A 132045-nucleotide genomic window follows, 5' to 3' on the forward strand; every position below is an offset into this window, starting at 1 on the left:
CTGTCGTAACAATAAAGGCATTTTAATTGTTTTAAAAGAGAGAGATTCATAATTGGTTTTAAAAAGGAGAATGATCGTGGGGCAAATAAAAGAGCTGTGTGTCTCTGTTACCCTGCTTTTAACCCCTCGGCCACTCTGCTGCCCATCTCACTGACCCCTGGCCTCTGGTTAAACTCCCAGCATGCCCTGAGGCTTGAGGTTCACGCCTGGGTCTAGACTAACAAACACAGTCAAAGGTCACCCTTTCTTTGCTCTTGTCTTAGGTGTGTGTGTGTGTGTGTGTGTGTGTGTGTGTGTATAGAGTCTTGTTTTCACCTTTTCAACTCCCGAGACACCCTGCTGGGAGCAGCAAAAGAAAATGAAAACTCCTTCATCCACCTGGATCTAATTTTCTTCTGTGTGTGTGTTTGAGAGCATGTCTCTCCAGTACCATGTGTACATGTGTGTTTGTGTATGAGGGTGTATGTTTGTAATATATCGGTGTGTGTCTGCATGCAGCTGCTTGGATTTTTCAACCTGGATCTTATTCTCATACTTATGTGCGTTAATACTATGTGTCATGATACATGTGTTTACCATCAGTCACACTCAATATCAAGTGTTTGAGATGATTTATGTCTTTTAGCAGGATGTTCGTGCTCATCGTCCTGATTGATCTTCTTCCTCTTGGAGTTTTTTAAAATCTTTACAATAAAGTTGGGGAGTAAAATATTGTGTCATATCATGGTCTGGGTGAATACTCGATTGTGATTGGTTGCAGGATGACCATTACTTTCTGATAATGGACACCCACTAAGTAGTTCCAGTGAAACTTTCTGTTCACTTGTCTAAATTAATGCACGGTCTGTATCTAAAATGAGTAACCATAGCAACAGGGACACAGGCAAGTCTTGTTTGCAGTTTACTGCAGCATGTCAACAAGCTACTGAACACCACAGGTGGTGACTGTAACACACAATCTGCAAGCAGTCATTACTTTAGGCTGCGGGCCGACAGTAACATGGCGACCATTTGTGAAAATCTTGATTTTGGGGACAATGACATGACTGAATGTCTTGCTAGTCTTGTTGTTAAACATACCGTCAAATTATATTTACTGTTTGTTAACTGTATGAAATGTTGTTGACTTCAATGTTGCTAGCATAATAATACCTTTCTGGCTAACAGCTGAGCCAGAGGGTTCTATGTGTTGAGTGGACGAGTGGTCAGGTCATGTCTAAGGTATGTCCTTTTACCTGGAGTAACTTATGTATTGCATAAGAACCTTATGGGATTGAAATTATTCAAGTTATTAGTCAAAGCCTCAGGCATTACCAGGGAGAGAGTTACGGCTTTGACTGCAAAATGCATTAGAATATAAATTAACAGTCCTACTTTTTTGTTTGGCTATTTGATGCCCAAATACTGTGTGGAGGCGTCCGTGGCGCCGGCCTCCACATCATCCATTATTTCCTTATAATCAGCACCTTGCTGGGTTATCTTTCCGTTTGTTCTCTCTGTTCTTGTACATCGTTTCATTGAATAAAGAGTCACTGATGAGGTAAAGAAAGCTCTCTGAGCTAACAGGTTGCTAACTGGTTCATTAGCCTGAGACAGTAATTGGAGCTTGGAGCTAGGAATGATGTCACACTGGAGTTGACCATGTTCCAGTACAGCAAGTCAGAAAAAACTTTGTTGTGCTTGGTAACGACATATTTTGTGCATACAAACACCGTAGCAACACACCAACAGGTATAAGTCAGAGAGTACTGTGTGTAGGACTGATTCAATGAGACACAAAAGACAGGCGTGCTAATAAACAGTAGCCATCTTGGATATTAAGGTCGACTTTGGAGAGGTTCCTCCGACTTTCTGACTTGAAAATGCCACTTCAGGGGGGCGTTCCAGTTGAAATTTCAAACTGAGAACTTGAAAATTCCTCTGGAACGCACCATTAGTACACACAGTTTATTCATGAGACATATTTGTACCAACAACTCCTGTCTCATAACTGTCTGAATGACTGAAGAGTGACTCCTCCATGAAGCTGCTCCCTGCAGGTTTGAAGCTCTCTGCAAAGCTTCTGTGGCTGCTGCTGTCTTCATGTCTCTGTCAGGTGATTTATGGTGTTCAAACCTGCAGGATCTCAGCCAGCGTTACCCATGAACTCTACAGGAACTCAGCACACACACACACAGGAGGAGGAGGAGGAGGAGGAGGAGGAGCATGGCCAGGGGGGAAGCAAATGGTGAAATCTTGGGATTTCCATCTCAAACACACACACGCAGAAACTTTTTTTTTTGTTCCTGTTTCCTCACAAACCATAAGTAATTCCAGAGTTACAAATGTAAAATTGTGGACACAGCCTTACTCTGAGTGCAGGAGATGAGAGACACATTGAAACCATGTGTTTCCACTCCACACTGTGACATGGGGAAGTCTCCAAAATCCCCAACACAAGCCCCAAGCGCCTGCCACCAAGCATAGAGTCACCGGGCTGCTCAACGCCTCGCTTCAAACCAGATTTTCTACTTCCCGTGCCAAGCTGCTGCCATATCCCATTTCTCATCAGACCTTGATGGACCTAATGTGGGAATCCATTATCACACCCGCACTCTTTGCGGCTTCGCTCTGTTCTTTCTTCTGCCCTGTCATGGATCCACAGCATATGTCTCCAGGGCCCCTCAGCACCCTGTCTAGCCTGTGCTGCCCCAGCCCGGGGTCATCCTCCGCTTTAGTCCTGTTCACCGTTGTCAAAAGACATTCTCTTAGTGTCACTACACAGAATAAGAGACAGTAGGTTCAATGTAATGGGCTGGGATCTAAATAAAAGGAGTTTTGTTGGATTGCCACACTTTATTTTTCAAGGCTTTGAATAGACGTGCTTGTGCTACAGTTACTTGACCTCTCTGTGCCCAAGTCTCCGAACAATCGCTCCTGTGTTCTGCAAATTGTCAAAATCTCAGATGCTTCCATTAATATAGTTAAGAGTGGTACGATTACAGAGAGGTGGCAAAAGTACACATATTCTTTACTGCAGTGGAAGTAAACGTGCTTGTGTGAAAAAAGACGTAGAGGTACTGATTCAACTTCTTTACTCAAGTAAAAGTGGAGTAAAAGTACAGGCTCTGAAATGTACTCAAAGTATAAAAGTAGAAAGTCGTCCTCTGAAGGACATTTCTACAGCAGTCATTTCTGTTCTGTTGACTCTTGTCACATCTTGTTGCATCATTTTCGTCTTGTTATGTCTTTCACATTGTTTTCATCTTGTTGTGTCTTGTTGCATAATTTTTGCCTTATGTCTTGCTCCATCTTGTTGCATCATCTTGTTCTTTTTACGTTGTTGTCATCCTGTTATGTTTTGTTACATCTCGTGACATCATTTTCATTTTATTAAGTCTTGATACATCATTTTTTGTCTTGTTATGTCTTGTTATGTTGATTACATCATTTTTGTCTTGTTACATTTCTTTCGTTATTTTCATCTTGTCACGTCTTGCATATTGTCTTTGTCTTCTTTTGTCTTGTTGTTTCCTATGTCCTATGTTGTTGTTGACTTGACTTTTATATCATTTTATATCATTTTTGACTTGTTACGTCTTGTAACGTTGTTTCAGTGTTGTTACGTCATTTTCATTTAGTCCGAGGAATTGTCTTTTTTAGGTGTTGTTGTACCATCCACTTAGGTTGAAATCAGTCTTGATGTTGGGGAGGCAGCATTAAAACCTGTTTTGAACATGTAAGCAGTAGAAAGTACAGATATTTATGTTAAAATGTACGGAGTAAAAGTGAAAAGTTGTCAGAAAAATAAACACAAGTACAGATGCCTGCAAACTCTACCTAAATGCAGTAACAAAGTATTTGTACTAAGTTGCTTCCCCCCTCTGATATTATATATAATTATAGCCCATCCATAGTAAATCTAACCACTGCTGTATGTTTCTTTGTCTCTGTCACACACTCAGCATTTATTTCTCTCACTGAACTCTTCACCCCAGCTGCCGACAGAAGGCTGTCATGCTGCATTATACTTATGTTGTTTTGCGGCCCCTCTCCTCGATTGACAGACAGGCAGCGAGATCAGAGAGATACAGATTAACTCGCTGTTTATGTCTTGAAGGTTTTCCTTCCACACTTTGCAATTAGATTACAGGCGGTCTGAAACACCAGAGGGACAGAAAAAAAAAAAACCTTCTACCTCTAGTTTAATGGCATTTGGCAAGAAACAAAATATGGCACTGGCCTCCATGATCTGGTGAAAAGTGTGGTTGCATGGAAAGACATTTTGAGGAGTACAGCTGTGTTCTGTTGCCTGAGAATCTCTATGTAAAACCCTGTCTCCTAGAAATTAGGATTTTATTCTTCTTGTCATCACTGTCACAGCAAGTCCTTGGGTCTCTACAACAACTGCTCACCTTGACCAACTGACTATTACTTGGATGCAGGTCATAAACATTACTCTTCCTGCACTGGAAAAATATTATATGTGCACAAAATGTAACTAGTGAAGCAAATTAGTAGAATAAAGATTATTATTAGTTTTCTCTGTAGCTTTACATGCTATATATCTCTGTTTTTGTTTATGTATTATTTATTTTACTTTGCCCAGGTTAAAGTAGTGTCTCCAGTTTACTAAGCACAAGTCTGATTCCTGGGCTGCAGCTGAAACAGAAAGTTTTAGAATACCTGTATTGTGTGGTCGTCAGGTAGGTGAGTAGTTTTGAGATAATATAATGTCATCCTCCTAATGTTACTGCTGCTGGAAGTAGCCATGTTTGTGGTAGGTTACCGAGCTGAATATTTGCGTATAAATTTGGTGTGCAGAACACTGTAGATGCCCAATAGTTCAAATGTTTCTGTATCAGTTTGGACGAAGTGAAAGATAAAAGTCCCACATCTGCTTCATCTGTTCTAAGGCAACACCTGCTGCCTCGCTGTGAGGTCTTTGGGATTTCGTCCCACCTTTGACCAACTCAAAGAACCATAGTAAACTGTGTTAACTGCGCCTTTGTCAAAGTGTCCTGTGCGCCAGTGAGTGATTTACAACACACAGCTTTTATAAACGCTAATTTATTGCGATCTGCTTGAACAGCGTAAGCTGATTAAAGTGGAGCAGCACAATAGCTCCTCTGCTCGATCAAGATCAGTGCTCGGTTTGATTTTGATGCCAGGCAGCCTTGAATAAGAAGCCCAACTGAATATGGAAAACTTCAGTATTCAGGAATTATTTAACGTGATACTGCTCACACTTCTTTGAGCATGTGCTAACTTGCTACTGTCAAGGAGAAAGTTACGCGTTTAGCTTTTAGGCTTTGATTTATCACCAGTGAAAACGCCTGAGAGCAAATACTGAGGTAAGATTAAATAAAACATAAAGGGAGTTTGGGTGTTTTCACACCTGTGTTGCTTTTTGGGTTCAGATGAACCAGACTCTGGTTTGGTCTCCCCCATGGTACATTAGAATGCAAAATCAGTGCTTTAGCTTACTTTAACTGCATTGGACATAAAAAACAGAATCTCTCTCGGGTTTGGATCAGGCTCTCTTGAACTTCCTTTCTTAGCAAAATCCAGGTGGCTATTCTCGCGTAGGCAGATCTCTCTCCACAGCGGTCAGTGCTGGAGAAAGGTCTGGCTCCACACAAACATATTCTGCCATAATGGAAAAAATGCCCTGCCTTGTTTGCATTTCTTTAAACCAATCACAAATGTTTTGGGTGGCACTAAGCCCAGGATGCGGCAGTAGTAGTGCTGCATAATAGTGTTGCAGGGCCACTTGTTTTGATGGTTTGGTTTGGTGTTTTGGTGATGAAAGAAAGAAAGAAAGAAGAAGAAGAAAGAAAAGCTAGCAGCTGTTAGCTTGTTTACATTTGTGCCTTTAATGTCACAGGTGCTTATTTGCTGTTTTTAGCGTGTAGGTTGCAGCTCAGAGGTCGTTCCTGTTTCTCAGGGATGTTGAAAATGCAGATAGCAGACATTGCAATACTGCAGCCAATGGCAGGACTTATACCAGCAGTGTGCATCCGGTGTGTCAGACTAACAGCTGGCTAACATTAGCCTGGAGAGCTGGAGAACTCACCGTTGTTCAGCAACACTGCCAGCTGCTCAGCTGCTCCATTACTTTGTAGACTGTCTGTCTCCTCTTTATTCTGTTCTTCTGGTCTATCACGATCACTGACTTCACACAAGAATGTGTCTGAGAGTGTGTGGCAGTGACCAGAGCTGTTGTAGTGACATTACCGCCTATGTCGCTGACGAGCCAAAACCAGGCACCACCCAAGCTGCAGTACATCACCTCATTGGTGCTGCGCATGCTCTGGTTGCAAAATAAGAAGGTGGCAACCACCTTACTTTCAAAATCTGTGGTCTTCAAACCAGTGGGTGAAGTCACGGATCGACCAGCACCAAGAACAACTTTTCCATCCATGGAGTCACATCACGGTTGCAGCTAAGAACAATTACAGAAATCATGCTAATGTGTGTGATTTTAATGGTTGGAGGAGTGTCTCTATGTTCCAGTCCCACTTTGATATTTTGACTAAATAGATATGAATAAGATAAGACAAGATAAGATTTGCTAAGATAAGATAGAACTTTATTAATCCTGAGGGAAAAAAAACGGGACGTCACTAGAAGAAGTGTTTGACAGGTGTTTTTTTTTTAACATTACAGTAGTAGTATTGGCTCATTCCTCTTTGATATATTCCTTTCCCATCGTCCCTCTCCATCTTCCAAGGTGTGAGAGAGGCCTTTGGCTCATCATGTGAAGCCTCTGTAGAGTTGAGAGACAGGCCACAGCCTCTAAATTGCTCCCTCTCACCCTCCGGGCATGTTCATGTGAGGATTCAGTTTAGGGTGTGACAATGAGGATCATCTGGCTCAAATCAGCCAAACAGTCATGGTTCAGCGCCTTGAGACAGACGGATAGACAAGTTGGCTCAGACGTGCCACAGAGAGACGCTGACAATGCCATCAAGGGCAGTCCCTGTCTGCGTTATCCGTCTTTATATTCCCGCAGATAAGAAGACTCTGAATTAATTACGCTACAGGAATCTCTAATGCCTTTCACATCACGCCGGTGCTGACAGAGAGATGTTCCTCCTCGTTGTCCTCGCCACGGAGCTCCTCTTCAAAGGTTATCAACCGAAATTCCGAGACAGGAATCAGAGAGACGAGGAGGGTGAAATAGATTTGAGGAGCTTTGATGAGAGAGGCTTGCGATGAAAGAAGCTTTCGGAGCACAAAAGGCTTCTCCACTCCTGTTCTTTTGCTTTCTGTGCCCGCTGTCACTCTCCAAGATTTGTCAAACACACACACTCTGCTGCCAGTGTCACACTCTCGCTCTGAGCTATGAACCCAAACTGGTGTTGTAGCAGATTTCATGTACAACGCTGCATGCTTGTCTCTTCCTATCCCGCCGTCTTTACCCCCTTTTCTTGACACGTCTGCAGTTGTGTGTGCAAACTGCAGAGGCGGGAAGTAACTAAGAAGAAATACTTTGTTATTGTGCTTAAGTAGATTTTTCAGGTATCTGTACTTTACTTAAGTATTTATTTTTCTGACAACTTGACTGATTTAAATCTAAATGGACATAACACATAAAGAAGACTATTTCTTGGCGTATCCATCAGTGCATATCAACGATAACAGACTTGACAAGATGAAAACATTGTAAAAGACATACCGAGACAAAAAGGACGTTAACAAGACAAAAAACAATGTGAGGGATCTAAAAAGACAAGAAAGATGTAACAAAACTAAAAACAACATTAAAGGCGTAAGACAAAAACTATGTAACAAGACAAAAAACAAAAAAGGTGGAACCAGATGAAAAACAATGTAGAAGCATAACAAGACAAAAAAAAGACTAGCAACAACAAAATATGTGACTAACAAGTCAAAATAGACATTTTAAGATGAAAAACACGAAAAAGACATAAAAGGACAGGAAACAACGTAATAGACTCAACAAAACAAGAAATTACATAAAACAAGTGACACGTTGAAAAACAATGTAAAAGCGCAACAATACGGAAAACATATGACAAGACAACCGTAAAAGACATAACTTGACAAAAAAAGATGTGACAAGACAAGACACAATGCCAAAGTCACAGCAAAACAAACAACATAATAGAAGTGACAAGTCGAAAAACATCAGAAAAGACATACCACAAAAAAAGACGGAAAAGGTCAAAAAAAAAAAACGTAAAAGATGCAACAGGACAAAAAACAATGTAAAAGTATGACAAGAAAAGTGAGACAAAATATGTAACAAGACGAAAAGCTATGTAAAGATATGACAAGACAAAAAACTAACGACGAAAAAGATGCAAAAGGATGAAAAAATGACGTATACAACTCAACAAGACTAAAAGCAACAAAAGATGTGAGAAGAAAAAAAAATGACCGGACGACACGCATATTTGTGCGTCTACTTTAGTGCAGTGTGTGTCATTTTTTGCCACCTCTGGCAGACTGTGGACCAGCTTCAGCTACAGAATATCAGCCTTTTAATATCGAGAGATGTGAGAAGTGATGAAAGGAGAAGGAAAATAAGTAAGATGTCATCTTTAATGTCAAACACCAAATGTGAGCTTTCATTATTTCCACCCCTCCACCTCCTCCTCGTCTTGTCTGGCTCCTGAGCAGTGCCGTAACATTATCCGTGTTGCTTGGAGCGACACCCTGTCAGGTGGAGTTTAGAGACTCTGACACAGTATCCAGTAACCCCTCGCCGGGGTGAGTGTGAGCCAGAGGAAAACAGCGAGAGACGCAGACAGAAACAGTGAGAAAGACAAGTCGAAAGACGAGAGGCGATTGATCGAGACAATCTGGAGTGGCTTTTGTCTCATGTGTCCGGTGATGCTGTCAAGGAGGCCATGATTTGAGATGTTTGAAAGTTATTCCATCAGCGTTTTCACAATACGGTCATCAGGGTCTGGGTTTGACGGTTATCAGTAGCATTTCCCTTAAATGTTTTAAAGTCGTTTCTTATGTCACTTTCAATTCAAGTCATTCCTCTGCATCTGAAAGTTCAGACTGACTGTGAGCTGAAATTTCAAATCCGACGATGACAGATCTCAGCGCAACAGAAAACCCCTCAGTGAGCAGTAGGACTGAATGATCTTGAAAAAATATCAAATTGTGATTATTTTTTATTTATTTTATTGTTACTGTCCTCTAAAACCATTTTCCAACCTTTTAGCTGCAACCTCTGGTCCAGGGTTTATGGGTACTGATGTGTGAGTGGAAATATTAAATAAACAACAATATTTGATCATTAAAAAAATCTGTATATATGTACACACATTTTTTTTCTAAACATGTGGAATGAATCACACAAGATATTGCTGAGAAAGGCTCTGCTCCCAGGCTGGGTTTTACTCAAGATGTTACAAATGTCAGCAGGATTTTGAATGAGATTTTCTTACTTCTGGAACAGAACCCGGAAGTTCTGGTTTCACTTTGGCGCTCTCTGACTAATCTCACTTTCTTGTTATTTTCCTTCACACTGTCACCTCTTTCCTCTAATTGTTCAATGCTTATAAAAATAGACTGATGCATCTTCGGCATTTGCATGAATCTTTTTCACTCGAGTAGAACAATTTTTGAAAACACACATTAGAAAACAATGGTGTGTTTTGGTCGGCTGTTGCATTAATAATTGCAGGATATGAATTTTAGCAAAGATTAAAATGGAGTAGCTGGATATAAGTTTAAGAATGTTTTAAGTTAAGGACCTCTCCCTCACAGATTTTCACGCTGACTGATTTCAAGCATCTCCACCCATGACGTCCTGGTTTCATGTCATCTTTTTACTCTTATCTATGAATACTAACCCTCTCAGTCTAGATATTACCCTTCTGCTCTTTGCTGGAGTCTGAAATGAGTCTTTGCCTCCCTCCCTCTCTCCCCCTCTGCTCTTTGTTTTCTGTTCATTTTGCTGCCTGTGCACAAACATGTCTGCTGTCTGCCTGCCTGGCAGCCAGCAGGTTTGAGGCCTATATTTAATCACCACAAGGCTTAACTCCCTCCGTCAGTGACGGCTCATTTGACGTGGCGGCCCTGGGCTCTCTCCTCCCGATTCTGTGCCAAATACAATAACTCCTCTCTTTCGTTACCCTGCTGTATGTTATAATTTCGCTATTTTTCAATGTCAGGGCCGGGCCTTTTGAAGAGTTTTTATTGAATTTCCTGCTGGACCCTGCTGCAGGGGCCATTTTTTTTCAGCTTTTACTGTTGTCACCAGGTTTTCTCTGTGAAACACTCCCTCCTCTCTTTGCATTTTCTCTTTTTCATCTATTAAAAGGTACTTTAATGTTAATTTAAGGTAATTTGTGGAACTTTCAGGAAAAATCCTTGTTAATGACACCATTGACTGTTTAGTGAACATCCTGTTGTTGATGCACAAGTTAGTATCATGGATAATGTTTACCTGGAGAAGTGATTTGGCAAGCTCGCCAACTAAACATATCCCCTCAGAGCGTGGTTTGCTAGCTAGCGTTAGTGAGAAAGCAAGGTAAGGTTAGCAAAGCATGCAAACTAGCCAAACTACCAGCCAGATCAACAAGGGTCCACCTTACGTCCTCATAGAACACAAGAAACACCAACAAATGCAAACATTGTCCTCACTCAAATTAATTGATTTATACTAGTTTATTGATACCTTTTTTACTTGCTTATTCTGAGTTTCCAGTACTTTTTGACCTCATACTTTTTAAGTAAACTTAACTTGTTAGAATATACAGTGTATTTGAAACTACAGTCTTTTCCAAAACCTACCAAAGTATGATTTGTTCCAACCCAGTTCGTTTTTGTGCCTGAACCTGCTGTCATTTCTTTTGATCCGTGTGGTTTTACTGGCTAAATCTGACCTAACGGCGACTGTTTTGGGGGTGGGTGTCTTGTAGTAGCGCTGTGCACGTGCAGTTAGACCTATGTGAACAGATGAGCCCCAGACGTCTGGGTGGATTAGCTGAAGTTATCCACTCAAGACAGTGTTTTGCAATGTTAGCTACCTAGCAGTTTGTCTGCATTAGCAAGCAAGCTAACATGAGCTAAGATTAGCAATATAAAGCCACAGCGTCACAATATATTTCACATGCTTTGCAGTAATGTTAGCTTTGACTTTGGACTTTGTTCTGTTTTGTGTTTGTTGACATTAGCAGCCCCCATTTCTAAGCCAACGTTAGCTAGCATTTCAACTTACTGGCCCTGTAGGAGAGCTGAAGAGAAGCAAAGCACTTGCAAGCATCTCCTCGCATCCTCACATCCTTACATAGAAATCAGTCCACAGACTGTTACAGTAGAGTGACCATATTTTAAAAGCTCCAAACCCATTAGTACACCATATCTTCATGCACACGCTGTGGGTGTTTTCATCATGATGGGAACAGTTATCATTTTCATCACCAGGAACGCCATGAACGCAGCATTTTTGCTGTCAGGTACAGAGGACAGAGTAAGGCTCCTGGAGCTCTTCAGAAAAGACAAACATAATACATGTATGAGCAAAATAAATCTACTATATAATTATTAATTTAATTGTGGTTAAAACCAGGACAACTTGTTAGCAAATGTGCAAAACAGGATGTTTTTGTGTTGTCCTGGACAAATTGGGAAAAGGTCTAATTTTGTCAAAGTGAATAATACACTCCTATATATTGCACCTTTAAAGGCAGCAAAATAAAACATTATAGCAGCATTAAGCACTGTACATTGTTAAAACTGTATATGTATAAAACCTGAAGACCAGTGCATGCAGAAAATCCCCTGCATACTTACTATTAAAGGTTCTTGTTACCCATCTATCTCCTCTGGGTAATATTATCTAACCCTCCTCAGTTACATGTGTTCACAATTCTCGAGCATTATAAATCTTGTGCGGAGCTGTCATGAGTGTCTTGAAAGCATTAAAATGCCTGTTGTTTGACCAAATGGAAAGAGAGTAGATTCAAACAATACTTCACTCTTCCTGTCTCAGAGTTCACAGAAGTTAATGCATTTGGCAGTAGCAGATGCCGTCCTCCCTTCTGCGTTGTGTGAAAGAATGTCACCCAAGTCTAATCAAATTATGGCTGTTATAGCAGATGTCAAACCTTCACTTTAAATTTCAGCCCCTCGCCGCTGACGGTTCGTGCACTTTCCTGCTCCCTTTTATTGTTGTGATAAAACAGAGATAAGATCTCAATGAGTGCATGTATGGGAGGGTGTGCTTTTTGATAATGTGGCCATTGATCATATGGTTAAAATCAGCATGTGTGTGTGTGTGTGTGTGTGTGTGTGTGGAGAGAAAGGCCTACGGTTTGCCTGCATGTGTGTGTGCGTCATCTCTTGTGACCTCTTAATATCGCATCACATGTCTGATCTTATTCTTGTCTGCCATCTGAACTCCTGTCATGTGCTCCTTTTGCCAATCTGTCACACTTAATCTGAGCGGAAAGAAAAACTTAAGAGGAGAGCCTCCAGTGCCCCAGGAACGCTTGGGGTTGGGGGAAAAAAAGAGAGCGGAGAAACAAAGGAGGAGAAGGAGAAGAAAATCACAACGGCGTAGCATTTCAGGGGCATGAATGGCATCAATGATTCGCTGAGGGGGATAAATGGGGTGAGAGAAAAGAGGGAGAAAGATGAGAGAACAATGTGTCTGTTGTTCTTTAATCTGGAGTAAATCATCTGTCTCTCTCTCTGTCAGGTGTTGAGCTCTGCTCTCATCGCACAATGCTTCAAGGGTTTGCCCGGTACAGTGCTGTCCTAATGATTTAGTCAGGTCTCTCCCTTCATCTCATCTTCCTTTTCAGGGTCGACTGTGGTCGATTTCACGAGATCTGAAGCTCGATATTTCTCTTTTAGTCGGTGAAACAGTTCCATGCTTGTTAAACTGATGATTGCAGAGGTGAGAAGTAACTAAGTGCACATACTTTACTTTTCCAGATATCTGTGCTTTACTTGAGTATTTTTTTTACTTTCTATATTTTAACACAAAAATCTGTACTCTTTACCCCTTTCATTTTCAAAACAGGCTTGTTCCTTGAGTTTTAATGCATTTTAGGGGAATTAAGATTAGTTAAAATAGAACTTTATTAATCCTGAAGGAAATTCTTATTGCTCTAAAATTACAGTAGCATAAGAATAACAACAATAGAGAAATACAAGGAGAAATATTGTATTATAATAATATAAACAAGCCAAACATTTAATTAAAGAAATAGGATTAAAATGACGTAACAAGAAGAAAACTATGTGACAAGACAAAATCATTATTAAAGATGTAACAAGACAAAAATGATGTAAAAGACATAACAAGATGTAAACATCTTTAAAGATGTAACAAGATGAAGACCACTTTAAAGACATAATAATATAAAAATTATGTAACAAGACAAAAACAACGTAACAAGATGAAAACAACGCAAAGATGTAATAAGTAGATACAAACAAAGAGGAGGACTTGACTGCAGAGAAAAGGTGAGGTTCATTTGCTTTGCACAGACACAGAAATGTCCTTCAGAGGACGACTTCTTACTTTTATACTTTGAGAACATTTCAGATTTGTGCTTCTACTTGAGTAAAGAACGCGTGTGCGTTTGCCACCTCCGGATGATTGTGGTCATTTTCCTCCCTGATATTTGAAGTCTAATCGACCGTCAACACGTCCTCTGGAGAAAAACATTCATGACAGCGTTCACAGCAGTTAGCAGAAATAATTTCTCAGCTTCCAAATTTTCTCACTGGTTTAGATTTGTGTCCTTGGAAGATCATGAGAGCAGCAAAAGTCAAACACGTTCAGATTTAAGTCGTTTCAGTAACACAAACCATGAGCTGGCTTTGCGCTCGTCTGCCAGATGTGACAGCTGCTCAGGGTGCAGATTCACTTCACTTCTCTCTGGGTGAAAAGTTCATTTCCAAAGTGCCAAAATCCATGTGGGAAAGTATTGTTACCTCAAGTTTATTATCTGATATGTCAGGAACACACAGTACATGTAGACATTTTATTAATAATGAAATAAAAGAAAAACTCTCCGAACTGTAACATTCGATTTTTTTTATTCGTGCAAGTGAACTTGAAATCACTACAATAATATCCTGATCTGTTTTGTCTTAAGAAGGCAGAATTTGACAGTTAGTTGGAATCTGAATTTAGAAGCTCTGAAACATTTCATCATTTATTCAAATTAACTTTGAATGTGAAACCAGATGAGTCTGTACAAACAAAAAGTTATAAGTCGGTAAACATGGTCATATTCCCTGGGTGCTGTTGCTGCACACTCTATCCATAAATGAGCAGCTGGAATCTGTTTTGAGATCGGATTTAAATTAGACATCATAATTTAACACTTTGGGAGTTACTTTTGTTTGCTCTCTTGCCGAGAGTGAGATTAGAAGATTGATTCCACTTCCATGTCTGTAGCCAGTTAGCTTAGCTTAGCAATGAAAAACAACATGGGGAAACAGCGAGCCTGGCTTTGTCTGAAAATAAAATCCAGCAGGTGGATGGATGACTCAAACACACCCAAACTTTCACCCAGGAAGCTGCTGTTCACATCCTGTGTCAAACCAAAAATCAACACTGACTTATTGTAACTTACATAGATACTGAACCCATCGTTCTGGTGCTCTAATTGGTTGAGCGTTATCCAATTACACATCTAATTGGTCTGCACTACTTGTAAATCAAAAATGAAATGCAAGTGAAGTCAAAAGTGACTGAGCATGTTGCTCATTAGCTGAACTCTTTAAGACTCTCTTTCTGATAATTCCAGCCAGTAGGAGCCCCCCGGCCTGAGATGACCCGTGATTGGTTTAAGTCTAACGTCACGGGCCAGATTCCCTAAAGGCTGAAAACAGAGCCGAGAGGAGGTGCAGAAGTCTAGTTCTTTCTCAGACCACTTGATTTACAATATGCTGAAAGGTTGTTGTGAAATTAATGCTCTTTGATTCCAAAAAAGATGTTGCCTATCACAGCTTTAATTCAAGCCGTGTTTTTTCACTTAAGCTCAGATCTCATGATCAGCTTTGATGGAACACCCCTCAGGTCAGGCAAAGCCACAACCTAAAGTGTTGGTATTTGACAATAGGACTCAACTATCAGCTATCTTTCTCTGGAATCGCTTACTCAACTTTTAAGTAAACAATTTGAGTACTTCATGCACCAACCTGTAATATTTCTGAGTGCAGAATAATTGTCCTCATATCTTGTGGCTTCAAGAGCTACAACATACAGCGTAGGCACAAGATTTTGTGTGTGTTGAGGATGTCAAAAGCAGCTTTACAAATCCCTGTCATGGATGATACATGACAAACTGAGCTGCAGCAGCAGCCATTAAACAAAGTGCAGTGCAGGACAATAATAGTCCTCAGTGACAAAATGCTGATGACACTAAGTGCAACAGACAAGACTACACAACTGCTGTCTGAGCTGACTGACATGAACCCCACATTATCTGGCCGCAAGATGTTAAAATTACAGGCATTTTTGATGCCAAGTGAGAGAAAATTGCCAGGAAGGAATATTGTGTCATAAGATACAGTAAAGGTAGGTTGAAAATGGCCAATTTGTGGAGAGCTTTCAGTTATGTGTGACAAGAGGGAGATAAAGGAGAGGATAAGAGAGGGAGACTTTTTTTTCTGACAGAGGTCAAAACTGCTCTGTCAACAGCACTGTTGGTTTAATTTGACATATTAATGCGAGCTGCTGATGCCAATAGCTCAGGTCAAACACAGAGCAGCTCCACATCTCACCATATGTTCTCAGTTTCTGGAGAAGTCCATAACTTCAACTCCTCTCATAAAACATTTAATTGGGCTTCGACTGGAGCAACACAGAGGGTGTTTATAAATGAGAGCACCGGCCAGGGTTTTTCATCTCCTTGTAAAGTTGTGAATGACATCGCTGACGAGAAAGACCACTCAGATCTACACTGATATGACTTTTCATCTTGTAAATGCTAAAATGCTTCATTATGTGCAGTTAATATTCTGTTAAAGGAGCAGACTTAGCTCTGAGCGACACGTGTGAATCGGGGCCATGCCCATCGACAAAAGCCATATCATATGTTCAAGCCTGGACTGTTATTGAACATGTGAAGTTTCGGGAAGATTTAACCAAGTGCACCGAAGTTAAATGTGTGTAATGGTGAAGCACTGAAGTTCGCAGTGCCACCAGGGCAACACCATTTGACAAAATGTCACAATCTTTGTAATACAAATGCAAGCTTACCAGGTTATTTACTTATTGTTTGAGTTAACGATTTGGGAAGCTGCTTTCAGTTTAATTCTCATGCAAGCAATAATGTCACTGCAGCAAATATTGCAGGACTGAACTTTGAAGCTGCTGAAGAGTACACTGTTCGAATATGCAGAGGAAAACAGGTCGAGTTAAGCAGGTGTGCAATGAAACGTGTGTGGCTAGTTCAGGGATGTTCAGCGTGTGTGTTCGTCTCCCCTCCTCTCCTGTGTGGGTGTTGATATGTCGGCCTCCTGTCGCTGAAGAACACTTCACAGAACTCCATCAAAGAGAAAACAGAAGAACAGAGAGGGAGAACCAAGTGGGGGAGGCATCAAAGGCCGATTCTCTCCACTGTTTCCACATGCTGCAACATCCCAGTGGTAACAGCTGACAAGCCCCTCTATAAACAGCCCGCTCAGATCCTGCCAGCAGGATGCACCCATTCAAAAGCATTTCGCTCACTGGGCTTTGTTTATTGAAGTGCTGCCTGGACAGCAGGCCAGCATGAAGGGAGAGAGAGGCGGGTAGAGTCAAAATAAAGAGAGCAGCACAGGGATTAAGAAGGTAAAGGACAAGAAAGAAGAATGAGGTCAATAAAGCCAAGCTCATGTAGTGTCGCTGCCATCAGAACGAGAGAGCAGAGCTGGAGGATCCTCCCATGACATTTAGAGACACTGTATGGGAGCTTTAAGGTTTCCAGGTTTGTTACATTTAGAGATGTTCTGGTACCATTTTTTCCTTCCTGCTACTGATTCTCATAACTGAACTTTGGTCCGACACAGAGCACCAAGCCGTATATTAAATCAGCTGCTTTCTACTAACCCTGTACACATGTGATATGATTGCTGTCGTTGTATAGCCTGGCTCAGGTTTAAAAAAAAATATAGTGCACAGGATGCTGAAAAGTAGCAGGGTCTCATTTCGAGAATAATAAATTTTATGATCATGTCAACTTGCATACTCGCTGATACTCATATTTTAGGCTGGATTTAAGATAAGATAAGATAAGCCTTTATTGTCTCATGTAGGAGACCACACGTACAAACAACCAACAAAACAAAACAGAGCAAAAAAAAACAGAGTATTGCACGATGCCCTGAATCCCTGTAGTTGCACAAAAGTTCAATTTCACAAATGCACCACACACGATTGTCTCCCAACAAAGCTCCCAATTATTGCACAAGTCATTTCATGTCCTACTGTTTAGTAGTTTGATTGATAGTGGGACTAATGGTAACCTGTACCTTCTGCCTGAAGGCATCACCTCGAAGGATGTGGTTTGGGTCAGCTGTGATTTTAAGGCCCTGCTTCCTCACTGTCTCCTCAGATATTTCCTGGAAAGAGGAAGGGGGCAACATTCCAATTATTGTTCTTGCCCTCCTGATCAGGTTTTGGAGTTGTGATCTGAGTTTGACGGTCAGGTTACCAAACCATGTCGTAATGCCGTAACAAATAATGGATTCACTGGCTGCTCTATAAAGCAACGACATAATATTTTTATCAACTCCATGCATCATGAGCCTACGCAGAAAATGAACACGCTGACTGATTCTTGAACAGAAGCACTCAACATGATGAGCTCACTGTAGCTGACAATGAATACAGTACTTGTATACTGTTACTGGCTCAACTCTCTCCATTGATAAAAACTGACTGTGATCAAAAGGATCAAAAACCATTTCTGTGGTTTTCTTAACATTTAAAATCAGATTATGCTCCTCACACAACTTCTTTGATCTCTGATTTGTACCCAGCAATATCTGAGTGTGATGTCAGTAGACTCAGTATGGCCGTGTCATCTGACAATTTAATCATATAATTGTTTGTGTACTGATTCCTGCAGCCGTTTGTATATAGTGTGAAAAGGAGGGGAGAGCTTACACAACCCTGGGGAGCTCCAGTACTTAATAACAACCCTATGGGAACAACCCAAAAATTAAGCCAAAATATTGAATACGATTGCTTCCATCTTGCGCTGGTGACGTCATTTGGAGCCAGAGTCTGTGCAGTAGTGACCGGCGTTGGAGCCGCAGTATCGAGATGTTACTGTTTGAAGGTTGGAGGATTGTCAGTGCATCAGCCTGGTTTGGATGTAGAAGGAGGTGCATGTTGGGCTGCAGCTAATGATTATTTTCATTATTGATCGATCTGCTGATTAGCTTCTCGATTAGTCAGTTACTTGTTTGGTTTATAAAATGTCGGAAAATGGTGAAAAATGTCAATTAGTGTTTCCCAAAGCCAAAGGTGATGTCCTCAAATGTCTTGTTTTGTCCACAACCCAAAGATATTTTAGTTTACTGTCACAGAGGAGTAAAGACACCAGGAAATACTCACATTGAAGAAGCTGGAATCAGAGAACTTTCCCTTTTGTTTTCTTAAAAAAATAACGAAACCAATTTGGCGATTAATTTATTAGTTGACAACTAATTGATTAATTGTTGCAGCTCTCGGTACATGGCCTAAAAAGTTTTTGAACTGCTGACCTTTACTGCAGCCTGCCACCAGGGGTGATCCAGATGTTTTGGCTTCATTTGTGGGGAGCTGTCAACTTAAAATTTAATAATATTTCACGTATAATTACACAATTAATACAAATATGATTTGTGCAAATTCTGTTTCTTGTTTGCTTCCTCGTCCCTCCACAGCATTTTTGTCCTCCTCTGCTATGTAAACTAACCAACAAACACAATGACAACTTGTTAGTCTTTTCTGTCGTCACCTCTTCCGTCGTGCTGTTTGATGTCGCATATTTGCAAATAACAGCTGAAAGACCTGAGAGATTTTGAGATAAATATTTGCTGTCAGTCCACCAATGATCTGCAATGAGACAGACAATGTTTTCCTGAAGAAAAAAAAAAAAAAAAAGACCAAAGAGAGTTGGAGACGTCTTTTCCAGATGTCTCTCTCGATGAGTGTAAACAGGCTGAAAGTGTGCGCTTCATTTCACCTCTGTGAGTGAAAGGTGTGACTTAACTTACACTTCTTCACCTCATCCTCTCCACATCAAAGGTGTTATTCAAATACGTGCCTTCCAGTTTTAGGCAATACCTCCACTCGGTGTGTCAACAGGTTCTGCTCTCAGGTTTATTTTCATTTCTTCTCCTCCCCCTCCTCCTCCACTGCTCTTGTGTATCCTCCTTTTGTCGGGGCTTGCTCCGTGCCTTTGTTTTGCCTCGGGATGGCTGGTTGAGCAAGAGGAAGAGGATGAGTGGCTCACGAACGAGGAAGAAAATGTGAGAAGCAGAAAAACCAACAAGTGGGTGTGATCCTGCAAATTCCACTTCTCACTACTACTTCCACTTACCATCAAAAAGATACCAAAGGGATAGTTTTGAATATTTGAACTGGGGTTGTGTGAGGTTATTGATAATCAGTGTATTTAACTACAGAAGGTGGCAGTTGACGTTCCCTCCAAAGCAAACTCCTTGCAGAACACAGGGGTTTCTGGTCTGCCGCTGTCTTGATCGCTCAGTTTGTTTGTGTTATTATGTGACTTTGGTGTTTTAAATGGTCAATTCAGATTCACCAAATTTGAATAATTACATAAACAAACTAACACAAATCATGGCAGTGGTAGACCAGCAGCTCCTGTGTTCTGCGAGGTAAAACTTTCCTTAAGGAGAGACAGCAGTTTCCTATCAGAGCAGGCTGTCTAACAGCAAAGTAAAGCTATGAAAATATTCTAAATATAGTGTACACTTACTCTGATATTGATTTTTTCAAGTGACTGAAATACATTTAGCTGCTGACCTGTCCTCAGCAGTATGTTGCTTAGCTTCCTACACCGGTATCCCTTCTGCTTCTCCAAACTGTGGGCGTGTCACTGCCATCTGCTGTAGCTTATACACTGATTATCATCATACAGCCTCGCTTTAAATAATCCAAACTTTCCCGGTAACCAGTCGTCTGGCTCTGTGGATGTTACCGTGTCCCCGCCGCACTTCAGAGATCAAAACGGCGAACGTGACAGAATGAGACTGAGTTGCATTCCTCTCAGGTGATGACAGTGATAATCCACAGGCAGTCTGGATTCAGCCGAGCAGAGATGACAAGGTTGGAGTGACACACTGACACACGCTGCCGCGCATTACCTGAACACCCTCCCATTCGCCTCGGGCCCCGTACTGAAAAAAATGTGGGTCATGGGTGAAGACTACAAAGGCTGTCTTGCCGCTGCACATGTGCACAAATGCGCGCGTGTAGAGCTCTAATCCTCCCTGTCAGCCTCTGTGACAGCGTGATGGACAGATAGAAGGAGGGGGAAGTAGCGTTCAATGTTAAGTGGCAGGGTGACAACAAAATGACAGTCCTGAGGCAACACACACACACGCAGCAGTGGCAAAACAATAATCACACAATCCCTTTACACCCTGTACTGGAAGCTTCTCACCAGGGTAGACTGACTCTGTGAAATGACAAAAAACCAAACAAAAACAAATCTCAACATACAGGTATTTCATAGTTGTTTCATACAAGTTAAATAAATAAATAATCATTTTGGGAAGGAGTTGTAGTCGTGGCTAGAAGCCAGAACAGTTATTCTGATAAATATTAAATGAAATGTGTCACATTTGATATGCTATATAATAATTTATAATCCCACATCCATCAAGTTAAGATTTGAAGAATTGTTTCAGTTGGAGAATAAGTTTTGTTTTCTTTTGTGTCAAGGAGCCACGTTGCTTCACTTTGCGAAGTTTTGATAAACTTGGCCAGTTGGCGTCTATTATTCTGCCTGCAATCAAATTATTGTTCATGGATTTAGCAATAAGAAAACACTTGAGGATAGATTAATTTGATGATCAGCTGTATTGTGTCCAACTGAAACACAAATCCCATTTGAATTGCATTTGAATTTTGACTCGGTCTTATCATTATGACGTGCTAAGTCAATATTTTGACTTGGGATCATGATTTTGAGTTACTGTCTCAATTTTGATACACTATCTCGCGTCTTTAAGATAGTATGTCAAAATATCAACCTACTATGAACATTTTTTGTGTCGTATTTAACTTTTAAGCCATTTTCTTCCAGAAATGGTCTCCAATACACCTCAAAAATACCTCAAACAACTTATTCTGCAGATCGCCGTTCTGTCCTCACTCGACTGCGAGTCATTTCCTGGAACCGGTAGCCAACTGGGACTGATAAAACCTTTAATGATGCCAGTAAAGCACCAGTGCTGGGAGTCACAGCTCCCTAATACCTTGTGTACTCTCCACACGGGCTGATGTGCCAGCGGCAACACCCTCATTTGTCACTCTGTCAGAAAGATGGCTGCGGCGCTGGTGTTGGTGGGGATATAAAAGGAGCCCAGATCCCTGGATGGAGCAGCGTGTGGAACAAATGGTGCCTCTGTTTAAGGGACAAGCACAGAGATGGCTTTGATTTATCCACAGCTCATAACTTTGACAGGATTTAAATTGACAAGATCAAAGGTCAAAACAAGGATACATGGTTGGTAGTTACAGTTTGCAAGGTCAACAGTGAAATCAAGAGGAATGTAAGTTTCCTACTTGCTTACAATGGGCCTTTTGTCTGTTTTTCCATCAATTATGCATTTGGATCAAAAGTCAGTGTGGCTTCATGTAGTGCTACTTCATGCTGACAGCTTAATGTTTCTGTGAATAAAGACGTGACCGAGGGCTTTGTCATATCTCAAAAAACGCCTTGAGATAATTTCTTCAAATTTGGTTCAATAATCCACTTGGACTCAAGAATGAACTGATTAGATTTAAGTGATCAAAGGTCAAAGTTTATGGTCACTGACCTCATGGCCATCCACTTCTATCTCAAGAAAGCCTTAAGAGAATTTCTTCAAATTTGGTACAAACATCTACAAACACCTGGATGGATTCAAGGATGAACTTGGATTTTGGTGGTCAAAGGTCAAAATCAGTGTGACCTCATGTCTGTCCCGTTCTGTTGAATGTGATATCTCAGAAACACCTGGAGGTAATTTCGTCAGAATCGGCGTAAATGTCCATTTAGACTTGAAGATGAACTGATTAGAGTGTGGAGGTTAAATGTCAAGGTTCAAGGTTACTGTGACTGCGTGAGCATCTAATCATCATGAACATGGTATCTCAAGAATGCCTTAAAGGAATTTCTTCAAACTTGGTTGATTTTAGTGGTCAAAGGTCACTATGATCTCATGTCCATCCAATTCATGATATCTTTGGAACGTGTGGAGGGATTTTCTTTAAACTTGGTACAAACATCCACTTGGACTCGAGGATGAACTGATTAGATTTTGGAAGTCAGAGGTCACTGTGATCTCAAGTCCGTCCAATTCTTGTGAATGCTTTTTCTCAAAAACTTCTTCAGTGAATTTCATTGAATGTCCACTTGGACTCAAGAATGAGCTGAGTAGCCTTTGGTTGTCAGAGGTTAAGGTCACTGTGACCTCAAGTCTAGCTCATTCTCTTGAACATGGTATCTGAAGACCATGTGAAGGCAATTTCTTCAAATTTGGCATAAATGTCCACTTGTAATTAAAGATGAACTTATCAGATTTTGGTGATCAAGGTCAAAGTCACTGTGAACTCAAGTGCGAGTCTCTTGAACACAATATCCAAAGGGTCGGAGGTCAACTTCAGTGTTACAACCTAATGTTCGCCCTTTTGCAAAAAATAACAAAAACAAAAAACCTTTTATTAAGTTCCTTCAAAGTCTTTACTACATATATTATGAGTGTAGACAGCCATGGATGTCGACAGGAGAGGAACAATTTGAATAGTCAAATAGGAGCCACACACAGCACAGCCCCTCTCTTGTTGTATCTTGCCTCCTTCCCCTCCTCCCTCCCGTCATCGCTTCTCTTCCTGCCAAATCATTTCCACCAAATCCATTTTGATACGACATCACAGCTCGCCGCAAAGTGAAGATAATCCTTGACATTTTTATCATTCACCCCCCTTTTATTTAGTCTGCGCTCTGCTCTGCCTGTCTTGTTTGCTGATAAAATCTGCCAGCCGATGCAAGCCTTGGCGGATCACACATCAAAAAGGTCCGTTTCCCCCCGGAGGGTGACGAAGTGTCAAAATAATATTCCTCTGTGTGCTCCGGGTGGCAGCCTAATTTAAAAACTTCATTTGACGATTGTAGCCATTTACATGTTGTTCTTGGCCGACTGTAATGACACAAAAATTATAATAAAAAAGAAAGAAAATGAATAAATAAAAAGAGAAAGTTTGATTCACTGTGAGTGTAAGAGTAGTCCCAAATCAAGTCAGAGTAGATTTTCTACACAGGGTGGAGTTGTTCAACCTTATTAATTAGATTGTTCTATATTTTTATTTGTCTCTACAGTCAGTTCCAATAAATCATTCAAAGAGGAAACTACAGCAAAATCTAATTTTACAACCTTGTTGTAAATGATAAATCACCTTGTATCATTCATTAACAGTGGAAGCCTATTTCTGGCAAGAAAATACAAAATAAAACGTTTTGAAAAATAAGAAAAAGAAATAACATTAAAAACAAACAGAAGCAGGAAAAGATGGACAAAATGTTTAAAGTTTAGAAACCATTCTATTAATATTTAATTAGTCAATAAAAGCAGGCCTTAATAAATGATTTTACAATTACAATAATTAATCAGTAACTTCCTTGAGCCAGTGTTTGGTTTGTCCATTCTGGGCTACTGTAGAGACAAGGTGGTGCAACATGGTGACCTCCATGGAAGAGGACCTACATTACATTATTTGACATATAAATGAGAAAAAAAGGAGCATTAAAAATATGTACTAATTAATATATTAAAGGTCCAGGTTTATGGGGATGTATTGGTAGAATATGGCAGAATTGTATCCATGTTGAATGTAGAAAGTATTTTTCCACTTCTGTATAATCAACTGAAAATAACGTTTATATTCACATGTCCTCTTCCATGGAGGCCGTCATGTTGCACCGCCGTGTTTCTACCATAGACCAGAGGAAACAAACCAAGCAGTTCAAGCTCACTACTAGTTTTCCGCTAAATCCCACACACTGGTCCTTTAATCCATTCATAAAAATGAGTTTATAAACAACATAAGACTGTCAACACCTGTGATGTTGTACATCAGTTAAAGATGGGATGTAACAATATATTGAGTTTTGTAATATCGCAATAAAAAATATATCAATACCGGACTGTGACAACATCTGCCGAGACTTTACGTGGTAAATTATTTTATTTAATTATTTTTATTTTATTTTATGAAGGTACTTTTTTGCACAAACTTAATTTATTTAATTAAAGCAGAAAAAGTTAAAAGTAAAAACCAACCCTTAATAAAGGCCATTTGATAAAGGATTTTTTTTTCAAGTCATCATTTTTCTTTGTTTTTTAATATTGCGATAAATATCGTATCATAGACTTTTCATTGTGTTTTCTTAACAGCAAATTAAATAACTGTACAGTACACAAACTCAAAGAGCAGTTCTTTTTTTCATTTGCTTTTACATTTTCCGGCATATTTTTTCTGTTGATTATCTCATAACTTTGATGTTCCATGTTTATTTTATTTTTAGCACATTTTCTTCTCTTTTCCTGGCTACTTATGGGCCTCCATAAGTTCAATATGAGGGGTATCATAAAGTCTAAGTGGCTGGACTCTTTGATGAAACATTCTTGTCTTTCTTCCATGCTGTCCATATAATGTCGTTGGGCACAAGTCAGTGCGTGAAGAGCTGTAAACCATGTTGCACCGCTGTGATCTTTCGAAAAAGGAAAGAGATTTACACAACAATAATTCTTCTTGGCTCATGCTTCAATAAAATATATGTGAGTGTGTGATGTACTGTAACAACTGTGACAAAGCTTACAGTGAGAGACGACATAAAGAAGAAGGAGAAAAGGCTGGGGGGTAAAAAGCCAAAGATATGTGGCCAAAAATCCACTCAGAGCATCAGTTATGACATTCTGACTGGATGATTAATCACATCTGTCCACGTTAATGCTGAAAAAGCCCCTTCATCTAAGGAAATATTATAGTTTTTGCCTGTTTGGCCACTGTTTTCCAACATTCGGGGCTTTCCTGTAATAAGGCAGAAGTTTTTCCCCACTGGCTTAGTGGAATGAACAACCCAGGCCAGGCCACGGTTTTGATTTTAACAGCAGCGAGCACAAACACTATAAATTTACAGTCACAAGAGAGAGTTTTTTAATAGGAACTCAACTTTGCAAAGGCAATAACTCTTTCCGTCTTACTTTCTCTCTCTGTTTGCTGAGGTAGCTGAGGCAGCTGGCAGTGCTCAGTACTCGCTCTGACAAGGTGCTTTGAAATACCAATCACTGAGTTTATACAACAGGGAGGGCTTGTAAATGTGTCGAGTGGAGAAATATACAATGCCATGCCTCCATTTCTTCTGGTAAAGAAGGAGAGTTATGGGCTCAGCAGTGTGTACACCTTACAGGTGATATAATATATGCTCAGGCTTGTTCTGAAACCCATTTATCATGGATGACAGTTGAGGAAAAGTGCTTTTAGTTCAGTTATCCTCGTGACAATCCGCAGTAACCCTTCGCCAACACCACCCACATGTATACACAAAGCTACATGGATACATGAGACACTGAAAAGCTGTGCAGGCTGGATGTGGCCATGCTGTGAGTAATTTACAGCACCATTTGGCAGGACGTGAGGAGTAAGCTTGCACTTTTACCCACAAAATTACACCTTAAAGTATTGAGTGTTTTTAACCACATTTTAAGCTCCTCATTTCAAGCCAGCAACCTTTTTTCCCCATCTGAAATGTTGCTAGGAGTTTCTTTAAGCTGCAGCTAACATGCTAGCTAAGCAACATTAGCTCTCTCAAATGGCTGATAACACTGAAATGTCCATATTTTGAAACCTAAATGTTGGCTGGTAGCTGGTGGTTTACCACGTCGGGCTTCTAGTCGGCAACCACATTTTCTTTTCTGCTGTAATGTCACTAGGCATTTTTTTTCTGTCATTCCTAAATGTAAACCTTTATTTGTGAAACTCCCACATGTATTCTGTCTTCGTTGTTCACGCTATAGGCTACAAACTAGTTATAGTTAAAAAGTGACAACGATGTGGTAAAGATTGGGGTAGGTTTAAGGAAAAGTTAGATCACGGTTTACAGATCACTCTTGTGAGATCTTTTGTGGGATATGCTAAAAGACTGAAGCTAAAGCTACATGTCCTGGACAAGAGAGGAGAAAACTAGTATTTTTACTCACAAAATATCTTACCTTAAAGTGTAAGTACAACATTGTCAGACTTCATATTTCTAGACAGCAACCATTTTTTTTCTAGCTTAAATGTTGCTAGGAGTTTCTTTCATTTGTAGCTAGCTAGCTAGCTAAATTACATTAGCTTTGTGAGACGGTTAATAACACTGTTTATGGTTATTTAACACAAGAACCTCATTAGAGTCTTAAATATGCAGCTCATGGCTATATACATAATATAAAGCTAAAAGATCGAGGCTAAAGATGTACAAGGAACGACAGGAGGAAACACACAACTTTTACCCACGAATTTACACCTTAAAGTGTGTGTTGGCTTCTCATTTCTAGCTAGCGGTTTTTGTTTTTGTTTTTGTTTTTTTGCTGACATGTCACTATGTCTGAGGCAATAGGGAGAAAACTTAAAAAAAAAAAAAAAAAAAAAAAACATAACAAAAAAAAAAGTTTTTGTTTTTCGCTGAAATGCAGGTAGTTAAGAAAATAAGAAAATAGTTTAGCAAACGTGACGCTATCTTGGGTAGAGAGTTTAACTGGAGTGTTTACTTCCCTGAATCCAATACAGAGCAGACATGCTAATGTTCCCCTGTTAAAGTAGCCATGCGCCTTGGCCTTAGCAGCAACACTGGGTTACCACTAGTAAGCACGTTAGCCAGGCATGCTAATGTTTTCAAATTATTTTTCTACTACTGCCTAATTTAGCTGCATTTGCAGTGATCAGTATTCGTAGAGGTTAACAAGAGAGAAACTGTGCTGCTCCTTTTAAATAAGGTGAATTGATTGTATTAGTGTCAATGTAAGATGTTATTTACCCACTGAATAACACATTAAAGTGTGATCTTTTTACCAGATGTGTCTCTGAGCAGAAGTTATCAATTCCTCTGCCAATGAGCTGAGTGACACACTGAGAAAGAAAATAACTGAGTCAACATCCCATACGGATATGAGTAACAGAGAGCAAGTGGGAGTGAAATAGCAGACGGTGAACAGTGGAAAAAGAGTAATCCACACTTCAAAGATGTATCAAGAGTAATCTATATTTATGATTCTGTGGAAAATCATGACATTATCTCACCCTCTAAAGTTCGTCGTAGCTACACCCGGAGCTGGAGGGGAAACTGTCCTACTTCAGCAGAAATCTGAGGTCAGCGCAGAAAATATTTCACGGCGTGTCAGACCGCTCTGCACATGGTGAATAATGTTCAACATGACACCGTAATGCTTGTTCAGGTGAAAAACGGTTCCCTCCGCAACTTTCTGGGGCAGCGGTAATAATATTCCATCCGAGGGGTGGGGGCGTGTGTGAAATATGGCGCTACTTCACATTCATGTATTCATCCTGGAGCGATAAATTAGACCCCAGACATTTCAATCTAACTTCCTAAATAGAGCACTTTGTCATCACAAACTAAAGGGGAGGTATGTTGGGTGATCAACAGAATAATTCATGACTTTTTTACATTTCGAGCATCAGGAACAGGGTGACACGCAGGATCCCTGGAATTAGCTGTAAAAAAAAACAAAAAACACACTCTAAATAATCACCAAACACAACAAGAAGACAAAATACTGGCTTGATTTGTTTATGACACCTGTCATACACATGAAGTAGTTTTGTTTTCACTTTAAATGCAAAGTTGACATTGTTTGAGATGTTTTTAATGTAACAACCTGACATTAAAGGGACAGTCTGGATTTTCTGAAGTGGGATTGCATGATGTGCTAATCCAGAGTCAGGGTGTTACCTACACTAAATGCCCCCAGTTTGGAGAAGCAGCAGGAGTTCTGTTGTAGGAAGCTACGCCACCTAAACAAATCACTTGTGTGTGCTATATTTAGTATTTCCTCTACTTTACGTTGCCATCAGACAACTTTTTCTGGCAGGGAACTGTGGTTTGTATGAGTCATATATCATCCTCTCCATACCAACCAAACTCCACAGGCAAAGTCACTAATTTTATCTCACAAAACACAGAATTAGGAGTTAGGATGGGTCTACCCCTGCCATTATCTGTTAGTTTGTTTGAGTTATTGTGTGGTGGCTATGGTGACTCCAAATTAACCTTTTAAAACACCAAAGTTGCACCACCACACAAGCAAACTATCAGATCAAAGCAGCAGTAGATATCCGTTTACAAAGTATCATAAACATCAGTTGCAATTTGACAAATACAGCAACTTGGTCAGTGGACCAACACTTCACACTATGACCCTCCAGTGTCAGTTTTATACCTACAGGGCTCTGCAGTCAGGTTAGCATTAATAAATATGTAATGTCTGGGTTTCTGATTTGATTTTGGTTTAATTTAATTTGATTTGATGCAAAATAAAGACACAGAAGCTACTTGGACAGGTTAAGGAAACAGAACTACTTGAATAGGTTAAAGAAAGGATCACGCTTTGGGTTAAAATAGAGACATTACTTTAGTAAGTTCATGTACGCAAGTTGTGTAATGTAACGTAATGAATGAAACATAAAATATCCTAGGGTAGGGTAGCATAACATAATGAAGCATAATGTAACGTGTCTAAATTGTGGACATTGTCAAAGGCCAAGTCGGACATTTGGGAGGGTTATGGTTTGATCAGCGCCAGTGAGAATCATGTTGTCAGTGGATTTGCTGCTTGTAAAAAGTTTTAAAAAATATTAGTTTTGGATAGCTGCGAGTGACGCTCGTCGTTACTATGGTAACACATCGGCAGCTGCAGGAGCTGAGTGATTGACTGTGTATGTGTGTTTCATCACGGGTGCAGGTCTGGTCATGGGGCTTAAATGAACATTTCCTAGGTGGGTGTAGATTTGACTCAGAGATAATTGCAGGTAACGGGTCAGTTCCGGGTTTCAGCTTTGTGGGTGCGGGCAGCTTTGCAAACCTGGACCCATGTAAAAAAAAAAATTGTGTAACGATTTATTAACATCAGTTGCAACTTTGTAGTACCTGTTGAAATATTGTTTATAGACAAGTGTTACAAATATCTGGTCCATCTCTCTTTGTAATGATTTCTTCAGGGTTATGACAGTGTTATGAGTCTCATATACACCCCTTCAAATACAGTGTTACTGAAATAATTCCTCATATTCACCAACTCCCTGATGCAGCTGAGCAGTAACACGAACTGCATCCTTTATCTTGATCTGTGCAGTCAAATATCAGGCGTAAAATGAATTAGACTGGTGCAGGCGGGTGAGGATCATTTGTTAGAAGTGACGTGGTTGATAGGCGTTGATTTACTTACACAATAATGGTCTTTTAATTGAGCTCTTCCGTCCTTTGTAACATCAAAGCCTGACAAGTGGTTTGACAACAGCGCTTTTTCTTCCCTCCTCTGTGACTGACAGGCACAATATGGTCGCCCTCATCCCCCTCTGCTTCCTTTAACTGTCACGACTGCACACAAGATTGAAACTGGACACCTTTTTTTGCCTAAGGGACGCAGTATGAGTCCAAACAGAATTAGAAATTAAAGTGGTTATCCCTTCAGAAAATAGAGTCACTGCAGGGCATTTCATTCAGCTCTACATCAGGGAGACTGTGCAATATGCATGCCCTTGGTTTGATTTATTTGCAAAGACAGAAATACAAATAAAGAAAGCAATCTCATTTACCACCTTCCAGTGTTGCCATAGTCTGTTAAACCACAAGTCAAGTGTTATGACAGACTTTGTCTGCTTTGCTGGCATGTCTTGAGGGAGAGCAGAGGAGGCGTGTGGTGTGTGCTGAGCAATGACAGATGTGGGACGAACTCTGAAATGCATCTCTCTCCCTCTGCGATGGTGTGTTTTTGGGTTGAAATGCTTGCTAGCTGACCGGTGATTATGCGGCTGTATGCACGCAGGAGCACAGCCTATGTTTGGTGTAGCTCACATTTGGGTTTCTAAATGGTGCATGGATTCATTCCTGACATTTATGAATGAGGGTTGTGCTGAGGGTTAAGTAAATAAAGCCATCAAAGTGGGGAGCGTGTGAGGAGAAAAGAGTCGCTGCTTCCTCTCGCATTCTTTCACTTTTTCCCCTCTGCTGCTCTGTTTAAATAACTCACAGGGTTTTCTATCAATGTAACATATTGATCAGGGGGAATCAATGCGTGACATAGGTCCTGGTCCAGCACCCTGCTACAGCTAACTGCTTCTTCTTTGATTTTATAGACAGGTTCAGGATTAATGGCGATGCAGAATGAGAGCAATTGACTTCTGTGTCGCCCTCTTTCTCATTAACAGCACAGGGAATCTGTGCAAAATACAAAATGGTTCCAAGAGGACACATTTAACACTTAACAGATGCCCATTTCACAGACTGTGTGACAGTGCAGGTATTCCTTTATTAGTGTTATGAAAGGTTACAGGGAGAGCGTGGATTTTTTAAGTGGGGTTGTATGAGATACTTATCCATAGTCAGAATGTTACTTACAGGAAATGGTGGTCAGCAAGCCCCCAGATCAATATCAGTTTACGTGTATACTATATTCAGAATACTTTCACTGCTTCCGACAAGAAACTGCAGTTTTACAAGCTAACTGTCGCTTTGTCCAAACCAACCAAACTCCATGGACAAAATCAGTAATTTCTCCACACAGAACATATTTGGGCGTTGCTGGCGTCTGTCTTATTGTGTGGCTTTGATATTGTAAAGGGTAAGTTCAGATTCACTGAAGTCACACAAGTACACAAACAAACTAACCATCTGAGGCAGCAGTATCCCAGCAAATCCCGTGTTCTGTGAGATAAAATTACTGATTTTGTCATATGAGGTCTGGTTGCTTTGGAGAGAACAATATTTGGCTCATATAACAGTGGTTTCCTGTTGAAAGAGGCTGTGTGAGACTCTGCAAGTCTTATTTCTTTGTCATTTTAATAATATTATCTATTATTAAGTATTTGTAAGTAATAGAGCCATGTCTATGGGTTGCTATATTTGGTTGAAGCTGGCAAAGATATATCTGTAAAGCAAACAAATGTGATCTAATTTAGTGTCTGTGCTTCCCCAAACTTGGACCGTCTACTGAAGGTAACACACTGGCTATTGATAAGTACCTCATGCAACCCCACATCAAATGACCCAAATTATCCCTGTAGATCACAGTAATGAAGCATCATGTGCATGCTTTTGCAGCTTTAAAGATAATTCATACTGAGCTTCCTCTCTCATTTTTACAATTTGTCCATTGTTCTCTCTTGTGAAAACGCTTTGATACATCAGCCACACCCTAATTGCAGTGTACTTCCCCTAATTACCATTTTATCGCCAAATTTCTGCTTTTATGGGCTTGTTTTTTTTCCTCCAGACAGACTTGGTTTGACCAATGACTCAGTAAACCATAAATCGTCATTATATCTGTATCCTATGCAGAAAAGTCATTTGTGATTTACAAGGTGCTTTAAACCTCAGTCACACTTTTTCTTCCTCCCTTTGGCAACACAAAGATCACTTCACTTTGTGGAACTGCAAAAACGCTACTGGATCAATAACCAACATATAAAATGATAATTGATTACAATTTAAGTCAGTGCCAAGGCTGAGGTTCTACCCCTGACCTTTTGCTTCTGAAGAACCCTTTTTTGGAATAAAGGGTTTGTTGAGCGTTCTTTGTAACACTAAGGGTTCCATTAAGAACACCCAAAGAACACTTTTAAGAAGAAAGGGTTCTTCAAGGATCATTGAAATCCTATTTCATCAGTGGTTTATTTGGGTGTTGTAGATAAAACCCTTGGGATATGTAAAGGTTCTTTGTAGAACCCTCAGATTATGTTGTACATGAAACCTTTTGAATAAAAAAAGGTGTTCAGTAGAACCCCTTGACTGTGTTCTAGGGTTCTCACTCGGAGTACAAAATGTTCTGATTAGAACCCCCTGGCTGGGTTCTGTATGAAACCATTGGAATACAAAAAGTTTGTCGGTAGAACCGTCTGAGTGGGTTCTTGTTGGCACCCTTATATGGTGGAAAGGCTCTGAATAGAATCTGCAGAGAGGGTTCTGAGTGGAACCATTACACCATAGAAGGGTACTTTGTAGAACTTTTGATAGGGGGTTCTGGGTGGAACCTTTTGCAGATGGTGCTAGGTGTAACCATTCTTGGTTGAATTCTCTGAAAGGGCTTCAAGTGGAACCTTTGTTAAAAGGTTCTAACAGGAACCAAAAAGGGTTCTTCTATGGGGGTGAGCCAAAGAACACTTTATGGTTCTGGATACCACCGTTAATTCTAAGAGTGCGGGTTTCTGTATGAGTATATATATATATTAGCCTGTGAAACAATCCATCTTGTTTTTGCTGTTAACATCGACCTTCAGTCTCACCTCAGTCATTAAATTCACTCTTTATTGGACTTTAAGTTTTACCAACTTCCAAACTTTAGACAGACTCCTCAAAATTTATCAAGAATGTCTTTTTACCAGAAAAAAACATAAATATTTGCTTAGTTTTATGTACTCAGTGAAGATGTTGCCATTTGTTAACATAAACCTTTCATAAACTCTTCTGGCATGATTCTCCCAGACCATGTGGGTAAGACGGACATCAGCTTTAGATAAACTTGTGGCCTAAACCCTGACAAATGTGATAAGCCTGGCCTCCTCTTTGCATCTGTTGAAGTGCCTGAAACAGAAGGGAAATCAATGGTAAATGATTACCTAGCTACTGTGTGGAGTGAAGGCTACAGGGAGCGATGGAAAGGTTTGTTTAGCGCCTCCAGGGCTGTGCAGTCACAATCAATTTCCCTGCAGCAGCCAAGAAAAGGTCCACAAGATTTCTAAAATACCCTGAAAAGTCAAAGTCACAACTCATTCTTGCAAGATTGGATGTCAAATTTGTATACTTGTAAGGGAAACATTATGATATATGTTGAAACCATTGGAACTGAATCATTAAAGGGATGTGTCAGTACCAGTTAAGTTTCCCATTTGCTTTGTTGCTTAAATCTTTTTACTTTTTAAAGCTTTAGTATGGTTCACTTTTATAAAAGAGAAAGCTTTCAGGATGAGGAGTGATGAGTTTGGCAAACGTAACATAACACCATCTCGGGTAATCTGCATCTTGAGTATGCAGATTATATACCTGCCAGGGGTGTGTATCTCACTGACTGAGACGATTTGATGCAATATGAGACGATGCACTGTGAATCTTACCATTTTGATTCTATTAATGCATTATTTGTAGGGTGCAATTAGATGAAGGAAGAAATCCTCATAGTTTTGCTAAAATCCAGTAACAGCAGAGACAGAGAGAAGAAGACATTTCAGTGGTGTTAACATCTAATTGTCTCGTGTAAAATGAGATTCTGTAGCCTAAGTGAGAATCTGTGAACAATCTTTAAAACTATTTTAAATATATTTTTGCAGTGAAATGATATGTTACTTTGTTTTGTTTGAAGAGTGCTGTGGTTTTGATTGGATTTGACCGTGTCAAGGAAGTGGGGTGTGGAGGAACGGTGATGCTACATGTTACCTGCTCTCCCAGTAGCATGATATGTCTGTGGATCGGGAGACTCATGCTTCACAACTTATCTCACAGTTGTGAGTTATGAAAGTTTGGTGGTGTAACATGGTACGGCATGGTCAGTTCTTTCACTGTTTGTTTTGAGGAAATGAAGAGACAGGAGAGGGAGGGGGACCGTTTGCTTTGTGTGAGCGAAGCAGCAGGGCATCCAGTGAGAGCGGTGCAGGCAGAGGCAGGAGGAGAGAGAACACAGAGAAAAGTTACAGCAGCAGTTCCTTGATGCCAAAAAAGAAACATATGCACGTCCTAATGAGATGTATTGATATACTAGTGCTGCATCAATTTCTTTTCCAATCCACATTCAGCTTTTTACTGACACAGGACGTCTGAAATGATTCACTTGTATCTTACACATTGAAGTCCGATGCATCGGATGCATGAGTGAATCATTACACCGCTAATATCTGCCAACCCTCTTGTTTTTCCCAGGTTTCTCCTGTATTTTGAGGCGGCCTTGCACCCTCCTGTTTTGTTTTTTCTCCCAGGAAATCCCTGTAATTTGCATGGCATCGTCATACACAGATCCATAAATTTTGTATGTGTGTCTGACACAGGCCTGGTTCAGACTGCAAAAGCAAGCATTGCACCTTCAGTTTAATATTTTGCACCCTCAGTTGAAATTCTGAGATATGAGCAAATGGAAAGATTTACCTTTGGAAATGTCTGACATGCCTGGATCGTTCAGAGAGTCATGACATGAACACACGTCACCACAAATCTGCACCCAAAGACAGATGAGTGTTTTCAGGTGACTTAATAAAGGCCATGCGTAACTGCATTGGGCGGCCAGTTGCTTCTCAGGGGCTGTGATTTATAGTGCACCTTTTTAACAATATGTGCCAAAAAAAACCCACCAAACTACCATTTTTTTTTGTATTCAGTATCCAATCTATTTTCTTCCTGTAAAACAAAATATTAAGTGTGTTTATCTAGGCTTGATATAATAATGTTATGACATCCACCCATCAATTAATCTTAAACTTTTAGCAGCTTTTATAACTAAGATTCATTAGTTAGCTAGCAATCAACAGCCTGGTACGTCAGGTTATAACACACCCAATTTTCATTGTTCAAATCAAATTCCTCCCAACTTTATGTTCCACTGGCCTGCACTGTTTGACTCAGAACTTTTACTCTTGTATGACTGATTTGAAAGGGTGATTTTTTAAAAAGGACACCACACTCCCCAGTCCTTAACTAAAATGTTCTGCTCTACAGCCCTGTGCACATTTTTCAACAAGGTACAAATGGTCTTAAATCAACCACATGAGCCTTTTATTTTCATAGCATTAAGTGGGTAGAAATAACTTTTTATTTAAATAAAAATCTGCATTAAAACAATGTATATTTTGCCTTAAAAGAAGAAAAAACAAGACATCTTGTTGTGGTGCTTCAACCTTTTTATTTTAGAGTACACGGTAGCCAGCAGGCACTTCTGAGTTTTTGGAATAAGATATTCGACAAAAAGCCAAATCTGGAGGGTGTGAAAAAACATCTTTGATGTCAGATGAAATTTCACTGAACAGCACAGTACAATCTGATTGCAGGCTGGCGTCCTCTGGCAGCCTGATCTCTTTGGATCGTTCCACCCACAGGACATGAAAAGTGCATCTGTGCTACTGAGAAACTGTGTGTGGTTTGTGTGTGTGTGTGTGTGTGTGTGTGTGTGCGTGTGTGTGTGTGTGTGTGTGTGTGTGTGTGTGTGTGTGTGTGTGTGTGTGTGTGTGTTTTGTGTAAAAGAACTGATGATTCAAATATTTGAGGGAAAGTTAATTTGACAGGTAGACTTGCTTTCAGCAGCTTGATGAGTGCAATGTGCACATTAATACATTAATCAACTGACAAATATACATTTTCTTACTGAATGTGTGAACATGTGCAAGCATGTACACTATATTTAGATATTTATGTAGGATCATTGTATGCTTGCTTGTTTTTCTCATTCTCATTATAGATTCGCTCCACTAGATTTTGTGTGACAGAAAAGGTGAAATTGTGTAATTTCCATGATTGAGTTTTTGAAAAATGGATGACACAATCTCAGCTAAGGTGCTAACATTAGCTTGTCCAGCTAACCAGCTACCTACCTAGCATTGATTCAAAAGCCCAGGAGCATGTCATCCTAGATTACTTTGTTGGATTACAGGTTAGCAGAACATCCACTGTGCTTGAGCTAAGATGCTAACACTACTGTATCACAGTTTAGGCTAATGTTAGCATCCTGTTAGTACCTGTTCCTTATTTGGTTTGGCTGAGTTTCAGAAACCATTCAAGCAAATTACATTTAAAACTGTGTAACATAGAGCTAACATTGTCTATCATGAAATACAAAAGCACTACTTCTTATTTATGTCTTTTATATGGTTTATGTGCTGATGAGGAGGCTGACTTTTTGCCTGGAATATGTAGCTTATCCTTTTTTTTAATCACTTATCCTATCTTGTTTTAGCTCAAAATCATTACATATTAAAGACCCATTGGCAGGGTTTCCTATTTTCAAGCTATATTATGAAAATTCCTGCATGAAAATGTCTAAAAACAGGTGTCACAAGGCTAAGATGAATTTGTTAGCTAGCTAGCAACAACTAGCAACAACATGCCTGTCCTGTTTTATTCAGAAATACATCACAATACAGAAGCTGGATATTCTAAGAATGCTGTTTCATCTGGACTTTAATTGACTTTTAGAAGAGTTTTTTGGAAGCAGTCTGAAAAAAAAAACCTTTTGTCTAATTTCAAAATAAAAGACCAACGGGTGCAGTGCAGACACATCCAGTGTTTTGAGTTTTACATGTCTAACTCTCCACAGGTTTATTAATTGCCACATCAAAGAGAAAAATGCATATCAATCACTCTTTGCCGTTTAGTACAAACACCATTTGTGATGTGCTGTCTTTAAGGCCGGTCTTATCCGTCTGTCACATTTGGTTCCATTGTTTCGCCATGTGTTGCTGCTTTGATTATGTTTTTAAGATAAGAGAACAAGAGGAAACACGTCTCAAATTAAGCAACAACAGGAAACAGTAATCACTCACACACTGCGCGGCTGCTTGTTAATGACCAACTTCAAGGCAAGTCACGAGAAGTTTAAGAGAAGAGTGCTGTTGTTTATTGTAGGTTCCTTCTCAGTGTTTGACCTTCTTTGGTTTCTTCTCTCCCTCCCTTGGTCTCAGTCTTTCCTCTCTTCAGCCACAGACCTGAAAGACCTATGCTTCTTAGTGTGAATCTGTGGTTTAGTAGTGATGAGGAGCCACTAGCCTCCTGCTAGAGTTAATAATGCTCACACACTGTTTTAAGGTACCAGCATGCTGGTCCAAGTAGGTCCTACTACATGATACACCCTCGAAATGGTTAGGTTTAGACACCACAAGTCCAAATGCCAGCAAGATTGACAAAGACTGCGAAATGACACATGATGTTGAAGCATCCGTCCATCTGTGAGTGAATGATGACTAACAGTTTTTTGTAAAGGGCCAGTTAACTTCATTTCAAAACAAGTAGACAGACTCGTGCGAGATGGCACTGTAGGAGAAAACAGATGAAATGCCTTCCCTCAGAATTCAAAATTGTGAACTCTGAATGTGAATTAGTTTGTTGTCTGGACTGTACTGAGGTTTTGTCAAGTGTGAACTTGGAGCCTAAGCCCAACCAAACTGTGACTGAAAACTGAAAATAAGAAGTTAAAATAGAAGCCGAAAGCTTCACAAAGACCAGTCTCCTGAAGGTCCTGTCTTTGATCCATTCATCTGCCACGACCACCATGCTGAATATTTCCCAAGTGTCAGTCTACACTCACACTCAAAGCCAATCAGAGGCCAGGAAAAAAACCACAACGCTGTTCCACCTCTTTGCCTATTTTTGGATTAGCCATGAGTTAGCAGAGTCAGGCACTGCCAAGATGGCTCTTCAGTAACTTATGGGACATCATGGACACTCTGTCCATGTCTTATATACAGTCAATAGTGAAAAATATATTATTGTTGTGTTTGCATCTTGTGGCGCTTCCCCCAAGTCGCCAAAAACTCAATTAATGCAGGTTGTAAGATGAAACTGTATTAGGAATCGCTACTATTCAGTGTTAACGATTGGTATCGAGAACGACTGGTTTCCATATGAAGCTATTATACTGCACACTGCATTTATCAATAGCAATTTACTGCACCTTGGCTAGATCATTTAAGTTCAGTTATATTGACTTCATTTATTCATTCATGTTTGTATGTGTAGCAACATTTTCCACTGGTTTCAGGTCCAATTCAGATCCTATCTATTGAATATTTTACACAAATAAGAATAATTTTTTTCTACAGATCTGCAGTTTTATGTAAGGAGAGAAACTTGGACTTCAAATATCTACAAGAGAAGAACTGTAGAAAACATGAGAGCCGATGTGTTGATAAATGTGATATTTTTGACATTATTAATGCACTTTGTAGATCCACGCAGTTGTACTGTGCCAACACTTGATAAGACAAACCACCGCTCCTGCTGTTTCTGTTTCCCCCCCAAAGCCACACAGTGCTTTAGTCTCCTCTGTAGCGGTGCAGCGTGTGACCTTGTTTCCTGATGAGATGGTGCTCCCACTCTCTGCTTCTTATCACAAATAGGACATTGATGGATGGCTGAGAGGAGCTGCTCTGCTGTTTAGGGCACGAGGTCAAGGCGACAGTTACTTTAGCCAAATGTTTTCTTTAAAGACTGACCTAGTGCTGATTTCAGATTGTTAACAAGGCCTGTAAGGATTGTTGAAAAAAACAGAGAGCTTTTCAAAATAATGCATGTTTTTGAAGAAACTGTGCTTTTACCAGTGGTGCACTTTGCAAGGGTTTAGCCTTTCAAGGTATCTGTATTTTACTCAAGTATTTATTTTCTTCAAGCTTTTTACTTTTATTTTATACATTTTAGCACAAATATCTGTACTTTTTACTCCTTACATTTCCAAAAACTTGTTACTTTACTTTTAATGCATCCGAAGGGAATTATTAATTATTTTTGTTTTACATCTTTGTGTATCTTCCCAGCATTGAGACCGATTTCAACCTAAATGGACACAGAGAAAAGAGGATATCTTGATGTATCCATCAGTGCAGATCATGTGTTGAGCAACATGAAAACTACATAAAAGACAAAAAAGATATAGCAAGATGAAAAAGAATTAAAATGCAGAACGAGACAAAGACGAAAAAGGATGCAACAAGATGATACTTATGACAAAAATGACATGAACAATGAAAAAGACTTAACAGGATGAAAAACGGTATAAAAAGCATATCAATATGAACAATAATCTACAGGACATAACAAGACCACAATGACATGAATGACGTAGAACGACATCACAGACATAACAAGACCAAAGTTATGTAGAAGATGAAAAAAACATGTAACAAGATGAAAAAGACGTAACAAAATGAAACTGACTTAACAAGATTAAAAGTTACATGGACTCAACAATACAAAAAACTGATGTAAAAGACAAAAAACATGTAATGATGAAAAATTTTACAAAACACATAAGACAAAAAATGACGGAAAACGTATAAAGACCAAAATGACATAAAAGGCAGAAAAATTGTAAAAAAAAAAAAAAAAAAAAGAAAGAAAAAGACGTAACAAAATGACTTAACTTAACAAAACAAAAGACTGCATAAAAGACATAAAGCAAAAAAAGATGTAAAAGATGAAAAACGACGTAAAAGACATAACAAGATGAAACAGCGCACAGAAATAGCTGTTAGAAATGTCCTTCAGAGCACTACTTTATTTACTTCGAATACATTTCAGACGCTGTTCCTTTTCACTTTTACTTGAGTGAAGAAGTAGAACCAGTACTTCTACTTTCAGCAGTTTTATCTGTACTTCTACTTGAGTAAAGAATGTGTGTAATTTTTCCACCTCTGGCTTTTACATAAGTATTAATTTACCACCCTTTCTTTATTTTCCCATGTGAACCATTGCTTTTGAGGATTAAGAAGGACCCTGCCAGATATATACAAATATCTGTCAGCTAATTCACATTATGCAGCCTTGTGCCCACAGGTTATGAGGGATTAGGAATGATTTCGCACTCAATTGAGGCTGCAGAGGATTCAGAGAATCAAAGCCTCTCACACTGAGACTATTTTGGGCTGCTGCTAATAGTTCTTGTCAGCCGTAATTTTTAAGTACTTTAACCAATTCATTGTATAATTAGGTTAACAAAATTAGCTCATTGCAAAGTCAGTCAGCAGGCGGTAATGCAATAAAGTTATTAACATTCCAGATTTATAGAACCATTAATATAGAGGTGATCTGTCTTTATCACATTTTTCTTCCCTGGTGAAAATGGCATAAATTAATAAAAGAAAATAGATTCCAGTGACATGTTCTGTATACTTTATTGATTTTTTTTTTTGTGCTCAGAGCAAAAGCCAGAAGACAAATGATGTGTCACTGCACACGTCAACATTAAAACAAAGAAAGTGGTTAATAAACAGTGTGTACGTATTAAACCTTAGAGTACGCTCTTAGAAATGATGCTGCTAATGAGAACCAGAAGGGGTTCCAATCCTCACAGGAGAACCCTTTTTGGTTACTGTTAGAACCTTTTACAAAGGTTCCACTTCTGCCTAGAACCCAATATTGGGGTTTTACCTTGAATTGTCTGTGAAATGTTCCATCCACAACCTATTATGTGAAATTCTACAGAAAGCCTTTCAAAGGTTCCACCCAGAACCCTCTATGGAGGCTCTATCGAGACCCTTTCCACCGTCTTAGGGTGCCAGTAAGAATCCACGCAGGCAGTTCCACTGATAACTTTTATACTGTATATTCTATGGGCTTTATGTAGAACAGACTCAGGGGGTTCTTTAGAGAACCCCCGCAGGTTGCAGTGATTGGCAGCAGGTGCAGTCAGTCTGCAGTCAGGACCTGGGGTGTTAAAAGCCTGGAGCGTGCAGCCGGTCGGGGTCAGCGGGCCGTTCGGCGGACTAAGGTCTGCAAGTCTGCAGTCTAATCCTGCAGTGGCAGGTCAGACCACTCGTGGCGGTTGAGCTCTCAGCTAGTGAAGTCACTTGTCTTTGTGTTGCATGTGCCTTGTTAACCTCCATGGTTGGCAAGGCCACTCGTTCGGGCGCCACCATGTGCTTTGCTAGTCCCACCAGCTATCGAAGGCACTCGTTGTCTTTGGTGTTTGTGTTCTTGTTAGCCTCCCTGGCTAGCATGGACACTCATTGTCTTTTGTGTGTGTTGTTGTTCAATTTAGTAGATTAAGTTAACCCTTTTTGTTTTATTTGATTTGTTAACTTAATTTTACACAATTTTTTAATAAAAGAACCTTTGTTTGCATTTTTGTGTCAGTTTTCCTTCATTCCTTTTTCTCCCGGTTAAATTTATTTATTGTTACACCCCTCATCCCCTAGCCCAACTTGGGGTTGTAACAATAACCTTTTTATATTTAATGGGTTTTATCTTTTACAGGTTCTTAATGGAACCTGTATTTAAAAACAGAAGTTCTACATCCCCCTGAGAGTCAGACAGTTGCCTGTGAATAGTTGCCTGGCACATTCCTGTTTGACAAGTTGACAGATTGTCATGATGATGACACTATTCAGCCTGACACAGTGCGGGTCACCTTTCAAACAGGTGTGTGAACTTCAGAGGAATTAGAATTCAGAGTTTAAGAAATATGTGACCTGTCCTGTTTGTGCATCTGTCATCTGTACATTTATGCCTTTTTCCATTTGTCCTGTGGCTTAGTGACACAGTGTAAAAGAACTCTCTGTACAGTATGTGCATATAATGTACCAATGTAATTGTGACAAAAGTAGATTATACATGTTCCAAATTTGTAATGTTGCTGGTTCTAAGATAAGAGAAGCTCACTGTACAAGTACAATGAAATGTTGTTTGATCAAGCCTATAGATGCCTGATAATGATCAGCTATACTATAGCCTTAAGTTTTTTAAATTCAGAAGCAGAAGTCCTGGTTCATTTTGTAGTTCTGAAGTTTTGATTTTGGCTCCTCTTTAGCTGTCTTTGTAAAGAGATGGACCATTCTTTCACAGGATTGCGGTCGATCCACCACTTTGTGTTTGGACCGTTTGATGGATTGACTTCTTTTGTTGTCTTTTTTTGTCCCATTTTTGCTCGGTGCTCCAATAACAGTTGAACAAGCTTAGAATCCAGTGGAACCTCCTTTCCTGTACTTAGAACATACAAATGATATGTGCAAGGCTTGTCTATGTTGAAAAGAGAGCCAAATTTTGAAGATGTTTAAAAGAAGTTGCTAGAGGACCTGTGAAAGCGACATATGGGTGCTCTGGTGGCTTGGATGGTGGACCATGTGTCCCATGTGCGGAGGCTGGAAATAAACAGTTATTAAACATTTAAATTTCATTCATCATTAATTGAATCTAGCAGTGACCAAGATTGCAACCAACTGAATACCACTTGCATCACCCTCCCCTTCCAAGTGGAAATTACAGTGGTAGTGGAACTTGTGCAAAACATGAAAAGTTGTATAGAGCCAGTGTTTGGTTTGTTCATTCTGACGTACCATAGAAACATGAACAGCACCTGCGCCACTATTGTAAAGTAATATACAAACTATCAGTCTTATGTTCAGGTGATTATACACAAATGAAAATGTACTTATGAATATTATATCGTATTGCTGCCATATTAATACACTGGACTTTTAGACATATGCTAAATTAGCTACTAGCAGTTTTTGTTTGAAATGTAAACATGAAAAATGTAAAGACTGTAAGATATAAGTAGCTCTTTTTTTTTTGCTGATATCTAAACTGATTTATGGATGTTTAGTCTTGGATATTGGAGATAATGATATCTTAAGGAAGTGTAAATCTAAAAATGTCTGTTTGTTCAGATTTGAATGAGGACAGTGACCTTTTACAATGAAAAACAAACATCTGGACTAGTAAAATCCCTTCTGGTGTTTGCCTTGGGTCTACTCATCTGCTTGTTGACAGTAGAGTGAAGGATGACTCATGTGACCATATGACTTATTTCCACTGCTCACTGACTTTGTTCTCTGCATCATTACACTCACAAAAGTGCATTTTTAGTTTTAATAAGGGGTTTATGCACCGCATCCCAGCACACTCATCGTATCCCTCTCTGTGAAGTTGTCACTGGACTCTACTGGGGTAGAAGCTGCTGCTCGTGCCTTAGATCTTTGTTTCATGAGCTGGAAATTATACGATTCCATCTGACATTTTGAGTTTTCCAAATATTCATGATTGTGTGGTTTCATTTAGACTAACTTTCAAGTTTAATTCCTACATGGTCATATGTCAAACATTTGTTCAACATCTTAAAACTGCCCTCTGAGATTGAATCTTATGATTGAACGCTCATGATTAGTTTGCGTTCTGAAGCCCTGAACCTCGTGTCAGATTAGATCTCCTCGCTTAGTCATGGTTTACACCATCTGTCCAGAATTTTATGCCATATAATTTTCCAGTTTATAAATTCTTTTGCCTTTTCAGTTCAATTAAAGAGGCTTTTTTTTTTTTTTTTTTTTTTTTTTTTTGCGAAGATAAATTAATGTGTTTCCATGTGAAGATGCCCTGAAGTGACCTGGACTCAAAGCAGGCTGACAATTATTTATGAGGGAAATAAAAGCAAAAAGATGGGCTTTGTAAGTAAAGTATCACATTATTTTCCTAACTGCAAATCAGTTCATGACACATGTCATGTGGTAGCACATTTATTGTTTGAACTTTTGACCATGTTGACATGATTTGATCATGAGAATAACCCGCAGTCAGGTGAGGATGATCTTTTAGATTTCTCAGAATGTAAACTTTGATGAGCTCTCAGAAATGCGGTGATTACTGATAAACGTCTGTGGAAACACAAGTACAAGTCAGTGAGTATAAATGCCTCAAACTACTTACTACTTACTATACTATATTTTTTTCAAGATTGTCAATAACAATGTTAAATTTTTGTGCAATTTTGAGGGAGGTACTTGAGTATTGCCATTTTATGTTACTTTACTCTTTTACTCTTCCACTCCACTACATATCAGTGGAGAATATTGTACTTTACTCCACTAAATGTATTTAAGAGCTACAGTCACTTGTTACTTCTCGTTTTTTTAATATAAAACATGTGATCAGTTCATAAAACATGAAGATTGTCATAGATACTAATTGTGCTGCAGATTAAAATGTTAAATTATCTCCACCATGAACAATTACAACAGTAACTATTTACACATGAATCCATCAGTAATAATAAACCACACAGCAGTAAGATTTTCTAACCTCTGATGCTTAAAATTAAAATTCATGGCTGTTGAGTTTCACTAATTTTGGTGAGTCAAAAATGCCCATAGTTAAAGAAACACCTTTAAACTGTTGTATGGGTACTTTTACTCAAGTAAAGTATCTGAATACTTCTTCCACCTCTGAGTATGTCAGGATGGTGGTGGGAGGGGTTTGTCACTGTGAGGGTGCCGTCGCCCCGCCCCCCTTCGTCATCCTCCCCGCCCACCTCATTAGTGATGCGGCCACCCAGCGGACACTTTGAAGTCTGCCTGTTGTGATCAGAGAGCTGCTGAGGTCCGGAGCGGAGACACGCAGCGGGACGTTTCCTCTCAGCACTGGGAATCTATAAAGTACACTGAGGTGTTTAATGTCCTTACACAAGAGACACTGAGTCCTTCTTGTCCTCTGCAGCTCACTCTGTGGACTTTTTGTCTCATAAATTTGGGAGTACAGGATCTTAAATGAAGATGAAGATGCTTCAAACGGACTGAGAGAGGCTGCTCCGTCCTCTGGGACCTTTAAGGACGTCCGGCTTTTCTTTTTTAGGGGACATTTCTTGTGTCTCGATGGAGTACGTTTAAACATCACCTGCGAAACAAATTATTCAGGACTAATTTTGGACTAAAAGTACGGCACATTGTCTCCAGAGCGCAGCGCCCTCTCTCCAATGAAATATCTCCCTGCTGCTGCGGATCGAGTCAGTCAGCGGATCGAGCTCAGTGAGTCCAGCAGAGACAGAGACAGGAGCAGAGACAGTCCCGTGAAGTCCCGTCCCGGCGCTGTGGTCTCTCTGTTGACCCCTCTGGACCCTCTCCGACAGGCTAAAAGACTTCCAATCCGAGTCATCAAGATGTTGACTGCGCACACTGGACACCTACTGCACCCGGAATATTTACAGCCTCTCACCTCCGCGCCAGTCAGCATAGAGGTACTTAATCATGGCTTTTATTGCACTTTTATTATGTTGAGAGGACTATTTTTTAATGCATTGTGGTGATAATGTAAAGATATATAGCTCTACGTGTATTGCACTGTCATCCAACAAAAACAACAAGGAAAAATCCTAATTTAGAGTAGGAGGGAAATAAGTCTGTGAGCTTTGACTGGAAGGACAGAGTTACGAGTATAGGGCTGCAATAACGATAATTTATCGGTTTATGTGCCGATTATTTTCAAGATTAATCGAAAATCGTCCCAAAAATTGTGAAAAATGCTCATTAGGCTACAGAATTTCCTTCAAATTACGGCTGAAACGAATCAATTAGTTGTTGGGTCTATAAAGTGTCAGAAAATAGTGATAAATTTTGATCACTGTTTTCCAAAGCTGAAGACGTCTTGTTTTGTCCACAAAATAAAGATATTCAGTTTCTAGTCATTTGAGGCCCAAATAAACCAGATGATATTCACATTTGAGAACCTGAAATCAGAGAGTTGTAAAAAAAAAAAAAATTCTGGCAAAATGAGTTAAAATGATGAATCGATTATTAAAATAGTTGTTGAGTAATTTACTAGTCGATTAATAAGTGATTAATCATCACAGCTCGACCTCAAATTGCTCATTTTGTCCAACCAACAACAATAAATATCAGTTGATAAATTATTAGCCAATATCGGAATATCACAGCCATACCGTATCTGTACCGACATATATAAGCTGATAAATATTGGCTATAATAAACTGACATTTTTGCTTTGGAAAAAATAAGACTGAGCAATTAATCAGTTATTAAAATAGTTGGCAATTAATTTTCTATTGATCGACTAATTGCTGCAAATTCAGTAATATGTTTCTGATATGCAAGATTCAAATTAACCCACACAATTAATGACAACTTACTTGCGCCGAATAATCAATTAATCGATAGAATTTGATAATCGATTTATCGGTTTGAGAAGTTTTTTTTAATAAAAAAGGCAAAATTCTTTGATTTCAGCTTCTTAAATGTGATTTTTTTTTTTTTTTTTTTGGTTTCTTTAATCTTATATGACTGTAAACAGAATATCTTTGGGTTGTGAGTAAAACAAAATATTTGAGGACGTCGTCTTGGTTCTTTGGAAAACACTGATTGACATTTTTCACCATTTATGACATTTCAAAACAAGCAACTATTAATCGATTAATTGAGAAAATAAACAACAGATTAATCGACTATGAAAATAATTGGTAGATGCAGCCCTAAACCAATAGGCAATCAGAAAATTATTTTTTGTTAAACAATTAATTGTTCACAAAACAAATTGGGCGATTAATGTAGAGCTGCAACGATTAATCAAATAATTGATCAGCTTTGAATTACTTAATTGATCACCAACTATTTTGATTGATGAGATTTTGCAGACCAAACAACTAATTGATAAATTGATCATGAAAATAATTGTTTGTTGCAGCCCTAAAATATTGAACTGTCATCCCACAAAGACTAATCTAACTTCTCTGACCTCTGACTTAACGAAAGGAGTTATGAGTATGACTATCATAGAAAAATTACATAACAGATCTTTAATTATCAATGACCTATTAACCCACCTCAAGTAATGACAACCTTATGTGTTTAGATTAGCGATGAAGAGATTAATTGATTAATGAATAGTCAAATGAAAAATTTAATAAGCAACATTTTAAGGCTTGCTTCTAATTTTTTTTCATATCGATTAACCTGATGAGTAATTTCATGATTCATTAATTAATTAAAAAAGTCACAAATTTGTGAAAATTTATTATTACACTGTCCCAGAGTTGCTTGAAATTGTTCCAAAACCCAAATATTCTTCATTTACTGTCATAAATAAAGAAAATTACCAAATCCCCACATTTAAGATTCTGGAATCAGCAAATATTTTACATTTTTGCTTGAAAAATGACTGAAATGTTAAATCGTTGCAGTGTTAAACAAATTACATTAAAACATTTCTGATATATTATCATTATAATCACCCATTCGGTTAATGACAACATAGTTATTTGTATGTTTCGATCAAGGCTGGAGTTATTAGTTAATCGAATAGAAAATTCAAAAGCAACTTTTTTGATAAGTGATTCATTGTTTACAAAACCAGAAGGTTAGTAACTAATTTTCATGATCAATTAAGCTTATTTTTTTAGGCTGTGAAAAAATACCCTTCACAGCTGCTCAGATGAGGTGATATATATCAGGCTGGGTGATATTAAATCAAATCCCAATGTTTTTGGATAAACGCCTTGATATTTATCAGTATTGTGACAGTATTTTTGGGATGGGCTCTTGTACATTCAGCTTCAGGGTCAATTCATGCCAATTTTTTTGCACATGCTCAGATCATGGCTGGCTACTCTTATTTTAAAGAAGAAGTTAAAAGGAAAACAAATTTTATATAAACAGTTCAGATTTGCTCATCAGATTTTTTTCTTTGTTTTTTAATATCAAAATAATATCGTATTGTGGACTCTTTTGTCATGGTATTGTACCATTTGCTTTTGGTATCATCCCTATTTATGCCATATCAAAATATAGCATGTCCAAAATTTAAGACAGTATCAAAATATCACTATAATTTAAGATATATTGTCCAGTCAACTCAGAGCCCAACATGATTCCTTTAAATATCTTCTTCAAAGTCCAAAATCTTAATAGGTAGTGAATTTACAAGAATGTAAGACAAAGAAAAACAGCAAATCCTTATTGGGAAGCTGGAACTAAAGAATAATTCATTAATCGATTATTAAAATTATTTTTCTGTCGACCAAACAATTGTTCGACTAATCATGGTGTTCTATTTGTGTTTATTTTCTTTATAGTACCCTAATGTCCTTTAGGATTTTATGTATGTAAATAAAGAATACTAGCTGATATATTGTTATCGAATATCAGCATCAACCTTGAAAATCCAGTATCGGCTGGACAAAAACAAATCAATTCTTTAAGAAAAGAATCATCCGACTGATTGCTAATTAAAGTAGTCACCAGCTGCAGCCCTTGTTGAGTAAATATCAATAGTTTACAGTCCTACAGATCACCACAGATGACTAATTGTGGTTTGGTTTGTGTTTTGAGGCACCTTGCACAGGTTTTTTTTTGTCACTGGGCAGAATACAGTTGAAAAAAACAGCTAATCAGAATGTATATTTCTTGCAGCTGGATGCCAAGAAGAGTCCTCTAGCCCTGCTGGCGCAGACCTGCTCTCAGATCGGTAAACCTGACCCTCCGTCCTCCTCCAAGCTGAGCTCCTCCTGCAGCCAGGGGGACAAGGAGCCCAGCAGTCGCTCATCTGTCTCCAGCCTGAAGCTTGGCGAGCACCGCCCCTCGCTGGAGGACAAGTGCAGCTTCAAGCCTTATAACAAAGGCGGTGGAGACTGTCGCAGCAGAGATGGAGTCACCAGCAGCAGCTCCAACAGCAGCAGCAACAGCAGCAGCGGCGATAAAGTCGGGTTCAGGGTACCCAGCAATAATGGAAGTTCAACCGCTGGGCAGCAGTCGTACCCACCTCACGCTGCTTCACCCAGCTCGAGAGGCAACAGCAGCACGCCACCTGGACACAAACAGAGCCACTCTCCTCCTCAGCTTACGTCACACCCCCAGACTCTGAACGGAGACACTGCACACGAGCAGGGGAGTCCAACCAGCACGAGCAGCAATAATCCCAAAAAGGACGCTGATGTCAACAAGGCAAACTCGGACACTCCGCACGATGCAAACTCCAGCCACACTCGAGCCAGCACTAACTGCAGCAACGGCAGCTCTGACGGAGGCTCCAACCACGACGCCGGGGGTAAAGCTGAGTCAGCCCAGCCGAGCCTTGGGCCTGGACGCATTACGCCCATTTCACCTTACAAGACAAGCCAACCGCTTTTCCCTCTGCCCACCTCTAACATGGGCTACCACGGGTCTGTAGTCGGGGCGTACGCTGGTTATCCATCTCAGTTTGTTCCCAGTTTGGATCCGACAAAGTCCAGCCTGAGCGTGGGCGGCATGGGCGTCCCTGGAAAGCACCCAAGCTCCAGCCCTCTCACAGGTGCCTCCCCTCCCTCCTTCATGCAGGGTTTGTGCAGGGACCCCTACTGTCTGAGCTACCCGAGCGTGTCCCATCTGGGCGGTGGAAGCAACTGCAACTCCTGCATCCATCCCGACCCTTCCTCCACCCTCAAATCTAACTTCCCTCTGGTGTATCCCTCACACCCTCTGCACTCCCTCCATCAGAGCTCCCTGTCCTCCAGTGCGTCCCCCTCCCTGTCACATCCGCTCTTCACTTACGGGTTCATGCTCCCAAACGACCCCCTGCCCCACGCCTGCAACTGGGTCTCCGCCGGGGGGCCCTGCGACAAACGCTTCGCCACGTCGGAGGAGCTCCTTGCTCACCTGCGCACACACACAGCGCTGCCTGTAGGGATGGACAGTAAGCTGCTCTCTGCCTCCTCCTCTGGTCCGGCTTCCTGCCACCTCCACCTCCCCCAGAGCAGCCCAGGCTCCATGCCGAGTTCCCTCTCCCTCAGGCCGCCCCCCAGCCTGGGTTTGACTCGCTATCACCCCTACAGTAAGGTGCACCTGCCCCCGGGACCCTCCTCCATCTCCCTGCACTCTCTGCCCACGACAGGCCCGTACTACCCTCACTACGCCCTCTACAGTCAGAGACTCGGATCTGCATCTGCTCTGGGCTACCAGTGATACCATCCTCTCACATGTTTAAAGGAATTGTTCAACATTTTGGGAAATAAGCTTATTCACTTTCTGGCAGAGCATTAGATGAGCAGCCTGACACAATACTTTGGCTTAGCTTATCTTAGCTTAGCACAAATACTGGAACCAGGGGGAAAAGCTAGCCAGTTCCCAGTACATAACATAACATACATAACATAAAAATTACAAATTAACTTTTTACACAGTTTAGAAAACTTTGAAATTTTAGTCGACAGTAACTGTCATACAAATAATTGCAATTAGCTATTTAATTATATTTTTCTGTTTCTGCGTAGTGGAAGCCAAATAAATTTCTGTTGGCTTTTTAGCAAAAATGTCACAGAGCAGATGACACATGGATAATAACTTAAATACACAAAGCCCCTTTCTAAAATATTCAAAGAAAATACTGACAATGACAAGAAAAGCCATGTCCTTGTCATCCACAAGCATGTATTGCACATTTGAAACAAATTTACAGAAAATCAGCAAATGAACATGCAAAGTAATGTACATTTCCATCAGCTACTATTATGCAAATATTGAAAGTTAAGCTTCTTGAGGTAAACGGTTGGTGGAACTAATTGACACTTCCTGTGTAAGGCTCATGTTGAGTCGAAAACCAAGATGTTGCTGGTTCAAGCAACATATAATCACATCTTGAGTTAGCTAATGTGAACAAAATGATCACCAACTAGCTAGCTAACAATTTATGTAGATTCAAGGGAATGAGGAAACTTTATTCTAAAGGTTTATTCTAAAGGCTAATATTAGCTGCTAATTGTAACTAGCAACCTAACAATTTATGTAGATTAGCTAACTAGTGATTAGATAGCTTGTTAGCACTGTTATTGGGGCACCAAAAAAGGGGCGGGGCATAGTAAGGGTGAATTCTCCACTCATAGCGAAAGAAGGGAGTGCAATGAGGTAATTAAAGGAGGGCCAGTAAAACCTTAAACAGTAGAAAACGACAAGGAAATACTTTTGGGAATATGTTAGTTTCATCTAGCTGTTTTTATACAGGTGAATTGAAACGATTCCAGTGACTATGTAAAATGATTGCGGTCAGCTCAAATAATCACAATCAGGCTGTTATGTAATAATTGACCCTTCCAAGTCTCACCGCTTTTGCTATCCCGGTCAGCTTTCCTGTTTCTTGTTTTCTATAATTAAATACATGAATAAATGTTCTATGCTAATCTTTGTCAAAAAGAAAAAACAAATCTTAAAAATGGTTACCATGTTGTTGAAGGATCTGTAAAAGCAACATATCACGTCTTAATTAAGCTAATGTTAGAAAAAATGGTAGCTAACTAGCTAGATAATGATTAATAATAAATTAATTATTATGATAAATGCTCCAATAACAGTTCTAACTAACCAGCTAATCTACCAGTTAGCTAATTTACAACAATTGTTAGCTTGCTCATTACAGCTAGCTAATCTACATCAACGGTTAGCTAGTTAATTGCATCTGTAGCTAATGTCATTCGTTTGGTAGCTAATTAGAAGCTATTTTTCTAACATTAGCTAACTTAAGATGTGACTATATGTTGTTTTACAGGCCTTACAACAACATGTTTTAACAGTCTTCAAAATGTTGTCAAGCACATAGCATATTTAAATACAGGCCGTCTCCCCCGTTTCAAGAATTTGTGCTAAGCTATGCTAACCTGATGCTGCCTGTAGCCTTATATTTAACAGGCAGATACAAAAAGTGACTTTCTAGTTCTCATCTAACTTTCCACCAAAAAGTTAAGAGGCGTATTTTCCAAAATATTGAACTGTTACTTTAATTTTAGTACTTTATTGCGGCAAGTTGCTGCTTCCTCTGACTTAAGACTGGATTCAAGTGATACTGGGATGGGAGTGCAAGTCCTGGATTTTGACTTGAGTGCATCTTCACACTTTGTTTTTACATTTTAAATGAGATTTGGTGTTTCTGCCCCTAAAGATCAGAGGAGGACACTCGTGGCTCTTGCATGTCTGCACATTGCTCGGATACTTTTGCAACAGACATGACGGCCCTTTGGTGACTCTTGCTGCCCCGTGGGCTCTGCAAATTGATGGTTGGACGCTGTGTAATAAATAGCACTTGAATGTTCAGGGTTCTCGCTGCAAATGACGATGATCTAGTCGCAGAAAAATGTGGTGTGGCAGGGATGGCAATAAGCTGCAGCCGTGGACTGATGCAAGTCTGGCCACAGTCGCTTTCTCCCTGCAAGAGATGCATGTAAGCTTGACACGGCGTACACACTTAACTGTTTATTCAGCCCCATGGTTTGTGATGATTTGTTTTGGTTCCTTATGTTTTGTTTATTCCTACTGAGAAGTTGTATTTATTTTGTACCAGGAAATCTGGCCTTCATGTTTACCATATAAATCTATTCTCATTTCACAATCCTCTGAGCAGACATGTGGGAAGCCAGATGACAGATGTTGAACATGTCACGTCTTAACACTTTTTCCAGAATGATGAATGTTGAAATCACATCTCTCTCTCTCTCTCGCTCTCTCTCTCTCTGAACTCCTCAGCTTTTTGATTTTTTTTATTTCCACAGCAAATCAAATGAGAAATAAAAACGAGATGTGATATTTTTTGTAAAATTGGAATACCTTGTGGTGGTATCCAGTTAAAGGGGAGGTCATATTTTGTTAAATAAATCACACTGAAGATGTAGATTCTGTTGTCTTTATTTCTGTGGTTCTGCACTGACATTGATAGTTTTATATCAGGAAGTCAGACTGGAGTCTCTTGAACAGTTTGATTTTAAAGGGATAGTTTGGATTATTTAATGTGGGGTTGGGTTAGGCTCTTATTGGTAGTGTATCACCTATAGTAGATGGTGGTCGGCACGGTCTAGTTTGGAGAAGCACAAAAGAAGAACTGGTGTAGTTGTAATTACCTAAAAAACACCTGTCTAAAAAATATCAATATCAGTTTAAGTGTATGCTAAATTTTGACTTTTTTCTATGCTTTACCTTGCCATCAGACAGTTTTTTCCATCCTGTTACATAATATTCCTTTCTCACTCAACCAAACTCCACTGGTGAAATCAGTAATTTTACCTCACAGAACACGGGAGTTGCTGATCTACTGCTGCCTCTCTCATGTGTTTGTTTGTGTCATTGTATGACTTCTGTGTTTTAAAAAGTTAGTTCAGATTTACTGAAGTCACATAATAACACAAATAAACTAACAGGTCAAGGACAACAACTCTCGTGTTGTGCAGGTAAAAGGACCTATTTCACCAGTGGAGTCTGGTTGAGCAAGAGAGTGCAATATTTGGCTTGTATAATGGCCGTTTCCTGTCAGAAAAGGCTGTCTGACGGCAAGGTAAAGCAGTGAAAATATTCTAAATATAGTGTACACTTAAACAGATATTTATTTTTTTTAGATGGACCTTTTTGTAAGTAGCTAAAATACATTTTGCTGCTGACTTTTAGCCTCCCTGCTGGTACTCTGTTGTAGGTAAAACACTGACTGACTGGATAAGTACCTCATTGAACCCCACTTTAAATAATCCCTTTAACAGTAACCACCAAGACAAGTCACAATTTTGAAGTTGAATTGGTTTTATTTACTCTCAAACACAATCTGATTTACTTACCAATAGGTTTATCCACTGCCACTTCCAGTATCATAATACAGCGTAGAAGGCCACTCAGGTGTTGTGTCTTTTACACATTAATTTTCTTAAGTGGATACACACAACAAACACATTAAAAACCGTTAGCGCCAACATTGCAGTGTGAATTTTTTGGAACACACCTGTTTTTATTGGTTCATTCAGCAAGCGCATCACAGGTGATGTGACAAGAAACAACTAATCAGCTCTACAAGACGTGGTTCATCCTTTCCGTTCAAGGATGTCACAACATCTGGTTATAAAGCAAGCCAAACTTGAGATGGAAAGGTGCCCAATAATATCATCAAGTTCTTGTTATTTTGACACCAACAGAATGAACAATGACCCTGGAGATATATCAGCTCAGAACTGCTGAGCGCTGTTGTTTTGTTACTAGCTGTAACGGTTAATGGTGCTAGCCGTATCATGCTCACCAGTAAACAAGTATGATCAGCTGATTGATTAGTAGCAGCAGGCCTCACAGTAGTGCAGTAGTAGTACGTGAGTATATGCGCCGAACTAATATCGCATGATTTGTTAACTCTGAAATGAGACCCTGCTACCATATACCAAAAATATTTTTAAAAATTATTATTATTTTGGGACACATGTTCCTTTATTTGATAGATGACAGCTGAAGATATAACAGGAAAGGGGGGTAGAAAGAGAGGGGAAGACATGCAGCAGATGGGCCACAGGTGGGAATCAAACTGGCGACCATTGTAGAGGACGGATGGCCTCTACTAACTGAGGTACAGGGGCACCCCATGCCAAAATGTTTTAACCTTAAAAACACAACAGTATTGGCTTGGTACTCAGTATCAGCCAATACACAAACTTAAGGTATCAGAGTCAGTATCAGGAAGGAAAACAACAAGTGATATTTCCTTGATATACAACAAAAATAACATGGTACAAACCAGGAAATCTTGAACAGTACCTCTTTGAAAAAGAGTATTATCTTAAAAAAAATCTTTCTGCCAATTTAGAATTCTATTTTCAGGGTTTAGACTTCTCTCAGCCTCTTTTTCCATTCTTGACACAGCTATTTTTGTCTTGTGCAACATTTAGTGTCTTCCAGGAGAGACTGTCTGAAAATGTGCATCTTTATCCCCATATTTAAACAGTGTCACGTCTCCTCTCTCTTTGTGAAGGTCGGCTTTTCACTCCCCCTTCAAGTGTGGCCATTTGGAACATCTATTAACACTTTTCAATGTCGTACGAACTAGTTGTGATGGAGTATATGCCAGTCCTAAGGGGGAAAAGAGGTGAGAGGAAGTTGTAAACTTTTGTCAGTACACATATCATACCAGTGGCTATTTTTACCATGAAAGATGACACAAAGATGTGCTTTACTTACACAAATTTTTCACCATGTCATCAGTGGCTTACAAGCAGACCACAGGGATACAGCTCACATTCCTCTGTTCTGCAGTAAACACAGTGTCACCTTAAAGCAGCAGCATCCTTATTTCCTTAATATCCTTAATTCAAATCAACCAAACTCCATTGGCAAAATCAATCATTTTACCCTCCAGAACACGGGAATTGCTGATCTACTGCTGCCTTGATCTGTTAGTTTGTTAGTGTTATTTTGTGACTCTGGTGTTGTAAATAGTTAGAAAGTCACATAATAACACAAAAAAGCTAACCTATCATGGCAGTAGTAGACCTGCAACTCCCATGTTCTGAGAGGTAAAATTAGTGATTTTGCCTGTGGAGTTTGGTTGATTTGGAGAAAATGATATTTGACTTGACAACGACAGTTTCCCATCAGAAAAGGCTGTCCCAGCAGCAAGGTAAAGCAATGAAAATATTCTAAATATACCCTACATGTTAAGTGATACTGATTATCTGTAGGTGGACCTTTTTTAAGTAAAACTAACTAGGGTGTGTCAACTGCCATCTACTGTCAAATAATACAAATTTCCTTTTAATTGTGTTTTTTCAGACAGATGGTGACATCTGTGGTTGCTGAGGCAGGATGGAAAAGTCAGACGTATCAGGTTGTAACGTATATATACTGTAAGATCCTGATAAGCATCAGCGCCGCTTCCCCTATGTGTTCAAGATGAAGTCCTGACAGTCGCTCAAGTTACCACGGCTGCCACATGATTGGCAGCAGTAATATGCCATTTCCTAGCAACATGACACTGTGACACCCTTGGCAAAGTATAGATGACCCACGCTGGTCACTCACAGCTCTGACAAGGGACCCACAGGGGTCAAAACAGCCCGTCCCTGTTGTAACCAGAGATAGCGCTCCTGTTTCAGAGGTCTGAGGTGCTGTTGTGGGGTGTCTGAGTTCTGCAGGAGGGCACGAGATCCTGCAGGCCCACTCTGGAGGTTTCATGTTGCCACATATGGCCCAGAAAACAGACACACTTAGAGAATTAAGTCTAAGGAACGAGTTGGATGCTGATACGTTAATGTACATGTTGTGGTAGAGATGTTGTTTCCCCATTTCCTGCATGGATGTCAGTGCACTTTTGCTTTTCAGGTATCTCCAGCCAGCTGTGTTTTCTGTAGGTGTATTGGCAAGTGTAGTGTTGGACTGGGATGCCATCTATTGGTGACCAACGAAACCTGTTTGTCATTTTAGTTGAATCAAGTGGAAGCATCAGTGTGTTTTGTTTTGAGGGAACATACAAAAATTATTGAAGGGAGATAGCAAATATGTTTTTTCTTTAGGGGATAAGAGCAGGGGAGTGATTTTTAACATTTTATCATCCCAGGTTTATTGTTTCCTTTAATTATTTCCTTGGGAAATGTGGTGTTTTAAAGAAAATCATTTAAAGTTTTTAGTTTAATCTGAAAGATGGCTTGTATGTGTACCATTGGTCATGCAGGTGTGTTTCGTCATATACAGATTACAACATAAATATCTGGCTACAAACAGACCAGAAAAAATAGGTGTATAGGTCATCTATACAAGTCATCTATATAGGTTTATTATGACCTAGACTCACAATTCCCCACGAATCACTTATGACAAAAGAACACTTGTAGGCATTGGAAAATGAAGATATGGGATTAATGATGGACAGTTAACAAATGTAGTGTCTTTCAAGTAAGAGCCATGCTATACAGCTGATGGACAGGGTTTCCCAGATGTTGAACTTTTAATGTGAGAATGTTGATTATTTTCTCATCACTTGGGCTCGATAATCTGTACCTTTAAGGTATCAACTGAAATGACCCAGAACCAAGAAGTATTGAAACTTTTCTAGTCCAAGTCCTTTTGTTGCCCAGATCCTAAAAAAAATAACTTTTGATATGGTTTTGCTTGAAGCCAATCACTGCGAGCATTCTTCATAAAGAAGAACCTACAGCGTGTTAGCACCATCGTTGTTTGCATTTAGCTCAAATCACCACTATGCTACAGCCTCACAGAGCTGCTAGCATAGCTGTAGACTTCTAGTCTCCCTAAAAAGTGAAACATAGGCTTCAGCCTCCCTCTCCACTCCATGAATTTTCATACAGTCCTTCAGTCATTACTCATTCATGCAGCCAATATCTATGATTACTTTCTTTTCAGGCCTCAATTATTTCCTTCATTTGTTTCTGGTCTTTTCCCCAAACCATTATTTATACAAGAGTTAAGCTGAGCCATGCTGTTTTCCGTCAGTTTTATTAGTTTCACACCTCTGAGAGGCCGAGCACAGCCAGTGAAGAAACTGGGGGCCAAATGTCCTGCTCAAAGACGACTTAAGGGAGGGGGAGGAGGTGACTTATTCACTATTCCCACCCACACTTCCCCAGTCATCCTTCACAGCACGACTTCCCTGATCTCTCTGTCACCACAGCCCTTTTTTATTTAGCACTCTAAATTAATCCCAGAGTGTAGAGGACATATTTTGCTGTAATATATAAAAAATTTCTGGGTATTGTTCTTGGAGATGAGGGCTCGACTCCCTGGTTGGTCCAGAGTGCAGCTTGACAGCCCCAGTGATTAATGATGACAGACTGCGGAGCTGCTCCTTCATCACATGACAAGGCTTTAACCTCTCTATCAGCCTAAATCAGCGCTAAAATCAAGGCCAAGAGAAAAAAGATAGTGAGATCGTTTCATGCATTAAAATCATTGAGCGTAGTCACAAATTACGAACATCTGCTGTGATACTTCCTCTGGATCGTCTGTGAGTTACAGATAGCAGACTTCTGCTTCCCAGAAATAGATTCCTCTGCTTTCATTTTGTCTTCTCTCCAACTTTATCACTTCATCCATCATCCTACTATGTGGGCTTTTCAAGTGGTCCAAAAATAAAGAGGACACAGATGTCAGCCATGCTATACTGATGTTTCTAAACCGCCATAAACCCATAACTTACGTCCACCCACAGACTGGGAGACAAATGTCGAAAATACGCTTTTCTCGCTTACAGAAAAACATTCCAGAAAAACTTTAAATTGACCCTTGCTAAGTCATGCCCCTTTTGCTCTGTGCTCCTTGAGCAAATTGGTACCTCAGCAGAACCTAGGTCAACTTTCTCCTTCCCTGTTTTCTGTACTCATTCACTTTACCTCGGATGTCACACCTGTGTTGACCACATTCTAGTACAAGTCGGAATTTAACCTTCCTAAGTCTGGCCCCTTTTTGCTCTGTGCTCCAGTAACAGTTCTAATTGGCTAGCTAACCTACTAGTTAGCTAATTTATGTCAATCATTAGCTAGTTAGCTAGTTATATTTGATAGCTAATGTTAACAAAATACTAACTAATGTTTCAGTTCACCTATATAAAACCAGCGTAAAAGTCATATTTGACATCACTACTTTCATACTGTTTTTCCACTGTTTGACGGCCATTCTGTAAACTCATTAGCCACTTCTTCTGCTATGGTTTAATGCAGAATTGACCCTAAGTCCCTCCCCTTTTTTCTCTGTGCTCCAATAACAGTTCTAATTGCCTAGTTAACATGCTAGTTAGCTAATCTATGTCAATTGTTAGTTGATGTCACAAAACACTAGCCACTTAACTATCATCTTGATAACATTAGTTAACTTAAGATGTGATAGGCTAATTCAACAACATGTTTTCTTTTTAACATCAACAAGCCCAGCACATAACACAAGTACAGGAACCGGGAAAGGAGGAAGTTGACTGAGGTTTTGTCAGGTACCATGCTAAACTATTATTGAGAACAGAGCAAAACAGGGTGGGACTTTGGAAGGGTAAATTGAGCTGCACACAATATGCTGAGACTTCACAGTGCATGTATGGTAAATTACCCATATCCAACAATGAATTAGTCTGCACTTGAGCACGTATTTTTATTTCTAAAAATGGTACTATCCCACCTCTCTTTCCTCATGTTTCAAGCCCTTTTGGTTAAAAAAAAAACGTCGACAGAGGAGTTTAGTGGTGTACAAGAGGGCAAACGCAATTATGGTTTCTTTGCTAATGTGCATGGCCCCAGCTGGTTTTGATCTGGCTGTGCTCTGAGGGCTCCTAGCTCAGTTGTCAGCTCTCATGCATCACAGACCCGGTGCTTAACGGAAAAACGTGCTTTGGCAGCGACCAGCGGAGGCCTGGAGGCCAGCGGGTGCTAGTGGGTTAGCCACATGCAGGGGGGTGGGGGGGGGTGACACCATCCTCTGCCTTCCGCATCTGGATCCTCACGGTCACATTCTCTCATTCCTTATGGTTTTTCACCCTCTTCATGAATGTAACCGCTATAATTGGACGGCGTGACCCAGAGCAGACGCCACGCCACAGACTTGGGAGGTCAGAGAAAAGGCTCCAAAATACACACACACACACATGGATGGCAACAGAAAGAAAGAAAGTACAAAGCAGAGCGAGAAAGAGATGCTTGCATGGAAATAAGCAGACACGATTACTCAAATACAGTCATTAAGGAGGAAATGTTGTTTTTCAGGCTGTCAGGATGATTAATGAGGGACAGCAAATCCACTCAAATGCTGTTGTTTAGTCTAACCACCAGACCTGATCTCTGCCACTAACGTAGAACAGACAGGATGTGTGTGTGTGTGTGTGTGTGTGTGTGTGTGTGTGTGTGTGTGTGTTCAGTGTGTGTGTGTTGAGTCACTAAAAAATGTTGAAAGCTAAAAAAAAAAGGTTTCAGAGGAAAGCTGGAAGCAAGCAATAATGTAGTATGCATAAAACTCAGCCTGAATGGCTCTGTTTACTGTGTGTCATACTAGTCATGATTAATAATAATTAAGAGGCTAGGGCCCAGATTACAGATCCTATCTAAACCGGCAACCATGGTAATTAGGGTTAGGAGTTGATTTAGGAAATAAGATGCTACAGATGAACAGTTTGAAAGCCGGTGTCCTTGACTTAAGATAGGAAAAATGTACAAGAAGCGTCCTAAATTCAACACAAAAATTAATTTAGAGTAAGCTCTCCTAACTTTCACCTTTTGCACTATAGCAGTAACTAACTTACAAACTAGCTAACGTGTTCACCAACAGCTAACAGTAGCTAGGAGTAGTGTAGTGTACAGTAGTGTTCGCTAAGAGTAGTGTTTGCTAACAACACAGTAGTGTTTGCTAACACTAGCGTTGATATCAAGGATCCATTGTTTTAAATATCCAAATAAGAATAAATAAGTTTTTGAATGGTATACCTGTCACCATTAGACTGGTCTAGCGACAGTGACTCAGGAGACTGGGCTCAAAACTAATTTAATTCACATTGCCAGTTTTGGTTGATAATGACAAATGTTTCCTATGATGTAAAATGTCACTTTCTGATGAAAAATAGTCCAATCCATCTTATTCTGGTTTCCTTCATGTGCACCACATTCATTAAAAATAAATTCCATGCTGCCATTGATCACCTGGTTTACAGTGAAAGTGTCAACACATTCTAGAAAATTAGCTGTCTTTGTGAGTTTTCCAGCCTGCACCGTGCCAAACTCCTCAGAAACTCCAGATGTTCCCCGAATCACGCTGGAAGGCTGATAAGGAATCAGCTTTCAACAGATGTCTTGTGCCTGGACTCAGTGATTTAGTGGCTGTGAATGATGAAACAGTGTTCAGTGTCTCGCAGCCTGACTGGCTTTAATCATTATGCAGGCAGCTGCAGATCCTGGGTGACGTCATCTCAGCGGATGGGAACCAGAATGAGATGGTACATTAGTTTTTAAATTTTTCTGTCTTTGGATATTTCATGGAGTTGGACGCGTTTGCTAAAGCCTGACATACGATCGCTGGAATGTGGAAGTGAAGCACAAAAGACGCAAAGCTGCAGATAACTGTTATTATCGGGGTGAGTAAGTTCACTCTTGACCTCGGAAATAATCTTGACTCAGCGACCACTAACTAGCTTTTTCTGGACCATGAGATCTAGCTGAAAGGTCTGGGAAAAAGCTAGTAAGTAGACAGTGAGTTTAGATTGTTTTGTAAAACTTTTCTTTCATTTTCTAGCCTATCACCAATGATATTTTCCTATTTTTTCCCCAGTGAATTTAATTTGGCAAGTTTTTCTTGAGTGTGAGATCCAGTTGAAAGCTCCAGGAAAAACCTGGTAAGGAGACCTTAAGTTTGGATTGTTTTATAAAACTTTTATTTGTATTTATTTAGCAGGTTAATAGCCTATAATATGTTTTTTTGACATTTTTTCAACTAATTTTTATTTGCTTGGTTTTTTGGTTTTTGGTTTTTAGAACGTGACAGACAATTAAAAAGCTTCACAAAAAAGTTAGTAAGTACACCTTTAGTTACTGTAGGAGTTTTGTGTATTTTTATTTTCTATTAATATACCAATAATTTTCCTTACATTTTTCAGATAACTAAATTTCCCATGTATAAAATCTGTTACAAAATAATACAGAAAGTCCTTCAAGTGAGAGCCCAACTCACTTATTTGGTCCAACAAACAGTCAAAACCCTAAAAAATATTATTTCACAATGAGAAAAGCAACAAATGCACGATACAAGGCCTCTGAACCTGAAGCTGTTAGATTGAATTTAGCCATCGCTAATTTTGGTATTTACACCTATGTTTTCTCAACTGTGACAGTCAAACTGTTTTTGCAGAAAAAGGCTGATGATGATGTGCAGATTTTTAGCAGATATAATGTTCCTGCTAAATGTCTCTGCGTGGTGCACAGACGGTTGAAAAATAACATGAAGCTACCCTGACGGTGTTGGAAGTGGGAGGATACTAAGAGACAAGCCACAGCCTGTTCACCCTGCTACTGTCTGCCAAGAGATACAGAAGCATCCACTGCCTTACCACCAGACAAGAGAGCAGCTTCTTCCATAAGGCTATGAGACTCCTCAATTCATCCTCGGCACTCTTCCATTAAATAAAAGTTAATTTTTATGATATTTTTTATTCAGTGATTGAAAAAAGGTGAAGGGCCCCGTTCCTGTGTTTGTCTTAGGCCCCAAAATGACTAAATCTGCCCCGTTTCAGGGTCAGGGGATCACAAAGGTCATGAAGATAAATCTTATGAGGAACATGAATTTGTGTACCAAATTTCATGGCAATCAATCGGCTAGTTGTCAAGACATTATTGGGACCAAAGTAGTGGAGTTAAAATGTTATAAATATCAGGTTAGTCGTCTAATTGGGGTCACATGAGAAGTAAAAACCTGAACACACCGCCTCAGCGGTTAGAGGAGTCTGCACGAGGAGCGTTGCGGGAGGAGGTGGTATCTGACAGCACACATGACTGACACAAACGGTGAGGGAGTCAGACAGATGAGAGCCACAGGCACTGAGAGCAGGCGGGGGGACGTATGAGGGTCAACACATCGCCTGTGCATTGAGTGTGGCCCGGCAGCTGTATGCATAGGGGAGCCTTGGCCTCCTGCTCTGCATGTCAGGGGCCGTGATTAATGACCTGCAGGCCCTGCTCTTTACCCCCCCCCCCCCTTCCTTCGCCCCACAGAAGTCGCTGCAGCCACTGCTCATTTAGCTAATGGACACGGGCACGGACAGACAAGCTACGGGTGCACATACATGTAAAATGAAAGCAATTTCCCTCCTACAAAACACCACTTCTCTCCAGGCTGTGTGTAATTTCAGGGCGAGAGCGATGATTTCTTAGATTACTGTGTGCACGCTGGTGTGCCTGTGCAGTGTCGAGGCTGAGAGGGTGCCCGTGCCTGTGTACCGGTTCCCAGCTTGTCAGGCAGCTGTCGAGGAGTGATTTATGACCACTAGACTCCAACCTGTCTTCACTGCCAGCTCAGTATTGTTACAACTGACAGCTAATGAGGCCAGACATGCTTTCAAGCAGAGCACTTAACAGGACTTCAATCTTCCCCCGTCACAAGTACCATTTTTGCACTCTCTCACACAGCAGCCTCCTTTCTCTGAGCCTGCCTTGTTCTCTGTCTCTCTGTGCTGGAATATCTGACAGCCTCTGAAAAGGCTTCTGCCTGCCGAAGGAGATGTTTCTCAGAGGGAGCAAAGGCATCTCACACACACACACACACACACAGGCAGTGCAGCTAAAGCTTCATTTAATCTAATAACTCCCTTTTCACCAGGCGTTAAAGGAATAGTTAGAGGAAAACACTGATTGTCTTTCTTGTTCAGAATTAGACAAGAAGAATGATACCACTCTCATGTTTGTGTGTGAAATATGAAGCTACAGCCAGGAGATGCTAGATTACCTTAGCATAAAAACTGGAAAAACGGGGGAAACAGCTTGCCTGGCGTCGTTCAAAGGAAACAAAGTCCTCTAAAGCTCTTGCATATATTGCAGTTTTTACTCCACCACCTTCATATGACGCTTATCAGTCCCTCCAGGAAGCTGCGATGTTATGATCGCAACAGTTCACACAAATTCAAGCAATCCCAGTGAATTCTGCACGACCTTGCACTTTTGTCCAAACTCCTCTGCTTTCCCACAAATTTGACTAGTCATCATAGCTTCCCACGACTTCCAATCACAGCAGTCCTCTGCACAAACCCCGTACATGAACATCTGAATGAACCAACTCAACTTTTTCGTCTTTACAGTGGACCTACAACGATAAAGAGTCACATGCGGCTCTGGAGGTGCAGGTTGCAGACCCCTCGATCTTCCCCGACTTAAAATTCCAACTTTGATGACTGTTACGAGTACAGTGCATTACAGCGTTAATAGTGTAAGAAGAGTGATATGAGGCTGGTATAGTGAGCAGCTCCCTCTGTTGGTCAAAGCAAGCACAGCGCAATAGAGATGTCAACTGGTCGGCTCTCCTACATGAAATATTATTTCACTTTGAGGTGTGTTTCTAACACAGTTAAAAATTGTGTCATGCTTGTTTTGGCCTACAGAGGGAGCTGCTCGCTGTAGCAGCTCTATATCACTTTTCCTCTACTAACTACTCTGTCGCGCTACTTTTACAAAAAACTGCTGCTGAAAACTCAGCCAGAAGTTAGAAGTGTTAGAAATAAATCCACAACATCATCAGAAATGTCATTTCAAGCCAGGCAGAGTGCAGAGGAATAAGAGTGAAGACAGAAGAGGAAAGGTAAAGATTTGACTACAGAGCCAATTAGGACTGCAACTAATGATTATTTTTTATCACAGATTAATCTGATGATTATTTTCTCGATTAATCGATTTGTTTGGTCTAGAAAATGTCAGAAAATGGTGAATAACGTTAATCAAAGCACACAATATTCACATTTAAGAAGCTGAAATCAGATAATTTTTTCATAAAATAATTACTCAAAATAATTAATCAATTATTAAAATAGTTGCAGATCAATGGTCGATTAATAATCAATTAATAGTTGCAGCTCTAGAGTTCCAGAGGTCACCTTAAACCAAACACAGGCTCTAGATTTGGCCTTTCACATTTTTGTGCGGGTCTTGTTGCCATCGAAGATTCTCTTGACCTAAACACTTGGAAGGAAAGGGTGAGAAGAGTTGGTTGCAATCTACAAGCTCACCACTAGATGCCACCAAATCACACACACAGGTCTGTAATTTCCTAATAATTTCTTAGGAAGGTTCTTGAAAAGGACAGTGTAATTTTGTACTAACTGTGGGGGAGAGAAAAGCTTCACTTAAAACCCAAGTAATGATTCATTTTTTATTTTTTTTTAGCAAATAATTTATTTCTCCATATGTGTTGAATTGTATTGACAGTTTTCTCATTGTTACCATTCAGCTGAGACAAAGACTTCTTTTATTTAGCGTACAGACATTAGAGTGGCATCAATCTTCTAATTATACTCTTGACAAGAAAGCAGTTAATCCTAAACTGTAAAATGACTCCTTAAATTTAAAGTTTAAGGACCCTTTTTTTATTTTGCTGGTCACGTATTTCAGTTTATGCTTTATAATTCTACTCCATGATGTTTCAGAGGAAAATATTGAATATTTACTCCTCCGCATGTGTCTGACTGTCTTTACTTCACAGATTTTACAAACAAGTTGTGATCAGTTTATAAATTATGATACTTTGCAACAGACAAAACTACCCAACGATATATAAAGTAGTTAAAATGAGCTCCACCTTCACCAGCTGTAACATTATTTTGCTGATGTCTTAAATCATCTTAAAAATATCCCAATAATATGATTTAAGTCTGTGGATGGCAAAACAAGTACTTTTACTGTAATATTTTTCTACTTTTACCTGACTAATTGTACAAATTTTACTTGTAACAGAGTATTTCTGCTACTTTTACTTAAGTAAAAGATCTGAGTGCTTTCCCCCTCATTGTTATTTGTAGATGTGAACCAGTAAACAACAAATTCTCCAGGTCTCGCTGCTCTTCAGCCTTTCCTGTTAGTAAGTCAGCAGAATAAAAACAGAGTGTCTGGCAGCTCTCCAACCTTTAACCCCTTGTTCCCTGTCAGCCATGATTAATGGCAGGCTAACTAGCTGCTAGCTCACATTGCCGGCTGTGCCATTGTGTCCCGGATACTTAATGAACTCTGACAAGTCTTTTGGCCCCTGCACCCATGTTTTTATTTAATGCTGCAACAGTGACTCCTGGAGGACGATGAAAAGAAATACAGACATTTACTGAAGTATATAAACTGTGTAGTCCTGGCATATAACTCACAGATATTTTCAATTTTTACCTATTTAGAGTACAGGCATCTGACCTCAGTCCAACATATATATGTGCATGTTTTTTTTAATACTTAATCTATATTCAGTCAAACGTTCCTTTTTTTGTCTGTAAAAGTCATTGAGCTCAACATCTGCTGTAGATATCATAAAAAAACAATATTAGTAATAAAGAAATAGCTTTAAAAAAACAAAACCCTTTTAAACCCTGGAAAGCTTTACACATCAAGATTCAGATTTTTGAAACTGGAGTGTCAGACCTTAATAATACCAAGTTAAAATACAAATACATAAATACACTAATGAATAAATAAATGAAGTTCTGTATCATTTACAAATATATGATTTTTGCTTGTATGAGATTTATTTATATGTGGGGCATTTATGAAAAATCATTTATCATAGTAATTTTTATTTTAGAATCAAAAACAAATATTGTTCATTGGTTTTGGAAAATCTGGCACATTTCAGGTGGTTTGGGAATTTTTCAATGTTTCATTTTGGTCGGCTAAAACAGCTTGGTCAATATAATGTTAACTGGTTGATATAATATAAAGATAATGATAGCCAAGGAGATGTTTTAATGAAAATCAATTTAAAATGCAAGTATTAGCAAGTGTTCACTTGCTAGGAATTGTTTGCAACATCCAAGCGATTGTAGTGAGAGCAGTTTGCAAAAATAAAAAACTCTGAATTTATCCTAAGATGAAATTTCAATCTTTAATTAGTTTATTTACAGTGTTTGTGATTGTAGTAGGCGATATGCATATTGCGTCATGAAATTCAATATGATTCACAGATAAAGTACAAAGTCATGTATTATTTATGATACAAATGATGTTTGAGTGACTGAAACAAACACTGTTCAGACCCAAAGAAACTTTATTTTAAATTCTAGTGATTCAAATGAGATACCAAATATGTCTAGCTAACTTATAAAATGATGAACGAGACATTTATAACATTTCTACTTGGTGAAAGAATGCAGACGTTAAAAAAATGGAACTTTTATTTCAACAACCTTATGAGGAAACAAAGCAGAAAAACTGCGTCATGTTTTGGACTAATTCAAATACCATATTAGGCTGTGAGGCTTCGCTGCAGCCTGAAAGGCTCCTCACTACATTCAGATGTAAACAGATGTAAACAGTACGTGCATGTTGGCAGGCAGCGGTGGAATCTATCTAAGAACATTTGCTCATACTTTTACTTCATTTGATCATTTCAGTTTTCACTCTACTGTTTTATTTTACACTTCTATTCCACTAAATCAAATAAAGTTGTACTTTTTACTCCACTACAGTTATCTGACAGCTGTACATATGATGTAGTTTTCAAACACAAAACATACAAACCAGACTATTAATCAATAAATGCCAACTCATGTTTCTTTAGAAATGTTATTGTTATTGAGAAAAGATTAGTTTATTCCACTGAATTACTGCATGATTTATTGATTACATTTTGCATTATTAATCTGAACCAGCAGTAATTGTGTTTACTGATTGTAAGTAACTGAAGTTATTAAATTAATGCACTAAAATAAAAAGTACAGTACAAGAATATTATAACAGTGTAGCAGAGGTAATACTCAAGTACAAATACCTCATAATAGTACTTGAGTACATTACTTTCCACCAGTGCATTTAGGTGATAATACACATGTAAGACTTTGAATGCAGGCCTTTCACTTGTGTTTATTTTTCCACACTGTGGTGCTGCCGGTTGCTACAAAAGGATGTGAACACTTGTTGCAGCAGCTCTGTCTGCAGGTCACCTGAGGTCAAACACACCTGAATGTCCAGAACACGACATCAGTTAGACTCTGCTGCCCCCTGCTGGAGATCTGTACCAAATACACGCTGTCATAACTTTGATGTCTGAAGTTTGAAAATCAGTTTTTACACTGGGAGGAAGTTCACTAACAACAATAAAAGTATTAGGAAAAGAGTTAGGAAGCGGTGCTTGAGGCACTTTCGACGGCATTGAGCTCATTACGCACAGATTTTACGCACAGACCAACCGTGCGCGCACTTCCTTTAATAGTTATATTCTCCTTCTTCTACTAAAGAAAGGAGAATAATGTATCTCTGCTGGGATTTATACAGCAGTCGTCATCTTGCCCAGCAGCAACAGCACTAATCTTCTTCCTCCCTGTTGTTCCCTGCTCCTCCTCCTCTTTCCCGGCTCCTCCTCTCCTCTGTCGGGCTGCTGCTCGCTCCATCGAGCGATCTTTCCCTAAACTTTTCCGTGCCAAAGCTTCCCTAAGCTTCTGTACTGGACTGTGTGAGGGCTGCAATCGATGGAGGGAGACGTGTAAAATGTGAGATATAAAACATGGTACTGATGACCGAGCAGACGGACTCACCTCTGACCCCGTTGTTATCCTCACCGGAGCAAGTTTCCAACAGGGACTCCCGAGGGAATCGGTAAGTACGATGGAGAGGAAGGGCCCGGTCTGCTTTCCAGCTATTCAGGCCCAGTGCATTGTGGTTATTTTTACATGTATATCCGCCTTTTTGAATTAAAGGGTTGTGCTCACTTTTAATAGTTGCTTAGACGCATACGTGGCACAGAACAGGAGCAGATAGAGGTTACTTTGCATCATGAAAAGACTTTTAATATCATGTTCTAGTTATGAGTGGTAGCTGATAGTCTGCTCATGCATTACTTTATAATTGTGTGTGTTTGATCTTCAGCCCTGTTCCTGCACAGTTCATGTTTATGACACGTTTAAATGTCCAATGCAGGTGATTTATGTGCAGTAGGAGGGACAAATGAGTGTGTTCTTGTGTGATGTGTGCAGGTCTGAGGTGGAGAATGGAGGTGAGAGGAGACAGAGGAGACCTGCACGCTCAGCTGCAGACCTCCAGCTGTGTCTGGACACAGAGTCGGAGCCCTCAGAGAGCAGGAAGAAACCAGCCAGCATGAGGTGAGGAAGGTCGTGTTGTCCTCTGTGTGCGTCCTCAGATCAATAAACTCCACATGTAACTGAAAGAATCAGTCGATGAATTGATCAGCAGCACTTTTTGTTTTCTCTATGTCATTTTTCAAGCAGAAAAGGACAATAATTTTTCCGTTCCATCTTCTCCAAAGTGAGACTTGCTGCTTTTCACCATTTTATGTCACTTAAAATTGAAGATTTTTGAGTTTTGGACGGTTGGTTGTGTTGGCTGTGATAGACTCTTTCACTGTTTTCTACTGCAACATATTGTGAGAAAAAAATCTCACATTATAACAGGAAATTTTCATGTTATTATGACGTACAAACTGATAGCATGATAAAAAAAAAAACTTTTTTGTTATACCAACATACTATTTTCTTGTAATAACATGATAAGTTTCAGGTTATAATCTGATAAATTGTATTGTTTAATGTGACAGTATAAAAATCTAAGGTATAATAATCAAAATTTCATCTTATAATGTGGCACTGGTCCATTTTTGTTCTTCTGGCATGACAGAAACATGCTGCCATAATTTAACCTTAACAATCAACCAAGAAAAATAATTGATAGATTTAATTTTTTACTTAATGTAAGGTCTTCTCATTGAGTGCACGTGTACAAAAATAAACATGTAGAGTTACCTTGAGCAAAATATTGACAATATTGGGGGAAAAAAAACCAAAAAACCAAAAAAACCAAAAAAAATACTAAATCTAAATATTTTGAAATGCTAAGACACATGACATGCAATGGTATGAGATGTCATGGTACGATAGTATTACACAATTATTATTTTATTATTGTCTTTTACATGAGTTTTAAGGTTTTTTTTGTGGGGTTGAACAAAGACTTATATATTAATTATATAATTAATTATAATTTCACAAAATACAAAGACACAAAAACTTGATATATTTGAGTTTTGTTTTTTTATTTGTTTTTTTTTTAATAATATTAAGACTGTAGAATTCATTACTGTAGATAATAATGAACATGGTATGATTAAATTACTGTTAAATTTCATACTGGTATGCTATATATACTTCTTCAATATTAAATTAATAGCTAAAATTATTACTCATTTACACCCTGAAGGAATTCAAAGAATATTAAATCATATTATAATCTAAACTGGATTCCTTTCACTTCAAGGGATAGTTCAGATTTTTTTAAATGTAGTTTTATGAGGTATTTATCTATAGTCAGTGTATTACCTACAGTAGATGGCGGTTGGTACGTCCCCAGTTTGGAGAAGCAGCAGGAGTACCAGTGTAGGAAGCTAAGCAACGTTCTGCTTTGGATATGGTCAGCTGCAGAACATATTTTAGAAAAAAGTTCCACTTAAAAAACACAGTATCCTTTAAGTGTACGCTATATTCAGAATGTTTTCACCGCTATACTTTGCTTTCAGACAGCCTTTTAATCACTGTTCTATAAGCCAAATATTGCTGTCTCCAGACCAACCAAACTCCACTGACAAAATCAGTAATTTAACCTCACAGAACACAGGAGTTTCTGGTCTGCCTCTGCTTTGATCTGTTAGTTTGTTTGTGTTATTGTGTGACTTCGGTATCTTAAAAGGTTAGTTTGGATTCACCAAAGTCGCATAATAACACAAACAAACTAACAAATCTAGGCAGCGATAGACCAGAAAGCCCCATGGTCTGCTAGATAAAATTACTGGATTTCCCAATGGAGTCTGTTTGAGCAAGAGAATGTGATATTTGGCATCACAGCGGTTTCCTGTCAGAAAAGTTTGTTGGACGGCAAGATATGGATTTTCTTAGATGTCTAGAATTCATTCTGCTGCTGACCCTGTCCACAGCAGGACATTTCTTAGCTTCCTACACAGGTCCTCCTGCTGCTTCTCCATCTACTGTATGTAACACACTCACTATAGATAAGTATCTTATACATCCCCACTTCAAATAATAAGAACTCTCCCTTTAAGTTGCCAGTAGACATTAGCAGCACTGTAATTTGACCTAACTACTCCTCACCTGCATGACCAAAGTGCTGTTTATAGTTTCTGTTGTTGCTGTGTAAGCAGCACTTATATAACCACAGCTGACACCATGCAAAGACAAATGAAGGATGTTTACTTTTCACTAATAATTTATTCTGTGTTAATCAGTAGAAGTGAACATGAATCATGTTTTATGGTGAATTATAAAGCTGTGACTGCAGCTTTCCTAGAGTCACTGATGAATCTTACCCATCCTCTCCTCAGGTGTTACCTCACCACTTAAACATAAACATTGACTGACCTTTGTGTTTGCCAGGTCGAAACCTGTGGAGCAGCTTTCTCCCATGCTGAGTCCAAGTGACTGTGAAACAAAGTTTGAGAGGAAGAAATCGCAGCCCACCCACGTAGGGGCACAATATGACCCAATCATTTTCACCTAACTCTGCGCAGTTTACATGTTTTTGCATTTTTCTCACGAAGCAAATGTCTCTTTCTTTCTTTTCAGCTATCAAAGACAAATGCTCAGTATCACAAGTTATTCAAGGAGGTCAGCAAAGACGAGTTGCTCAAGCAAAGTAAGTTTCAGATTCTCTTTTCACGTGAAAATGATGTGCAAAGAAATGTTAGATTGTTAATCTACTTTTTGTTGCCAACAGGTTACACTTGTGCCTTGCAGAGAGACATTTTATATCAGGGCAAAATGTTCGTCTCTGACAACTGGATCTGTTTCCACTCCAAAGTCTTTGGCAGAGACACCAAGGTGTGATACTGTCACCGTCATAAGCAAATTATTTTCTGAGTTCAGTGTCAGTTCATGTTTTATTCATGGCTGGATTCTCTGCTGTAACATGTCGGTGTTTTCTCATCTCCAGATTTCAATCCCTGTGGTGTCCGTGACGTTTATCAAAAAGACTAAAACTGCATTATTGGTGCCAAATGCCCTGGTGATTGAAACCAAAAGTTATCAGGTAAGAAGAAACTTAAGATAGTGACTATATTTACATGCATAAAAATATTCTGCTTTTTGCCCTCATTCCAAAAAAGACTGTTTACATGTTGAATGAAAATGAATATTCAGTTTCAGAGACTTTGTTTCCTGAACTCTGGTGAGTTTTAAACAATAACAAAATAGTAAGAACACTGCAACATCATTTTCATGTTAAATAATAATACAGTATACAAATATAAACTAATATTCATCAGTTTACATCACTTTACAAAATGCATGCACTTTTCCTTTAATTTTTTTTTTTTTTTTTTTTTTTAATGAAAGGACGTCTGTAATTAGCTTAAGTACTCTTCATTTCAGAGCGAGCAACCTTCTGCGTTACCTGCATGACAACAGAACAACATTTGGTGTAGCTGTGTTGTTGGCAGTGATATTAAAGTTAAAAAGTGAAAATTTGCGCTAAATCAGGAGAAATACAGGAAAATTATGACTCTGGGAAGAAAACTGTAAGAGGACAATGAAAAATGTGTCTCTCACAGGAAAATCTGTAGGGTTGGCAAGTGTGTTCATATTATATATCACATCCAAACCACAGTAAAGCAAAGCAAAACCCAAGTCTTTCATAATGTTTAAAAGTAGGCATGTTTCTCCTTCCATAAACTGTTGATCTGTTTACAACACACAGAGCTGACTGTGAGAGGTCGTGTGGCACAAACTGCAGTAAAAGCCACAGTTGAGACACATGCATGAATGTGGTGTATTCATGTCCAAGGAATGCTCCTAAAACCTGGATAATATTGCCATTTCCCAGATGTCTTCATCTGAAAAAGCTACATTCAGAATAAGGCCTAATTAGGAAAATGTTTACACGACCTGTATCATATTGTGTGCATGTAAATGTAGTCACTCGTTTTTCTTTCCCTTTTGACATAAACATAAAAGTGATCATAAATTTCTTATTTTCCAGCATGTGTTTGTGTCCTTCCTCTCTCGAAACACCACCTTCAAATTCCTGAAGTCCATCTGTATTCATCTGGAGGTAAATATCCTCTTCTCTAAAACGCGTATTTGTCCTAATTTAGCCTAAATTAACTCTATTAAATCTAATATTTTTGATTGTAGTGTGAACGTCCAGTGAAAATAAGAGTAGGTTCACAACAGTATGAACTAGAGCAGCACTTAGGGAGCCCAAACTCTCAGAGTTAACGAAAGTGACAAGTAATTTGTGTATCTGCCGGTTTGCATAGCTTAGCATAAGGAATGCCTAGCTTTGTCCAAAGGCACATATACCCCATTTACTTTAAGAAGATTATAAAAAAAAAAAAACAAACTCAATAACATAAACAACTCAATAGTGAAGTGAATGGAGCATTTAGCCCTTAATGAGCCAGATATTTCACTTAGGAGGTGGCGGAGACCAAAACAGAGTTAAAAAAAAAAGAGTTATAATCAGACCCTGTGTCAACACAGTGTCTTTTTTTTCTTCTGGCAGAAAACTGCTGACAGGACCAGCTAACTAGGGAAACGAGCAAAAAGGACAGTTGATATTGCTAAGAGTCACCAAGTGGCCAGAAACACAACCAAGTGAATGCTAATGTTAGGGTGAAGGTGGACAGTGGAGGTTTTGATTTACGTAGCTGTTGATATAATCAACTTTTTGCTAAGACATTAGCTTTAATGACTTTATAAGGCGATAATATTTCAGCGATGTATTTATAGCCTGTTCTGCTGCCGCGAAGTGGAAAAATAAACATATTAATGCTGCTTAAAAGAAAGAAAAATATTTTCCTCTACGTATTAATGCGTGCACTCTGTCATTCCAGGTGGATAAGACTTGTAACAGCCCTGTAACTTCCTCCTGTGAAAACAGCTTCAGAGTGAAATGCCCATCGTCTCTTCCTCTGGTCAGTCGGTGGTCTGTTCTGTGTTTTTGTACAGGGAGTGTTTATTTATTTATATTTTCCATTGTGATAAAAGATCTATAGAAACACCTTGCTCTCATGTTATACAACACCCTCTCTGTATGTGGTATCTATTGTATATTTTTCCCGTATATGTGCACCGCAGGACTTTTCCAGAGATTTCTCGGACCTTGACGGGGTCGTGCAGCAAAGACGGCAGGAGATGATGGAGAGCAGCAGCTCCGGCTCTCAAACTCCAGATTATGACAAAATAAGTGGTAAGTGTGTTCAGTCCACGACCTACTATGTATACTTCTACCCAGGACAAAGCGATTACTCTAATCTGCTTTAAACACTTTGAGTTTTCAAATGCTCAGTGTGTCAGGTGTCACTGTGGCTCCGATAGTCTTTGGTTTGCAAATATCTGGAGTTAATCCAAGTGAAATATGATATGACCCATTGAGCCTTTGTTATAGCACAGACGGTTGGCATGAAAACAGCCATGATCCCATTGAATGATGAATAACATCGTCCGCTTATTGTTTATGTCAGTATTTTTTTGTTTTTAATCTTCCGAGCTAACATAGACCAGATGTTGTTGGTCTGTCAGGATGTTTGTGCTTTTATAACAATATTTACTCACAGGGAGTCACATGTTTTTTCTGTTTATTTGAGCAGACTTCCCTGGCCTGCCCGACACATTTCTGAGTGCAGTGAAGAGCGGAGAGGTTTCGGTCCACGCAGACATTCACCTCCAAACTCCGAGCCAAAAACACGGAGCTGCTCTTAAGAACGGTAGTTTGATACCAGATCTCTGAGTAAAAAGAAGCTTTGTTAATACTTCTGCTGTTTTGGGTTGCAGCATTTCCCTGAAGAAATGTAGATTCAATGGAAATATCAGTTATAATCCTGTATATTTATAGGAATAGGCCGAAATGTTGTCTCTTTGGGGGGGATTATGGCTAAAATTCAGTTTAAAATAAACATTTTTATCCTACAATTTCCCTCTCCACACCCCATGTTTTCTTGTCACTCTTCTATGGTGGGTGGAAAACAAGCTTTGAGATGCATTTCCACCACCAACGTCACATAACTACGTGGCAAGCAGTCCTGCTGCCTAAATCACATTACCTTGCAACCCAGCTGGATTTCAAGATTGCAAACATTGCTTTATCGCCTGCCCCTGACGTATAGCAGAGACACTAAAGGGAGGATCACACCGAGGTGAAAAAGCATTGCTTTCTCATGGTATGATGCGCCTAACGTGCGCTTCTCTCCTGCCGCATATCAGGTTTTAATAGTGCATTATAGATGTGCATAAAAGTTCGAATGTCCTCAACTTTTCATTTGTAAGCACGGAGTCATACCACGCGTCACTGCAATCATATTTAATTGCCTGGTTGCACAAGTAGTCTCTCTCTACATGCACGCCAATAACCCTTTTCGATACATATGTGCTGGCCTGGCTTCAACTCGGCACATCAGCCCGGCACAGCAGGGATTTTCATCTCTATTACAACAAGACAGATACCTGAAAGTACAAACAGAAACACAGGAGAAAACCTAAACCTCAAACCACAGAAATTCTGTTAGAAGCTACAAAAGTGCTGAGAGCCGAAAGAGACGTTTAAAAATGTCTTTCTCTCTGGTCACCTGCACACAAGTTGAGTATCACAACACTCGCTTGTTTGAGGGGGAGACAAGGGGTCGTCAAGGGTCGGCTACGGTCAGTGAGATGTCACTGCAGCCCAACTCACTGCACATTATATATTGTCATACTGCCCAACCCTACTCTGCTTCTTGCTGAGAGTTAAATGAGAAGATTGATACCTCTCACATGTCTGTGCTGTAAAAATGAAGCTATACTGTCAGCAACGGGTTAGCTTAGCTTAGCATAAACACGGAGGAAATGTCTAAAACCTTTACAACCACCCTATAAAATCACAACGTGGTGGCTTTCATACAGATTAAAAAAACAAGATAGCAAAAAAATAACGTGATAATTAGTCAGCTTTTCAGTTGCTGGCCTTCAGACAAAGCTAGGCTTGAATTTTCCCTTTGTTCCCAGTCTTTATGCTAAGCTAAGCTAACTGTCTCCTGGCGTTTCCTGGCGGACATGAGAGTGGTATCAATTTTTGTCATCTAACGTGTGCAAATGAATATTTCTTCAATGTTGCAGCTCATTAATTAAAAAAAAAAAGTTCAATTCTCCTAGCATTTACCAACTCGATAAATCTCTTTTTGTTTTTCATTGTAGGGTCTGCTAAACCAACCCCGGGAGTCACGGTCAAAGACAAATCCTCACAGCCCATGTCGCTGCACGCCATCCTCCTAATCTATTTGTTTTTGTGAGTTACCTTTAATTATGTGCAACATGAGAAGTGAGAGCGCTCTGACTAGACAATAGTTAGATTTCCCCAACAAGATATTTTCTATTATTTGGGCGTGTTGGCGATTGTTCTGTGTGGCTGGTGTTTACATGCCACTGTGTTTGTGTGTCTTCACAGAGTAAGTGTTCTTGTCCTGTCCTCCTGTTACATGGCTTTCAAGATCGTGGCTCTTGAGCATCGTTTGAACTCGTTGGTGTCGATGGGAGAACACATTCGTAATGAGTAAGAGCTAGTTTGTCGAGAACATTTCAATTTTCTAGAGCGTTCTCCTGCTGATATTCATTTAGGCAGTAGTCATGTTGTTTTGTGCCTTTTGGCAGAGCAGCATCGCACTTTATTTTGTTAATGATTTATTGTGAATATTGTTGCAGAAATGCTGTGAGCCACAGGTCCCAGAGTGAAATAAATGCTGAGATCTACGGAGAACTGTCCACTAACTTGTTCAAGCTAGAAAAGGTTGGTCCGGTTTTCATTTTCTGCGCAGCAAATATGGTCACTGAAATATCTTTTTATTTTATGTTTAGTTGTATTTCCCCTGCTTACTACTTGAATCTGTTACACGTCATATCAGATATTTAAATGTAATGAACCGATTTGCATACTGTCGAGCCACAGAGGGGGCGATCTCTGATCAAAGGGAAGCTGTACAAAGAAATTTAAATCTGCGATAACATGGAGGCTCAATTCCAGATAAGATACTGGTAACCTTTATTATAGTAAAGTAATAGTTTTTGAGAAATACACTAGGTTGCTTTCTTGGCTTTCTCAGGTTTTCATACCAGCGCCGTTGGTGTAGTGGTATCATGCAAGATTCCCATTCTTGTGACCCGGGTTCGATTCCCGGGCGGCGCACGTATCTTTGCAAAAATTTCCCAGTATGCAAACAATAAACTACATGTATCTGTCTCTCTTGTCTTTACGACAAAGCTAGAGCAAGGATGGGAAACAGTTAGTCTCACTCTGTCCAAGGATAAAACAAACCACCTACCAGCACTTCTGAACCTCACTGGTTCACACGTCACATTATTAAATATTTTTTATTTCACCCGTACAAAAACTGAGGTGTAAAAACAAACAGTTGGATCCTCTGCTGGTTGCCTGACACTATGATGATAAAACTCCAGGAAGTCTTTGCTTCTGGCCAAAAAATAGTCCTGCACATAACTCCTCATAAAGCCACCATTTTTTGTTTTTACATTTTGTTTTTTGTATGAAATAGCTGTTAAATACACAGGCGTCTTTCCAAACACTCCTACTGTAGATTATATATTTAACATTATAATACTTATTGCTCGTAAACTCTTCAGTTATTAACTGTAATAAATAGTAAATATACTAAATATATAGTTATATTTGCCTTTTTGTTTTTTACAATAATTTGAAACGTCACAAATAAAAGTTATACTCCAAGTGTGCAGGAGTCCTTTTGCAACTTTTTGGTCTACTCGCTCCTCTCTAACACGCCTGTTTCATCTAATGGATATGCAAAGTGTTCATTTGTGTTAATTAAAATCTGAAATGTGTTTTCACAGTTGTATAACATGTATGGAGGCATCTACAGTTTGTGTTTTACTTTGCATGTTGTCTGATGACTTTTATCTCTTGTTTTTTAAACCCTAGATACAAAGAAACCTGCGGAAGCTACTTGAAGAGACATAAAAAGAAGACTGATGTCTGTCGGCCTGTCTGGACAGAAGCTTCACCTGTTATCTGAAATGCAGCGATCAGATTTGTTGATGGATCTGTTGCCAAAGTGTGAACAGCTCACACAAAGATCTTTTTTTTTAAAGATACGTGAACTTAAACTTAAATTGTGCAATAATGGCTTCTTTCCCCCTTTACTCACTCAGGACTCTTTCTGAACAAACTGTCGTGCTGGAGGGTAACTGAAGCAGCCTGTTAGTGTTAGAGAAGAGAAACTTAAAGCATGTGTGAAGTATTTATCTGAGAGCTTTTATTTTGCATTTCACAAGAGTGGGATTTTTCAAGTCCAAAGGTTCAATGTTCCCAAACATTTCTTAAAAGGTCAACTTGTGCTGTTCGTATGTTGTTTTTTAGTTAGAATTAAATTATATTTATGTAATGTATATAAATCACTCAGCTGGTGATGCTTGTATAATATCTTTTGACTACATTTATAGACAAATCTTTGTGTGGTATCTAAAGATAGAAATAGGGCTGTCAGGGCTATAAGAGTAGAGTTTAATGGGTGTTTTTATTGTAAATGTGGCCCAGACTGTAGCATAAATTACAGGGTTATTCATTTCTACAAATGAAGAGCTTCTCAGCTGGTGATCACTTAAAAATCTGTCCTGTTTTCACATGTTTTTACCTTCATAAGTATCAGAAAACATTTGCTGTTGAGTGCATTTCAATCTTTTGTGTTTGTTTTGGACTGCGATGGTGTGTTCAAGTGTTTTGTTTACATTTCGTTCACAGTCCGTGCCTTTAACTATTTCGTCTATCACAGTCCTGAAATAAATGTCTCTCTGTCTTGTTGAACTTTGCTTTTTCATTTGTCAACCAGGTTTTTCTTACATAACACTGACCTCGGCTGACTCACCTGCAGAACATTAACAAATGTATGCAAATGACTGTCAGGACACTGAGGCTTGATCACGATTACATAACGTGAAAACAAATGAGGATCATAAGAGGTTTCACGCCACTTACACTTTACTTCAGTGTTTGCTCAAGTAAGGCAAGGCAGGTTTATTTATACTGTGTAGCATCATTCGGACACAAGGGGATGCAGAGTGCTTTATAGGAGATTAGAAATACAGTAAAAACAAGACATTAAAATTGCATTAAACGTGGCCCGGTAGCTCAGTTGGTAGAGGGTTTTCCCCGTGTACCGAGGCTGTGAGTCCTCTGCAGTGGCCGTGGGTTCAACTCCCGCCTACGGCCCTTTGTTGTTTGTCATTCCCTGACTCTCTCCTCCCCCTTTCCTGTCATATCTTCAACTGTCCTATAAATTAAGTGTGTGCGTGCCTCAAACTGAAAGAACAAACCTAATCAGATAAAACATGAAAAGAGTAGGGAAATTAAGTTTTACTTCTACCTACTCTTTGTCGTACACTGTTACTTTTTTCTTTTTTGTTTTTTGTTATGTTGTTTTAAATAAAGTCATTAATTCATTAATGCAGTAATCTGTTCATTCAAAATTAATTAATTATTAATTATTCACAAAATGGGACACAGGCAACATTTTTCTGCTTCTCTTATGTCAACTTCAAAACTCACACATCAGGCCATGAGTTTGCATATTGTTTTTTGAGTATGCGTGTTGAGTTGTTTTATTCCAGACTGTTTAATGCACAAGTGTTCACATAAAGCCACACAAATATTTTCAAAAAATGACACAGAAAGAAAAAAATTAGGAGCTGAATAAAAAAAGAATGAGTCACCAGCACAGAGTGGGAGTGAAGAGGACCAGATAGAGAAGAAAGACCAAACCACAACACAGACCATATTTATGTTTGGAAGCTGAAGAACAGCAGTAGAGTACATTTATTCAATCAATTAAACAAATTCTGGCGGTATTTATACTTAACTTTAGTATTTCCATCTAATTCTAATCTATACTTCTACTCCACTACATTTCAGGGGTAAATATTGTTCTTTTTACTCTGTTATACGTACAGTATCTGACCACTACACTTATTATCTCACAAATAAAATGCTCTGTACAAATCATTCCAACATTTCAGTGATTGCATGGTGGAAGAGTTTCTATTTAATGCAAGTAAAAAAAAATCTGATTTATCTCATATCCCAATGTCCCATTATCCCACAGGTAATCCCATTAAACCTACTGCCCATTGCTTTCAGTAAAATAAAGTTAAACAACCAAAAATAAATAAATAAGTACAGATAAATAGTACATACAGCCAATATACTCAGGACAAGACCCATCTACCTTGCACAGCCAGTTACTACTATCATTATTATTATTATTATTATTATTATTATTATTATTATTATTATTATTAGTGTTATTTTTATTCTTATAAATACATATGCATAAGTATAAGATAAAATGTGTTCTTAACAAAAGATGGAAATCACACATGAAGAGACAGATGCAAACAAACGCCTTTAATGTGCATTTTTAGCATCAGTTCTGTGGATGTTTATTGTACTTCTTCCACAACAAAGCAGCCCGCCCACTCCTGAGCTGTGGACCAATCACATGCTCGCCTCCACATCTCGTCTGCCCATCAACCCGTGTCCTGCCCCCCCCCCCCCCCTCCCCCTCCCACCACACCTCCCACCTCTCTCCCCCTCCCCTTGCATGACGTAACACCCAGTCTGGAAGTGCAATGGCGATATTGAACAATAACAGCCCAGCAGTAGCAGCAGCAGCAGCAGCCGTCGTCGCTTTTTGGGGACCACATCTGGATTATGTGGCTAACGCTGAAGAAAACACGTCCACACGTCGGCTGTGAAACAAAAAAAACTACATTTACCATCGGCACAGAGCGCGAGCGACGACCTGCGAGCACGAGAGGTGATCTGACAGCCCGTGCACGCGATGACAGTGTAGACTAAAAAAAAAAAAAAAAAAAAAACTGCTGGTGAGTGTAAACTCTGCAGTTGGAGACAAACATCTGCAAAAAGGGTCTCCAGTTAACGGTGCTGAGGTTTAAAAAGGGGCGTGGCGGCGTGCTGGGTACCACTTCTGACTAAAGGATGCTGATAGCTTAGCAACAGCGACAAGGAGGAGGCAGGAGGAGGAGGAGGAGGAGAAGGAGGCAGGAGGAGAGACAATGGAGGTGCGATCTGTCAGCATCCTCTCAGGGTAGGCTGAGCTAGAATCAGAGCATCATCATCCTCATCCTCAGTTTGAAGTCAAGCACAAGGAGCCATGGATGCAGAGTGGGAATGTAAACAAAGGGTGTGGGCCTGGTGATGCTCTGCCACCATGATGAGACAGTCACATCAGCTCTCCTCTAACTGTTGATTTTCTTCATGTCTCGGCTCTGTGTTCTCCAGGTGTGACGTGTGAACAGACACCATGGCCACACAGGAACCGTCCCCTCCGTCCTCCATGGAGAGCAACAAGCCCGGCTTCCCTAAGAAGATCCTGGGCAACAAGCTGGAGGACAAGCACCTGTGCAACTGCTGCCACAACATCCTGAGACGACCGTTTCAGGCCCAGTGTGGACATCGCTTCTGTTCCTACTGCTTCAACAGGACTGTCAGGTGAGGGACTAAAACATGAAGAGTCTACCTCAGACTAGGCTTGGGTGGTATCAAGGTATTACAGTATACCAGGGTATTTAGAAATACCACAGGTATGATTTTCAGTACCGTCATTGTGAATAAAGTTACCTTAAACAGTGTTTCTCAAACTTTTTTTAGGGGGGGACCCACCTTTTAAAACTATTCTGACCCAATTTGCAACAGGCGTTAGCAGTAAATCTTGGAAAGAGTTAATTTGTGCATAAATTAACATGTTTGATCCTTTTTGATTTGGGCTGAATGATTTCGAAAAAAATCTAATAACTACACTTATTTTGACTGATATTGCAGTTGCGATATGATTTGTGAATACTAGGAGTAATGATTATTTTTATGTCATTATTCGTATTTGATAGAAAAACATGTTAAAAAGACTATGGTGTGCTTTTAAAGTTGTAGAATCTGATTTCTAGGACAGAAGATCTCTGCCTCACCACATTTATTAATTATTAATATTAATATTAATTGACACACATTTTACCTTTAACACATATTGAAAATTGCAGAAAGCCATGCTGCGATTTTGATAAAATTTCTATTAATTGTTCAGTCCTATTTTTCACCACAATTTCCACTTTCCCCTCATATTTTCTTGCAGCATGTTATTGAAAACACATTTTACATATTTTATAAATGAGAAATAAATGTGTTTAGGCTGAATTAATGAGCCATTTCTTTGTTAATATTTCTTGTCATCAGGAAAACAATCTACCCATTTTAAATGCTTGATAAAATGCTTGTACTGCAAATAAGTAATAATCTCTTGTAATGACTGGTCTAAAATATACTGGAGAAATGACAACAGTTTTTATTGATGGAAAATAAAAATCTAAAATGAAATTTATTGAAATGGGGGACTTAGCCAACAGAATAATTATTTGCTTTGCAGGTAGAAAATTGGCTGGTCATTTCTGCTCTGCTCATTTATTAGTTGATCATTTATTGTTGATATTATTTTTTGTATAATAATATGAGTCTGCAATGTAAACTAGACTAAAAGTGTAATATTTGCTTTTGAGATGTTGCGCATTAGAAGCATTAAGTTGGAGTAATTAAAATGGAAATATTCAAGTCCAGTTATTTTCCGCCACTGGGTATCTGATCTGTGATTATTTTTGATTTGCAGTATATCAGTCGTGTGTATTATGTTGTTTAATATTGCAGTAATGGACCCCAGAAATGCAGTGCCTGCATTAAAGAGGATATTTTTGAGGAGCCTACATCGATTTTGAAACAAGGATGTGTGAGTATCACTTAAGAATGTTCTTGAATTGGAAATTTTGTTGAATTAAAGTAAAGTTCTTGATAAGGTAAACACATGCAGCCAGTCCTCTCATTTGAGAAGCTGAAAGTAGAGGATTAATTGTTTCAGCTTTACTTAGAACATGCATTTAAATACAAAAAACTTGATTTAAATAGCAACATTGAAAAACAAAGTTTTGTGAGTGAAACAGTCTCAGTTCAGTTTCATTTTAACCACTTTCAGTTTCATTTTGACATCTCTGCCTGCGTTTATTTATAATATTTCCAGATGTTTGTCACTGCAGCATGTCAGTCCCACTTTTACCCACAAAAGAGCATCTGGTTTTTAAAAATTACTTAAACTTATTTAATCTAGTGGTAGACACATAAAATTAAAATTAAAACTCAAGTAATGTACAAGTACATCAAAACAGTAAATGAGTAAATTACTCTCAGCCACTGGTCACAAATAGATACCACCATTATATAAGCCAAACTTAAGTCTCTTGCTCAACCAGACTCTGCTGGCAAAAACAGAAATTTTACGTCACAGAACACTGGAGTTACTGGTCAACCATTGCCTCAATCGATTAGTTTTTTTGTGTGTGTGTTATTGTGTGACTTCAGTGAATCCAAATGAACATTTTAAAAGACTGAAGTCACATAATAACACAAACAAACAGATTGAGGCAGCGATAGTACTGTGTACTGTGAGGTAAAATTGCTGTTTTTGCGAGTTTCCCAGCAGAAAAGGCTGTCTGCTGATGAGGCAAAGCTGTGAAAATCCTCTACTATGGGTAATTCACTGACTATTGATAAGTACCTCGTATAGTCCTGCTTGAAATAATCCAAACAATCCCTTTAACCTGGAAATAAAAGTCCCCTTTTCTGTCCTCTGCTGCTGAGGAACCTCAAAGATCAGGCAAATTATACCACTGCTGAATTAAAGGCAGATTTTCTCCTATAAACATGTGCAAACTGGACAAGAAATGTCTTTCATTCCTTGTAATAATAGATGAGAGTGAACTTGCCTTGTATTTATGGCTCACTGACCTGCAGCCATAGCTTCGTCTTTGAGGGCTTGTTCAGACCAGAAGAGAAAAAGCTGCTTCATGCTTTATTTGTGAGCAGACATGCAAGACAAATGTTGCTGCTCGTGGTTCTTCCTCTTCTCAGTCGCAGTCCTGACAACACACGCTCACGCTGAAGCTGATAAGAAAAGTGAAAACATTCAAGCACTTATATGTTGAATATACATCTTTCCTAACAATGACACAGCAAATCGTTTTGCTTTCTCCTGTTTTTTCAGGCGTTTCCAGACAACGCTGTTCGGAGGGAAGTCGAGCATCTTTCAGCTGTTTGTATCAATGAAAGCTGCACTTGGAAAGGCACAATTAAAGAGTACGAGGTGGGCCGACCTTTCACCTGCTGTCACGATTACTCTTTTGCTTTACAATTTGTTTTGAGTGGCACATATTCTTTAGTTTTAATTGTGCTTAGATGGACCAAACAAAAAAAAAAACATTTTATCTGATAGTTTATAAAGTAATTTTTCTACATTTTTCTACATTTTGATAGATTAGCTAGTATAAAGTCATAGGAGTGCCATAAAAAATAAATCTGTAAAAGGATAAGTGGAAATATAAAGAAATATAAAGACAAGTAACAAAATATAAAAGAATAATTAGAATGATATAAGTTTCCTTTTATTTTCATAATTGTATGTCAATTTATTTCTGTATTTATTTATTTTGCATGTTAATTTTTTGCTCATAAATTACTTAAATTTTCCTGCATATTTTTTTATGTCTATGTTTTTCATTTGTTTATTTTTCCAATACTACTACTACTGCTACTACTATTACTGTACTGTTGACAATATATATAAAATAAAATTTAAAAATGAATTAATAAAGATATATTTATTTATCTGGATTTTATGCAGATAAATGAATTATTTTCTTTCTGTATATATATATTTTTTAAATTTACTCATTTTTATATATTTTTTTTATCTGTTGTTTTTCCTTGAATGAACACATGAATCCTTACAGGATAGATCAATAAAATGAATAAATAAATAATAATCATAGTTACTTATTTATTATCATTATATATATTATATATGTTTTTTATTTCTCCTCTTTGTTTCCATGTTTTTTTTTAATTTTTTATATTAAATTTACTTATTTATTCTTTTCTTTATACCTCTCTATATTTCCACATTTATTTTCTTATTCTTTTACAGATGAATTCTTTCTTTGTGACACTCCTGTGACCCTGCTTTGTATGTACAGTATATAGACAGGAGGTTGCCACGACAACTTAAGCTCTGCTTTTTAACAGCTGAACCACGAGGGGAAGTGTGAGTTCATGATCATCCCGTGCCCGTCCTGCAACGAACGAATCCGCTTCAACGAACAGGAGCGCCATAACGAGCGAGAGTGCCCGGAGAGAACACTCAACTGCAAGTACTGCAAGGAACCATTCCACTTCAAGAACATCAAGGTTAGACATGATTTATTTAGACCCGTTAGGATGCGGAGAGGCCTGTCTGGGCCTGGTACAGCACATCACAACACAGCAGCTCTTTGTGCGTCTTTAGAAGAAACTCCTCTTTTTATTTCAGGCACATGATGAGATCTGCCCCAAGTACCCGATGATCTGCGAAGGCTGTGCCAAGAAGAAAATACCCAGAGAAAAGGTGAATCTGTTGAGCAACACGAGGACAAGATGGAAACATTTTGTTGCAAGAAAAAGGACACAGTCCTGTGTAGCTGCTTGTCCCCAGTGTGTGCCTCTCATGATGTGATTACATAAAAGTCACAGAGCTGAGCGTGTTCTTCCTGAAAAACATAAACTTGGAAATCCTTGAAAAACACTTACTACTGCTCTTCTTCAAATACTCCTCTAACCATCTGGATGAAAAAAACTTTCAAGATAGAAAGATTTTAAAAAAGTTTAACCTGTTTCCTAAAATGTGATTATATTCCTGTTCAGGCAGTCCTTACTATAAAGGTGCTATTTTTGTATAAAAAAAATTATAATGTAACTTGGGCTACATAAAAAACAGGGTTGTAATTATTTTTAAAGGGTTAATTCTGAGTTTTTGAAGTGGGATTGTATGAGGGTAATTATCCATAGTTAGTGTGTTACCTACAGTAGATGGTGGTGGACACTCCCCCAGTTTGGAGAAGCAGTGTAGGAAGCTGAGTAATGTACTGCTGTGGACAGGGTCCGCAGCTTTTCCTGTCCACAGCAGTACATTACTCAGCTTCCTACAAAAGTACTCCCACTGCTTCTCTAAACCGGGGTAATTCACTGTCTATAGGTAAATCCCTTACATAACCCCACTTTGAAAAACCCAAACTATCCCTTTAATGTGCAACAGATGGAATATTTTGTCATTCAGATGGTTTAAAGAATATCTGAACATTCTGTGAATATGTTCAAAACCCTTTCTGGGTTGTTTTTCACAATGTTCAGCTCTGTGAACTTGAATGTATAGACAATAATTAAGAAGGGCAAATTAGCTCATATGCTAAATTTGCTAATAATACTTTTTTTGTTGCTTTCTTTCAGTATGTGGACCATATTAAGTTCTGCAGCAAATTCAGAACACCATGTCGATTTCATGTTGTGGGATGCGATATGTCTGTAAGTATCTTACTTTTGCACACTTTCAGATTAGGGACCGTATGAAAATTATCAGGGTTGGAGAAGATGTCAGAGGAGTCTTTTCTCTTAGTAGATTAATTATTCGCCTGAGATTTATTGTCAAAAACATTTAAAAAAATATTGGGTGCCCCTGTAGCTCGGTTGGTAGAGTGTCAGTCCTCTGCAGCGGCTGTGGGTTCAAGTCCAGCATTTGGCTCTTTGCTGCATGTCATTTCCTCTCTTTCCCTGCACTCCTGTCTTCACTTCAGCTGTCTCTGTCAAACACAGGCATGAAACAAGTCTTGTTTTTATATTAAAATAAGAAATATGACATTTAACCCTCCTCCCCAAACCAGTAATTTTCCTACAGTCCCTCTTTATATACATTTGTTGTTTCTGTTTCATGTTCCTCCCTTCTTACAGGTGGAAAAAGAAAAGATTCATGACCATGAGCGCGCCTACGCCTACGAGCACCTCAACCTGCTGCTGCATTACATTATGGGCATGAAGGTGAGCATGGAGGGCCTGCAGCCCCAGGGACTGGAACTTGCCGGACACAAACTGGTGGAGCTCCAACAGTCCCTCAGGGAGCTCGAGGCCAGAGTCTCCCAGCTTAGCACCACCTCCTCTGGGCCTCCCGTGCAGGGAGCCGCCGCCGCCGCCGCCTCCTCCTCATCCTCCAGCTCCGGTCCCCCCGGTCCACCTGCCTCAGCTCCTCTCCCTCCACCTCCCACTCTGGCTCCCACTCTGTCCGTGTCTACCTCCTTCACGCCCCTGCCCAGTTCGGTGGGCGCGGCGCTGGAGCTGCAGCTCCACAGCGAGAAGACAAAGGTGGCCGAGCTGGGTCGCAGGTGTACGGAGCTCGAGGTTAAAGCCGGCACATTTGAGAATGTGGTGTGTGTCCTGAACAGAGAGGTGGAGAGGTTTGCCACCACCATGGAGGCCAGCAACCGTCAGCACAAACTGGACCAGGACAAGATCGAGGCTCTCAGTAACAAGGTACAACTGGAATCAGACTAAACCTTTCCTGCAGTTCATGACGTAACAATACCAAAAACTTAAGTCTATGAGTCCATGATTCAATACGCTCATGCTAATGAAGACTTTGTGCACTTGTTAAAACACTGTGTGTGTGTGTGTTTACTTCTCAGGTGCGACAGCTGGAGAGGACGGTGGGGCTGAAGGACCTGACAGTTGCAGAGATGGAGGGTCGGCTGAGAGAAATGTCTGCGACCACCTTTGATGGTGTCTTTGTCTGGAGGATCTCTGACTTCGCCAAAAAGAGACAGGACGCCATCGCAGGTCGAGCCCCTGCCATGTTTTCACCAGGTAACAATTATTAATAATCATTACAAGTTATAGGTCTTCATATAGTTCCAAAATTTGGACCTAATCTGAAACAGACATCCTACCTGAATCCAACCGATATGAATTAATTAAAACCTAAGATACTAAATCTAAAAGGACCAGAACTGGTCCAAAATGCAGTCGACCTAAACATACAGCTGTATAATTTGGTAAAAAAGTCTTAAACGTTTTGCATTACAGTTTTCATATTATTTATTGAAGTCTGTACCAAACAAACATGCTTTCTTTTATCTGGAGAACAAGATTTGTAGGCCAGCAGCACGACATTTCTTCACTATAATGTTGTTTTCTCATACAATTTTCCTTTTTGAAAAAATTGCTCTTTGGTTGTTGTTCTGCGATCTGGATAATACACTTGGTCATATTGCAATTTTATTGTGATTGCGATTAATTGTGCAGGACCTGAATAGCAACATAATGCTTGTTATTGACACACAAACTCGAGACCTGGGGTTCTACAATGGGACCCCACCCAACATGATTAGACTGAATATTCTTGGACCCAGCCCGACTTGGGTTGTGGGTCAGGTCCTGGTTATTGAACGTAAGTTAACTCTGCAACCTGCAGCTCTGGATCCGCATGCAGCTCCTCTCCAGTGGCTCCCTGTTGCTTTGACAAAAAATGATATGGAAACGAATATTGGTTCTTTTTTTTTAGATTAGATTCTCATTTTGCACTAAAATGTGCGTTGACGTCTTTGATTACGAACCCAACAGACCAGGTGGTTTGTTACACAGAACTATCTGGGAAGTCGTCCTTAGAAACTGTTTGGAAAAGAACAGGCACTTTCAAAAAACACTTCAGCCAGAGACCAGTCAGATCAACCCTCCCTGTAGACGTCTCACTGGCGTCATACCTAAAACCACACCCACAGGAAGCTGACAGGCACCACTTATGGTGCGGACACACATGGATAACTTGCAGCCTAGCAAGATGGATTTTCGTGTGATCTTGCGAATCCAGCCATCTCGCAAGGTACTATGTTTGCAGCTCAGTGCCTTATCCTTTGAAGAAAACAAATTGAGGAAAATGTAGAATTTAGTAGTTACATACACATACATATATCTTTAATATATAAAGATTATATATTAAATATATTTAGACCCGTATTACAGAACATCGATATCTTTAAATGACTAAAGCTCTCTCTCTTTCCTTTCAGCCTTCTACACCAGTAAGTACGGCTATAAGATGTGTCTGCGGATCTACCTGAATGGAGATGGGACAGGGCGTGGCAGCCACTTGTCCCTGTTCTTTGTGGTGATGAGGGGACTGAGTGACGCTCTGCTCAAATGGCCTTTCAACCAGAAGGTAAATAACCTACACATAAAACATTTTAGTTTTACTGACACTTTCTAGGTGATGCTTGGCACTAATAATATATAAAGAAAAGATGCCGTAAATTACCTGTTTGGTCTCATTGTCTGTTGGAAGGATGTACATATGTAATCTCTCTCATCTGTCTGATTTCCAGGTGACTCTGATGCTGCTGGACCAGAGCAACAGGGAGCACATCATCGACGCCTTCCGACCTGATGTCACTTCCTCTTCCTTCCAGAGACCTGTGAGCGAGATGAACATCGCCAGCGGCTGTCCGCTCTTCTGCCCGCTCTCCAAGCTCGATGCCAAGAACTCTTACATCCGCGACGACACCATCTTCATCAAGGCCATCGTGGATCTCACCGGCCTCTAGTCGGCTCTGCGGGGTGGTGGTAACAGTTTGGTGGTAACCAGGCAGCTCTTGTGACCATTAAGGCTTCATTTTGGCTCAGTCGTGGTCCCTTTAGGGCTCCGTTCAGGCATCTTACTGTCCCCTGCTGCTGCAGGGAGACAAACATGCTTGCAACTGCATGTGGCTGCAGTTTGCTCCGTCCAGATGGCGCTGACATCGTCATATCTGGTGGTCTCTGTGCGACGAGAACCGCCGTCATTGCTGTACATTTCGGGTGCAAAAGTTTTCTTTTTTTCTTTTGACATCACAACACCATTCCCATGGTGATAAAATGTCAGTTGTTGCACATACGGTAAGTTTTCAGTTCCAGAAACAAGAAGCACCGGTGCAGCTGTGTGGTCAGTGCAGTGTTGAGTAGAAGCAAAGATGTGAACAGTTATGACGGAGTGAAAAGAGTGAGGAGCATCTTTGTTTAATCTCCTACGGTACGGTTGAAGACAAGGGATGTTACTAGGGGTGTCACGATTCTCCAAATCCATGATTTGATTTGACTTTTTGATTGTAAGGTCAGGATTTAATGTGATTTTTTTCATTTAAACTTTTTATTTTGTCATTTTTAGATGATTCATTCTTGATTTGTAAAGACTGTTGGTTTTGTGCCCTAATAACTATCATTTATATCTTAAAATTCTTCTATAAAAATATATAGGTCTATATCAGTGGTTCTCAACCTTTCTGACCCTCCAGAATAATCAGGTTGGTGATCACTACCCACCACTGTCTGCCTAAACACAAAGACCATTGCTTTGACTCTCACAACACTAAAATCTATTCTAGGGCAAATTATATGACTGATACAGGCGATGTAATGTAAAAAACATTCTCCAGTCTAAAATATGGCCTCATTTCCCATCATGCTTAGTGCTGGATTGAGAAGTTTGTAATTTATGTTACAAAATACAAATGTTAGCATTTGTGTCTGCTCAGAAGATGATTGTTTATATTGGTAACTGTCATTTTTGTGCTAGTTTATAGCTTTAACTATCTATGAAATGGCTGTTACATTTCTTGAGGCCAGCTGTATTTTGCATATTTTGAGTGCTTGTCACTTAAGTTGAATGTCTTTAAGGTTTAAGGGGCTGATGTTGCTAAGAGTGGCTTCCTGGCTCTCATTCTGTGCTGATTGCCACAATATTATATTATATTTTTTTTATGCAAAACCATCCCCCCAGAAACCCCCAGAAATAATCTGAAGAGCCATTTGGAGTAACAGGATCACATCTAACAGGATAACGTAATCAGGATACAAAAAACAGTAACTGTATTTCAGTTACATTTAGTCAAATAAAATAAATAATGATATACCACCATGTGAAGCACACACACAACAACACTTGACAGTACTCACAACTCCACTCTGTTGAGTGAAACCAGCTCATCTTAAAGTGAATTCATTATCATGGTCTCTATCAAAAATATACATCACTGGTGAAAATTTCGGGACAGGTGGAGCAGCATCACAATACAGTGATAATTCTGCCTTCAACCCACTGCTAATGTTAGCTACATAGACCAACAGCTAATGTCAGGTACAGAGAACAACAGCTAACATTACCAACACTGACCAACCGCTAACGTTAGCTCTACAGACCAACCATTAACGTTAGCTCTACAGACCAACCATTAACGTTAGCTACACAGAAATCCAGTTAGCTAGCTAACTTATCAGTACTACAGCTATAAAAAAAAAAATTTGGGACTGTAAGTGGTGGTGCTGAAGTAAGACAAGTTAGTTTTAGTGTGAAGTTTGAATAGAATAATGTTACTTAACAAATACAAACTTAACAAAGGACAAACAAAAAACCTAACAATGAACATAAAACATTATATTAGACTAAACAGCTTCACCATACTTGGTACTGATGTAATCCAAAACTAATGGAAAGTAATCAATTACATTACTTTAATATTTTAATACTTGAATTAGGTTACAGTGTACATTTTTTAAACAGTAAATAAGAGATTGTATTGGAATATATTTTTAAAGTAACCCTCCAAACTCTGCTTGTGACCCTCTTGAGGGTTTCAACCCCCAGGTTGAGAACCACTGGTCTATAGTGTGATATTTTGCCGTAAGACTTGCACTGCTGCAAGTAGGTGGAGTTGGACAGATTAAAATACGGTGAGAAATGGCTCTTCTGACTTGAATTTCAATTATTGAAACTGAAAGTTCATTTTGATCAATTTTCAATTTAATATTGAAATGGTGACACCCCTAGATGTTACAGAAGACGCAGACTGTGTTTGAAAAGGATTGTAGATTGCAGATAGTTGATGTGATCATTCTGATGTCAGTGTAGAGAGCTGGCAGTAGACTTATAATAGAGTTAGAGCATGGCTTGATGCAGTTCTTTGCTTTTATTCTTGCAGGTTGTGGATATTGTGAGCTTCTCAATTCCAGTGTCGAGTGAATTTGCATAGACAAACGTGGAGTTATGTTATGAATAAGATTACAGGCATTTTTTTGCCTTTTCTTTTTTGGCGCAGACTGCATGCCGCTGGCGTTTTTTAAGTATAAAACTGCTCCTCATTTTGACTGAGCTTTACAAAGGTTCCTCGTTTGTTGTTTAAACTTGTTAGTGAACTAGCCATCCGTGATGGTGGACATTGCCTGCATGTCTTTGGAACCAGGCTACTTACATGTAAAGTTGGTGTTGCGTATTTGTTCCTATTAGGGGTTTGGTGGTTCTGATCGGTGGTTTGGTACATCTGTGGAAGATAACAGTGGAGTTACCAAGGAGTCAGGGCAGCTTGCCAAGTCAAGCCCGAGGCATAAAACATGTTCCATGTGTTTTTGTCTCTGACAAACATACATAGCTGGAGTTTTCTCCCAGGATATGCTCACTAGCTCACATCTCAACACATAGTGCTGTGCCCCCACCACAGATTGAGGTTAACACAGATTCCACGAAATGAAGGAATTGTCCGTTCCTTGTTTTCTGTCCATACAGTATACAGTGCGTATGTGTTTCTGCTGCTCTAAGATACAAAAACCCATTCTTGAGAATTGGGACAAATCCTGTCCAATAAAAATATGTACTATTAATAATCATTTCTTTTTTCTTTAAAGGTGTGTCCTACATTTCCATCAACTCCATCGGATTTTTACAAAAACATGGTTTAATAACGCATAAAAAGTTTTAGCGTTACCCTAAAGACCCCTGTCTCACTTCCTGGTTTAAAAAATGTGGGGAAATTGCTCAAGCACTGGTAAGCTTTGTATTTTTATACAAGTTGATTAAATAATATTGCTATCAGATGTGTCTCAACCATAACATGTCAACTCTGTAGCCCTTCTAAATCAAAGTTAAATCAGCAACATCAAAAACGAACATGAAAATGACTTGACTTGAATTTAACGTTTCATGTCAGCTCTGTCAGATAGATTTTCCAACTGACGGAGCTGACGTCTACATTTAAGAAAAAATGTAATCACCGTGAGGTTGGCCCATTAAAAGGTTTAACAGCCAAGAGTTTGACCTTTTAAAATATATTTTTCCAGCATAATTGAAGAGAGAAATCCAAACCCCTTCAAAATACGTTTTTGTCCCAATTCTCAAGAACGAGTATGTGAATCTAATATATATGTCGGTGCAAATATACAGTACATGAGGTAAATGTGTGTGGAGTTTGAGAGGCTGAAATAAGGTGATATGAAAATAAGAGATTGTTACATTATTTAATGCAGGTTGATGTTCAGTGCAGCCCCTGATTAATCTTTAAACTAGTGTTTTTAATGTGCTCTCACTGATTTCCAATAAGGCACCACAAATCTACATTATACCTGTTTGAAACTGTAATTTTTCTACGTGTCCACCAGAGATTGCTGTTGTACTTACTTAGCATGCATGCTGAGGTTTTTAAAGGTTCACGCTGGCCTGTTTGAAAACCAGTCTCGACCTGTATTGAAACCTCTCTGTGCATGGGAGGCTTCAATTCATATTCACTATGGAGTTTCACATCGGGTTTACTCCTGTGAGCTGCGCGTGTGGAAGCATTTATTTGTATTTGTTTGGATGAAATAATCATAGAATAGTTATTATGTTATAACTGGCGCTGCGTCTGTTCAACAGAAGCACCCGCCTATATTCATAGCAATTTATAAATATGTATCTTTCATATCATAATGTTGAAATAATCTATATATCAATGTTAATAGACACAAGATGTTATAATAAACATAGTATTACTGAATACCTTATTAATTCTATATCTATATACCAACTTTTTGTTTGTCAAGATGGTTTGAACAGGCCAGGACGACCCCATTTTGTGCAGTAAGGACTTATGATTCCTTCTAGAGTGCAATATATTATGATTATGTCTGTTAGATTTCGATGACACCTTGGCTTTAAGGGTTTACAGAGATCATACTCGACTTATTTGTTTACATTTCTCATTACGGCGCTGAAGAACTGCAACCAATTCCTAACTTTTCAAGGAAAAATGGTGCTTTCCTTGCCATTAAACATACGCTACCTGATATCACTAACATGGGAATCTCTAGTCATGAAGCTAACTGGTTTATGAGCTGATTATTTTTTAGAAAGACCATTTTAATGTTGAGCAACTCATGCTATTTCTACTCTCGACTTAAAAACTTTTCAGTGAAGACAGAGCATGTAATAAGTACATGAACTTTTTAAACCTTTAGTGTTCTTGTAATGTGCCAAAATCAAATATTACCTCCATAATATACTAACAATGTTGTATTGCAAGCTGTATTTTATGTTCTATGCTAAAATATGGTGCCAAATATGTTTATAATTAAGTTTGAGCTGCGTGTGTGTGCGTGTGCCATTTTAATATGATGCATTGGTCACTTCTTCTGTGAGCACCAGAGATAATTAATACTGTCCCATGAAAATTACAGACCCTCCCGAGGTTTTCTGAATGTAAGCTTTAATTCAGCTGTTTTTCTTTCATTCTTTCTAAAAACTCAACAGCAGTTCTGTAATGTGATGCAGTCGACTTGAACCAACTTTATTTGTGCACTTTGTGTCGGTTGTTTGTCCAAACAGGGTATTTTGTTGAGTGATTTATGTACCTTGAAATCAGAGCCATATATATTCTGATGTTGATAATTGATGTATTATGCTGACAAGGACATGCAGTATGTAATAAAGTTTGCTGGTTTCAGCTTGTTGATTACTTTGGAGTCTTTTCTTAAAGTTTTACATCATTTGTGTTTTTGTTTCTAACAGCAGTTTTTGAAATTGGTTAGTACTGAGTGAGCTCAGTATTAAAAAAATCAACAATTACCCAGCAGTATCCAGAGGCAGTTTCAAATGGGAGAAAGTCAGTGCATTTTGAGAAGAATGTATATTTTCAAGAAGAAAAGTAAGAGTAAAACCTGCACAAATTTGTGTACTTTTTTCCTCTGACTTTTCTCTTATCTTTTCTGTTTTTGTAAAATATTGGATAAATTTAAAAATTGAGCCTCAAGCCAAATAAAATCTTCTGAGTAAAGTACAAGTACCTTAAATTTGTGCCAAGTACAATACAGTTACTTCCCACCACTGCTCACTAGAGGGCACTATGGATCCCTTAATTAATGGCTCAAAGTCTTGCTCTGAATACAGTGTATGAAAAATAAAAGCCAGGAAGACAGGGATCATTGTACTGTCATGAACAGCGTAATTTAGAATCTATTTGCATTTGATTTCAAGAAAATCAAATATAGATCCTTCATTACTGGAAGTGACCTGCTGGGACATGTTTATAAAAAGAACAAAGTGGACAGTTTTACCTTCAGTACAACACAGTGCATTATCCACAGCTAAGTGCTGGCTGGATAATCATTTAAAAATAAGTATAATTTCATTTCTTGCTGTACATGAAGAAAGACAGATCTGCTGTGTTACTTACAGGATGTGTTGTATAATACATGAAGATAACTTTTTGTCACAGACACAGCGTGCAGAGGAGTGTCGAGGAAATGAACTGACAGAATATGGTTTACCTTTACAGGATGTGGTCGGGTGAGAAGATGGGGACTAATGGAAAATATTTTTTTTTTCTCATGACCTCTTTATTTTGAAAATGAAAGCAAAATGAACTTAATGTTTCTCTTTTTTCCCTGTGCAGCCCAAAGCATTTAGTTAATTAGTATAATTCATGATATTTAATAAAATTCAACACAATACCATGTTCTTTACAATTACATATTACATTGAAATAAACTCTACCTGTCACCTACCTGCTAAAATTCTCTTCAGTAGGTGTGTGTACAGTAGTAGTAGTCAAGTATAAAAGTATCAAAAGCAAACTTAAAGAGTATTAAAGTAAAAGTATTTGTTAGGAAGAGTGGTCCATAAGAGAGTTAATAAATTATATCATATTATCTATTATTAGTTTCATATTTAAAAACATGTTTGTCCGTAAAATCTTACTAAACCTGTCAAAATATAGAGTTAACTAAAAAGTACAATATGTCCTTTTGGAATGTAGGTGGAAGCATGTGTGCCAAGTAACATAAAATTAAAATACTCTAAAGCAGATTGAACTTAAATTGTACTGAAGCAGGCCTAACAGGACTTGAGTAAATGTACTCACTGCCTAGAATATTACTTTTGGTGTTACTGCACTCCCTGGACTCGATGATAAACAATTAACTAGAAGTATGTAATGGTCAGATAACACCAGTGCATTGACAGAAGGCACGGGCCGGAATTTAAATCGAGCGCACCCTTCTAAGTGGCGCGGTATGTGTTCACCTGTTGAGTGTGTACCTGCTACTGCTTTTCAAATATTATTTCGTAAGAAAAACCGACCTGGCTACGAACTGTTCAGTCTCACTGAAGAACAGCTCCGAGGAAGAAATTCCTCTGTTGTTGCTGTTTGTTGTCTATTAGCATAATTTTCAGTTAGCTAGTTAAAACCGTCCCGTTAACTGCAGCGCAAGTGACACGGTTAACTAAATGCCGCCTCGTCCTGCCCCTGTCCGGGCTGGGATCGACTCCTGAGAGGACTAATATTTGCTGAGATAAAGACCACTGCTTCGCTTCACCAAGCTAAGTACTTTCTGCTCGTGCTAACGTGGATGTTGTGAGTGGATTTTCGGCGCTGTTTCATGCTAACACAACATTACAGGCTATTTGTCAAGCTACCGTTAGTCTGCTGGTCATTGGTGGAATGTAGCTGTTAGCTAACTACTAGCTAACCTACTTGGCCTTAGCTAACTATGTTTACTCAAGTAGCTAGCTAACTACTGTATTTGAGGTACTTTTACTGAAGTTTAGTATTTTCTTTTCATGTTACTTTGTATTTCTACTCCACTACCACAGGCTACTTAGGAGGGAAAGATTGTACTTTACCATTGGTTGACAGCATTAGTTACTAACTTTATAGGTAAGTTTGTTAAGTAACTTAACAAATTAAGAACTTTGAATATGAAACATATGAAGAGCTAATAAAATATGATTTTCTTTTCTAAATTAAACTACCCAACAGTATCTACAAGTGCAGCCCAAACAATTTGCTAGTTTATAGTGGACTTTACATGGATTAACGTAAGCTACATATTTCACAAAAGCCTGTTTTATAGTAGGGGCTAAGCACGTTTTACATAGGGTAATGTTGACTTCCTCCCTACTAGGCATCAGTTGGCAACAATTGTAATATAGCTTAAATTAAACAAGTAAACTATACTTTGTCTGAAGGGAAGCCAACAGTCTTAGATTAAACAAAACTCATAGACAAATCAATCAGTCAGTTAGAAAATTCATTGGAATTAGAGTCCGACTGAAACAGATTATTTTGGGGCCAATGTCAACATTAGCTAGTACAAAATACTGATATTGAAATATTGTCTGATATTCCATATATATGTGTTTGCATACCCTGATATTTTTGATATTATGAAGGTTTGGAAAAGCTTTGTGAAAATGTCAGTTTAGGCTCTGGGTTATTATGCTGGGATTACTCACTATTTTTTTTAAATTTAATTAAATTCTGGTATTGTGTGAGCTCATTGTCTTTTGGTTGTTTGCTTCACCTCCTTCAATATGATGCTTTGTTATTAAAGAGTTTTAACTTATACTCAAGCTATCTTTAAAAAGGTTATAATATTCATTTCAGAGAGGTGCTGATGAAACTTAACACTCATCTTGGGAACTGTAGATTGTGACGGTGTTGAATTGTATTGTGTTATGCTGAGAGGGATTTGTTTAGGGTAGACTAAATCAGAAACACCTCTTAATTCAAGAGCATCACAAATAACAGCCTCCAAAATGACTACTAAGCTGAATCAGCAACTCTGAAAAACGTGTTTTTCTAACCCTAACCAAGCAGTTTTGTGCCTTAACCTAATCACACTTTAAACACCAGAAAACAATTTAATTTTTCAGATAAACTGTTTCAAAAGGCACTAACAAATGATGTTGAATTGTTGATAGAGGCGTTGGATCAAAAAAACGCTGGTATGTGGTGTTGTAGAGTAGATGGACAAGTAACGTATGTTGTTGTTTAATTCTTAGGACTTGTAGTGCTGAAATGAATTATGTTTATAGGCTTTGACAGTGGAACAGACATGGGATAAACATTTGGATTTTCTTTCCAACACTCACATGGACTTCTGCTGAGCGGAACAGATGACACACTCATGCACACGTCGTCTATCTGTTTCAGCTGCACTGTTGCTAAATGAATCTCCACAGAGATGTTCCAGTGTTGTCCTCTCTGTTGGAGGAGATTGACTGTTGTTTGGCTCAGTCAGTTGCTGCACAGTTCTTGTCTGTTATGTTCACATAACCACATGGCTTATTCTAGTGAAATCACTTTGACTTACTGTACTTTTTGGAGCACTTGGACCATACACATGTTTCTCTTATTTAGCTAGTAGTACAGTATAGTGACACCTGCATGGTGGAATGCAAATGATAGACAAGACGGAGGAAAGAAAAAGTAGAAATGATGGTGTTCTGTTGAGCGGGGACTAGAGCACAGAATGGAAATTACTCCTCAGTACTCATGTGAACCTGTCAGATAAGTTGTCCTCGTGAGCTTCTCGGGCTGACTGCCGACAGGAAAGCAGATGGGAAATTAATGAACTTTTGACTGAGGAATTCCACGTGTCCCGCTGCTTTCCTCTGTCAGGTGAAACTACAGAATAGCATACGTCACAGTACTGAATGTCCACCAGTAGTACACAAAAATGTTTAAGCAAGATGGAGGTGAAACTGAAATTAATGTCACAAGAGCTTCTTTAGATTTAAGGACCTTTTTAAAAAGACATGTTTTGAAATCATTCTTAAAATTGAGAGTGACCTAGTTTGGTTAAAGGCGTCCTCTGAAGTTTTCTTATGGACAAGCAAAGTTTCTGTTTATATTCTGTTTCTCATCAAAATGCATGAGAACACCTGAGCTTCAGCAAATTTTTTCCATCTCATAAACAGTTGTAAAGCTGATTTTTATGAAGTATTTTAAATTCAGCATTGTTTACATCCATGTTTACTAAGCACAAGTTTTGCAGCAAGAGGGATGTTTCTAGTTGTTTTCTGTAGTTGCAGCAGAGAGAGAAAGAGAGAAGCATAGACAAAGAGAGAGCAAGTGCTCAACGGGGAATCCCCTTTGGAGGACTATTAAAGGAATATCTTATCTTATTATGTGGAGTGACTGCTGCATAATATACTCAACACAATGAAACAATTCATAAAGCCAGTCTAATGTTTGACTGTGTTGTCGGTTATAGATGACTAATGCATGTAAACTTGCCACTGTAGGAGCAGTGGTTAAATGACCTGAAATGAGACCCTGTTTTTTACACATCGTAGGTGCTCTCTGGTATTTAAACAAATAGCCGTACACCTCTGCTTTCTATGGTTTTATAAAGTCTTTGTTTGACTCTAGAGGTGAATTGACACAGAACTGGTTGTCCCCATGCTCTGATTTTGGACTTGGCTTGAATGAAACAAACAAGCAGTAATACGTACATAAGCCAGACATGGAGATTGAGATATTTGTATTGCTTTTTTAAGTCAGATATTACGCACTGATGCCAGTGGTGTGCCTCAGACTAAACAAGCATTGTAATTAATGTGTTGTTTTTTGTCATGGAACAAAGTGCAGCTTTGACCCCGTTTTGGGTTACAGGCATTTTGAGCATGATTCAGAGTGTACAAAGACTTATTTATTAAACTTTTTGTGTTGATATTTACTTCAGACTTACATCATGGATCTTCTATCTCTGTATAGGGTACAGGTCAGCTGTTACACATCAGTAGGCCTTAGACATAAATGTTACTGACTTGAACTGGCCTGGTTGGATCCATGATGTCTGCTCTCTTAGTTTTTAGTGAAAAATGCTAAATTTTTCTTTGTGTATTGGTCTCTACAGGGTTCATCATTAATGGGTTTTTTTCTACTTGCCTGAGGTCAGTTTTTTCTTGCCCCTGTACAGATTCTTGTATTAGCTGTTATTAAAGAACAGCAAAGACTAAAGGTAACTGTCATGTTTAATCTAGGGCTGCAACATCATGAAAATGAAAAATGAAAAATGAAAAATGTCCATCCAATATCCAAGATGATGTCAAAATACTAACCCCAGACAGGCAGGCAATCCTTATTGAGGAGCCATATGATGCTAATTATACGTAAAGTAAAGCCAAGAACTGCAGAGAGAAAGCTTTCATTTTTACCGGTCAGTTCAGGAACAGCAATATCGCGCACAAAATTAAGTTTGTGGCACATTAAATCTAAAATAGTCTCTATTTCATACACATAAGTACATTTTTACTTTGGAGTTTATGAGTGAAATTGAAACGTCTACTTAAATTTTGGTTATTTGGTGGCACAAAATTCATTTCATATGCCAAGAAGAACTCAATTTCACAGTGCGTCATAAAAAAGAGCTTGTAAAGTGCATTGTGGGATTTTAATGCCACGTGGTTTCAGGCACAGTTGTCATTCTGTGTCATTTCTTGTGGCTGTGGTGGCCCGAATTTGTTGATTTTATGTGGAAGAATTCTGAAGTTTCCAGGCAAGACTTGGGTCTCGAAGTCCTTTCCTTTACCCTTTTTGTCTTCCCACGGATTCGGGTGAGACAGCAGGAGTTACCCAACACAAAGTCATGTATACAGTAGCAACAGCTGATGTATGATGTCACCATTTTAGAGACTCTATGTCATGCAACTTTAACCAGACGAGAAACGGGAACACCCAGCTCATTTCCCAGACATGCAGATGTTTGAAAGATTGTGGCTGGAGAGTGCTGGTTAAGGTAATGAAGTCCATTTATTTAAAATGAGCTGGTCTGTAGGAAGGAACAGTGAAGGGTTTTTGAGGTGTGGAATGTGGGTGATGTGTTGGGTGTCACAAGTGACTTACCAGAGGCAGTCCAGGAATATTTTTAGCCATGCTAGTGCCATGGAGGGAAGGCTGTGTTATGTACAGCTGATGCTCTATCTGTTGGTTGTTCAGCGTTTGGTCCACGCTCAAACATATCAACAACTATTGGATGTACAACCATAGTATACTTTTTAGCCCTGAAAAATGTTAATGCACAGGGTTTTCCCTGCCTATCTAACTAAAAGACGGGGTTATCTTGGTATTTTTTGCTGCTGTCTCTGTTGAAAATTCTAGAAAAATGTAGGTCCAAGGGCTTTTTTATGACCAAACTATTGTGCCTTTTATCAGCAACTGCTTTGGTGCACTTATATCAAGTTTCTGTACTTGAGTGTGAAGGCAATAGGGGAATGATGTCTGCAAGATCAAGGTAATTATGAGACAGACAAATGTGTGGGATTCAACCCACTACTCACTATTAGCACTGCAGTGCTAATTTTTGGATGTGCATTTGCTACATATTACTCCTTTGATTTGTCCAATAATTAGGGCTGGATGATATGGACAAAATCAAATACCATTTTTGACCAAATATGTCTGTCGATATTTATCAATACTGTAACAGTATTTTCAGATGACTATTGGTGGTTTCACAAATTATTAACACAATAAGAATTTTGATAAATAATTATCAGTAATGTGGACATAATGCCTATGTGGAAAACCAGGGAAAGACGACACTTATACCTAATCACGATATGAAGATATCCAAAGTCTAAGATGATATCATGATAACAATATGCCAGGTGCTACCAATGAAAGAATTGGCTGAATACCTGCAATACTAACATCATTCCCATCGACCGTAGCTGTACTTTGTACACACCAAACTAGGGTGGTGAACATGGTCAACATTATAGCTGCCCAAATTCAGTTTGTTAGCGCTGTTATTGAGAGCATACCACAGTGACGTGAGCATTTAGCTCAAAGCATCGCTGTGCCGAAGTACAGCCACAGAGCTGCTAGCAAGGCTGTAAACTCTTTGTCTTGTTTTGTCAAACTACTAGTGGCAAAAATTAATGAACTTTTGAAAAATGGCCCTTTTCTGTTGACAGCATTAAGTATCCTCTGTAATCTAAACATTTACTTGTACTGTCATGATGTACGCTGCCCTTGTTGTACGGAGATGAAGACGTATTTTGAGAATGGCTATCGTGATGACATGCCTGGTCTCGATTGTTTGTTGGCAGTTGTTCAGAAGGGATTAGAATGAACACCTGCAGTTCCTCTGTTTATTTAGTCTTCATACTTTTTTAAGTCACATCAGCTTTAACGCACAGGACACTGTGTAGTTGCCAGGAAGCCCTGCAGTCCACTGAAAACGGCTTGAAATTGCCTCACAATCAGATTATTTAAAAGCCCACTGGATTTCCGTGTATTGAGAAATCCCGAGTAATAAAGTTGACAAATATACAATCGAAGTCGAATTGGTGTGCGGGGTCGGAGATAAAGCTGCAAACAATTTCAAGTGGGCCAACATGGTGATCCCATGGATTTTACAGGAGCCACAGTTTCCATTTCCGTGTCCTGGATGCTGTTTTATTGCTTGAGCTTCAGCCAAATGAGCTGTGGTCAGAGTTTTGTAGCAAGATTTAACACAATGAAAACGCCTCAGCTGTTATGCCATTTGTGTGAGCTACATCTAAAAAGTGAGCAATATTCATGATTTATTTATTTGAGAACCATGACATACATTAGTGTTCCATAGTATATTGAGAGTCAATTATGCAGTACCGGCCATGCCATGAAATTTGAGTTGAAATAATTGGTCAATTGACAGAAAATTAATCAGCAACTATTCATAATTGATAAATCGTTTCAGATTTGCTGCTCTGTTTCTGACTTTTTACTGACAAAATGATTGATCAATCATTTGAAGTAAATGATTAATTGATGATAAATAATCGTTAGTTACAGCTTTATAGAAAATATACTATTACTATAATTAACGAAAAGTCTATGTTAAACATTTTAGACAACACACGTGCTGTTAGTGAAGGTGCCAAAGTCTAGTGCTGCAACTAACATACTTTTTGTTGTTGATTAATTGATTTCAGTTGTTTACTTGATCAATTGATTAGTTGTTTGGTCTTTAAAAATGGAAAATGTTGATCACTGTTTCCCGAAGTCCACAGTGATGCCCTCAAATGTCTTGTTTTGTCCACAACCCAAAGATATTCTCTTAACTGTTATAAAAGAGTAAAGAAATCATATTCACATTTTAGATGCTGAAATCTGAGAATTTGGATATTTTTTTCTTAAAGAAAAACACACAACTCAAAACAATTAAATCATGAAAAGGTCTATTCAGTTAATAGTTTGCATCAGATCGATTAATCGACTAATTGTTGCATCGTATAGTTTTTTAGTGCACTCACCTAAGTGCAAAGTGAAACAAAAACCAACATGAACCTTGGTTTGGACTTTAAGGTGTGAAAGAACCCAAAAACCCAACCAGGTAATGAAATTTGCATTAGGTCTAGGACTTTTCTGGTCTGGTACTAAATATGGTATCAGGTCTTAATGACTAAGACCTCATGCCACTTCTTCACAAGTTTTCTTGAATCTCTTCAGGAACCACTGTGCACCCAAAGTCTTCCTCACCTCATAAACCTACAACTGTTTATTGCCATGCTATTTATGGCACTCTAGAGATATTTTCGCAATCCTGCACATTTCAGAATGCTTACACAAGCCGTAGCACATTAGATCATTTTTATCCTCAGGAATGATTACACATGCTTTTTGATAGCCAGCGTTTTGAGCCACCGTTGCACAAGAGTGACTGGTGAGGTCGTGGGAATGCAAACCATTTTATATTGAAGAGTTTACTGAGTCAAACCTGCTACTGTCCACCACTGAGTGCCCTCTAAATAAGGTAACTCCCCCTTTGTTCCTTCTGCCAGTGCCAACTTCTCCATTGTAAGGGATTGCAGTTTGTATAAGTTGTAGGGCTGGGACAATACATGTAAATACTGATTTGATACTATCATGATATTTAGGTGCCAGTTCGATATGTATTGTGATTCTTAAGTATTGTGATTTTGCAGCTTTTGCAATTCAGTATTATGATTTATTATTTATTTATATTGCAAATTTTATAGCTTTTTAACACTAAACTGTGTGAAAACTTTGAATCGTACGTTTCTAGAGACTGTATTGTGGCTGATATTCCCAAAGATGATGAACATCACATGCCAGTCAGTCTTTCAATCAGTTTTATTTCAGCAGCATCATTGAATACAAAGAGCCTGTAAATCAACATTCTTGACATGTAAAATTGAACTATGAAAATGTGAATTCTGCATTTGAGTGTTACCCTTCAAGGTTGTTGTAGCTGTGTGAGTGTACAGGCCAGAGCAGCAGATTGAGTTAGCCATGTGAAATCAGCAGCTATTAGTTTGTTCCCAAAAATCAGAGGAAATATATGCCTGAAGGTATGAACGCTCATGTTGTTTTATGCTACACGTGAAATAAAATGGATCCATTTGTTCGTGTGTCAATGGGAATTCCCATTATATGCTAGCATTGAGCTAATTGCCTAAGTGCTGGTTTTTAACACATACATACTGTATATGTAATATATTTGTTAATATGATATAGTACCTAGTTGGTCTTTCTTCTAGCTAATGATGCAGAACATCAAAAACATGTGACTTTTATTAGCCACTCCAGTCTGAGAAGAGTTCATCTATATGCAGTATTGTATCATGTTCTTGTATGTTCTTATAACGATGTCCCACATTGGCTGACTAAATGCTGGTTAGCAGTGAAATTAGGTCACTCCCCAGGGTATTGTCAATACATAATTAAAGAGAGAGGATACAGGCACATTTCTCTTGTACTCTCTATATACAATGAACTGTGGTGTGTCAGGAGGCTGTGCTACAGTATAGCATGGTTGTATGTTGGAAACATATTTATCTTTGGGAAAAAGGTTTGATGATGAACCTTGGTAAGACGTACCACTAGTCACGTAACATCCAAGACATTTAATTAATCAGAAGAACTATGACTCATCAAATCTGAAAGTTTAAAGCTTGACTAATGAAGGGGGCTGCTTGTGTTTCACAGACAGTCTGATGTCAGTGGCTCCACCGTTGAGACTGTGGTGCTTGCATGACCAGCGGGTAACTCATTGAGCTAAATCATCCTCCACCTGGATAGCAGTGAGCTCACTCACTAAACACGCTCTTTCAGTCTGTCTTGCTATAAATATAAAATGTATTTGCTTGTTAAACTTGACTTTGGATATTTAATACTACATATTAAGATTTCAGGGAATAGGCTACAATACATTTAAATAAAAAATCTGAGCTTTGTTTGATCACTTTGTCAAACCATTCTTACTAAAGATATAGATATTTCTGCAATTACGTAGAAATTTGATGGAACAGAGTAAGAAATATTAGCCTAAATGTCACAATTAACAAAATAAGTTTGTTTTTATAGCACCTTTCAACAACAAGGTGATACAAAGTGCTGGAAATGTAAAGCAAAATGTATTTTTTTCACATTAGTCAAACACGTGTTAGAATTTTGTTATTTCATGGACTTCTAACAACAAATACAGCTGTGGCAGTCATCCACACTAGTCAACATTTTTCATGGATGTATCTGGGAATATGCAGAAAGATGATGTCCCCATTCCCCCCAAAAACCAAACCAATTTGAGCAAATCAGAAATGTTGGTGGTGATTCTGAGGTTTGTAACCAGGCTCATAGTATATATTGTTTTTTGTTTTTGTTTGTTTGTTTTTTAATACCGTTATTTGTCAGGCGGAGTTATACCATTGACTGGGACAGGTCAGCAATTCCACACTACAGGTTGGGTTTTTTAGGGTCTGTCAGTGTAATGTTATGTCTTGATTTCACTATTTTGCCCACCTGATTTTGTTAATCTTCCCTTGATTTTTGTGCTTCTACCATGGGTAAATAGGCTATGTAGTTAAATGGTTTCTGTTTTTGTCTGTTTCTACAATTGGGAGTCTGAACAGGGTGTTTTATTTTGAAAATTGGTTGAAGACTCTGTTGTTCCTGTGTCTAACTTTCTGTTTGACTCAATCTGCTCTGCATCGTTTGACACAGGTTCTATCAAAAGTAGACTCAGTGCGGATTCACTGCAGAGCAGAGAGCTGCTTTTGGGGCACTTCTGAAATGTGTTGCATGAGTCTCTGGTGGAATCACAAGCATTGTCTAGAAAGACTATAATCAATTCAGGTGGTGCCCACTGGAATAGAGCAGTTAAAGTGGTAGTTTTATTCAGTCCAGTGGTGCATGCCTTTACCTCATGACTCATCCTGCCTGGACTCAAGTGAACCTATTGACACTGTGTGCTTGTTTCCACTCTGTGAGCGGTCATCTGGCAATTAATGTGCTAACTGCTATACTGAATCAGGTGACTCTCTGATCAGTAGTGTTAGAATGTACAGGAATCAAATAAGGGACAAAAGTTAATATGATTTGACATTAAAAGAATTTTTGTTCTATATTATAGTGTGATAGCGAGAGAGACTCACTGAATCAATCACTTACAAAAGAAATCATGAACTTTATACCAGTAGTTGCAAAGCTTATTATTAACTTTGGAATTCACAGATTCTTTTATCAGCTGTGCTGTTATCTCCAAAGTAGCGGTCTTCCACTAAAATATATTAGCCTCTGGGGCAGACGTGTGTTTTATTGGTGTTCTTGGATCGAGTATCCTTGTTCAACAACTTCCTGACAAAATCTGAGATGTTCCAGGGCCTCCTGGGGCCTTGTTCCTTTTGGAAGGACTCCTGGAGAAAAGAGGCGAATGTTTATAGTTTGAGCTTTTATATCCATTACACAATTAATGAGGTTGCCACAGGACATCCAGACAGAGAGCGAGAGAGATATTGGTAGACTGATAAATGTTTACTGTGGATTAGAAAACCTTCTGTCCAGGTGTTGCCATAGACAAACAGTACAAATTAGTGTGCATAGAATTTAATTTATTCCATAAAAGAGTCTGTTATAACTGGCAGCATTTTTAAGATTTTAAACATTCCAGACGGTGGAGCTCATAACCTTGTACAAACAGTTGGGAAACATTAGCTACAGGCAGTCGCCTACTGGAACATATCCACTTGTGCACTATTTTGACTGCAGTGTATTTCTAAAGATGCTGTTAATAAATCACTAAATTAGTAATTTTACCTCCATCCACTTTCAAATACAACACCCTTTACAAAGTCTTCTTAGTTCTAACAAATTGCCTTAATTTCAGTAAATGATTTACTAATGATTAATACATCAGTTAACCACCATTAATGAGAGCAAACTCTGGGTTGCCAGGATGTGAAAAATCCCTTTGGATGAAGTTTGTGCTTCTCCAGCAGGATATTTGCTTTGTTTTTTAGCTCTTAAATTCATCAGAAGATCACTATAGTGCACTGTTTGACTGCTTACTTTATGTGTATATTTGAAGTGTTGTGGATGATCTGCACCAAAATCATTTTATTGACAACTTTTTAATATTTTCAAATGCAGGCGTGATGAATTTGTTAATTAATTTAGTTTAAAATGGAGACATCTTTTTTTTTTTTAAATCCTGTGATCCTGTGAAAATTAGGTTTATAAGGAACCAGTCTGAACACAAATGGTGTCATTTACAGTCACTACACCGGGCAATTAACATTAGCTCATAATGATAAGTTAAATGGAAAAAGTTGTCCATTATTTTCACTTTAACAAAGACATTAATTACATCTTGAAAGCTTTTCATAACGTTGTGCCTTACTGTAAAGTTGTACAATCTTTGTTTGGTACAACATCCCAACATAAAGAGAAACTATCCAGCAGCCTGTCAGAGTTATTTCATGCTTGAAATAAATTGTTGTGTCTCAGCTTCTGTAGCGTTGATCTAATCTCACAATGGCTTGATTCATCAGATTGTTTTGATCAATGAAGTAGATTTTGGCCTTAGTTTCCTTTGTAAAAAATATTTAGACTTTGTCTTTGTCTGGTCTATGTTATTGTCTGTATTGCATCTAAAGTTCTAAATTACACTCATTGATTTCAGTGCCAAAATACACATCTGCAATACAATACCAATGAATTCTGCATGTGAGATCAGCAATCTTGGAGAACAAACTCTGCTACTGATGGAATTCAGCCATGGATGACTTATTTGAACAGTACAGGGAGCTCAGCTTCATCTGTTGCAAAACATGCTGCAGTATTATTGTTAGTAAGAGTAAAAGAATTCGTGTCAGCAGCTTTAAACACATTTGTACTGATGCTCTGTTGGAGGTTTCCATAGAAACCAAATATTTAAAGAAAATGGAAACATCAGCCTTCAGGAACTGAAAGCTATCTTGCCAGCTGTTTTGTCTTTAAAACAATATAACACTGTAAAATAGAAAACTTCACATAAATTGTGCATTCAGTCTCCAGTTGTTCCGAGGATTGAGGCAAAGCTGACGACAACATCACTCAAATAACAGGACCAACACAACCAGTTTAGACTTCCATGGTTTGGCTCTCAGAGAGGGAAACTCTAGAAGCACTTGCCATTACTTGACATCATATGCAGGACTTCAAGTTGGACTTGTACTGCTGAAGTTACACAATACAAATTAATCAACATGCATGCTTCCCTCCCAATGTTAAAAACTAGTATAAATGTAGACTGTAGCTCACTATGAAATGGTTTTCAGCAAAACTCTTACATAAAATACCTTAAATACTTTTACACTGGGGCAGCTGTGACTCTGGAGGGAGAGTGGGTTGTCCACTGACCACAGAGTGGATGGCTGAACGCTGCTTCCTTGTCACCTGGGATGCAAAAAGCCAGAGCATCCTTAATGCCAGTCCCAAGCCCGGATAAAATGAGAGTGGTTGCATTAGGAAAGGCATCCATTGGAAAAATCTTTCTAACCTAATCCAATTCAAATATATGAACTATATAATTAGGTACCCATGCTGGGTTGGGTGGGACCCAGTTGTCAACAAATGATCTATTGTGGCAATTGGGAGAAGCTGAAAGAAGAAGACAACATGAAATACTTTTTACATCACTCCCATCACTATTTGTGATTACTTGTATGGCTCCATTTTTCCAATACTGATTTTTGATATGTAAATCTCAATAAGATGCCATTGCTGTCTTTTTCTTGACTTGAAATATGTACAACCCCACTGAATGAAAGTAATTCAGGTAATTCAAGATATTTTGCCCCAGAGTCTGTAGCCCATCATAACCGAATGGAACTCAACACGTTAACAGTAAATTTTATGACACTGATAAAGAAACTGTATTGACTGTGTATTTCTTTCATCTGGCAGATTGTCTGATCCTCTCATAATAAGTACTGGATTGGCCAAGCTGACCAAGCTGATTTTTTGGTGTGTGCCTCCCTATTTACATGATTGTGGATTACTGTTGTTGTAAATAATGTTGAAAGTAATAGTTTACCTTTTTTGTACAATATTGCGAAATAAAGAGTAACTGTTCCAGTGGAGTCCAGACAAGACCATCACTTGTTCTCGACCACATACTGTGAGATTTTTATCCCTCATTATTTTAGACAGAAGTATTTGATTAGTCTTTCTGGTTTATAAAATGTCAGAAAACAGTGAAAAATGTCAATTGTAATTTCCTGGATCCCAAGATGGGATTTTCAGACTGTGATGATTCATGTCTTGTTGATCAGTACATTGATTGAAAAACGCTTTGTGCTGGCTGTCCCATTGTTTTCCTATGGAGAGAGCCTGTCGCCTGATCAAGCGGCACCGCTACCCTTGGTGTGGCGCACTGCTTGGATCTGCCACTGATCACTGTGCTCAAAGTTATTAGTTATAAATTATTTGAACTTTGACCTCATTTGCTGCTGACCTTTCAAAGCACAACCAGTGGGATAACAGCTGAATGTGATGACGCTGGCAGAAGAGACTGCACGTGTCGAAGTGACACAAGTAGAGGAGACGGTGACTGATGGTCGAGTCTTGAAGGGAACCTCAGCCACAAGAGATCATTTTAATGTCACAATGAAGGAATGACATAGAAAAATTGCGAGAACTTTGCAAATAAAGGGCTCCTTTTCAGACATGACCAAATAAAAGTGTTTCAGGGTTTTCCAAACTCTGTAACACAACATTAAAAGCAGACTACGGTCTCGCCAGTAAATATAATGCATGGTGAAATGTAAACAGTCAGACTGGGTTATAAGATTTGTGAATCATACAGTTTATGAACTTAGCTACTTCCAGAGCTAAAGATAGCTCAGCCGTTTGTATACCTGGCAGACAGGACATAGCAGTTGTAGCGCTGTGCTTTGCCTCTCTGTGCCCTACCTGGCGGTGAGGCCGGGACAAATTTCTTATCATGTGAAGGCCCTATAAGGAATGACCAGTACAAAGAAAAGAGTGTTGGCCCGGATAACGGATATCCAGATATCTGCTGGCTACACTGGAAGCCCTGAAACATTTCCCCCAGAGGCTAAACCATTGGATAATAGACATTGGGTCCATTAATCCATTAATTATTTTGGCACTAATACCTTCCGTTTATTTACAAGGAGGTGATTTTGGGTGTTACGATATGACTAAACTCAGATAGCTGACTGAGCAGTTTCAGCCATTCTAGGTCTCTCCAGTATTAGTTGCATTGATACAGAAATCACTGTGAAGTATGGTGGGTGTAGATACATCAGTGTCATGATTAATGCACGGAAATAAGACTGAAAAATGGCCAAGAGTTCCTTTCAGGAACATGAAGTCAACTGATGATACTCAGAGGCAACATTTAACATCCTCAGATTCCAACAGAGAGGAAAACTGATGAAAAAGTTTGATATGTTCATCACCTCCCTGTTTCCAGTTAACCCCTGAGGTGAAATAACATCCAACATTTATAGTGAATGTGGGAAATTCTTATTTTTGTCCTGGAAATTACATAAGTGTTACCACTGGCTAACAAGCACGGAAGATTTCCCAAAGCTTTTTGTTTGTCAGGAACAACATAAATCAGCAGGCCGATGATTTGTTTTCAAAGAATTCCTTCAGAACAGCTTTCTCAGGAAACAGATCAAAGAGGCCAAGAGAGTATCCATGTCAGCTTTACCTCTGACCCGTTAATAACGCACACACAGAATATTTATGACAGATTTAACACAGGAGCTCATACATCTATATTTCACTGCCTTCACTTCAGGAACACTAGAGTCATGTGTTTTAATGTTATGCAGGTTGTAAGTTAACCCACGTTCAGGTGGTGGTGTGAAAACAGTTTTTCAGAGGCCACCATAAATTGCCTTAAATTTCCTCCTATTGGCTGACCTGTAACTTAAATATTGTGCATTAATTATATTAGCCATTATAGTCTCCCTTATGAGATATTTGTCTCAACATGGCCACCAGGAGAAGCCATGGGTTCTGCCATATTATATTGCTCACAATATATTTTACTTTTTTCATGATAAGAGAAGTTCATATTGTGAAAATGGCAGGGATATTATGTATGTAAAAAAATAATGACCATGATATCAAGAGGGAAATCTCCTCCATCTCCCCCAGCTATTCTTGTCCAGATAATATGTAAGAAGTGCAAGAAGACAACAAAAGGGCGATACAACAAACTAATTTCACCACCTCAAGCAGAAGGACCAGTTGAGTACAAGGAGAGCTCAACAGCTTATGTGAGCTCTAAACCCAAACTTTTTTGCAGTATTTTGTCTTCTCATCAATAATATTGTTGTCATAGAAGTCTCATGATCGTTTAAAAAAAAAAAAAAAAGTAATGTAAGATGTCATGTTTTGTCCACAGCTCAAAGATATTCAGTTTACTGTCAGAGAGGTGTAAAGAAACCAGAGAATATTCACATTTAAGAAGCTTAAATTGGAAAATCTTGATTTTTTTTCCCCGTAAAACATCACTCAAACCAATTAATCGATTACCAAAACAGCTGGCAATTAATTATCGATTAATCCCATAAGCTCTAGTATTGTATGCATTTATGACCAACAGTGTGTTTCAGATATAAAAAAAAATGTGGCGTTTTGTTGTAACATGAAAAGGAAGAGAATAAAAGAAAACAAAATGTTCTTATTTCAATTAGAAACTCAACAAATGTTATTGTCACATTTGCAACAATATGATTGAGTCCAAAATATGATTAAATGCGAATACTACTAAAACATAGTTAAACATAGCTTCTTCTTGTTATGTGAATTATTTCAGATTTAATAATAAATCAATCTTAAATACTCTGTGAAGGCAATCAAATAAAGGAAAAGCATTGTAGTAGGGTAGGACTCAACCTTTTATGTCTGTACTTGACAAACTGCAAAAATCTCAAAAGATAAACAAAATGAATTAACCTCGTATCTGTAAACTCATGGAGACAGTAGCTTACAAAGTCCATCCAATAAAAGTAGAACTGTTTGATAGTAAAACTTGCTTCCAAGTGTAGGACAGCAGTGTTCAGACCGTGTTACCCAGACAAGCGTGCCAGCTCTAATCCCTCTCTGTCTGGAAGCACTGACCTCTTTTGTTCAGTTGATGGCTTATTACCGGTATTGATTTTGGCTCCTTTATTTTACAGACTTCCTGCAGGGAGGCAGATGACCCATGCACATATCAGCTACTGTCGTCCACTGACCACACCGACAAACGTTACAAATTTGTTCCGCTTAAGATACTTCACTTACTACCTTAATTTACTTTGTCGATTTTTATTTTCTTTTTAAAACATCTGACAAAAGACTGAGAAGTACTCAACTGATAAATTGTCCTCTATTGTAATACTGGATCATGATGCTCTTGGATTTAACTCTGCGTCTGTTTTTGGCTTCATGTGGTCAGCTTGTTCATGGAAGAGCCTTTCAGAGGACTTAATTTCATCTGCTTGAATCTGAGCCAAAGTGGACAGACTGTCTCATCTTGTAAGTCCTAATAATGATGGCTAACTTGTTTGTCTCAAGTGGACAAAATTCTTGTTATTTACCATTAGCTTTGCTCTCTCTCACCAAACCTATTGTTGTGTTCCAAGTATAAACAAACTGGTAAGTGTATGATTATCCTTGCTTTTGAAAAGTGTCTGCTTTGTGGTGTTTTATTTAAGTTTTAATTGCATATCACAGATTGCCTTGAGGGTGATTGGACTTTTCCAGATATACTGAGGTGATATTGATTCAGAGGAAACTGATAACTGGTTTTATTTTAGAGTGCTCCCATCTATAAGGTACCTGCAGGGTCTTAGAAGTATTAAAAAACAAACAAAAACATTGAACTTTAAGTTACGACCAGGAGTTTTTGAATGTTATGATATATTAAAGACTTTATATGACCTGCACAAGCAAATGAGTCGGTCAGAGAAAAGATCGGCTGTTTCTATGTAGTTACTTTAAAGGTCTGCCACTGGGTTGGATTCTCCTTGAAATCAGGTAGAACAAGCCTGTGTGTGCATTCTCTGGGGTGAAGTTAGAGTGAGTAGTATATTAGCCAGTTTAAATGAAGCAGGAGAAGCAGAGATTTTTATTTCCACTTTTATTTCCAAAATCATAATCAGTTTTGATGGTAAATTTCTTTGGTCATAACAGTGGAAACACTGTCTTTTGTCCACAGGGGCCTCCAAAATCAACAAAATAGAAAAGTTCCTTGGACTTGAATTTTTGTCTTGTCCTTTCGTAGGATTAAATAAGTACAGTAACATGAATATGGACCCATTTGGATTCAGGTATTTGGTAAATAATCTGTTCCTTCATTTTGTCAGGATGGTTGTGAAGTTGGATTTAAATTTCATTTTAAGTGGTATTAAAAACATTTTAAAAAGTCTTACATTTAATTTGATGAACCCTGGGTTGTACCCTGTTCACTATGAATTTTAAATATCTTTGCTCTTTACTTAGAATGTTTATTATTTCATACAATATAATTTTGTTTTGTTATCTGTGTCAGTTACCATGTTATGAACGAGACCATGTTTGGAAACAAAAACATACTAGAAAGGATCCATTATTTAAAATATCCTTCATTTTTAGGGTAGGATTATAGAAAACAATATGCAACCTGGGAAAGCAGCCCACAGCTGTCATATAACTTTGTCCATTGTTCAGAAGTGGCTGAAGACAACAGCTGGCTGATGTGTCAGCACATCTGGTTTAGACCGACGACATGCACCGTTCAGGCTGCCTGCTTCACTGAGCTTTCCCTCTATCACTCTCACTGTTTGAGATATTTGTGTTTTCCTCACCATGGTTTTAGAGACAGCAGTCTCCTGGAGATGGATGACAGTTTGACGCAAACAGAAACGGATGTTGAATACAACCCAGAAAGTATGTCAGAGTGCAAACTGTAGGGTCAAATCTCCAATATCCTCAGGGGAACTGCATCAGAAATATTTTGAAAGGAGACGGCAGTTTGTCATGGTGACACTTTTACAGAATGGCAAGAATATTTTACCAGTATACCTTTCTCTAAGCATTAGAAAAAATATGGCTTGCAAAAAAGAAGTGATTATTTTCTAGATTAATCAATGACCAATCGAAGGTTTGGGAAATTGTAAAAAATGTCTTGATTTATGCACTTTGACACACAAACCCCATGTGATACTAAATGTGTAATGATAGAAAACAGAGAAAAGCAGGGATTGTTCATATTTAGATGCTGAAAATGGCACTTTTGTATGCAAAAATAATGTAAATAAGTGCTATGCAAACTTTTTACACTGTGTACCATCTCAGAAAATAGTGGGACCTTCAAGTACCATTATATAAGCACCATTATGACCATTAAAATACAGTAGAATAGGCCAACATTATTTAGCTACTGACAGTTCAGGCAGGTGTATTTCTAATAAGTCCCACTTCAACTGAATCCAGATTTGAGGTAACTTGAGTCATATCTCCCTACTGTTATGTGCTGTTTGCTGCTATCAGATGTTGTGGACACTTCACAACAGCTCCCATGATTCAGTGCTTCTGTACGACATCATCAGACTGGGTCTTTTGTTATTTACTTTAATGCGAGAGAGACCCTCAGTGGCACAACTTACATACTGTGCATTTAAGTGATTAATCAATTATCAAAATAGTTGGCATGTATTTTTCTGCTGATTGATTGACTGACTTGTGGTTGCATATCTAATACTGATGAAAGAATTATGTGAAATTAATTAAGTTGGATTTATGTCTCCAACCAAAGATGATTTTATTAATAAATTTGGAGATTTTTTTTAAATTCATGGGATTAATTGAATGGTTGCTTTGGTCCATTTAGGCCCATTTAGAGACTCAGAATGAATGTAATAACTTTGGTGATCTCTTAGTTAGTTATTTGGTTTATGACCATATATCTGCAGAACTGACTTTGCCATCAGCCACAGCTGTACTTTGTGTTTATGTTAGCATGCTAGCACACTAAATTAAGATGGTGAAAAAGGTAACATTATACCTGCTAAACATGAGCATGTTAGCATGCTGATGGCATGTAGCTCAAAACCGTTGCTGTTGTCTTGCTTAATTAGTAGATTTTTAACTGTCCAAAGTGACATTGTCTGGTTGCTTGTTTTGTCAAACCAACACAATACAAAACACTAAGATATTCAAATATACAGTGATGTAAAACAGTGAAAATCAGCAAATGTTGAGCCTGAATTTCTCCTTTTTGCTTGTTGCTCAGTTAATTAACCATCTAATGTAATTAAATAGTCACTACTTGTAAGCAGTTAAGCATTATGCAAAACATAGCACTTGTCACTTTGACCTGTGTGATCAGCTAACCTCAGAAACTTGTTGGTGATTGTCTCCAAAATATGTTAAGTCTGCAGCAGAATCCCCCTAAAGTTCAAGTTGTCAGCAGTATGACTGTCCGCAGAGCGCGTGCCATGTGAAAGTCATCTTTGGGTAACCTCTACGGAAATGTTCCACCTCCCACAGTCACCCACATCAAAAAGCAGCAGTACAGTTGTCATGGGAACAGCAGATTGTTTCGGTTGGTTTGGGCAAATGAGGCTGGGCTTTTGGTGAGAGGGACATTTTATGTGGCTCACTTTATCATCAAAGATGATTCTTCTAGAAGAAATATGACTCCCTCACTGACCTAATGTACATGGAAAGTCTTCAATCATATTAAACAGTTGTTGTACTATTTGGACGTCCTCCTCCAATGAAACCCGAAGAAAAGTTTTAATTATGGGTAGTATGTTAATTTGATTAAGTTAATAGTGTGTATTTTAGATTTCAGCAGTTTATCCTTTGAATTTCACTTCAAGAAACGTGTTCAAGTACTGTCATGAAATGCTTTAAAGCACAGTTTGAAGTTTCTGCCGCTAGGGGTCTCTAACATCAAAATGGTAACAGACAGCATAGTTTGATGTCTTGAAGTAGCATGGGATTATGGGAGTTGTGGTCGTCATTGATAAACAACTACAATTGCAGGTGAAAATTCTGACTCATTTTCAAAGATGATGTAGTCATGTTCGCCAGCTTTTGCTGTAAATCTTAAATAGTTGATCAATTGATTATTTGTAAAAACATAAATAATCAAACTATTTTTTATAATCAATTAATTGTTTGAATGTTTTAGCACAAGTTTTGTTTTCACACAAATGAATTACTGTCACATGTGCCAGTAATTCATTTATGTTTAAACAAGATTGTTCTGCTTTGTTTGCTCTCCAGTGTCAGCAGCGTAAAGGGTCAGTTACCCATAACAAAAAGACTATTTCTGCTACTAGCTCAAAAGAAAACTCTCCACAGTGAGGTCTGTGGATTATCCAGAGTAAGTGGGACGTTGTTTCTGTAAACACTACTTACAGTTGAATTATTTATTTTCATTGCTTTGAGCACCACAGAAGTCACCTCCATAAAAATTGTCTTGGAAACAGAAATCACACAGACAAATAGATCAATATCTCAACACATAAAACTGAACTTACTGCGATGGCTTTATACCAAAAGGGGGTAGTTCAAAAACTTTATATTCTTTGTGTCATTTGAGTGAACTGACCCTCTGAACTAAAAACTTGGAACTCATGAACTCATTAAAATTCTAGTGTTTTCCTGGTAATACTTAGTTGAATAATGAAAACAAAAGACAACATTGACGCTATTGAATAGTGGGCTCCTTCACTGTGTTTTATGATCAAAAATGTTAGTCTCACTTTGTTTTGGGTTAGTCTGGGTAAAACATGAGTGAAGTAGACCAGAGAACAGTTTGATGAGTGGTTTGTCCAACAGGAAATTAACATCACCACACATGTTGAGCTCCTGAGCTGTGATAAGCACCACATTTTGTGATTCTGACAGTTTTTAAAATGATTAGTTATCATGTATCTCCTGCTGAATGTTACAGTTAAATTCAAAGGTAGCATCAAAAGTTCTCTTCCACAAGGACTTCAGACCACTAAACATCTGACTTCATATTTGGAACATCTTCACTCGTGTGCAGCAGGATGACACGGTGGTTTGGTGCTTCCCACAGTCTATGGCTTGTTCACCGTGCGTGCTTGACTGCATTTCCAGCTTTTCAACAAGGCTTGATTTTGCTCTGAGAAATGTCTAAATTGGAACATCAGTGTTTTTGATACTTTGAAACAGGGGTTTTAAAAGTATGAGACTGTGGGCTTCTCTTCAGCTTGGAATAAAGGGCCCCCCACTTAGTTTCCTTGCTTAGTTTCACTCGATTCCGGGATGTCTGTGGTATCATGATTATGTTATTTGTCCTCATAGGACCTCAAGAACTGGGCCAAGATGGCCTACAGGTATTGACACTAATAATTCTAGGGAGTGGCCCAACTCTCTAAATGTTGTGGCCCAAATGAAAATTTATGCACAAACAATACAGAAAAGACAATTTGACACAACATGGCTTAACTATTACACTTGTCCAGTTTCTCCATGCATTGTAAATTTTTCCGGAGGATTTTTGTCCACCTTCTGCTGAGCTAGACTTCTTGGCAAGTTGAGGAAACAAGCATCACACATTGCAGTACTTAACAACCTAATCACTAATCACTATACTAAAACTGAAAGTTTTATTACAGTTTAATTTTTTCATCCATGGCCTTTTGTATGCCTGGTTCTTCTAAGGAGTAAGGAACGCATTAGCAGTTTGAATTGGTTTAGTAAACCAATACTTCAGTACCTCTGACATTGGTAGCTAGTTGGTGATGAGTAGTGTTCATGGTTTTCATAGAATGTTGAACTAAAAGCTGCAAAGGAATCTGAATGTTTGTTGACCTGTAAGGCTGCGTTGGTGAAGGATCTTGGTGTCCACAGGAGGCCACATACATGGAATTTTAAGTGGCCATAGAGTAACGTTTTGGGGCCATGGGCCATAAGGACTAGAGACAGATTGTGTGGATACCACCATACATTTTGAGCATTGCACTATTTCTACAAAACATGACAACTCCTCACAAAATGCGTCTTTTTTCAGACCAAGTAGGATCACAATGTCTGCAGGTAAACAACATTGTTTACCCAGAGCTGACATTAGCCACCAGACAGTGTGACTACCATTAGCAGTGCTAGCAGGAGCAGCATGCTCACCTTGCAGGTTAACATCCACATACCTGTGCTGAATGTGAGAAAGGTAGAGAAGTCAGAGAGATGAGCTAAGTATGTTTTTATGATTTGTAACTGACCCCAAATGCAACCTGGTCATATTATCTTTAGCCTAAAGGAGGGAAATTCCTTTAGAGAGATACTTTTCAGTCAGAACCAACAGATTCCTACATATTTCCAGGCTCTTAGCAGAACTTAAAAGGCTGTCACTTTGAAAGATACCCATATGATATTGACGAACTGTGACTGTTGAAGCCTCATATTAACATTGGTTAAACTTTGGAATGCAATTTTGTGAATGTGGATTTTATCCCCCGTCTCTTACACTGGAATAGCACAAGGAAAAGCCACCAAGTATTTAAATGTTCATACAGGAATGTGTTCTTTTATGATAGAGTTGGGGGGAAAAAAAGTGAGTCTGTCCTTTCCTTTAAGCTCTTTCTTATCTTTGTAAATGACAGCATGGTGATATTAGCTGTTTTTAAGTTTGATTACATTCCATTGTCTCTCCAGTAAATAATCAGATTAATGGACACTTGGCACAGTGATGTTTAACTTAAAGTAGACATGTTTATCCAGTAGTTTGAGCTGAACTAACTTTTCCAGTAGTCTGATAAGCATGACATCACCTCTCTGTGTTTAGAGCACTGAGCAGCTGCTTCTTGATAAACTTCTGTTGATTTTTACAAATGATAAGCTGACTTGTCGTTATTCCACTGAAACTAAAGCCATTGTCATCTTTGCTCATATTTCTCTCTCATGGTTGAAGGGGATCTGCTGGAAATTATTAGAGGTGTCTGAGTTTGGCACTTGGTGTTAAGTGCGTGAAACAGCTTTTCAAGAGAAAGATCTCCCCTGCAAGCAGAAGGATATCAACAAACTGACATCTTAAAGCTGTTTGAAACAATAACATTGAAGTTTTGACTTTTGTCTACGAAGGATAAAAATAGTGTTTATGAATTCCAAGCTGGATATGTTCTTTGACAATATTTTATTGCTCTTTTCTGTTGACTTGCCATTTTTTCCAACAATTGACTGTGCAGTATTGTAATGATAAACTTTTGGTGAAAATGAGATGTATGAAACTCGCTTTCTGCTCACTTGCATGGGATTATTGCACAAATACCCGTCACTGATTGGCACCTTGTTTTGTTCTTCTCCCTTTTCGCAATTCATCTGTTGTAAAACGACATGACCTCATGTGGTAAATATTTGGTTGTACCATGTGTGCATTTGTTAATGTTTCCTGCAACATTTTATACAGTTAGAATCATGAGAAAAAAATGTTCATGGCTTTTAACAAATGCACTGTAGTGATATTTCATGACATGACTCCAGTTTTTCCCCAGTCCTGCTCCTCGGGGCCCACCACCCTGCATGTTTTAGATGTTTCCCTGCCCAAACACACCTGATTCAAATGATCAGCTCGTTATCAGGCTTCAGGCTATCAGGTAGAGGCTTCCTGACGAGCTGATCATCTGAATCAGGTGTGTTGGAGCAGGGAAACATCTAAAACATGCAGGGTGGTGGGCCCTGAGGAGCAGGATTGGGGAACACTGTGATTCTATGCTGAAGGACCTGCGATTCTCCAAGTATTGTAATTCGATATTACCATATTTAGCAATTTTTGTTTGCTTTTTAAACATGAGACCATGTGGAAAAAGTTGAGTCATACACCAGAGATTGTATATCATGGCTGATATTTCCAAAAACAAAGCTCATTACATGTCAGTCAGTTTTATCATCAGCATCTTCGTTATACTGCATTTAAATGTAGTAAATAAAATACCTTTTAAGGTGAAATTCTCCATTTAGATGTTCCTGCTCATCAAGCTAGTGCTATATGAAAATTATAAATAAAAAGTGTTAGGCCAAAACGTCCCTGAAAACTACACACTGCACACATGAACCTTTAAATTAACACCCTGTACAATAGATCCTTTGCTAGTTTGCAAACAACAAACAAGCTACATGTGCAGTTTGGCCATGGAAGTATGGTGGGCCATAACAGCTTGTCAGTGGCTGCTGCAAACACGAGCAGTTTGGTCATGTCCTCAGTCCAGTCAACACGTTTAGCTTGCAATCATAAACGCTGCCAATACAACTTAAGTTCACCAGTGGAATATTGATCCTGATGTATTGTATGTATGTATGCAACAACCAGACATTTTGGTGATCTTGCTGCTGGTAAATCGTTTAATTCAACATTTCCAGCTTGATAACTCATCTGGATGACTGGGGAAGACTGCTACTTCTGTTGCCGAGATGTGTGTGCAGCTTTTCAGTGGTGTTGGCTGTAAAAGGGACTATAGAATGAATAGAATATTATTTTCTTCCTCCTGTAATACAGCCATTAGCATTAAAATGAGACAGTTTAATAACCAGTTGGAAGACTCCTTGTAGTGCATTTAAATACTACTAGTAAAGAAAATGTGACACCTAAACTTGCCCTACCATGAATGCATCAACACAGACAGGCTGTATTTTTATTATCGTTTAATACTTGATGATATGGCTTGCTGGAGTGAAATATGGCAGCACTGACTTTCAAGCGCTGCGCCTCGTTCAGCTGGAAACATGCAGAAGTAATTTATTTATAAAGCAGTCTGATGCTGACTGATGTACAGATGAGCCGGCAGCCCATCAATAACTGTCAACCCCGGCTCTGCTACATAGAGGGCATGAAGTGTGCACCCAGGCTAAAATAAATACGTCATGTAGATACTGTATATTTCAAACTATCTGTCAGGCTAGACTGAGGGAGCTGAGTACACCGTTTTTCTCTGCAGTTGACTTGAAGGACAGACGTGTCTGCAACTGATCATTATCCTTTCAAGATCCTTTTATGTCTGATAAAAGAAGGTTGAGGATACTTGAATGAGATGTTCTGTCAGTTGAGAAAATTAAATTTGGCTCATATGATTAACAATGGATACCAAACCTCTGTACAATGTGGCAAACATTACAGGGAGATGATGTTTTGGAGTCGCTGTACATCTGCAGGAAAGCCATCAACTTAACACATCATCTGCACCACCAGCAATACATCCATCACACACGTAAACGTGCACAGATGCTAATATACTGTACAAATACATATACTAAAGTCACTAGAGTCTGTGACAAAAGACGACATAAAAACAGCTTCAGCATGGTGATATAAAATTGACACATTTATTACAGCAATTAACAGTGTCAGCAAATGTAATTCATCTTATGTAACAGGGTTTTCTTGCCCCTGTACAAATTGTTTCATTTATTAGCAGTTAATGGAGACTAAAGTTTATTTGTTCATTAAAGGATCCCCATTAGCTGATGCCATGGCAATCAGCTAGTCTTCCTGGGATCCAAATCTAACATAGAATATAAAGTATATGTCTTGAAATATCTTGTTTTGTCAGTCTGAAAACCCAAAGATATTCAGTTTAATATGATAATAAACAGAAAAGCATGAACTCTCCTCATTTGATAGGCTTATAATAGCATTTTCTGCCATTTTTGCATGCAAAATTACTTTATTGCAGAATAGCCTAAAAATATTGTGATATTTTTTAAAAGCAATATCAATCAGCCCTAAACAGTACTAAAACAAAATTTACTTGGTTTCACCATCGTCATCTTACATAGCCACACATGGATAGATTACCTCATCGACATGAATCCTGGAAACAGCTGTGTATAAAAAAAGAAAATAGTATTAAGTACCAGTTTCATCTTTCTTTCACCAGCTTCCAAAACAAATGCATGTGCTAGCCAGATACAACTTTAGAAAAACTACCAAGCTTTTGTCCCCAGGAGCATCTAAAATCAACACAAAATGAAAGTTCTTTGTAGGTTCTTTAAATCTTAGAAATTACCCTCAGATAAGGATTTTTAAGCTAATTTTTAAGCTTTATCATTTAACATCTTCATGGATTTACCACAGTTTATTAGACCATTTCTCATATGGATGAAAAACTACTGACCTCACAGTGAAAGACGTCACAGGAGTGAGAACGATCACTTCATGCTCCCACACATTTTCCATATGTCTTTGTCCAAGCTGAGACCGCAGAGTTCCTGCAGCTGTGTGCATAAAAGCGCTGAGTAGCTGCTAACTAAGGCCAGACTGAGTAGCCTCTGTGAAGACCAGCCATCTCCCACAGTGGGGAAATGTCAGCTGGATGGAATGAGGCAGGCCTGGAAACAGGGGAGGCCCTGCAGCTCAGCAGAGAGTACCAGTAGTGTTATAACTTATCCAAGACTGTTTTCAGCTGTATGCCATAACTTTTGAGGGGCAACTTGTGCACAAAATGACATGTTTGGAGCCATAATATTAAACTGCCAACACAGAAGATTCAGCAGTGCATGAATAAACTGAAGCATATGAAAAGGATCTCTGTAGACTAATGAAAAGATGTCTACCCTGTAATTCTAGTTATTATTGTTGAAAGGAGATAGTGTTCATCATTTTAATAGCCTGTCCAGTACTGGATTTTTGGGACTGATACTTGTATTGATATTCAGTTTTTTAGAAAATCAAATAACAGTATATCTTGTCTGGTCTGTCTAGATGACATCATTGTTTATTTGTCATCTTTGACTTTTTGAGCATCTGCAGACTGTAACGGATCGACTCTACCATCAATCTCAAGAAGTTCATATTCAGTCTGGTAGAAATCAGATTTCTTGAACACATTGTTGCTGGTAAAGGAAGCAGTGCTGATCCTGATAAAGTTGAGGCAGTTTGGTCCTATCCAGTACCAACAAAAGTTCAGAGGTTCTTGGGACTTGCATGATGGTATCATAAATTTATGCCAGACTTCTCAAACTGCTCAGCCCTTCAATGACCTTTTATTATTATAGGCCTTTCATTTGCAGTCAGGATTTGAAGTTCAGTTTGATCTATCCACCCATCTTGGATGACAAAAATTAAGACCTACCAGTCTTAATCTAAACACAAGTGGTGCAAATCTTGGAGCTTGTTTATCCAGAGAACGGACAATGGAACCAAAGAAGTTTTATCTTATCCAAGTCGTGTATTAAACTGAGCTGAAAGGAATTACTCTGTAACAGAAAACGAGTGGGTCTCAATACTTTGGGCTCTAGAAAGTTGGCAACACTGTCTTTGACCAAAGCTCTTTATTGTCATTACACATCACCCTGCCTTAAAATGGGTCCTCAACTAAAAAGAGTTTCCTGATCAGATGGGAAATGAGATAGCAATGATTTGACTCCATTGTGGAACACAAAAGGTGAAAACTAAATGGTGCGACATATGCTTTTCCCCTAACTATCAAAGCCAAGTACTTTTTAAGGAAGGATCATTCCTGCATGGATGATCTTTTGCGGTGTTTTTGTACTAAACACAAGTCGTAGGTCAAAGGTGGATTGTAGGTGTAGTTGGACTAAGGTACTGGTTTTTCATTACACTAACTTACGCTTCCTTGCGTCATCTCTCCTCCTGCAACTCAGACATTATTCCCCCTCTGTCATCTAGAGTATCTTCCAATCCCTTAAATGCCCCTGGAGGAGATGAGGAGGGGGGAGAGAGGAGGCTTATTGAGCTCAGAGCAAAGAAACACCTGTGTATCCTACACAGACATCTTTTAGCAATCAAGTGGAGTGGCAATTGTCATCCTGCATTATCAGAACCCCTGCAGGAAATCAAATTCTGCCTGACAGAAGCACCTAATGTTTTTAATGTTTAGATTTATGTTCTTCAGTGTCACAAAGACCTCACAAAGAAAATAACTGATAGCGAGCATTTTTAATATTGTTAAACTGCAAATTGCTGTGCGTAATTTATATTGACACATACAGGTAGAGAATGAATAAAAAGGAGGCCTCTTGTACAGTAATGATTTACTGAATGATCTCTTGGATCAGTTTTTTATAGCTTTAGTATCTTTGATACTATCAAATGTATAATTAACAGAGATTGTATCATTTTAAACAAGTGGTGCTGAAAAGGTATTGATGTATTGATAATTTTGACAACTTTTGTACCACAGTACATTAAAATGATTAAGCTTTCAAAGGAAAACTATTTAAAAACAGTTCTGCTGCATATTGCTTTTCTTATTATTATTATTTTCTTATTATTATTATTATTATTAAATATTTGGTAGTGTTATCTCCTCAGGACTCTACAAACTATTAAAATCAAACAATTTGGCTGAACTGTCCAACTCACAGACATACAGAGCATGCAGCAAGAGAAGACAATGCTTTGCTTTAAAGGGTCACAAGCCAAAAAGGTAGCACTTCACTTGTTTAATGCATTTTAAGACATTTCAATATTGCTGAATAGACTGTTATTTAAAAGTTTGAAGCTGAATTGTTGCATAGAAAATCTTTCAGATACATACAGCAGCAGGATTGCCGCTGGCATGAATGTCATCAGCACCCGAGAGAGGATTACAGTCTAATGCTGTGATGTAAACACCAAGAGAGACCTTCAGCATGATATCTGAGTTGACACATTCACAGCTTCATTCTGGTGGATTTTCTGTCTTTTGGGATTTTGCTGATGTATTTTGAGACATTGTGATTTTCTTGTACTGAAAGCCTTGTTGACGGAAAATTCATGTTTCCACTGTCCTCTCGAGTTGGCAAGTGTCAGTGTTATTCTTACAATAGTATATTGCAAATATTTGGACTAAACTAGAATTGTGGTTGTCACCAAAATACATCAGAGGAGCTCTGAAATTCTTTGTCACAGTTTTCTGTGATAAATGTTATTTATAATTAAGTAATCCTAGCACATGCAGTCAAAGGTAATGGCTCTATTTAAAAATTCTGGCTGTGGCAGATTAAATCTACTGCTGAATTTTCTCTCTGGATTTCAGGAGTCTTTGTGTGATTAATAACCTCTGAAGATCTTCACTTTTACAACACTGAGTTCACTGGGGCATGCAGCACTGACAAAAGGCTCTTCCTAATACAGTCAATGCATGTCTTATGCTTCTTTGTCTGTTTTAATTGACAATGATAATTTCTGTCCCTTCTCAATTAGACCATTAACTCAGCACAGTAACAGATCAAAAGGAGAGAATAAAGACTATTTCAGAAAAGTGTAGGCTAAATTGGACTGTGTCGACTGTGACACCAGATATATTAGGGACAGTGTTAGACTAGTCGACTAGTCTACATTAAATTTTGCGTTTAATCAACAGGGAAATTAGTTGCTAGGAACATCCCTAGTCCTAAGTAGTAGTAAAACTTCTTCATTCAAATAACACCTGTATTCAATCCTATTGGTATGGTATTTGTTCATCACCTCAAGAGTTTTTCAATGTGATGTATGATTGGCCCTCTACTGCAGCTGTAGCTACCAGCTACATACAGTGGTGGTGGTAGTGAGGTCCAGTCAGTCTTGCCAAGAAGCCACCAAAATGTTTGAAATTATGTTTGATTGATTTTATATGATTGAACGTTTGTTTATTTTTGTAAAAATGTGGAATATGAGTAACATAATTAAGCACCTCTTCAGGCATTGGGAAGATGTCAGAGTGGACAGCTACACCATGTAACAAAGGATACTGAATGACGTACTCTATTGGTATAGATTGGTATCATTTTAAGGATACTGATAACATAATTTTTTAAATGGTATCCAGCCCTAGTGGTATGGTTGAGTAAGCCCCACTAAAGGCAGCTAAATGCTGGACGAGTATCCTCAGTATAAATGATATGTACCTTGTGCCTTTATGAAAGACAAAAGCAGCCCTGTAATTCTTCTCATCACTACAACATTAACTGCAGCGATGATTGACTGATCACTGATCTTATTAAGGATATCAGGCCCTGTGGTTGATTAAGCTCTAATAACTCAACACAGCCAAACACAGCTGTTAACAAAGGGTCACATTCAGTACAGCTCATTCACCAGTGTCACTCTAATCCGTAAACTAATGCCTGGATGTGCAGATCCTCTAATCTGTAAAGAGCTCAAGCTCATTAGAGCTACCACACTGAGACAACAAAGGGAAGCGATCTCCATGCAGAGTTTGTGCTGTCTGTGGTTTTGGTTGAAGCTGCCGCTCTTCGTCATAACTGCAATCAGAAGCTCTCAGCATATGTGCTGGCAAGCGTCATAAGCGACCTGAGAGGGATTTATGATGCCTTCAGAGCCATATTAGTTCATGTTTGTGTGAGCTGTGACATCTCTGGTCTGCTCAGTGTCTGCAGTTGGCCTGTAGCTGACTCAGAGTTAGACTGATGAGGATGTAACACCACATGTGAGGACGCACGGCTCTCCGTCTTTCTGTCTTTTCTTTTTGCCTCTGCCACAGTTTTTGGTTGTCACTCAGCTTGCCAATGTTAATATTTTCAGCAAGTTTTGATATTAAGCAGAATTTTGAGGTTTCTTGACACAATCTGCCACATCTCACTTCTCACCGCAGCTTTGTTGTTTGAGACTATTTAATTTATTCTGCAGTTAAATCATGTGCTTGCTGTCTTACTGATCCATCCATCTAATCAAGTCTGTCGTTTTTATGACATTTGTCCAGAATTTAACCAGAAACAAATCATGAAACGAGTTGTTGACAGATACAGTCTCTTACAAGTGTCTTGCAAGTGTCCTGAGTTTGCAAGAGTTATAGTGGGTCATTAAAACTAATTAAGTCATCTAAGAGGTAGCTTCTCTGTGTTGCTGTGTTTATGAGTTGCTGACAGTTTGTTGATAATAAATCTGGTGACCCCCACTGGAAAATCCTTGCAATCTGAAAGTCCACAGACTTGATTGTTATGTTGTATTTGGTTTATCTAGTCATACGTCTTGAAATTAGCAGTTACAGTGTGTATAAAACATTCACCCACTTGGAAGTTTTCATTTTTTTATTGTTTTACAGCATTAAATGTATGTAGTATAATTCATGTGGCTTTTTGACACTGATCAACAGAAAAAGATCCTGCATTGTCAAAGTGAAAACAGATTTCTGCAATTGATCTAAGTTAATTACAAATATAAAATGCAAAACTCACCTCCCAAAGTATTCACCTCCTTTAAGAGGAGTAGGTGTTGCCAGTAGGTTTTGGGAGCATTTCTATGCACCTGTTTTTATGCAGATTTTCAATTTGCATATAAACAAATAGAACTACTGCCTCATGGTTGTATCCTACTGCCAACAAGTCAAGTTGCAGTGCACATCCATGTCTGTGGAGCAATGAGGAGATCGTAACCTTTAAATTAATACCTGAAACAAACAGATATGCTGTATTTCGTCATGTTTTCTACATTGTTTTTAATTGTTTGAAGTTTGACTGGTGCTCATTTAATTATGTCATCTTGTAGCTTCTTCTGCAATGGTTTAATAGCACCAGAATTGAGGCTGCGCGGTTTGGTGAAACAGTCATATTGCAATGATTTTGACTGGAAATGCGATTCCGATATGTAATATGGTTAGCATGAATGATCATTTTTGTATTAAAATTGTTATCTTTACTGAAAAAAGCTATTAAAATTATGATGATGTGACATTTACTGGGGCCTGTATCAAACACGTTTTCTCACGTCTACAGAGCAAGATTGTAGCTCAGGACATCTCTGTAGCACTACAACACTTCAATATATTGCTGTTTTCACACACAGTGGTTCTGTGATTTGGATATTGCACTTGGCCATATTGTGATTTTGATAAGTTTGTGATTAATTGTGCAGCCGTACACCAGAATGGGAAATTATCAATTTGTAACCAGTTATTTATCTCTACAAACCAACTGCTAATATTCACATATTAGTAAAATGTTCAGTTACTTCAGTTGTATTACAGAAATACCTGCATTCGTAAGATCCAATTTTTGGTGAGTCAGTACTATGACAAAGCTTCTACCATGAAGATGAAGGAACACTCAAGTCAGAGAGTCAGGAGATACATTTCCAAATCACTGAACATGGGAATACAGTTAAAGTAATTAGTAGGAAATGGAAAGAGTATGGTACATCTATAAATCTAAACCATGCAAGGAAAGTAGTGAAAGAGGCCAACAGAGAACAGTTAGACTGTTTCCCATATTTTCCTCCCTTTTAGTTTTGTACTCTTTAACTAGAAAAGATCAAACAGCATGTTTACCTCCTACTTTAAAGCCTCTCACAAAAGCACTCAGTAATTGTATAGTGACATAATTAAACATTATGGAAGTAACCATGTAAATATGTCAACATAATCCATGTCTACACGAAAAACAATCAGTACTTCTTTCAGTACAACAGAATCTTTTTTGACAATTAAATGTTTTGACATTGTCCAAGCTGTTGCATATGAGCATAATATTTTGTAGATTATAACAGATTAAATTGTTTTGTAATTTAGCACATTCTTCTTCAGGTTTTGTACATGTCTATAAATGGAAAAATAATAATTTTTTTTTTGTCATTTTCATTCATGTTAAAATAAATAAATAAAATAAACCATCTACGTTTACTGACCTCATGGTTCAATCTAGGTGAACAGCAGAGCCTCACCTACCCATAACCTTTTGAGGTCTGTGATTACAACCTTGTCCAGAGGTCAGACTGGAGACACTTTGCTTTTCTTTATGCCAGTTTCAGCCTGTTGAGATTATAGAGGACAGGACCACGTAGCATGTCAGCCCAACTGTATGGATTGGTTGAATGAACCATAATTTCTAGGAAAGAATGCCACTGTATAAACTACCAATAAATGTTTAGTCTTAGGCCAGTTCTCAATGGACATAACAGACTAGAATCCTTTCAGTGCACAAAAATAGAAAACTTAATAGTTTCTTTGAATGTGTTAAAACAAATCTTATGCATTCTGGGAGTGTCTCAAAAACTGAAAAAAAAAAAAAAAAATGAATTTTATTCCTTAGTTGGAGTTTTGGGTAACTTTAATGATTAAGCTAATGAAGCTAAGCTAATGAAAAAACTGGAAAATGTCCATGATGATTTTTCAAGACTATATTTTTAGGTTACTAGTTTTGTCCAAATGCAGTCCAAACCTCAAAGAATCAATTTACTGTCACATAAGATTAAGAAAAGTGGAAAATTCTTCCAATTGAGGAAACAGGGTAATAAATGACATTTTTGTTTGAAAAATGGTCTAAGTGATAATCAAATTAGATTACATACTGTCCAAACCCAGTTCAGTACTGAAAACTGTTCAATATAATATCATGCAAGACTTTGAAAGCCAGAAAATCATATTTGCGAAGATGGAACAAGTGAAGTATTGGCATTTTTGTTTCATTTATCAAAATAGCCCCAATACATTTTGAGCATCAACTTATCATTTATATCATTGATTATATAGTTATTGTTGATTCAGCAACAAAGTTAAAGGAGCAATATGTCACAATTGTGCATGCACAAATGAGTACAACAATCCAAATAGCGAGTTGTAGCCATAGACTGTATATAAGATAAGTTAAAACGCTATTTAATATATGAGCTATGGTTGAAATGAGTTGTTTAAGGCCACCCTGTCCTCTCTAGATTTGGAGAAGCTCAGCCAGGCTGAAGGAACACTGCGAGAGTGCAGGAAAGATGTGTGCATATTGATCAGCTGTTTCTAACTCTCAATTGTCTGCCAGTGTATGATTTCTCCTTGAACAGATTTTTACCATCATATGGGCTTGGACTGCTTTCTGTAGGGTGTTCTTTGCACAAAAACAGTGTTCTTACTATAGTGCCCATTATTATTTCACTGGACTCTGTATCTTGTTATGGCCACATGTTAAATCAAAGCTCAGGATAGGGATCTGGACCTTTTTAAGTCAAAGATCTATCTGTAACACCTACGTTAATCTCCAACATAAGAGCACCTGTCTTGTTTTATCAGAGGATGGTTTTGGTCTGGTCAGAATCTCCTCCCAGAGCCATGTGCGTGGCAGATTTACTCATGAATGTGTTTGACTGTTATACTTTTTTACCACTATTGTCTGACCTTTGTGTATCGTAGATGTCACTGGGTTTTATGAGGAAGTGCTGTTGGATACTAGATGTATATATTTTTATCCATACAAGTGGTATTGCTCTAGGGATTGCAGTGTTGGTCTTTTAGACATTTATGTTCTCTAGAAGATGGCACTAGAGATGCCCAGATCAATCAGCTGCCAATCGTTATTGTCCAATATTAAGTCAAAATATGCAATCGGGATTAATGCACCAATCTAGTCACCAATTGTGAAAACCATCCATGACACACATTGCATTGTTGATGAGCAAATTTTGACTTCTCCAGTATTGTGATCTTGCATAGTCAGCAGGCTATGGATGTCACTTTCTGAGCCATGACAAAGGCCAAAATATGGCCTATATTAATAAGTAAGCCTTGTTTTTGACCTAGCCATTGTTGGCCACTTACCTTGCCTACTGACCAGTTAAGAGGAATGATAAGTCCGCAATCAGTATAAAACAGAGCAGTCAAAAGCCCATTGCTTTAAACATAAATTCCCAGCCATGCTGGAATAAATGTACACTTCCCCGGCTTGTTTAGTCTTTGGTAATGGGCTCATCAAGGTGAGAAAGAAAGGAGAGGAAGAGTGCATCTGACAGTGACGTGTCAGAATTTTGAAAAAGATAATGCTGAGTGCTTTTTTTGTTTGTTTTGTGAGAATTTAACAATGACCAGATGAACACTTTAGTTTATGACCAAATACATGCAATGAAAGTCATCCATACTTTGAGTTTAGTGCTAATTAGCCAATGTTTGAATGCTAACATGCCCAAACTAAGATGAACTTTGTAAACCATATACCTGCTACATCAGCATGTTAACATTGTCAGTACGGCAACTAAGTATGTTGATGTCAGCATCTATCTCGGAGCATTACTGTGCCTGAGTGCAGCCTCACAGGGCTGCTATCACGGCTGTAGACTCTCAGTCTTGTTAAGTAACAGACATGGTTGCCTAAGTGTTTTTGTTCCAGCGGTGGCAGACATCCTTCAGATTGTCTTCTTGTAATCATAACTGCCTTTGTTGTTTACAGCTGCAGTAGCAATAGCTTGCAAATGTTCTCTGGTTTTTGCCTGAGCCACATGAGCTGTATTGCAATGTGTAGTACATGTGAAACACATGTGTCTCGAGTCTTGAATTAAAAGGGGCCACAGTGTGACCTATTTACATGGTTCCACACACATTTTCTCATTTTTTAGGGTTCCTTCAGGCTGGATCCCTGGGGTCTTCTGAAGCTGAGGAGAAGATATGATTTAATGAATGATGGCACATTTTATGAGTTTAACCCTGGCTTCTGAGTGGACCCTCTTCAGTACATATTTGAACTCTGTTTTGCATTACAGGATTTAAGTACAGACACATGTTGTCTTTCTATCTTGTGGCTTTTGTTTACCCGACTAGACCAACCTACAATGAAAAGTGACAAATCTACTTACTGTAGCTCTGTTGTGCTGTTAGGTTAGTCAGGATTTATTGTTTTAGTCCATTAATTTGACTCGTTGAGGCTCTTCCTTGTTGTCAGTTTGTAAAAACAAGGATAGAACTTTTAAACTTTTTCCTGACATTAGACTAAATGATAAATCAAAATAATACAGAAGATAATCATCTGAATAATTGCAAATGGAAATAATTCTTAGTTGCAGACCTAACTCCCTGCATTGTGACAGTTTGGATGACAACTCAAACAGCAGTTCACACTAAGAGACTATCTGTCATTCATTATGTCTGTTATTTAGCGGTTTTAACCAGTTTTTTTTGTTTTGATATTATTGTGGGAGCCATGAGCTCTGATCAGTAATCAAAGTTGAATGGATTCGCTTAAAATTACACAGCTGAGAGCTTATGTTATAAAAGTCAGCAGGTAACAGCTGAATAAGAGGTTAAACAATTGCTCTTCTTTAATAGATGATTAATCATTTAAGTAATTTTTCAAGCACAAATGTCAAATAATTTCCCTCTCCTCTCTTCTCAATTTTGAGGATTTTCTACTTTTCTTCACCTTATATGACAATAAATTGGTTATCTTTTGGTTTGGGACTGCTGGTTGGACAAAACAAACTATTTGACAATGTGACCATGGGCTTTAGGAAACTTATTGATCAATTTGTCTTCAGCACATTCATTGATAAACATAAACATTGGTTTCCTAATCTGAATTATCTTCCTGAATCTAAGGGTCACTTTCTGTATTCACAACAAACAATAAACCAGTGTGTTTTGAACATATTAACCAGACTCTCAGACTCACTTTAAAGGTTTAAGCTGATACTTGCCTCATCCTCATCTAATCTAATATTAAGATTAAACCGTGTGTTGTCCGTATGGTGACATGTTGCCTGCTCCTCCAGCTCTCAGCAGATTTACATTCAGATTTGGAACAGAATACAATGATATCATGTACTTCCTTGCAGCTTCCT

The 132045-nt window shown here is 38.7% G+C and overlaps 3 protein-coding genes and 1 non-coding gene across 6 annotated transcripts; all 4 read left to right on the plus strand.

The window, feature by feature from the left end:
- The first annotated feature begins 44039 nt into the window (after positions 1-44039).
- LOC146308491 (zinc finger protein 703-like) lies at positions 44040-49978 on the plus strand. Its single transcript, XM_084746320.1, has 2 exons — positions 44040-45099; positions 48284-49978. The coding sequence occupies exons 1-2, from the start codon at positions 44839-44841 to the stop codon at positions 49808-49810; spliced, it is 1788 nt and encodes a 595-aa protein (XP_084602446.1). The 5' UTR covers positions 44040-44838; the 3' UTR covers positions 49811-49978.
- A 17175-nt stretch (positions 49979-67153) lies between these two features.
- Positions 67154-78108, plus strand: LOC146308492 (GRAM domain-containing protein 2B-like). Its single transcript, XM_084745601.1, has 14 exons — positions 67154-67881; positions 68259-68384; positions 70683-70770; positions 70872-70941; positions 71023-71126; positions 71239-71334; positions 72283-72354; positions 73139-73219; positions 73383-73494; positions 73895-74011; positions 75474-75564; positions 75724-75828; positions 75978-76062; positions 77227-78108. Exons 1-14 carry the CDS (start codon positions 67790-67792, stop codon positions 77263-77265), a joined length of 1278 nt encoding a protein of 425 aa, XP_084601727.1. The 5' UTR covers positions 67154-67789; the 3' UTR covers positions 77266-78108.
- Positions 76388-76458, plus strand: trnag-ccc (transfer RNA glycine (anticodon CCC)). The gene has a single exon. It is a non-coding gene; the product is annotated as a tRNA-Gly (tRNA).
- Positions 78109-79887: 1779 nt separating the features above from the next.
- Positions 79888-89671, plus strand: LOC146308494 (TNF receptor-associated factor 2-like). 3 transcript variants are annotated; one of them, XM_084745598.1, is made up of 11 exons: positions 79888-80407; positions 80602-80811; positions 82015-82093; positions 83402-83500; positions 84439-84600; positions 84722-84796; positions 85675-85749; positions 86173-86748; positions 86901-87078; positions 88281-88429; positions 88593-89671. In XM_084745598.1, the coding sequence occupies exons 2-11, from the start codon at positions 80624-80626 to the stop codon at positions 88809-88811; spliced, it is 1800 nt and encodes a 599-aa protein (XP_084601724.1). In that variant the 5' UTR covers positions 79888-80407; positions 80602-80623; the 3' UTR covers positions 88812-89671. The 3 variants fall into 3 exon arrangements, with proteins under 3 accessions (XP_084601724.1, XP_084601725.1, XP_084601726.1); XM_084745599.1 differs by having other exon boundaries at positions 79888-80183; XM_084745600.1 differs by having other exon boundaries at positions 79888-80116.
- Positions 89672-132045: the final 42374 nt, after the last annotated feature.

The sequence above is a fragment of the Lutjanus erythropterus genome, chromosome 20, assembly GCF_056507025.1.
Source record: "Lutjanus erythropterus isolate fLutEry1 chromosome 20, fLutEry1.hap2, whole genome shotgun sequence".
Classification (NCBI taxonomy): domain Eukaryota; kingdom Metazoa; phylum Chordata; class Actinopteri; order Lutjaniformes; family Lutjanidae; genus Lutjanus; species Lutjanus erythropterus.

Bases quoted from the DNA above. Each gene is read 5' to 3' on its own strand.
- LOC146308492 (XM_084745601.1), top strand. From the start codon at position 67,790: ATGGTACTGATGACCGAGCAGACGGACTCACCTCTGACCCCGTTGTTA. The intron at 70,942-71,022 runs GTAAGTTTCAGA...TGTTGCCAACAG, and splicing joins AGACGAGTTGCTCAAGCAAA to GTTACACTTGTGCCTTGCAG. The intron at 75,565-75,723 runs GTGAGTTACCTT...GTGTCTTCACAG, and splicing joins CTCCTAATCTATTTGTTTTT to AGTAAGTGTTCTTGTCCTGT.
- LOC146308494 (XM_084745598.1), top strand. From the start codon at position 80,624: ATGGCCACACAGGAACCGTCCCCTCCGTCCTCCATGGAGAGCAACAAG. The intron at 80,812-82,014 runs GTGAGGGACTAA...TTAATATTGCAG, and splicing joins TGCTTCAACAGGACTGTCAG to TAATGGACCCCAGAAATGCA. The intron at 86,749-86,900 runs GTACAACTGGAA...TTTACTTCTCAG, and splicing joins TCGAGGCTCTCAGTAACAAG to GTGCGACAGCTGGAGAGGAC.
- LOC146308491 (XM_084746320.1), top strand. From the start codon at position 44,839: ATGAAATATCTCCCTGCTGCTGCGGATCGAGTCAGTCAGCGGATCGAG. The intron at 45,100-48,283 runs GTACTTAATCAT...TATTTCTTGCAG, and splicing joins CCGCGCCAGTCAGCATAGAG to CTGGATGCCAAGAAGAGTCC.